At 40.7% G+C, this 144,179-nt stretch overlaps 1 protein-coding gene and 1 pseudogene across 1 annotated transcript; both read right to left on the bottom strand.

The window, feature by feature from the left end:
* Positions 1-26,457: 26,457 nt before the first annotated feature.
* On the bottom strand, positions 26,458-85,073 carry oprd1a (opioid receptor, delta 1a). The gene is made up of 3 exons (XM_056264852.1): positions 84,825-85,073; positions 27,217-27,572; positions 26,458-27,085 (listed from the first exon to the last, which is right to left on the bottom strand). Exons 1-3 carry the CDS (start codon positions 85,061-85,063, stop codon positions 26,556-26,558), a joined length of 1,125 nt encoding a protein of 374 aa, XP_056120827.1. The 5' UTR covers positions 85,064-85,073; the 3' UTR covers positions 26,458-26,555.
* Positions 50,906-51,022, bottom strand: LOC130099264 (5S ribosomal RNA; annotated as a pseudogene).
* Positions 85,074-144,179: the final 59,106 nt, after the last annotated feature.

The raw sequence follows: 144,179 nt of genomic DNA, 5'->3' as shown, positions 1-144,179 counted from the left end.
TGTTAAGTAACTTCTAGACAGTAAGGATACAGTTGTCATAACGTATCGAATCAAAATTATTAAAAATAATTTGAAAAAGGAAATATAGAAAATAAAGCCAACAGGAACGGAGACTTAATTCAAATTAATCTTGAAATTTGTTTGTTTCAAACCAAATTTGAATAAGTGTAGGAAATTGAAGGTTGGCATTATATTTGATGATGATCACGACTATGGTGATAGTCGTGATAGTCGAAAACCAAAATAAAGCCAGCTGGGAGAAAGCCACTTCGGAACAGAATGATGTTAGGAACTAAGTGATGAGCTGACTTAGCAGGGGAAGGCCACAAAGGGGGCGCTAGAAACTGCTAATACTTACTTTTAAATTTTAAGTTCAAATGTGGTTGGAACCAAATTCAAAATAAGTGTACACAGTCAGGAGTGAAATCCATGTTATTAAAACTGGAACTTGCACATGCATTGAAAGTTAGAAACACAATTTCAGGAATTCACTGGAACAATCTGAAATGGTGCTGAGAGAAAATTATTTAGGAAAGGATGACCTTGTTACCATTGTCCACACGATGGCGACATCTCGCTCATGGAGGGTAAAGTCAGGACGTGGAGGCAGTCTGATACTGGGAAACTCAAGGGCGCGCCCTAGCGTTTGGCAGTAGCATTGCAACCCGCCTGCTTTCACATGTGACTGTCTCAGAGGACGTGCAAAGAATTACACGCCTCAATTGCTGCATAAATCAGAAATAGTGCGGAATTTAAATCTCGACGGATTTCTTTCCGGTTCTATATTTCACAAAACGGCGTGGCAGGATTTTTCCTACACACACACATAGGGACAACAGGAATTACACGTCTGTCGTTCGGGTCCAAATACATTTATCAAATAGCATTTTATGATTACAATGTTTTTAGGTTTTGGATTTTTCGATGCTATATTTCACACAACGGCGTGGCAGGATTTTTTTTCTCTACACACACGCATAGGAACAACAGGAATTACACGTCTGTCGTTCGGATCCAAATACATTTATCAAATAGCCTTTTATGATTAAAATGTTTTTAGGTTTTGGATTTTTCGATGCTATATTCACAAAAGTGTGTGGCAGGATTTCTTCGCTGCACTACACGTAAATTGTGGACAACAGGAATTAGGCATCTGTTTTTCGGATCCAAATAACATTTATCAAATAGCATTTATGATGAAAAATGTTTTCAGTGTTGGATTTTTTTTTCGGTGCTATGTTTTACAAGCACATCTAGCAGGATTCGTCGCTGCGTTGTGCGAGAGAAAACAGGAATTATTCATCTGTTTTTCAACTCCCATAACATATATCAAATAGCACCTATGATTAAATATGCTTTAGGTTTTTACAATTGAGTAGCTACGTCAATGTTTAACCAGGAGTTTATCGTTAATCTAACGATTATAATATCAGGCCTTTTAGGTTGAATTACAGGAGCATCGCTGTAATTCAGATCCTCTCTCGCTCTGCTCAAAAGATTCTCGTTTTGAAAACAGGCTGATCAAAAGAAAATATATTAACATGTAAACGTCTTTACAGAGGTAATATCTCTTTTTTTTTTTTGAACTACAGTTTACATTCAATACTTTAACCGTGTATAATACTTTTACTTTTACTTTTACTTAAATCTAATACCTTCAGTATTACGAACTGCAATTCATTTTAGCAATTACAACGACTAAAACGTTTAGGCGAATTTAGCAGTTTGTAATGTGCTCCGCTGACATGGATTGGCTTTTGTGCCTCTTCAGTCAGCCGGTGAGTTCACATTGCGTTCACTCACCCGAGGCGCGCGTACAATATTAAATCACAATATAGACATAGATTGAACACTGATTTTTGCTCAGAAACAAGTTTAAAGTGTGCTTAGCATTTTCTCCACCAATGTAAGGATTCATGGGCGGATCTAATCCGTGGGGAATTTGCATATCATAATTAATAATTGGTAATTAATAATTATTCATACATGTTTGGATTAGATCAGTCTTACATGTTAATAAATCTCCCGATAAGGGAGGATCTGTCATTTTACCTGCATGCATGTGAATCCTTGAAATTAACCACAAGTTGATTGCAATTAATTACACGGACCACGTTTCACAAAACAGGTAAAATGAATTAGCTCAATTGTCAGGATAATATTTGAGGGATCCACAATATCATCTTACTTTATAGGATTTCAGGAAACGCAATTCTCTGGCCAGAAGAATTGGGTTTCCCGCCCTATAAACACAACACATACTCTTTAAGGTATTTTTAATTTTAGTAAGCTTGTAGCATAAGATCTTTTGCACTTAAGGGACTTGAAATTGAGCAAAGAGACAGCACATCAATCAAATGAATATATAATTAATTTAATAGAGGCATGACTACTTATGTATTTACTACGGTTACACGGGAGATATATGTATTTACAAACACATAGACATCAATGAACAATACAATAAGACATCAACGAACAATACAATAAGACATCAATGAACGAGAAATGCGTAAAGTTTGGACAATGGATAACTTACACGCGTGAGCGAGTAAGAGAGAGAGAGAGAGAGAGAGAGAGAGAGAGAGAGAAAGGGAGGAAAGAGAGAACATTGGCAGGATTGCTCCTAAGACATTCACCTCTCCGATTACAACACGAAAAACATCATCTTAAAGCTTCTTAGAAGCTCTATAAAGAGATTATACTTGCACAAGTTATGTTATGGTCTCTCTGTGTCGAGGCATTCCTGTACGGCCCTGTCTGGCCGCATGCGTGAACGGAGTCCTTCGTGTGGAAGCGTCACGTGGTGCTGCTTGGCACGCGTGTTGAACAGAGGTTTAAAGTCTTGGAGGTAACATTACCAAAGAAAATAGATCGGCTAAGTTCGCCTCCTTTCCTGGGAGGTGAACTTGGTAGGACACTTAAGAAAAAGACGAAACTTTTAGACGAAACAAAAGAGCAAAAAGGGATTTCCCGAGGGGAAATCGAGTCAACGACTACATTGTTCAGCAGACGAGGAGACCAGCGGAGTAAGAGAGGGCTTTAGCCTGCGGTTTGTCCTTTTGAAGACCTGACGTTTCCGCCTTCTTTTAGAAGTGGGTCCAATCAGGAGCTGTCCCTTTGGAGGGAGGTTTTTATGACCCTTTGTGTTATAACCAGGCATTTAAATCACTAGTTTCATTGGGTGTTTAAGAGAAGAATCTTCACAATTCTTATAATACTAATGTGTCACAAAGTTTAGCAAAATGTAATGTCAATTAACAAATGGGGAACGAAGATTGGAGTTTATCGAGACCAAACTTGCCACAAATGGATTTGGTTAAACATTAGTTGGCAAAGTTTGAAACATTATCCCATTAGAGTTGTCGAGAAACATAGACCAAACCACAGAAAGGCAACTCATGAAATAGGGAACTTAGATACATCGTTCATACAATTCTCAAGTGGATATATAATAGCATATATATATGAATACAGGATTCATTTCTCCTCCTTGGTTAGAATTCAGAGAGAGCCACAGTTCTGTGAACATTCCTTTGGGTCGTAAACGCTGTTAACTAAGAACACCAGTGATGATAGTTTTGGTCTCTTTTCACTCCAAAGATGGAAAACATAGTAAACTATATTTTACTGGATATTACTGTACGTATTCTGATTGATCACACCGAAAGCATTCGGGAGGTGTCCAGAACTATGTGTATAAGTTATGGAAATAGACAGTTATATTTAAAATGCATAATGAAGGTATTTATAATTCACTTTAAGCTACGATAGAATCACAGTCATTCCAATGTGACATAGGCAACTGGACACACATAAAAACACATCAAATATATCTGGTTAAATGTCTTTTAAAAAGAGAAGTTTCTTTCTCTTTAGAATCACCTTCTTTGGGACATTCCAGTCCGTCATAAAAATGTCTCGTAACTGGACACCACGTTCTGTCCTGAGTGTGGTCTTCACTTGTGGGGGATGCGTGTGTGTGTGTGTGTGTGTGTGAAGGCCAGAGTCGGTCTGAGTCCCCCTCGACCCGGCCGGACTGAGGTGTGTGTGTGTGTGTAGGCCAGAGTCGGTCTGAGTCACCCTCGACCCGGCCGGACTGAGGTGTGTGTGTGTGTGTGTGTGTGTGTGTGTGTGTGTGTGTGTGTGTGTGTGTGTGTGTGTGTGTGTGTGTGTGTGTGTGTGTGTGTGTGTGTGTGTGTGTGTGTGTGTGTGAAGACCAGAGTCGGTCTGAGTCACCCTCGACCCAGCCGGCCTGAGGTGTGTGTGTGTGTGTGTGTGTGTGTGTAGGCCAGAGTCGGTCTGAGTCCCCCTCGACCCGGCCGGCCTGAGGTGTGTGTGTGTGTGTGTGTGTGTGTGAAGGCCAGAGTCGGTCTGAGTCCCCCTCGACCCGGCCGGACTGAGGTGTGTGTGTGTGTGTAGGCCAGAGTCGGTCTGAGTCACCCTCGACCCGGCCGGACTGAGGTGTGTGTGTGTGTGTGTGTGTGTGTGTGAAGACCAGAGTCGGTCTGAGTCACCCTCGACCCGGCCGGACTGAGGTGTGTGTGTGTGTGTGTGTGTGAAGACCAGAGTCGGTCTGAGTCCCCCTCGACCTGAGGTGTGTGTGTGTGTGTGTGTGTGTGTGTGCGTGTGTGTGTGTGTGTGTGTAAATTTACATTCCAGGCTTTTTGGGTCTTTAGCAGGATGTATTTAGTTATTCAGATTCACCCTTTTAGCCCAGTCCTTACACACTTGAGTCATTACTAGTTAGTTCCCATGATCTTCACTTTAGAATACGGATCCGAATAATTAGTAATTCCCATAGAAGTATTTTCTTAGAAGTATCACTTTCATCTGTGCGCTATTACTTACTAATTTGTTAATCAGAGTTTCTTTTTAGTTAATAGTAGTTACTAGATTGTTAATAAACTTTTTTCAGTAGTTCTCTGGGAAGCATTAAAAAAAATTGTAGTTATTGATTAGTTAATAGTGAACTAACACTTTCATCTGTGCACTATTACTTACTAGTTCGTTAATCAGGGTTTTTTTGTTAGTTAATAATAGTTTCTAGATTGTTAATATTGTGTTACTCATTGGTTCTTGTGTAGTTATTCATTAACGAAGGAACCGTATTCTAAAGTGTTACCCACCGATGGTGGATTTGCACTCCAGAAGTGTGAAAGGTACCAGAGCTTAACACCAGCACAACACTAGCTCATGCCACCTGTGGAGGTAGTTCTCTGATGACTGCTCTTATGACTGTTTATGACCTTTTCTCTTGTGTATTCATAGATACAGTTCCATTACAGATAATGGGAGGAAACTAATAAATGTAGCTACATTAGTTTATTTCATTCTATATGTGCACTGTCCATTGTCTGTTGTTTTACTACACTGTTTTTATTGCATGGCTATCTGGAATACTCAGATCGGATTAGTCAGTAGCATCACTGAAAGCTCCACTATTTTATTTAACCCATGTTCATTGGAAATACGTACCTGTGGTGACATTTCCACAAAATTAAATTACGTTGCTTTTCGTGAAACTTTCAATGTGAAATGTTCAGAGAGTGGCACTAAAAACATGTTCAGTTTTATCCGAGACAGATGAACGTAAATCTGGCAAAGTTTATTGCAGTGATTGGAAATGTTTGGAAATTAAATACATTTTGTACAAGTATTTTTGTATAATGCTTAACAGTATATTTGATATTTGTCCATGACTGTACAATGAACACTGATGACTCTATGCCACATGTGCCATTACTACATCTGTGCATAATTTTATTGATGCAATCTTTATTTATTTATCTATTATGCCGGAGGACATTGTATAAGGCATAGTCTATTTTAGTCTTATTTATTGTACAGTAATTCTGTTTTTATTGTGTAAGAACGGTACTTCTTTGTTAAATACTTGTCCATGCTTGTACACTTATTTTCTCTGCTCTGTCTCTGCTGTTGCAAACCGTAATTTCCCCACTGTGGGACAAATAAAGGTTTTCTTATCTTATCTTATCTTATCTTATCTTATCTGATCTTATCTGATCTTAATCGTATCTATCAACATACAAGTGTTACTTCCTGTCTTTCTCTTTTCATACCAATTCAAGTTAGAATGGTTAGTCAGTGCCATCTTGCAACTGTAATACAAATGGAACCCTTCTTTGTAGAAAGAGCGATGAACTGGTAAGAGACACAATGACCTAATTAGTGATAACTTCAGATAGAAGCAAAATCTGAAGTTCTCTCTCATCCAGGTCATTGCTACATTGTAACTAAACATGAAAGATAACTAGTCCAGAAAAAAAAGGTAAGGTAATACTTTATTTTACTGTTACACGTTACATGTGCTTACTGTTGTAATAACAGTACATTATGCATAATTATGCAAATGCATGCAACTAAACCTAAATCAAACCCTAATCCTAACCTTATAGTAAGTACATGTTAATTAATAGTAATCAGTATTTAAATGCATAATTACAGTATAACAAGGACACCTTAAAATAGAGTGTAATAAAAAGTAGTCTGCATTAATACTATACATTAATATTGTGATATTCTTAAAATGTTCATGTTGTTTCTTTAAGGATTGTTTATGGCAAGCCGTTTTAACATTTAATCCTTAAAACCTACTAGTATCTATTTACATGCTACTAGTACTTATTTTTTAGATACTAGTATCTATTCCATTAAGTACTACTTATTCATTAGCTACTAGTGCTTATTTTTTAGGTACTAGTGCCTATTCGTTAGATACTAGTGCTTATTCTTCAGGTACTAGTACCTTTTTGAAGATACTTGCGGAGGCGTGCGGTGTTTGTTTGTGTTTGAGCTCCGTCGAATTGATTCATTAATCCTTGATTTTCTTCTTTACCACTCATTTATTAACAAGCACTTTCTATTTTTTATATCGTGTGAACCTATCCTCGATACTATTCCCTATAAAAAAACAATCGGATTGCTTTGATATCGCTACTTAGATCCAACTTTGCGAATCTCGGCTACTAGCCTTTAGCCCGCTAGCATTTCACGCGTGGGCTCGCGCCTATCGAGCGTCTGATTTTACACCCGTTTCACTGAAAGGATACAGGTTATATCCAGCATTCCAGTCCTAAATTAGTAGGGATATTGGTAGTATCACTGCTAATTTACTGTTCATCTGTTATAATGGCGAACACATCGGATGTGTGTCTAACGTTACCTCTGAGTGCAGGTGAGGACACATTCGAGCTGATCTCGGTACGATTGGAGCTGGAATCGGTGGAGAAACAGATCCGTGGTCTGCTGGAGAGGCAAGCCGAGCTGCGGGATCGGCGATCAGCGCTTGAAACGTCACGCGCCGATGCTCACAAGTCAGTGGTTAGTAACTTTTTGACTCCGACTTCGTCTACTCCGTGCGTTTCTCTGCCCAGGAGGACGCGATCATCTCTGGCTTCATTGAGATGATCGCGTCTCCCCCCTTCGCGAGTCGGAACGTGACGACGCCTTGATCATCGGCACTTCCATGGTCCTTCATGTGCGCACTAACTCAGGTAAGGGTAAGGTGCGCACTCACTGCTTTCCTGGTGCTCGTGTTCTTGATGTCGCCGCACAGGTTCCCGAGATCCTGAACGGTGACGAGCGCGTCGGAGCCGTTGTCCTCCATGCGGGAACGAACGACATCAGGCTGCGGCAGACGGAGGTTCTGAAGAAGGACTACAGGAGCCTGATCGAGACGGTACGCAGCACAGCGCCTGAGGCAACGATCATCGTGTCTGGACCGCTTCCCACGTACCGACTAGGACAAGAAAGGTTCAGTAGACTATTTGCTCTAAATGAATGGTTAATGTCATGGTGTAATGAACAGAAACTGCTCTTTGTAAATAATTGGAATCTGTTCTGGGAGCGACCTAGGCTCTACCGTGCTGATGGCCTGCACCCCAGCAGAATCGGAGCGGCTGTGCTGTCGGACAACATCTCCAAGACGTTGCACACCATCTGACTAGTAAGTCAAAGTCCAATTCACAGTCTTTGCTGTCCCAACTTAATTGATATAAGTAGTGTAGAACATTATATAGAAACTGTGTCTATTCCTCGTCTAGTGAGGCCAAACAATAAATCTAGTGTAGGATCTAGGAAAAATCTTATTGTAATTAAACCAGAAAATCTAAATATCAGTGAACAAAAACAATTTCTAAAACTAGGTCTTCTAAACATTAGATCGCTCACACCTAAGGCGGTTATTGTAAATGAAATGGTCACAGATAATAGCTTCGATGTACTTTGCCTTACTGAAACCTGGCTTAAACCAAATGAGTATTTCGGTCTAAATGAGTCTACTCCGCCAGGATACTGTTATAAGCATGAGCCCCGTCTGATCGGTCGTGGCGGTGGTGTTGCAACAATCTATAGAGATATTCTTAATGTTACTCAGAAAACAGGTCACAGGTTTAATTCGTTTGAAGTACTTGTGCTAAATGTTACGCTCTTAGATGTAAGAAAGAAATCCCTATTATCTCTAGCCTTGGCTACTGTATATAGACCTCCAGGGCCATATGCTGATTTCCTAAAAGAGTTTGCAGACTTTCTCTCAGATCTATTGGTCAATGCCGATAAAGCAATAATTGTTGGAGATTTTAACATACACGTAGATAACACAAATGATGTGTTAGGGACTGCGTTTACAGATTTATTAAACTCCTTTGGGGTCAAGCAAAACGTCAGTGGTCCCACTCATGGTCTAAATCATACACTAGATTTAATTATATCATACGGAACCAATCCAACCGATATAGATATTATACCGCAAAGTGACGATCTCACTGATCATTGCATGGTAACGTGCATAATACGTACTGCTGAAATTTGTCATGTTGCGCCGCGTTATCGACCAGGCAGAACAATCCTTCCAACCACTATAGATAGATTCTCAAATAGCTTACCTGATCTATCTCAGCTGCTCAGTGAACCCAAACAAACAGATGAACTAGAGGAAATGACCAGCAGTTTGAGCACCATTTTCTCTAGTACATTAGATATTGTTGCACCAATTAGATTGAAAAAGGTTAGAGAGAAAACTAAAGCACCATGGTACAATAGTACTACACATGCTATCAAGAGAGAAACTCGTAACTTAGAGCGTAAATGGAAACAAACTAATTTAGAGGTCTTTAGAATCGCGTGGAAAGACAGTGTGTCACGTTATAAAAAGGCTCTAAAAGCAGCCAGGGCTGAGCATCTCCGCAAACTAATAGAAAATAACAAAAATAATCCAAGGTTTTTATTTAACACCGTGGCTAGACTAACAAATAAACAGACATCGCCAGAGCAAAATATTCCGTTACAGTATAGTTGTAATGATTTTATGAATTACTTCAATGAGAAAATAGAAAGCATCCGAAATACAATTGTAAATGTACAATCCTCTATGGTGTCTTGTGATTCAGCCTCAATTATCGCCCCTCAAGAACAACTACACCGCTTTACAACTGTAGGACAGGAAGAGCTAAATAAACTTATCATTGCATCTAAACCAACAACATGTTCATTAGATCCAATACCCACTCAACTACTGAAAGAAGTGTTACATGTAGTGGAAGAGCCTCTCTCAATATTATTAACTCGTCTTTATTCTTAGGTCATGTTCCAAAAATATTCAAGCTGGCAGTTATAAAACCTCTTATTAAGAAACCGCAATTAGATCAAAATAACTTAGCAAATTACAGACCCATTTCAAATCTTTCATTTATGTCTAAAATACTAGAAAAAATTGTGTCCGCTCAATTGTGCTCTTTCTTGCAAGAAAATAAGATATATGAAAAATTTCAGTCAGGATTCAGACCGCATCATAGCACAGAAACTGCGCTAGTTAAAATTACAAATGATTTACTTTTAGCTTCTGACCAAGGCTGTATCTCAATACTAGTTCTACTCGATCTTAGCGCTGCGTTCGACACTATAGATCACAAAATACTCTTGGATCGACTACAAAACTACACTGGTGTTCAGGGACAGGCATTAAGCTGGTTCAGATCGTACTTATCAGACCGTTACCATTTTGTCTGTTTAAATGGGGAAAAATCGAAGATAACATCAGTAGACTATGGAGTGCCGCAAGGATCGGTGTTAGGCCCTCTGCTATTCTCAATATATATGCTGCCACTTGGTAATATTATAAGAAAACATGGAATTAATTTCCACTGCTATGCTGATGACACTCAATTATATATTTCATCACGACCAGATGAAAACACTAACCTATCTAAATTGACAGAATATCTTAAAGATATAAAATGCTGGATGACGTGTAATTTCCTGCTATTAAATCCAGATAAAACGGAGGTATTACTTATTGGTCCAAAAAACTACCCACAAAATCTCTTACAATACAACTTTAATTTAGAAGGATGTCCTGTTACCTTATCCACTACAGTAAAAGACCTGGGTGTTATACTAGACCGCAACTTGTCTTTCGAAAATCATATTTCATATGTTACAAGAACTGCTTTTTTCCACCTTAGAAACATTGCTAAATTACGTAACATGCTATCTATTTCTGATGCAGAAAAGTTAGTTCATGCATTCATGACCTCGAGACTAGATTACTGTAATGCTTTATTAGCTGGTTGTCCTGCATCCTCAATAAACAAGCTACAGTTAGTGCAAAATGCAGCCGCTAGAGTTCTTTCTAGGTCAAGAAAATATGATCATATAACACCGATTTTATCATCTCTGCACTGGTTACCTATTAAGTTCCGTATCAATTACAAAGTACTACTACTGACCTATAAAGCCCTAAATGGTTTAGCTCCTGTGTATTTAATGGACCTTCTATCGCCCTACAATCCATCGCGTTCTTTAAGATCCCTAAATTCGAGGCTTCTGGTCATTCCTAGGATATCTAAGTCCACTAAAGGAGGGAGGGCGTTCTCACATTTAGCTCCTAAACTCTGGAATAGCCTTCCTGATACTGTTCGTTGCTCAGACTCGCTCTCCCAGTTCAAAACTAGATTAAAGACGCATCTCTTCAGCCAAGCATTCACATAATGCTTACCTTTTATACCACTGTTGAATCAGATCGAATGCATTAATATTATGAACAGCAGCTACGCTAATTATTTCCCATCTGCTTTTCTGCTGTTATCTCGGGACGCTAGTCCCGAGGTAAATAGCGTTCGTCAGCTCCAGTTTGTATCCAGCCTCTCACGGAGACTTCTGATGCCCCAACGCATGCGGTGAGACGACTCGACGCCTGTGAAGAGACGACTCAACGCCGGCGATATGTTATGCCCTAAATTAATACATGATGATTAACTAACTATATTCTTCTATGTACATTTCTGAAATGCACTTTCTGTAAAGCTGCTTTGAAACAATATGTATTGTGAAAAGCGCTATACAAATAAATTTGAATTGAATTGAATACTAGTACTTATTCATTAGATATAAGTTCTTATTTATTAGAAACTAGTACTTATTCCTATAGTGTCTAGTATTTAATTATACCTAACTTGTTAAGAAAAAATAGAACTAGTGCTTATTTTTTAGTTACTAGTAAAATTTTAGATCAAAGATATCCTTACCTTAATAGATATTAATGAACCAACAACATATCAAAAAGAGAGATGACACAGGGAACGGACTGAATTGCAGAAGGCCGTTTTTATAATAACAATATAATAATAGCCTATCTTTTCAATGGTATTATAGTAAAAATATATATAATGAATAGGCATATGTAATATAGTGCATATATACTCATTCTCAGACGCAGATTAATATTCCGAATTTTTTATTGTAAGAAATTATGAATGCTCACCAAAAATCCCAATCTTGGGTATTGTGGTTGTTTGGCTGGTGGGTATGAACTGGTTTTTGGATCTACTTAACTGTTGTTTGAATTGTATTATTGGCAGTTAAGTCTTTATTACATCCTACTGTACATTCAAAACAATAAATGTCATATTAAACATATATATTTCCTTGTGTGCATGCTAACCAAGCAGCTAGATAAACCAATAAAGCCAGTTACTTACGAAAAATCAATCTTCTATAGCCGTAGTTTAGTCTGCATTACCATATGAACTCTGATTGGATGGTTGAGAGTATACTCATGTTTATGTAATGATCTGTTAAAAGAAGATATCTCTTAATATTTTCTTACTAGTTCCTTATGAGGTTGAAGATATCTGCAAATTAATAGATACTAGTAGCTATTATTCAATAGCAATTTAATAGGCACTAGAATCTAATTAATAAGTACTAGTGTCTATTTAATAGGTACTAGTATATAATGAATGAGTACCAGTCTCTAAAAAAATAAGAACTAGTTTCTAATGAATAACTACTAGTATATTTTAAAAAGGTTCTTTCTAAAGAAAAGCACTAGTACTTAATGGAATAGATAGTATCTAAAAAATATGTACTAGTAGCATGAAAATAGATAATACTAGGTTTTAAGGATTACATGTTAAAACGGCTTGCCATAGATTGTTATGTTGTAATGGACTATGTTTCTTAGCAGAAGCTTAAAGCAAAAAAAAAATTCAAATAAATTAAACACAAATCATTATTGTAACCTGTATATTCTGTTATGTTCAGTTTGAGACCTTGTTTGCTTTGTTTCTGTTTCCTGCCTGCCTGAGTTCTCATTAGTCTCCTTGATTTGTCATTCTGTTCAGCTGTTTACTAATTAATTCTCTTTGTTTGTTCCATGTACTTAAAGGGTTAGTTAACCCAAAAATGAAAATTCTGCCAGTAATTATTCACCCACCCTCATGTTGTTTCAACCCCGTAAGACTTTTCATTCATTTTCAGAACACAAATTAAGATATTTTTGATGAAATCTGAGAGCTTGCTCACTCCTTCATAGGCTGCAAGGTAATTGCATCTGCCTACCCAGAAAAGTTAGAAAAGACATCGTTAAAATGTCTAAAAGTGACTACAGTGGCTCAACCTTAAGTTTATCAAGCGACTAGAATACTTTTTGTGCGCAAAAAACAAACAAAAATAACGACTTTATTCAACTATTCATTTTCTTCTGTGTGGGCCTCTGACGTGAGTTCACGAGAGCGCCACGACGCATGCACGAGAACTGAGAAGATGACGCTCACGATCATTTAATGGGAAAGTGTGAAAGGTAAGCCATTCATTTTGCGGCATTGGTAAGGCACTTTTACGTTTTCTCGTTGGTTTCCCACGATTCCCACATCCAGGAAATGTACACTTTAGAACCATTTTAAACACTATATCGAGACCCATCTGCGTCATCTTCTCAGTTCTCGTGAGGCCCACTACGAAACTTGAACCAGATCATCTCCAGACCATGCCCACAAAAAGTTATGGAATTCATGTCGATACATCAAACCGTTCTCGAATACCGCGCAAACTAATTTTACGTAGCGCTTGCGAAAACAGACGTAAGGCTGTATCTCCGCAACGCGTTATCGCATTCAGACCAAACTTGGTACATGTGATCACAAGCATGACCTGAGGCGACATGCTGCGTTTCGGCGCAGCGCCACCTACTGGTCCGGAGATACGAAAAATTGCTATTTTTGCTTATAACTTCTCAACAGTTTGTCCAACAATAATAAGTCTCGTTAGATTCAGGGCATCAGGGCATCGACTGATATCCAATTTTTCCATATCGACCATTTTGGGCGTCGGCCATTTTGAATTTTGTACCAAAATGCTGTATTTTATGAACGCATGAACGTATCGTTACGAAACTCGGCATGGGTCATCAGTATGATGCCTTGATTGAGCCTGAGAAGTTTCGAACCAGCTCCACCTAGTGGTAGAATTACATTTTTAAATGCTTATAACTCTTGGTGTGGTTCACTTATTTTCACGGGAGTCATCTCCTTAGGTTCCTGAGTCCAACGATACCAGAGATCCTTTCCGAGTCCAACGATACCAAACGTGCTAGGTTTTGCCTTACGGTTTGTGTAGCGTTGTGATTTAGCGCTTAACAAACATTTGCCAATATCTTCGAAACCGTTAGACCGATCGAGACGAAACCACAGTCAGAAGTTTGAAAACATAGGTCGTTGACCATTTGCTAATGCCCAAATGTCAAAATAAAGTGGCGAGAAAAAAATGCAAACAAAGTCAGGTGTGGGTAATTTTTTATGTGTTTATGCATATAAATGTCTTTAACTCCAAAACAAAATGAGATATTTTCACCAAATTTGACACACATGTATGGGCTTACTCTGAGAGGAGACATACAAAAAATAGTGTGATTGTGCCACTTTTTGGCGCTATAATAGAATAAAACATGAAATTGCCATTGACTTCATTACAGTATTGTGATGTAAAATGCTATACTTAACGAATGCATTGCTGTAACATTACAAAACTCAGTTTGTGCCATCAGCACCATGCCCTGAAGTTACTGAAGATTACTGAAGTTATAATTAAATTTCCAATAATGCTAATAACTTTTGAATAAATGTGCCTATTGTAATAGGTGGTCTTAATAGATTCCTTGGGTTATGCCAAAAACATAGATACCAATTTTGCCATAGTCAGCCAAACTTCCTGTCCGCCATCTTTATTTTCTTTTAAAACCTATTTTTCCTATCTTCTCCTAGACCGTACATCTGATTTTCACCAAAATCGAATCATCTCTAGACCGTGCCGAGTAAAAGTTATGGATTTCGTGTCTATAGACGAAACCGTTTTACCGCAGCAGCAAAGTTGAGGCATGATGCCAAAATGACTATTCAGGTTTTATATCTGCAATGCCTTGATATATTGACACCATACTTTGTATGTGTCAATAGCCGCGTTTCCATTACAGATTTGCGCAAAACTTTTGCGATTTTTTTTTCTAAATATCGATAAAAAACTATTGCGAAATGACGGCGTTTCCATTAACCGATGTTATATGCGACTTTGGACGTTTGTAGGTTTATAGCACATGTGAATAGACGTGCAGCCACCGCACTAGACATTATTATTATTAATGGAAGGAGACGTGGTGTGTTATCCAAGCATTAATGGTAAGGAAAGACCCTAATACTGTGAACGGCACATGAGGTGTTTCTGTGTGTTTCTCCCTCATTTCTGCTCCAAGGTCTTGATTGTGGCATTTCTTTGAGGTTTAGAATCCAGTAGCCTATTCCTGCAATTCTTTTTTCTTTTATGAATTTAATAAAGAACTTTGTCTCGTATTCTGTCCAAACGGTCCGTGTACTTTTGCGTCCATTTATTTTTCCTTTTTTAACCCGTAGCCTAATTGAAAAACGAAAAATGAACGGTTGTTGTATTTTTAAAGCGCAAAGTTGAACAACAAATTTTGAATTTGAACTGTAGCCTACTACACACCAAATGCTGCGCAAAAAAATAAATATAGACGAATTTTCAGATTTTTGTTTATGACGTTTTGCCCCTTTATTAAACATTTAAAATATTCACAAATTAATATGAAAAAAAATGTTGATTTTACTGGTTTTCTAAGGCCAAATTAGAACCCGATGATATTTTCCCCGCAGTGCTGAATAAGAAGAGCCATGTCTCTGGAACCATAGCCTACAGAGAGGTGATTTATAGGTGATTGTAGGCTAATGATAATAAATGTGTCTGAAAAAATAACGAGGCATTTTAATTGTTTATTAATAAACTAGTGTTAGTGCCGACTGCAAACATATTTTCATCTCCACTGTAAAGCGGATGCGCCTTTAGAGAGAAATGCACCTTTCATATGGATTACATAATCAGAAGGTATTTGCTTTCAATTTGAATTTGTTCGTTTAAAAGTGGACATTTCAAGCTTTAGCCTACATAGGCTATATTTTGTTTCAGTTCATTTCTGAGACATGTTCCAGTTCACGGAGATCATGAAAGCGCGCCTGATTGTTTTCTTTTATTTTGCAAAAGAAGAATGTTTTCTTGTTATTGTGAGTTTACACAAATAAAAGTAGTTGCGGATTATGTATTATAATTTTCTGTATGACCATAAATGATAGAGTATTTTAAGTTGTTTCCACTGTTGACAGGAAAATGCAAGTGTTCGCGCCCGCGCCTCCGTCATGCAGTGCGCGCTCCACACTCCGCACAAACCCTTGGATATGCGTCAAAATCTTGTTTATTTGTGATAATCTTAGCCCTGTATTATTATTGTCTAACCTGTATTATGAATGACATTTGACGAATTGCTTTGTTCCTTTTTTGGATAAAAGCGTCTTCTAAATATGTAGCCTAAATGTAGCTTAATAAATGTAATACGCTATAATAATAATAATTATTTGCGTTTATAACTATAAATGACTTCACTTAAGACAACCTTTTACAGTTTTGGAAAATGAGTTTATTTCTTTTTTTGTATGAGAAGTCTTTTTTTGCTATTCTATTATAGCCTACTGAGCTTTTTTCTCCCCCCCCCCCCCAAAAAAAGAGGACTTTAAAGATACAAGTACCGGGCTAAATGTCGTTTTTTAGAAAATTCAAGAAATTACAAAGAACTGATATTTACAAATCTGAGAGCGCGGATTAGGATATCGTGGGTATAGGCCTACAGTTTATTAATCCGTGGGCACGATTTTTTAAACCGATCGAGGGAACAGTTTGTACTCAACCGTGAGTAGGCCTACGGTTTATAAACTTGAGGGGACGGATTGCAAAACCGTCGCCACAGATTTGTTTTCATTTAGGCTATTTTATTTTTTCACAGACGCTCCATATTATCTAAATGTTCCGGGTCAAAATGAAATGCAGAAATCAAATTTCGCAAAGTTGTAGGCCTATGTCAATTAGGCCTATTTGATTTTCAATTAAATAAGCAATAGGCTATATAAGGAAAATAAGTTTGTATGTGAATATTTTTTCACCAGTCTAAAAACTAATAAAGAAGAAAGCATGTTTTTCGTTTTTCATACGAGTTAAAGGAAAAACGAATGGACGCAATAGCCTACACGGACCCCAAACACACGTGCCTTCTAAGTCAGGTGACTGTAATTGCGTAAAAACTGTTTCCATTTTGCGAAATATTCCTTTTTCGAATTGCCTGAAAAACCACCTCATGCGAGCGTAAAAACTTTTTTGCGATAAATGGGAGTTTTTGCGAAATTGACGTGTTTCCATTGAGCGTATTTTTAATTCGCAATTTCGCAATTTGAAGGGTAATGGAAACGCGGCTATTGTCACTTCACTCTGACCACATCACATCGATTTCGTAACTGCGCCACCTATTGGTCGAAAGTGATAAACCATTAAATCATCTTATAAGTTACTGTATGATTTTTCAGCCATTTGCCCAAAATCCTCTTAAAATGTCTTTAATTGCTCATTGCTGCAGTTGGTCTGACACTCCCAGCCATGTTGCCATGTCTTATCATCTTCTTGCACTTGGCCCCGATAATTGCTGCTTGCTATATTTTACTTTTGTCTTTGTCTAACCTTCCCTGCTTATTTACAGCTGAGTCTCAAGTTGTTCTTTCATTTGTTCATGGACTTTAAATAAAAATTATAATTTTATTATCTATATTTCAGGCAGGCCCGGGGTGGGTAATCGGGAGAATCGGGAGAATTCCCAGTGGGCCGCTTCACTTTTGGGCCGGTCGAGGAATTTTTTTTTTTTTTTTTTTACATTTGTCACGTTGTCTATCTTCTCTTAAAGGCTACACACGTTCCGCATTCTAACACCGCAGTGCGCAGCCTCTGCATGGGTTGTACCATGTAAGGGAGTTCTCCCCTCCTTTTCCAAATAGAGTTGGTTGGGTCCATAGCCCGTCTTTTTCAAAACGTTTTCTCAGGTAGTAGGCCCTATGTAGTAGGCTACCAATAGCTGGGCCGGCCCTACCGTTACTGTACGCGTCAGGGAGGACGGAGGAAGAGGCCAGGAGGGGCTGAAAAAGCCAGGTTGAAAAAAAGAAAGGCATTGGAGGAGGTCGCAGCCAAATGTGCCAAGCTTACAGATTTATTTTCAAGAGGACAAACACAAGTGGCAACAGGTAAAGAGAGATAGGCCTAGTAATGATTAGCATTAGCAACGCTGCAACGTAATTATTCGGCAAATACCATTGTAGCGTTGTCAACCTATTCACAAGCAAAATATTAAATGTAATTAAGGCGAGACACAGCAGGCAAAACAAATATTTTTTTACTGGTCAATTTTGAGATTTTGGGATATTTGTCTTCTTTCAGACTTGTGGTGAAAAAAAGTCCGAAATACACATTTAGGTCTTTATCTTACAACACTGTATGTTTGCGTCTGTAGATTTCTCATAAATTCATCAAAAGTTGGGGATCTAAATCATCCCGCTGTTCCGCGATTCGCTGTCTGCACCCTGTCATCACACACACCGTTAGAAAGCTCTCTCTCTCTCTCTCTCTCTCTCTCTCTCTCTCTCTCTCTCTCTCTCTCTCTCTCTCTCTCTCTCTCTCTCTCTCTCTCTCTCTCTCTCTCTCTCTCTCTCTCTCTCCTGTACAATGCTGTCGGATCCAAATATGGTCATTTCCTTTTTATCAGCAACCAATCGTGAAAGTAAAAGGGGGGATTTAACTCTGAATGCGCAATCTCATTGGCTGATGCTAAATCTTTAAAGCCCGTTTTCTCAAAATGACCTTTCTCTCATACTCAAAGTCCGAAATCTCCACTTCAGCAGCACCTATATACACCAAACTTTGCAGTCTTGTACCTAGTTATATTATGAAGACATTACTGAGGGATTTGTAAATATATTATTCCTAGCCTGATTTATATAACATTTTATTCCAAAAAACATGGCGAAAATCATGTATTAAGGCTATTGACAGTATATTCTGATTTACAGGATAACAAAAGTAGATATCCATAGGCTAAATCCCTCTGTAATTTTAAGAAAGAGCAGTATATGACGGTACATGATAAACCAAAATGTATTGTTTGTTCAGAAGTGAGTGTAGTAAAGGAGTAAATTACCACAATTTGATACCCATGCAAAAAAATGATAATGACCATGATATTTTTTGTTAACTTCTCAGCTTAAGAAGTTTAACCTTTACATTATTGTTGAACCATTAATAGAAACTACACAATAGTAAGAGCTGAACTGTTGCTTCATTTATCCAATTTGCACCACCATGGAAAAAGTGTGGCCCCATTCCGGCACTGATTTCAGGGATGTCTTGTTTACATTCTCTTAAAGATACATTTACATTTAGCCGACACTTTTATCCAAAGCGACTTACAATTGCTATATATGTCAGAGGTCGCACGCCTCTGGAGCAACTAGGGGTTTAGTGTCTTGCTCAGGGACACATTGGTGTCTCACAGTGGTGGATTCGAACCCGGGTCTCTCACACCAAAGGCATGTGTCTTATCCACTGCGCCATCACCACCCCTAGATGTGTCCTTTTGTGAAGTGTTTCTGGATTATGAACATAACTGCATGTTGCTAATGATGCTATTCATTAGGTGGCATGTTGAGCTCATTTATCTTCACTGTGATTTCTGCAGTTAGAATGGCCTTGTCATTCAATAGAATGATATGGCTATTCCCAGAATGAACGACCTCTTACACTTTGATGTAGAGTGCACATTTTGCTTACTATTTCCAAGATGTGCTCTGTTCATTTGGATGATGCTGATGTTATTGTATCTGTAGTTGTTTTGTCAAGAGACTTGTTGTTTAAAGATAATGTTCTGTGTTTCTTGAATTCATTCAGCTAAATCCTTTGTGTAAACAGCCCTAATTTCCATTAGGGTGTCCTCTACCAAATAGAGGAAAGGCCTAATTAATAAGCTAGCAGCCACTTTAAAGTGATACAAGAAAGTAGCCCTCTCAATTAAAAAAAGAAGCACTTCAACTATTGGAAAGAAACAATCCTGTCTTTCATCAATGTCATTTTGAAAAGAGCCACCTGTTATGTGTTTTGATTTGATCATAGCATACAACAACTACAACAAAAGGAAATTATGTGCCATCCAGAAACCTGCGCTCTGCTAGCGAATGTCGTCTTGTGGTACCATCTCAAAGAGGCACAAAATCTCTTTCTCGGACCTTTACCATGGCTGCTCCCTGTTGGTGGAATGATCTGCCTAACTCAACCAGAGCTTCTGAGTCAGTAGCCACTTTCAAGAAACTGCTGAAGACATATCTTTTTCGACAGCACTTGATTCAGTAGAATTAACACTTTCTCTTCTCTTCTATTCTATAAAAAAAAAAAAAAAAAAAAACCTGCACTAAGATTAAACTGAGAAGGGTTATAGCACTTACGTATTGTTGTCCTACTGTTAGTCTAACTGCTTCTATTGTTCTCATTTGTAAGTCGCTTTGGATAAAAGCGTCTGCTAAATGAATAAATGTAAATGTAAATGTAAATTACAGCACCCTCCTGAAACATTTTAGTTGGACATTCATCTAAAAATTTTTAAATGTTAACATTTGTTTTGGAATGTTCAGAGAACAATCAAAAGTAATGATCCCATAATGTTTGCAAAATGATCAAATGGAATGTTCACATTACCAAGAAAAAAAAAAAAACATTTTTAAAACATAAAAAACTGGATGTTTCGAACGTTCAGAGAACATTTGTAACATTTGTTATCTGGGATATAATTAGTCATAACAACTTACACTCTGAAGCAGGAGCAAGTAAGCAATGTTTGGGTTAATCACCCGAGTTCATTTATTTCTGTAGTCAATGATTTACACAGAAAGCCTTGTTGAAAGAGTTACCAATTATCAATTATTAGCATATGCTTTTATTCGATTGAATATTATCTTTTCAAAGATTTACAGTATACGCAGTTGTGCAAGCTAATGAGAAATTCTACAATTATGCCCCACAGACTGACACAATTATACACCGAGAACTGCATCACGACCAGTCTAGAGATATGCAAACAACATAAATATACCTTCTGTTCTGCCACATAAACAACCAGCAAAGATAACAGGAAGCAGACTCTTTGCTATCTTTTGATCAATAATAAATAATAATGAAAAAAAAAAAAAACTGCAGATCGTTCCACAAAAGCTTAAAAGTATCTTATCGAAAATTTAACAAACTCAGAAATAAGACTGATTATTGTGTTAACTGGCATTGTGTAAAGACAAATTAGGGCTTTTCACTCTGTGCTTAACCCTGGGTTATTGTTGGTCCAAACCCTGGGTAAAGTAATGTTTCACACTTGTAATTTAGAAGCGGGGTTAGCACCCTGAGTTGTGAAACCCTACTCCTGAGCAGTTTTAGTGCTGCTTTTGCACTGTTAACCAGCATTGACATGCCAAACACCTGTGTGAACCGATGCAGTGTAAGAATGTTACATGATGCTTAGCAAACAACAACCAATCTTGGGTCATGACTCGTGTGTTGTATGGGGAAAAAGGCCAAGTAGTGACAGAAAATGCATCAATTGGCGTGAAGAAGAGACCATTTTATTCTTATCTGTATAATCCTATTTATAAAATCCTATTTATAATTTTTTTTTTTAATAAATCTTGACAGTACAGTTGGCAAAGCATGAGGATGCACAATGCTATAGCTTTTATATAAACAGATTGCGTGCTGCATTTGTCCAGTCAATAAGACTGACACTGCATATAAGGACATTAAACCAGGGTTTAGGAATGTACAGTATGAAACTTCAGTTTATGAATACCCAGGATTAATTGTTAACCCCGGGTAAATTATGAACAATGTGAAACGTGAAACAAGATAACCCAGACTTCAGTTTACCTTGGGTTTAGAATGACCCAGGGTTAACTATTTCAAGAGTGAGAAGCCCCATGAAGTCAAGTATCATTTCAAATACATTACCATTTCATTACTCTTTCAATACAGATTATGCTGTCTTTATGGTTTCATGGTGAGAGTATAGATCTGTTCAGTTTGTAGTCCAAAAGAAGAAATTTAGCATTGGATTTTGATACATACACTCACCTAAAGGATTATTAGGAACACCATACTAATACTGTGTTTGACCCCCTTTCGCCTTCAGAACTGCCTTAATTCTATGTGGCATTGATTCAACAAGGTGCTGAAAGCATTCTTTAGAAATGTTGGCCCATATTGATAGGATAGCATCTTGCAGTTGATGGAGATTTGTGGGATGCACATCCAGGGCACGAAGCTCCCGTTCCACCACATCCCAAAGATGCTCTATTGGGTTGAGATCTGGTGACTGTGGGGGCAATTTTAGTACAGTGAACTCATTGTCATGTTCAAGAAACCAATTTGAAATGATTCGAGCTTTGTGACATGGTGCATTATCCTGCTGGAAGTAGCCATCAGAGGGTGGGTACATGGTGGCCATAAAGGGATGGACATGGTCAGAAACAATGCTCAGGTAGGCCGTGGGATTTAAACGATGCCCAATTGGCACTAAGGAACCTAAAGTGCGCCAAGAAAACATCCCCCACACCATTACACCACCAGCAGCCTGCACAGTGGTAACAAGGCATGATGGATCCATTTTCTCATTCTGTTTACGCCAAATTCGGACTCTACCATCTGAATGTCTCAACAGAAATCGAGACTCATCAGACCAGGCAACATTTTTCCAGTCTTCAACTGTCCAATTTTGGTGAGCTCTTGCAAATTGTAGCCTCTTTTTCCTATTTGTAGTGGAGATGAGTGGTACCCGGTGGGGTCTTCTGCTGTTGTAGCCCATCCGCCTCAAGGTTGTGCGTGTTGTGGCTTCACAAATGCTTTTCTGCATACCTCGGTTGTAACGAGTGGTTATTTCAGTCAAAGTTGCTCTTCTATCAGTTTGAATCAGTCGGCCCATTCTCCTCTGACCTCTAGCATCAACAAGGCATTTTCGCCCACAGGACTGCCGCATTCTGGATGTTTTTCCCTTTTCACACCATTCTTTGTAAACCCTAGAAATGGTTGTGCGTGAAAATCCCAGTAACTGAGCAGATTGTGAAATACTCAGACCGGCCCGTCTGGCACCAACAACCATGCCACGCTCAAAATTGCTTAAATCGCCTTTCTTTCCCATTCTGACATTCAGTTTGGAGTTCAGGAGATTGTCTTGACCAGGACCACACCCCTAAATGCATTGAAGCAACTGCCATGTGATTGGTTGATTAGATAATTGCAATAATGAGAAATTGAACAGGTGTTCCTAATAATCCTTTAGGTGAGTGTACATGTCAACTTGAAACACAATGCTTTACGAGATATGACTCCGAAAAAAAATTAGGTTGAAGAACAAAACATGCACATCTTTTCTAGTAATGTTAACTACAAACCTACGAAATAATGCCTGAACAGGCCTATTGGCAGTTTAACCCTTTGATGCGCAAGCTATGGATACCCACTCTAATGCACAACATGGGTCTAAAAAGACCCGTATTCATTTCCTGTGTTATTTCATGCATGGATTGGCTTTTTTTTTTTGTTTCACCTTTTGAAATCACTTTATTTGAGCATTTAATATTTCATGATCTATAAATTTCATGATTTATGAATATTCTAAATATCTTGTTTTCTATTATCACAAAATTATATTTTAATATTTCCAAGGTTTTGTGTTAATACATCAAGTTTACACACATGGGTCTAAAATGACCCATCTATGCAAGCGTGATAAAACAAAAGAATAAAGAAAGCTTTTTGTTAAAATAACCAATGTCACAGTTATTTAGATCAACACATTTACTGTAACACTTGAAATATGTTTATTGGCCACTTTGTCACACATAACACACATATAACCGATAACACTGAAATTGAACTGTAGTGTAGTGCAACTGTAGGGGGATCTCCCCACCACCAATGTGCAGCATCCACCCGGATGATGCGACAGCAGCCATAGTGCACCAGAACGCCACCACACGACGGCTTATGTGACCGATTGCATTGATTTATGACCACAAATAAAAATGAATATGGAGGTACAAGGTTTCTGCCCAACAGCCACAATATATACTTGTATATATAACTTTCTATTGCAACTTTTATTTTGTTGACCTAGCTATTAGATAAAATAGAATATATCGACCGCAAGCTAGCTAATAGTATTGGACATGTTTCTCTTTTGCACTAGTAATGGATTTCAAGGTCAAGGTAACCTTAGCCTAAATGTTCAAATATTAGGCCATATCTAGATGTCTTTCACAAAATATAAAATATTTTCTCTGTGACAAAAATTTATTAAATAAAACTTACATGCATGAAATATACAAAAGCAGCTGTGTTGAATTGTGAAATGTGTGGCAGATGAATAGTTTTCTGCAGTAAATGTATTTATAATATCAAAGGTTCCTATATGGGTCATTTTTTACCCATGTGTGTAAAATTGATGTAGAAATACAAAAACCATGTTTGTTTATAAAGTAAGAAAGGAAAAATAAACATAATGATTTGTGGAAATCAAAAACAAGATATTTAATGAATACCTGGATTAATAAATGATAAAATACATTTCTTTCGAATATTCAGCAAAGAAACATGAATACGGGTCTTTTTAGACCCATGTTGCGCATTAGAAGGGTAGTGACACAAAAATGATTTTTATTCGAAAAGTAAGAAAGGAAAAATTTAAATAAGGATTTTTAATGATCTAAAACAAGCTAATTGAGAAATACCTGGAATACTGAATGATGAAATGAATTTCTTGCAAAGATATAGAAAATGAAAACTCAGTCGGGTCTATTTAGACCCATGTTGTGCATCAAAGGGTTAAAACCAAATTAAATATAACATTATGTACAAAACAGATTATCCTGCAAACGTTTACAATCTTCTATAAAAAAAAATAAATAAAAAAATCATTATTCTTAAAAATGCAACACAAACACAAAAAAATGCAACAATTTCACTAACATCACTTATCATCAACAAAATTACAGCTCAGTACAATTATCAGTATCATAAGAGTAAAACAAATATCAAGACTCAGTGAGCTAGTACAACTAGAAAATATCCAGAGGCAAGGCTTCAAAAACACTTAGTCTTGAGTTGTGAGTCATCTAGTAGGCCTATGTTATTTTTGTTTAAGATCAAAATTAATCAATTTAGTCGACTAAATTACTATGATGTATTGCCATTCAAATTCACCAAGCATTTATGAGGTATGTTCAAATAAAATGGCAGAGCCATTTCTTGAAATTTTTTATGGAAATTGACTAAAATGAACCGCTAACAACAATAAGAGATCCAAAATAACAGAATGTACTTATCTATGCACATTCTCTTTTACTACACTTTTGACTTGACAGTACAAGCACAGTGATTATAAAAAGCACTTTCAGCTTCTAAAGGAATATAAGCCATAACACGGATCAAATTGCTCATTGCATTCATTACACGTCAAAATCAAGACATTCAAAAATGATTGTAGGGTCCAAGGGCTATATGATGTTCCACTAATACTCAAAAAAGTCAGTAATATACTAATGTATATCCGGAACTCCAGTAAAAAACAATACTTGTAAATTTTGATCTTGCTTTGTGGACTCAATATATATTTTAAAGTGAAGCCAAGCCAATCTAATGCAGTTTTTGGCATGACATTTAATGGATGATTTCTTCCAACAGTCTAAATGGTAATTTAGAGCGTTTCTTTAGTTTGGTGTACTCTTTGTTTAAGTAAACTTAATTGGAAATGTCCAGGCAACTGAAGGAATTTGCCATGTACACCCCCTCACTGTATACATAAGAGGAATGACAAGTTTTGAAAATAAGTTTGTCTGAAGATGTGTTCATGGACAAATGGAGTAAGTTGGAGAGTTGATGCAGAGTATCACAAGGTGGTCTTCAGCAATAATGGCTAATAATACTTCAATATTATGTCCATAATTTATTTTTCCATATCGCTATGAACCGGTTAAGACCATATACTCTCTGGTCTGCATGTCATATTACACCACCTTTCTCCATTCTGCTCCAATTTAACAGCTGTCTAATCTGGGGCAAGACATATTTTCCCATTATTTCTCCAGAGTTTCACTGGGGGTTAACAGACATTTGAGGAGAGTTTTACATCAATGTCCAATGTTTGTTTTATTTTTCCCCAATGGTCTACAGTCCAATATCTCTGAAAGGCAGAGAAAATTAAATATATAATCAACTGCTGAAAATACGTTTCCTTTTCAGCCAGTGTCCTCCAATTGGACCTCATCTCCACTGTTTCCTTTTGTAGGTTTCAGGTTTCATTTCTTGATGTGTCAGCAATTTATTTTCAGTCACAGAGAGTTTATTCATCTGTTGTTTACAGACTCCATTTCAATGCTTGGTCATTCATTCGGGTTATGTTCTCAGTACCAGTAGGATTTCAGACCCTGAAGGTCCACCAGACCCTGAAAGTCTGATAATACTGATGTAATTTACCCTGTTTTGGACATAACATTGGGCTCAGAAGAGGCTCTGCATTGTGTATGCTAGTTATTTATTCCAAATAATACTGGGGCCAATCCACAATACAAAGTAATAAATGGTGCAGGAGAAGAGCTGCTTAACTCAGTCTCTCTGGTTACATTCTGAATATACAAAACTTGATATATTATTGAGTACTGTGGAGCTGTATGCTTCCCAGGGTGTAGGAAATTCTGTTCCTAGAATTCAGTAGTGGAGATTTGGGTGACCTCAGATTGAAGATCCTGCTGAACTCTTCTGGACTGGGACCCCCGTGGGATCCTCTCCAGGCCTAGTCATACTGGCTTCTTTCCTGCTTCCGAAGGTGCGCAAACTGATACTGGCTCCCTTGTAGCATTTCTTGCTCGGTTAAGACTATTATGGGCAGCTCTGGTTTGGAAGGGTGGGCAGAAGTCTCGGAAGCATCTCTTGAAATTCTCATCCAAGAAAGCATAGAGGACAGGATTGAGGCTGCTGTTGGTATAGCCAAGTGCGATACACAGGTGCCAGCTGGCAATCACAAAGGGGTTCTTTTGGTTGATGTCTACAAGTGTTTTGACAATGATGAAGATGTGGATGGGTGTCCAGCAGATAATGAAGGCAGCCACCACTACCAAAACCATTCGAGTGATTCGACGCATGTTTCTGTCCTTCTCCTTTGAGCCTGAGAGAATTCGGACACTTTTCAAACGTAGGATCATCAGACCATAGCAGATTGTGATAACTAGCACTGGTACCACAAATGCGAAGATAAACACACAAATCTTTGTCACTGTGTCCCAGTACCAGTCTGGATCAGGGAACTTCAGCATGCATACAGTTGCACCTGTTATGGAATAAATGTAAACAGTTTTAATCAGATCTAGAAAGAAGGTGAACTTTGATTTTCTTGGTTATATCAAGACACATCATCCAGCAATTGTTTTTTTTTATATATATATATAAACATATGCTCACCTTGGTTTGTCACTTTGGTAACTGCCATGACCATGATTGGCACTCCTACAGCGGAGGAGAGAATCCAAATGCACACGTTGATGATTTTGGCCTTGACCGGGGTACGGAACTCCAGTGCTCTCACAGGGTGGCACACGGCAATGTAACGGTCCACACTCATCATAGTGAGGGTGAAGATACTGGTAAACATGTTATAGTAGTCAATGGCTATGACAACTTTACATAGAAGCTCACCAAAGGGCCAGGTGTTCATTAGATACTTGGCGCTCTGGAATGGAAGTGTACTAGTGGCCAGTGCATCTGCCAGGGCCAAATTGAAGATGTAGATGTTGGTGGCAGTTTTTAGCTTGGTGTATCTGCAGAGACAGAATCGACAGAGCAGTTTGTTAGAACACATGCATGGGTTGACTAATGATTGAGGGTCCTATACTTTTTATCTATGTGGTTTATGTAAAGTAGCTAAAGGTGATAGTCTTTTTCTAAAGTGTAGAACTTTAGAGGATTTGGTTAGAAATTTGGAAAATGTTTTTAAGTGTCCTGTCTCCAAAACATTCATTCTTAGGCCATGTCCACACTAATACGTTTTCGTTGGAAAACGTATATTTTTCTCTCCGGTTTGGCCTTCCGTCCACACTGAGACGGCGTTTTAAGTCAATGAAAACGTAGCTTTTGCAATACGCTCTCCAAAGCGGATAAATTTGAAAACGCCGTTTTCGCGTTGTAGTGTGGACTGTGAAGCCGGAGGTATTTGAAAACGATGACGTAAGTTTAGTCATGTGATCCATGTTGTACCAATATATATTCATGTTTACCGGTATTGTGCCTGTTATGTGCTATTTACTTTTACACTGTTGCTAAAATATGTTACTTTGCACACTCTTCATATCACAGTACTGCAAAGATGACCGAAAATGTACTGCTTTTCTGTAGCCTAATTTTCATGATGTTAATGTGCCCATGTTATAGTTTTTCACAATTGCTAAGACACATTACTTGAAACCTTCACCCATTTTCTCACAACATTAAACACAAAACCAAATCTTCAAACTACATGCACAAACCCCCTGACTTTTCTGGCAATATCAAACAATTGCTTCAAAACCATTTCACCTGTTTTCAAAATCAAACTAAGCTTTCAGATCATAGACATATCTGTCAATATATAAACAATACAGATCATTCATTAGACACTACATAAATAATGGAGAAAACAGCCTCCGGAGCATGAGGTTGCAGGAAAAAAAAGTATATTGCAAACAGTAAACACATTGTAAAGTTATGTAAAGAAAATAAAAATAAATAAAGCAGTTACATAATTGCAACTTGGTGAGGTGAATATACTGTATTGTATTCTGTTTGTACAGCAGATATATTATTGTAAAGAATATTGTATAGTATTGAAATTAAGTATAATCACTTGCATATTGTACAATAACAGTAGTCCAACTGCAAAAGCCCAAAAGGTCAAATAAAATTCTAAATGAAAAGCATGTTACACTACACAAAAAAAGTCAATGAGAGATTAATTCTACCTCAGCATCAGTTATCCATGTTGGGTCCAGCCTAAGCACTTTGTCCACATCACAGGCAATGTTTAGTACTTCATATTTTCAGGTAAAAATTAAGCTCTCCACCCAAAACCATTCAATCTAGCTGAAAAACCAAACTTGTCTTTGACCTCAGACATGACACACAAGCCCTCCAAAACACACACTCTACAACATAGTCTTACACACTAGTGAGATCAATTCAAAACAAAAATCTCCTTTAGGCAATCAGGTATCATTTTACAGCTCAATATCTATTACAGTATACAACATAAATAGAAGGGTGCAGATACAGTGAAATGCAACAATAAGCTAAAGAGTACTGTAAAGAGATAGTTCAGTCGATGAAAAGCACTAGAAAAGAAAAGCCTATACTGCCAATTACAGTACAGTACAGTAAAAAAAAAAAAAAGTAATTCAGTATCCTTGGCCAAATTGCATCTCAGTACAGATAATGACAATATTTGCCATACTAGAGCAGTTTCTTAGTCCTCTGACATTAGACTTTCTCTCCCTCCCCTAGGCAGTCGTCTCTCAGTTCTGTAAAAATATGAAATGTAAGAAGTGCTTGGCTACAAATCAGTTTTACATTTACGAGTTTGAGGGTGTAAAATATGTGCTACAGAATTTGCTGTACATAGAATAGTGAAAGTTCTCCCATCTAAAGTACTGCTACTGTGTTATACTGTATGTGTAAAAACCCTGTAGATGAGCCTGTAGACCAACTTTCCTCAGGGTCATTCCATGTACAAGTACATGGTCAACTATAGTGCTTTGTATTTCATCAGAAACAAATGTCATTTGACCCCGTCCCATTCATTTTATCCTCTCCTCCTCCTCTTCCTCTTCGTCTCCCACCACTAGGATTCATTGTCCAAAGCACATAATCAACCGTGGCCCATTTATATTATCCTGAGATTCTTATTGGTGTGTCATCAGTTTTACTACTTACAGTTTTTCTGAACTGCTAAAACACATTTCTTGAAACCATCACTCACTTTCTCAAAACCTTAAACACAAAACCAAATTTTCAAACCATATTCAGAGAATCTCTGACTCTTCTGGCTAAATCAAATAATTTCCTCAAAACCATTTTATTTGTGCTCAAAATCAAACTATGCTTTCAGATCATACACAGCGAGTCAATATTATAAACACTACAGATCATTAACTACATCAAATAATGGAGAACACAGAATCCAAAGTATGCAGTTACAGAAAAATAGTGTATTGTAACAAAGTAACCACATTTTTCAAATATAGCTGCAAGCAGCCATTACCGGGGCCAAGCGCAAGAAACAGCAACAGATGCCATCATGGGGGGGAGTGGCAGATCAACTGCAGCAAGGAGCAATTAAAGACATTTTAAGAGAACTTTGGTAAAATGGCTGAAAAATCATATACATTAACTAAAAGTATGATTTAATGGATTATCACTTTCGACCAGTAGCTGGCGCAGTTACGAAATTGATGTGGTGTGGTCAGAGTGAGGTGACAATGACACATACAAAGTTTGGTGTCAATATGTCGAGGCATTGCAGATATAAAGCCTGAATAGTCCTTTTGGCCACATGCCTCAAATATGCTGCTGCAGTATAAGAAAACGGTTTCGTCTATCAACACGAAATCCATAACTTTTATTTAGCACGGTCTGGAAATGATACGATTCGAATTTGGTGAAAATCGGACAAACGGCCTAGGAGTTTGAAAAAGTAGGTATTCAATGAAAATCAAGATGGCGGACAGGAAAATCGTCCAAATACGTCAAACTTGGTATCTATGTTCTCAGCATGACCCAAGGAATCTATTAAGACCATGTCATTACAATAGGCATATTTATTCAAAAGTTATTAGCATTTTTGGAAATTTTATTTAACTTTTGACCAATAGGTGGCGCTAACTCGAAATATTTTGAGTACCTTCAGGGGATGGTGTTGGTGGCAAATTCTGAGTTTCATAATGTTACAGCAATGCATTTAAGTATAGCATTTTACATCACAAAACTGTATTGAAGTCAATGGGAATTTTATGTTTTGTTCTATTATAGCGCCACCAAGAGGCAAAATCCCACAATTTTTTTCATGTGTCCTCAGAATGAGCCCATACATATGCATGCCAAATTTGGTGAAAATATCTCAATTCGCTTCGGAGTTATAGACATAAATATGAAAAAACACGTCAAAATGACTGACACGTGAATTTGATTGAATTTTACTACCCCTTACTATCAATATTTTGGCATTAGGGTATTAGTGTTTAGCCAGCGATCTATGTTTCCAAACTTCTGACGGTGGTTTCGTCTCGATCGGACTAACGGTTTTGAAGATATTGGCAAATGTTTTTAAGCGCTAAATCACAACGCTACACAAACGGTAAGAAGAAACCTAGCATGTTTGGTATCTGTGGACTCGGCAAGGATTCAGGAACCCAACGAGATGACTCCCGTGAAAATAAATCAACCACACCCAGAGTTATATATTTGAAAAATAAATTTTACCACTAGGTTGCGCTGTTTCGAACCTTCTCAGGCTCCTTCAAGGCATCGTACTGATGACCCATACCGAGTTTCGTAACAATTCGTTCATGCGTTCAGAAAATACAGCATTTTAGCACATAATTCAAAATGGCCGACAGCCAAAATCGTCGATCTGGGAAAATTGGATATCAGTCGACTCGGAATGACGCCCTGAATCTAACGAGACCACATTTATGATTTTTGGACAAAGCAATCAGAAGTTATAAGCAAAAATAGCCATATTTCATATCTCCGGACCAGTAGGTGGTGCTGCGACGAAACGCAGCATGTAGCCTCAGGTCATGATTGTGATGACATGTACCAAGTTTGGTCTGAATACAATTAAGCGTTGCGGAGATACAGCCTTACCTCTGTTTTCGCAAGCGCTACGTAAAATTAGTTTGTGTGCGTTTATCGAAAACAGTTAAGCGAATCAACTTGAATTCCATAACTTTTTGTCGGCACTGCCTGGAGATGATCTGGTGCAATTTTGGTGAAAATCGGACAAACCGTCTAAGACGAGTTCGCAAAAGTAGGTTTTTTGGACAATTCAAAATGGCGGCCATATTTTTGTTGATAGGCCTTACGGTTCAAAAGTTATTAGCATAATTTGAGTGAAAGTTGGACAGGTGGTGGCGCTAGAGGCAATGAGTTAGAGACACCAACATTGGTGTATTTAATGTTGGAACTGTCCTCTATCAGAATGTCAAACCATTACAACTTTCCCGCAATCGGTTCTATGGGCTGCCATAGACGCCCAGTCAGAAGAAGAAGAAGAAGAAGAAGAAGAAAAGAAGAGCAGATACAATAGGTATTCGGTGCTTGGCCCCTAATTACGTAAACAAGTATAGTAATGACAACTTACAGTAGTGAGGTGAATAAATTGTATACAGTATACACTGTATACAGTATACACTGAAAGTATAGTATTGTACTGAATATTGTATATTGAATGTCTGTATATTCAGCACTTGTATTCTGTGAAAATACAGTGACCCAACTGCAAAACCCAAAAAGGTTACAGTAAAGAACTCTAAATGAAAAGCATTTTACAGTACACTCAAAAGAGTTGTGCAACTGCAAAATAAAGGTCAGTGAGAGATTTTATTCTGCTTCAGCATCATGTCTTCATGTTTTGTCCTGCCTGAGGACTTTGCCCACGTCACAGACAATGTAATCTCTGCAGGCAAAGGGAAAACCCCTAAAGCATATCCAGCCTTGACAACATTCTCCACACCTTGCTCTTTCTCATCCTCATCCTCTTCCTCCTCTTCCTCTTATATTGTTTCCAACCATTGTTGATATCAACATTCAGTGCAACATTTTGAGTAAATTTTGGCACTCTGAACTGACTTGTATTATGTACAGTTGGTTTGGACACATCATTAGAAAAAAGTGTGAACGTCTCAGGTTACAAATGTAACCTTTGTTCCCTGAGAACAGGGAACGAGACAATACGTCATCGACGTTATGGGGGGAACGCCTCAGGCGTGACAGGTGTCTGAAATCACTATCAAATCACGTCAATCACATTGACCGGCGACAGCCCGTGAATCATTAGCGTGAATGATTAACGTGCGACCTGGAAGTATATAAGGGCGCCTTGCAAACATGACAAATCACCTTATCGTCTGAAGGGACTGTACGGCAGGCAAGCCCGAGGCATGGCAGGGAGACGTATTGTCTCGTTCCCTGTTCTCAGGGAACAAAGGTTACATTTGTAACCTGAGACGTTCCCTTTCGAAGGGAACTCAACAATACGTCATCGACGTTATGGGGAACGATATACCCACGCCGCCATGCTGAGGGGAGTGCATGCCCTCAGGCAGTGACAACTGTCCGAACCAGCAAATTCAAATGAAATGCTAGAACCACTCACCCTCAGGTCACACTGGGCTGTCAGTGACAGCATTCCCTACGGTCATAGCCCAAGCTATAAGCCTAACAGGAAAACCTCCACAAACATAGTTAAATGAAACCTACCTGGGCCTGCTCAAAGGCCTAGGACCACAACTTCAATTAGAAGGGGCCCCTTCTAGGGAATGTGGCTAGGGAATCCGAAGGAACCCCAGCCAGTCACTATTCAGGGGAACGTACTCACCCCGATATGCCACCAGGACGGCCTGACCTGGCGTCAGATACATAGACACTTAGTCTGGCCACTTCCTGTCTGTCCGAAGACAGAGCCTCTGGAAAAAAACCTTAAGTAAGGCATCCAACCCGAGGGACTGCGACGCTGGCAGTGAACCACTCGGCCCGGATCTCAGAGACGGGATATCCCGGAGAGTATGACTCAGCATAGTGCTTTATGACCCTTGCTAGCGAGGGGAGTTTCTCTACTCGATCCATGGATCAACCCAGTGTTTGCAAACACTGAGGAGGTCTGTGAAGGCCTAAGGACTGATCTAACTGGGAGGCCTCACGAGAGGCCTACGACCGTCTGACCAGACTCAGGAGTCCGCGTGCTCACAGTGACCCTCAATGAGGGGAGCATATGGTCCCCCTGGTAGGCAAAACCAGGCTTTAGGCAGGAAAGAGGTTCCGAGAGGGAACCAGCAGCAGAGAATGAACACTTCAGTCGAGCCAGGGCGCAAGCTCGCCTTCAGCAGCTGCCTGATAAGGCCAGCTGAAATGATAGCAAGAGGCCACTAGCTTCCTGAACCCAGCACCGCTAGGGAACCACTCACAAGGAGGCCTGGTGAGGCCTACTACCTGATAGCAACAGTATGTGGGACCACAACTTCAATTAGAAGGGGTCCCTTCTAGGGAATGTGGCTAGGGAACCCGAAGGAACCCCAGCCAGTCATTATTCAGGGGAACGTACTCACCCCGATATGCCACCAGGACGGCGTGACCTGGTGTCAGAGCTTAGACACTTAGTCTGGCCACTTCCTGTCTGTCCGAAGACAGAGCCTCTGGACACTTGCCTTAAGTAAGGCATCCAACCCGAGGGACTGCGAAGCTGGCAGTGAACCACTCGGCCCGGATCTCAGAGACGGGATATCCCGGAGAGTATGACTCAGCAAGTGCTTTCCAACCCTTACCAGCGAGGGGAGTTACTCTACTCGATCCATGGATCTACCCAGTGCTCGTGTTACAAACACTGAGGAGGCCTGTGAAGGCCTAAGGGCTGATCTAACTGGGAGGCCTCACGAGAGGCCTACGACCGTCTGACCAGACTCAGGAGTCCGCGTGCTCACAGTGACCCTCAATGAGGGGAGCATATGGTCCCCCTGGTAGGCAAAACCAGGCTGTAGGCAGGAAAGAGGTTCCGAGAGGGAACCAGCAGCAGAGAATGAACACTTCAGTCGAGCCAGGGCGCAAGCTCGCCTTCAGCAGCTGCCTGATAAGGCCAGCTGAAATGATAGCAAGAGGCCACTAGCTTCCTGAACCCAGCACCGCTAGGGAACAGTATGTGGTCACCTACAGGGAGGCCTAGAGAGGCCTACTACCCAATAACAATAGTACGTGGGGAACTCACCCTCAGGGAGGCCTGGTGAGGCCTACTACCTGACAGCCATAATATCTGGGAGCTTTTTCTGCTACCCGATAGAAAGTCAGGCTAGCTGTCCAGTTGTCTGTCCTTGGGCTTGTCTCCAGGGAGGCCTGGTGAGGCCTACTACCTGACAGCCATAATATCTGGGAGCTTTTTCTGCTACCCGATAGAAAGTCAGGCTAGCTGTCCAGTTGTCTGTCCTTGGGCTTGTCTCCAGGGAGGCCTGAGGGGCCTACTACCTGATAGCAACTGGTAGCTGAGTCCGGGTGACAGTTCCAAGGCGGCCTGCTAAGGCCAGCCAGCTGGGGACTCGCCTATCAGGGAGGCCCGGTTGGGCCTACTAGCTGATAGCAAGTCAAATCTGCAACAAAGGAACACTGTTGGGAACCATACTACACCAATGTAACTATTGGGCCCACCCACAGGAGGCCTAGTACGGCTAGCTACCTGTAGCAGCTATAAAGTATGTCCCACAATGTTGGGACTCACCTCAGAGGAAGCCTGTTTAAGGCCTACTACCCACCGGTGAGTCAACTGCCCGAACCACCAAGGCCAACCAACTCTCTCGAGAAGTAGCCTATAGCGCCCTCTTGGGGCCTGCTCATACAAGGAGGCCTGCTGAGGCCTACTACCTGATGGCGCAGCCTTCGTTGGCAGATAAGCTGTTTACACAGCGCCTACAGCATCCTGGTGCCTAATCACATTGCCCATGGCAATGTACTCAGCATAGAGAGCTAATACCCTTAGAACAAGAGGAGTACAACATACGCCACTCTGCCTCAGTGGAGGCCCCAGTTAGTCAGGGGCCTACCATCTATGCATGGGCATCAGCACAGGGCAATGCTCTGGCTTCAGGGGAGCGAACTTCGACCAAAGAAGAAGTGAAGGCTTACTTCATACTCAACCCGAGCCATAGTAGTGCGAGGTAGGATAAAAACAGAACTGGGAGTGAAGTGCTAAGACCTACCCTGAATCACAGGGGAATACTTCACACCTCACCCTGAGTTTACCAGGGTGCGGGCCTGCCAGCGGCTCTAGGGGTAACAGAAAAACATCTGTGCCCAACCTAGGGGAGTGGGGCTTGAATGAAAGCCAACCACCTACAACCCACAGCCTGAGCAGTAGCTCAGCAATGTATTAGTGAAGCCTACACTGGCGGCCTAAATCCGTAGGCCAGTTCTGCACGGCAGGGTCGGGCAGGAGACTCAGTCTTCTTCGTGAAGCGAAATACGGCCTAACCCTGCTCAAAAAGACTTATATACCACGGAGGCCTAACTGAGGCCTACCATGTCCTTATAAACCATCCTCTGCACCACGCTGCATTACTCTAGTCACCCCAGAATGCAGAGAAGGGGGCGGGCCTTGGCCTAACGACTCCCATGGGAGGAAGCTGATTATACAGGGATGCCAAAACCTACATTCACAAAGTGAAGGGTCAGAGGAAGAAATGCTAATTTTAGCAGAACGCCTCTAATATCCCTGGCACAGCCTAGGCCAGCTACAGAGGCGGCCCTGGTGAGGGCCAGCCTGTAAGCATAGATCTATCTGAGGGCTCGTACCTTAGTACTTTGACATGACCCCATAACTCTATACAGGGAACGCGGTCTGTAGAGAGAAACATTTTATTTTTTAAACATAAAAAATACTCTTCAAAAGACCGGCAGCTCACCTGCGGCGTGCGAAGTAAGACCTAATTTTTCAGACAGTTCTTTTAAGAACCTGGGATCCGCCACTTCACAAGCCTGAAAGGGGCGTTTCCAAAAACCAAACCTAGGTGGGCCGTCAGAACATAGTTCTCATCACAGGCCCATCCCCAGGCCTGATGTAATGAACGCCTGGAGGTCAGGAGAGGGCAGAAATGTCGTGACCCTCCGGGGAGGTTATCCATCACCGACGCTGTGTGCGCTTGCGCTGGATAACCTCCCTCAGATCTCTCCTGTTGCGGGAGTCACGCCTTCTCTGCGACCTGCTCCTTGAGAGAGGGGGCGCACGAGAGGCGACACTGGCTCGTTGACCCTGCATACGGTCCTTAGACCGTGAAGGGCCAGGCCCACCCGCTTGCCGGGGTACGGACGCGGATCTCAGCGGCATGCAGGTTTTAAACGCTGCTGAGCGCGCCTTCGCCTCCCTGAACTTCCCCACCACCGCCTCCATGGAGGTGCCGAAGAGTTCGGAAGGCGAAACCGGCGAATCGAGGAGAAAGGCTTTATCTTTCTCCCCGATGTCGACTAGATTTAACCACAGATGCCTCTCCGTGGCCACCATCGCCGCCATCGACCGTCCGATCGCGGCAGCGGTTTGCTTGGTAGCCCGGAGAGCCAAGTCTGTGGTGCGGCGCAGCTCAGCCACCGCCTCAGGGGACATCCCTGCCCCCTGGTCGAGATCCCCCAGCAGGTCGGCCTGGTACGCCTGCAACACTGCCATGGTATGTAGTGCAGCACCGGCCTGACCTGCTGCCGTGTATGCTCTGCCATTCAAACGAGCTGTTGTCTTCAGTGGTTTGGATGGCAGGGTTGGAGCTTTCAGTGTCGCTGCCCGCCCAGACACGAGATAGTTCGCGAACGTCTCGTCAATGGGCGGCATGGACACGTACCCGCGCTCTCCGATCCCCTCAACATCAGCGAAACTAGCCCGCTGATGTCGGTGGATACGGGCAGAGTACGGGTTCTTCCATGCCCTCTCGATCTCCATATGGAGATCAGGAAGAAATGGAAGGCTCACCTGAGCTGGTGGTGTATGGCCGGGGAGAAAACGATCGTCGAGCCTGCCGCGAGCGGTCTCTCCTCTAGCGCGCCGCCAAGGCAGCTGCAGCCTATCGGCAGCGCGCCCCATCACATCCACCAGCTCTGCATACACGGGGCTGGATGGCTGAGGAGGTTCAGGATCTATTTGATCATAAATCTCCTCAGCCATCTCCTGCGCGTCCTGAAGAGCATCAACTGCATGTACAGTCGGTGAATAGTCTTCCCCATCGACCTGCAGTTCACCCTCGTCAGTCGTCGAATCATCTGAGAGGTTTACAGCCCTCTCGAGGCGATCGACGAGCTCCATCTGGGAGCCCCATGATGTAAGTCGCCGCTCGGCCTCGGCACGAGCGGGACCCGCACCATGAGGTCCAGACGCTGAACCCCCCTCACTCGAGAAGAGGGCCAGACGAGAGCGGAGCGTTTTAAGGGAAAAACACTCGCAGTTCGCACAGAGGGTTCCCTCGAGAACCTCCCGTGCGTGCTCTTCACCCAAGCAAAACACGCACAGCTCGTGTGTGTCGGCCGGTGTCAGAAACCTCGGACACGGGTCGGCACACTTACGAAAACAATCAGTTTTAGCTGTGCGTTTCATTCTTACCTTTTTTTTTTTTTTTTTTTTTTTCGTATATCTGAATAGCGTTTCAAACAAACAGTCCCTGAAGACGATGAGCTGATTTGTCATGTTTGCAAGGCGCCCTTATATACTTCCAGGTCGCACGTTAATCATTCACGCTAATGATTCACGGGCTGTCGCCGGTCAATGTGATTGACGTGATTTGATAGTGATTTCAGACACCTGTCACGCCTGAGGCGTTCCCCCCATAACGTCGATGACGTATTGTTGAGTTCCCTTCGAAAGGGAACAATTTTGAGTCGTTGTGTGTAAACGATGACAACTGTGTTGCAGTTGTGTTTAACTTTTGCCTGCCTGTGTTTAGCGGTTTGAAACATAAGTGCATCACAGTGCGAAATGTGTTTTAGTGAATGAGAATGTGTTTAGAGTTTTGCAAAAAGAGTGCATGAGATTTGCAAACAGTGTTTTAACTACCTGAACTTGATTCAGTTTTTCTGAATTGCTAAAACACTAAACCTCATTCTCTGAACCAAATTCTCAATAGCCTAAACCAATTTGTCGAATAAATCACTCTTTCTGTAAAACATCAAACAAGTTCAGGTAGTTAAAACATCCAAACACCAGGCTTAGCTAGATAACAGCACTGTACAAAAAGGCTCAGGTTATTACCAGTAAATAACTACAAGTGAGCATTTTTTTTTATACGGTCATCTGCTGAACACCTTACCAAACTGATTAGGAAGGCCAGCTACACAGTACAAGACTTAAGGCCCTTTCACACCAAGGACGATAACTGTAATGATAACGATAAAGATATAGTTCTAAAAATCGTTCTAAATATAAAAGATCAGCAGAGTCCACACCACAACTATAAAGATAACGGCACAGAGAAACTATATAATTTCACTTTCATAACGTTTTTTTTTTTTTTCAATCTGATGAATGATAAAAACGTTGACAGCCAATCAGAATTCATCCTGCTTTAAAGAACTCAAGCATTTAAAGCAGGAGACGATAGTTATCTTTATAGTTAGCGTTCTTGGTGTGAATGGGCCTTTAATCTAGATTCACTGGAGACAGTCTCTTTTTCTCTCACAATACTCTACTACTCAATAATACTCTAATACACTAATAACTTCACTGCAACAGCCAAAGACGTCGTTGCTAGTTCCAAAGAGATATTTTTTTAATTGAAATGGAGGCCCGGGAGCATATGGAGGCCCGGGAGCATCTGTTTAAAGAAAGTAGTTCCACACAAGATGTTTTTTTTTAGACTCTCTTTAGTTTTTTCTTATTTATTTAGATACATGTTCAGTCAAACTGTCGTATAAACGCAATATCATACCCGCATTCATACGATTTGGCTCTTTATCAGCACATCTGTGATATAGAGCCATAATGCACTCCTGCTTGAGTCATATTGCGCATAATATAGATATGTCAGTAGTGTATTGTACATTTGGTTGTATTGCAAATTGTCTGTTGGATGTTTTCCATCCATCCATCACAGCACTTCTTATGTCCCTGTAGTTAATTATTTTGTTGTATTACTCTTATCTTAATATTAACTTTTAAATAAGTAAAAGCATCTGCTAACTGGGCAAATTTATGTAAATGTCTTCTAAAATGCATCTTATTAACAATCGCTCATGGTTATGGAGACATGCTAATAGATTGCACCACTCAAACATGGTTATGGAGACATGCTAATACATCCCTTCATCATTATTAACCTTTCTTTACCATTTTGCTGTCATTTCATATGCATCATGTGCTCGCAAAGTGAAAAATTAGTTTATCCCAAGGCAACAACATGGAATAAACTGTTTTTTTTTTGTTCCAAATATGTATTCACAGAATAATTTGGTCTTAATTAATTAGATTTATTAGCATGCTCTGCTAAAAGTGTAACTGTAAATGTAAATTGTTAATTCTTTTTGGACCACTGTCAAAGCTCTCACAGCACACCATCACCATTTGCCTACTATGCATGTTGCATTTATCAGACGATGGAACAAAATAAACAAAATGCTACAATGGAAAAGAAAGCACCACCTGTGTAGATATAGTTTATTGTTTGAAATGCAATTTATGTTCCTCTATAAATAAAAAATTTAAATAAAAAACTGCAATATACATGTGACTCAAAAAACAGTAAAGAGATTTTTCATCTTGTGTTAAAACTTCATCTTGCCTGGTACAGGTCAATGAGGCATAACATAACAGCTTAGCTGTTAATATGAATACAGCTGGTATTATATAATAGTTATGCAAGTGTGGATCTCATATCTTGCCGATCAGTAAATTGCAGTACAGACAACAGGTTGTGAATGTGGGTGTTTTGTGCAATGCAGGAGTGATGTGATTTCCCAAAGGAGAGGAGCATTTTCAAGGACTATATTACAGCTCCATTTATTTCTCCCAGTCGTACGTCTGGTTGACATGAATCTTAACCTCAAATCACTGGAGATTAAGACCCCCAGTGAAGTCTTTTATTCATACATAATATTTGAGAATGTAATTGCAGAGCTTTTTTTATTTATTATGTGTGTGTGTTAATTGACATGATCAAGTTAATGGCCACACAAGTGCAGTATCAAGATTGAATTAAGTTCTTCCTTTAGCCCAAGAACAAAAGATTACTTTGAAATGTGCTTCAGAAAGAAAGGGGGAAAACACTCATTTAAATAAATTTATGTCATCCTCAAGGCATGCGATTGGATCTTCATTTTCCCAGGTAATTGGCAGCTATGTAAATGTCTATGAATCACATTTAGTCCGAGGAGAGCTGTAGAAAAAAACATCTCATCTCATGCCTATTCCCAGAGCAATTGTCCAGAGCAATTGTCCAGAACAATTGGCAGTGCAATATAGGCTTTTGCATTCTCCACTTTCTTTCTATATTCATCTGTAGCTATCAACACAAGCCTACTCACTGCTCAGTGAGATCTAAAGCATTTACAGTAGTCAAGGTGTCTGGAAGGATAAGAGTATATTTGAGAAAAAGACATGAGATGACTTTGCTTGAAAAAAAAAAACAGATTACCTTGCGTTAATAATGTTTTTTATTATGTACACCTTTATCCTTTCAAAGTCAAAGCTGAACTGCATGTGCTCTTTTCAGTTTTCTCTTGTTAACCATCACTTTGAATCCCTAACAACAGCTGAAATTGTCCTCACTTTGTGCCAACCCAGCAGCCAAGCATGTTAATCCACGGTCAAGAAAGCATTCATCTCTTGACATCTCCGACATTCAGCTGAGATTCAGCTGAGTTGAGCAGTTCCTGTAAACACCAGTGGGATGAAGAGATTTAGATGACCTGTGTTCTGAGGACACAGTCTGAGGAGGATTCACTGAAAAGCTGCAGAACTTTATCGTGTGATGTGACACTGCAAAAAAAAAAAAAAAAAAAAGGTCTGGTCACATCTATTGTTGTCTTTTCAATAGGAATCCATGCAATTTGGAATTTTGTGTGAAGGTGAAAAATTTCCCCACGTGGATTTTGCAAGATGTTCAAGTTGTTTGAGAAAGGTCACTTCGTATTGCGTAGCAAATACGCAGTGGGGAAACTCCTTTCCTCGAGAATATTGAAGCTTATATTTTAAAATGCAGTGCAGCTGCACAGCAATACCAGCCGAGCTACTAGCTCGCCCATTGGCTGTGCTGAGGCAACTGCACACCCAATGGCGAGGTAGCTCAGACGCGCAAACTTGGCGCCAAGCTTGGCGCCAAGCACGTCAGAGCACGCGAGAATGGGCATAGCTAAATCTATAAAACCCGCTCCATTTCGCCATTATACAGATTTCAGCGACCTTTCACGTCTAATTTATCTCCTTCAGCAACCTTTCACGTCTCTTTCTCCTTTGAGAAGCTTCGCCGCCGAATCAAGCCAAAAAGCTAGAATGAGCCTTATTGCAGCGGATCAGCGCCTTTTCTTCGAAGGAAGCCGCTCTCTTCTGTCGCCGTTCTCCTGCGGCCATCCGGCGACTACGCAATATCCTTTCTCTGCATACTGTGTGTTCGCCACTGCGACACAGTTTTCTGAAAGAGCAATTTTCTGAGATCGTGCTCGAGCACCATCTTTGGCTAAACCTCACCGACATCAAAGAGGCGTTCCTCGACTCACCAGTCTCTACCATCTGTAAAGGGGTTCACAGAGCATTTCACCGAGGCACAGAAGTCCTCACAAGGTATGCGTGTAGCTTGTACACTGTAGAACTTCCTGCCCAAACGCTCCAGTTCTGCTTTGAGCCGACCCAAAAGGATGCCGCCTCCTCAGCTAGCGAAGCCAGCGTCTCGGGTTTCTCAGCCCCGCCCTGCGGCTGATACCCAGCAACGCTCACGACCGACTAAATGCTATCCACACCCGCGGCCACAGGGCCCCCGACCCAAGATTGTGTTGGACCCTGAGCCTCCTAAGACTGGAGAGAAAAGAGAGGGCCTGAGTCTCGCTGCGGCCGGACCACCCTCAAAGATAGCTCGCTCAAAACTCACAGCTCCCTGTTTAGCTCGGGCGGCTAGAGATTTTTATACTGTAGTCAAGGGGTACACTGGGGTATACTGTACAAACAAACCCTGTTTTTACAGCGACCCCAATAAAGCACAAAAAGAGTATGTTTTAAGCACACAACACCCGGGTAACCGGTCTATGTGCACAAAACACAAATCACGGGTAATAGGTCCCCCATGCTAGGTGACCCATCCCCAGTTTTCATTCAACCCCTATCCACATGGGCCAAGGCCTGACAGGCCATTCCCGAAGTGTCAAATTGGGTAATGAACACTATAAAGCGAGTTTACTCACTCCAATTCGCTCGCAGACCCCCGCGCTTTCAGGCGGTCGTCGAGACTTCGGTGAGAAGCAGAACTACTGTTCCTACAGGACCATTGGGAAAGCGTTCCCTGTACAAGGAAGGAAGGGACGCTGCGGAAGCCACATCCTGCCTGCAGGGAGGTAACGTGGAGAATACACATGAACTGGACGGTTGACCGGGCAGTACAACATATCGTCGCTGCCCGATGAAACTCACGTATGTCCAAAACGGTTACTTTTCAGGAAGTGAAAAAAACACGTAATTTCAAAAGCAGTTGAACGTAGCGTTGTCATACTTGGTACGACAACTTTAAATGTAACCATATTCTTGCCAGTGTAATGATATAATCCACATTTGACCAAAATTGAGTTTAAATGGACATACGTGCATATTTTACAGTAACGGTGGTCGATACGCGTTTTTCCGATCATTAATTAGAATGACCCAGTCGCGTTTCATATTGACAGATGAATAGGCTACGCTCAGTTTATTAAATAGCCTACGTCTCAGTTTATTATTACGCTCAGTTTATTATATGTCTCTTGCAAACTATGAATCAATACACTGACATGGCAATGATAGACTGATACTATGAGGGGAAGCACAGGCGAAGCTGCTACTTGGGCGCAGAGATCAGCTATCAAGCAACACCTGAAATAAAGCTTGCAAATTTGTTGATGAAAACATTGATTAAAATGAAGATACAATTTATACAAAACGAAATTTTCAAGCAAAAAATAATATTCGAAGATCGCTGGGTATTATTTGATTATTAGCATGTGAGCAAAGCGGAGCGGTGTGACGCTTATAAGTTAAAAAACTTAAACATACGGTAACGTTTCATATTTATGTTTAAATAATACAATGTTATTTTTTTTATTTCATCTATGTTGATTATATGAAAACGGAACCGCATGAGATTAGTAAGATAGGATCATAAGATGACCAATAGGCCTATATCGGAAAACATTTGGAATGGGTTAGATTTTGATCTACTAAGTTTTGTTTTGTAGAAAGCCTTTCTTTAAAATTTATTTCGTTTTGTATAAAAGTTGTGAAATCATGTCATCTGATTTTCACGTATATCCATTTGGTGTCAAAGCTGTCAATCACGCCGCGTATCTCCCACCCTGTGGATGCATCTCGCCGGTCTCGTGAAGTTTCGAAGCACTGCTACTTGGGCACAGAGATATCACGCAACACCTGAAATAAAGCTTGCCACAAAGAACCGGCGAAAGTAATGATTATGCATGAAACATTTGAATTGTTGATAAAGTTGACGATGCAGACTCGCCATCTTCGCAGTAGTGAATGCGCCTATAGAGAGAAATGCACACTTCATATGAAGTGCTTATTTATTAATCCAGGCAAATTTGTTGATGAAACATTGATTAAAATGAAGATACAATTTCATTGGTCATTTGGATAATGTGAAGCATGCTGTATACGGAAATGAACCTGGACATTATATCCGTCAAAAAATCTCAAAATCGGCAAAATGGACATACGCGGTTTTCATCGGACAGCGACGATATGGAATGTCACTGGGGTGGCTCCAGCCTAAGACAGGGGGAGACTCAACCAGACAGTGACAGCAGAGCGGACTCTGCCAAGGGAAGACACAGGCTCGCCGCAGGGAGCCGTACAGTGGAAGAATACACATATGGGATCGCCGTAGGGATCACAGCTTATGGACCCAGCCTAACACAGTGATATACGAGTGATAGGCCTGGCTTCGGACGTCCCGCCACGTCCGTTGCCGAATGGTATGGAGGAACTCGACAGGGTTCGGCTAAAAAAGGGGAACTCAACTGGAGCAAGAATTGCGCACGTATCCAGTCCATGAGAGGGGAATGGCGCAGCAAGCCGACACAACGAAACAGGCTTACAGTGAAACTGGCTTCATGTGAAGGGAGCCCACGGGAAGCAGCGGTTCGACTAAGGTGTCGCCCAGCCCCCAACTCTAGAATATCTGTCAGCGAAGCACTCTGTGTCAACGCCTAAGCGGGAGCATTTAAGAGGAGCTCACCACCTAAGGTGGACATGTGCATCTCGGGAATTTCACCAAGATGAAGGCAGCCACATTTTCAGTGGGCCAACCTCGCTTGGAAACAGCCTTCCCTCTCTGCTGATTTCCTTAACAGATAAGAGCTGGTCTGAGGTCCCAAGGCTTGCATTCTGTGCACGTATGACCTCAATGAAGCGGACAGACAGAGAAAGCCAGGGCTGGGTCTGCCTCCTCCGGGGCAGTGCTTGCAGGCTCACCACCTGGTCCCAGTTTAAGGGAGAGGTAGGAATCTTGGGCACATATCCAGGCCGGGGTCTCAGCTAATGAGAGATAGCCGGCCTGAATTCCAGGCACAAGTCGTTGACCGAAAGCGAGCAAGTCCCTACCCTCTAGTAGAGACCATGCGAGCAGGAGAACTGTTTAAAAACAGAATTTTTAACTCACTGCCTGCAGTGGCTCAGGGGCGGACTCTGCAGTGCAGTAGCACCAGAGATCGGCCCAAGAGGATAAAGAGGGGAACAGGGATGACACTTGCTCCCTCCGGAACCTGACGATCAGGATGTGCTTCCCATGCTTCTGCATATGATGTTCGTCATCATATTGAGGGTGAAGGAACAGGCTACTCCAACCCAACTTGCCGGAAAGAGAGCACTGAAATGACCGAACACTCTCAGGATCTCCTCATGGAGAAAAGAGTCATTCAACGAATAGGTTCCACTTCTAAGTTAGCGAAGCACAACTGCCTTATCTAGAGGGGGTGCTTGCAGAAGTGATGGTCACTACCACATATCCTTATGGTAGCTACCTGAACCTCCCTGTCCAGTTTTTTGAACGCGGGTGCCATCATGCCCCGTCCCTAAAATGTATTCAGGTCAAGTCAGGAAGGCTGTCGACGGAACTAGATCTGGTTGGGCCAATAAGGGGCAACTATCAAAACCTGTTCCACTCCTGACTTAGCACAGTAGGTGCAAGCGACATGCGCGCACAAGACAGGAGCACTGCTCAACACTAAATGTGAAGATCACTGAGCTTCAGGAGCATCTTTGCTCAACACCTGAGTGTAATGAAATTCACTGAGCTTCAGGAGCATTTCTGCTCAACACCTGAGTGATGAAAATCACTGAACTTGAGCAGCGCCAAGCGATAATGAATCGCATAGCCGCTTTTTTAGAAGGCTCACTGGGGAATGCATTTCTGCGGGGCCAGTGTCTGTCCAAGGGATGTCCACTCAGATAGAAACACAACTGGCAGAGGGACGAATCCAGAGAGGCAACAGTTGTAACTCTGCGGCCCCGAAGTGGTCCCTGCCCAGCTGGACCGCCAGGGGATGGAGTCTCCACTCTCCCTGGCCATAGCTGCCGTGAGGCTCGTTGGCAGCACGATTGAGCAGGCTGTAAGAATTTTATAGTGGAATGAAGCGACCTCCAAGAAGGAGGTGACGGGCGAGTTGTGACATGCGAGGGAAGCTTAGCGCAACGGTCACGATGTTGTCTTTTCAGACCAGTACCAGCTCGCTGAGCAGCGGTGGCTCAAAGCGAGGTGAACTGCCAACTCGAGGTAACGAATACCAATGCAGTCAGAGGTTGCCCAGGCCTCCATTAAAGCATGCCCTTTGTACATGGTCCCTCAGTCGGTGTTAGTGGATCTGAAGGTCTGAACATGGGCTGAGAGTTTGGCGGCAGGCCGGGGTGATCTTTTATCACACAGGGCGTGCCGCTCTGCCACGGTCACCTCGGGACTCGATCATAAAACTAGTGCTGAAGTGGTCTTCATATAGAGGGAGCCAAGCGGCTCTGGAGCCTCTGAAATTTTTTTCAGTGAGACCCTTTCTCACTTCTAGCACTAGCCTAACAGACTCTTCTTGAAGAGACATGTTGGACCGAGTCCTTCTCCTGAACTGAAAAAGAGATACTCAGCCCGTGGGCGAGATTACTCTCTCCCAGTTGACCTGAAGACCCAACTGGCTATGGAGCACTGGAAGGGTAGGACTTGTACTGATACTTGCATTTCTGTGTAGTAATTGAACGGAGGCTTTCGAAAAAGGGCCAGTTTCAATTGACACAGGTCCATGATGGCCATAACCCACCACATATCTAGGGTGCAATGAAGTACGGGTTTAAAGAAACCGGTCTTCATATCGGCTGGAGGAGAGGCTACATTGCGTCCTTCGCCAGTAGGACTGTGACGTGCGCACACAGGACAGGAGCAGCGTTCAACACGTAGGTGTGATAAATATCACTAATCTTAGGAGCATCTCAGCTTAACACCTAAGTATGATGAATATCACTGAGCCAGGGCGAAGCCAAGCGAAATGAATCGCAAGCCGAGTCTGCTGGTAGTTTCGAGGCCAGCTGGATTGGTAGGAAGCATCTTCAGGCTTACACACACCGTGCCAGGGGCTAGGGAACCACAGACGTACCCGAGGTGGGGCAGCGAGGTGGAGGACAGGGACCCGGCTCGGAAGGCCCGGAGGCGGCCCGAAGCAGGTTCTGAGTGTGGTGCACGACACTTACCTGTCTCCACGAGACGGCCAGGGATGCGTGAGAAGGCGGATGACCGGGTCCTCGAACCGCACCCAGCTGCCGTGCTGGCAAACAAGAGGGGACTGAGGGGTTCAATGCTTTACAGGGTCGCACACTGACAGACTTGCCCTCTTGGGACCCAGGAACAGAGGAATTTGCTCTTTCTTTTAAGTGTGGGTTCCGCTTATTTTGGGAGCAGCGGTGGAACAGACACAACTCCAAGAGCATCCTCCTCCATTCCTGAGCGGCCCGCTCCAGAATGCTTTCGCTGTCGCTTGCCACTTGGCTTGGCAACGCCAGGCTGGGCGTCCCTACTGCGGCCGGCTCCATGCTGAGGCCTGGCTGGAGGCTGCTGCGGAGGCCCAGCGGGAGCGGCGGCAAGGGAACACCCTCGGCGACGAGCAGGCGGAGGAACTGCCACCGGCGGGGAGGTGGAGCAGCAGTGGGCCGCCGGGGCAGGATGTGCCGGATGGCCTCCGTCTGTGCTTGGGCGGCAGAGAACTGTTGGACGCAATTCTCTGCCGCGTCGCCGACCAGCCCAACCTGAGAAATTGGGGAGGCCAGGAACCAAACCTTGTCCGCATCCGCCATATCAACCAGGCTGAGCCAACGATGGCGCTCCTGGACCAGTAAGGTGGACATCGCCAGACCAATCGCGCACGCCACGACACTCGTGCCCCGGAGGGCGAGGTCGGAAGCACTGCGGTGCTCACCTATGAGTGCACGGTCTGGGCTACCCTCGTGCATGTCCATGGGTGCCCCGGCCTGACAGACCTGTAGCAGCGCCATGGCAGACAAGAGGAGGCGGCTTGCCCACAGGCTTTGTAAGCTCTGCCCGTCGGAACGGATGAGAACTCACAGGCCTTAGGGGAGAGACAAGGATCCCCCCAAAAGGCAGCGGCCGCCGGACACAGGTGCACCTGTGTCGCGACAGACCGCTCCACTGGAGGGATAGCCTCGCAACCCTTCACTGCTCCTCCATCAAGGGTAGTGAGGGGGAAAAGCTATGCAGGCAGTTTCTGGCAGAGAAAGGTGCCGTCCACAACCTGGTAAGCATGCACTTCATGAAAGAAAAGCACTGGGGCAGCGAGCTGAGAACCAGCCCCGAGATACTAATCCTCCAACCGAGACTGAACGGGACACGGTGGAGGGTTCCACTCGAGCCCGGCAGCCTAGGAGACCCGTTGCAGCGTAGCTGACATTTCTGGATCTGGCTCGTGCAATGTTACAGTCCCAGAGGGAGATAACACAGCCGAGTCGTCAACTCCAGAGGCCAGCTCACCCTCCGATGCTGCTATCAACATCTTATCCTCTGGGGGAACCCCAATTGAAACGGCTGATCGGTCCATTACAGAGGGACCAGCACGTCTAACAGGAATTCCATCGGCTGCGGTGTGATGGAGGAGTGAGGAGCCCACAGGAAATGGTTACCGGGCGAGACATCCATCACTATCCTCCGATCACCCATCCCACATGGCACCCAGGGGTGGGGCATGGTAATGGGGACTCGCGCTTTGCGGACGAAGGCGAGTCTCGATCTCAACACCACGACAGTCCTATTCCCTCAATGGGAACATGAACCGTCCACAAAAGCTGCTTCAGCGTGCTGTAAGTCCAAACACGTGATGCAACAATTGTGATCGTCAGAGAGGAAAAGGGAATGACCGCATCCAGAAACGCACAGGTGGAATGCAAACGCACCCGTGTTGCTCTTTTCAGGAAATAGGACCCATCACCAGTGCCGGAGCACACAGGGGAATGACCGCGGCAACACTGAACAGTGAACTGCAACAGTGAAACACTCACTTTTCTCCCCTCTAACCAGCCGTCAACACACACAAACCTTTATAAATTTGTTGCTGTTAAAACAGTAGTTGAGAGCTCAAAGCTTGCGATCACCGCTGCACTCACGCTGTAGAAACCACAAGCACTGGGAGAGTCTTCCAGAAGAACACCAACACACTCACTCGTTGTAAACAGCAGCACTCTTCAGAGACATCAAACGATCTGCTCCGAAGCACAAGGCAAGTAGTGCGTGCATCCACTTCCGTATTGTAGTGTGATGTCATCATGCACGCCAATTCCCATTGGCTCGTTCAATAGTACTCGAAGATGATTGGCTCCCTGGCGTGATCCCCATTCAGTCGACGTCGATTACGTCTGACATTCTCGACTGAAATGGAACTGCACATGCAATTTGTGTTGAGCACTTATTTATTGGGCATGTCTAAGATTTTTCTTTGGATCGAAATATTTTACCATGGGAACTAGCCTCTCGAGGAGAGAAGCACTGATTTAAAACGCGTGCTTGCCTTTGCCTACAGCTGTGGAAAACGAGCGGTGAACAGGTGTGTTTCTTTTATTTTATCTATAATTAACCAGGGCAGAGCTTTTAGCTTATAGATTCCCCTATCCTGGAGAGAGTGACATGCTACTAAGTGCTAATGTTGATTTCTGTCCAGATATGTAATAAACATTTTGCAAAAGAAAACCTCAAAACGGTTAATTGTAGTAAGAGAAAAACACACCTGTTCACTGCTCATTTTCCACAGCTGTAGGCAAAGGCAAGCACGCGTTTTAAATCAGTGCTTCTCTCCTCGAGAGGCTAGTTCCCTTGGTAAAATATTTAGATCCAAAGAAAAATCTAACGAATATTTCTCCTTGGACCCTGTGCACCATTCAAAAGGGGTACAGACTGCAGTTCGGTTTCTGCCCACCGAAATTCAACTGGGTGGTCTGGACTGCAGTCGACCCAGAGCAGGGTAGGGTATTGGAATAGGAAATAAACTCCCTGCTGTTGAAGGAGGCCATAGAACGTGTTCCTCGGCCGGACAGGGAGTCCGGGTTTTACAGCCGCTACTTCATAGTTCCCAAGAAGGATAGGGGGTTGCGTCCAATAATCAATCTCATCTCAGGCCTTGAATCGGTCTCTGAGGAGGTTCAGGTTCAAGATGCTCACTATTCCCATCATCGTGAATCAAATTCAATCCGAGGACTGGTTTGTCACGATAGATCTAAAGGACGCATAATAATAATAATAATAATAATAATTTGTTACATTTATATAGCGCTTTTTCTGGGACCTCAAAGTGCTTCACATATGGAAGGGGGGAATCTCCTCAACCACCACCAATGTGCAGCATCCACCTGGATGATGCGACGTCAGCCATATTGCGCCAGAATGCCCACCACACACCAGCTTATTGGTGGAGAGGAGACAGAGTGATGAAGCCCATTAGTATAGGGATGATTAGGAGGCCATGATAGACAGAGATTTGGCCAGGATGCCAGGGTTACACCCCTACTCTTTCGAAAGACATCTTGGGATTTTTAATGACCACGGAGAGTCAAGACCTCGGTTTAATGTCTCATCCGAAGGACAGTGCTCTTTGACAGTATAGTGTCCCCGTCACTACACTGGGGCGTTAGGACCCACACAGACCCTGCTGGCCTCTCTAACACCTCTTCCAGCAGCAACCTGGTTTTCTCAGGAGGTCTCCCATCCAGGTACTAACCAGGCTCAGCCCTGCTTAGCTTCAGTGGGGAACCAGTCTTGGGCTACAGGGTGATATGGCTGCTGGCTGTTGCTTTGAGGGACAACTTCCACATATCCATCTCACAGGAAGTTCCTGAGGTTCGCTTTCGGGGGTGAAGCGTACCAATATCGGGCTCTTCCGTTCGGCCTAGCTCTCTCCCCTCGCACATTTACCAAATGTATGGATGTAGCTCTAGCTCTGCTGAGGCTTCAGGGTATCAGGATATTGACGACTGGCTTATTTTTATTTTTTTATTTTTTTATTATACTTTTATTGTCCCATTCCTGGGAAATTTGTCTTGGACAGCATGACACGGCCAGTGCACAACATCAATCACACACAACACAATTCATACAATGACATGCAGTAATAAGCAATAACACATTTCAATGAATTATTTAAAAAACTAGCAGCATACTACATCAATTAAAAGAAAAAAAATCTCTATTTAAAATTTTTATCGCAGTTGGAACAAAGGAGTTTTTATAACGATTAGACTTGCACAACAAGACCCTGAATCTTCTCCCTGATGGTAGCAAATTAAAATACTTATGTAAAATATGTGTTTCATCAGAGACAATTCTTTTAGCTTGCCTTGAAATAGATGCCTCGTACAGTTCTTGTATGGTTCGTTTTTCCTGCCACCCTGTGATTTTTTTTGAGCTGAATGCACCAGGCGTGCTAGTTTTGATTTAGATTGAACAGTCAGATTTCCATACCATGCAGTAAGACAGTATCTAATTAAGCTTTCAAAAACAGACTGATAAAATAGAAACAAAATCCTCTGGTTTACTCCAAGCATTTTTAACCTTCGCAGGAAGTATAGCCTCTGCTGCAGTCTGGAACAAAGATTGTCGATGTGAGAAGACCAGCATAGTAAATTGTCCATAAAAACTCCTAAATATTTATATGAAGAAACCTGTTCAATAATATTACCATGTATTATTACAGGGCTATGGTCTCCCACAGACCTAGGATCAAAAATCATTTCAACAGTCTTCCTTTCATTTAAAACCAAGGAATTGGTGTCGCACCAACTGACAAATCTGTCAACATCAGAAAAATACTGCAAGGGATTTGTTGTCTTATTCAGTAAGCTCAATATTGCTGTGTCGTCAGAGAATTTGATGAAATATGTCTTATCCTGACTAGAGACACACTCATTAGTGTATAGTGAAAATAAAAAGGGTGAGCTAACACAACCCTGTGGGGCCCCTATATTGGTAGTTTTCATCTCAGAATAGAAATTATTAACTCTGACTTGTTGTGTACGATTAGTTAAAAAAGAATAAAACCACTTAATGCAGAATGGGTTCACTTCTAGCTCTATCAACTTCTTCATCAGTATATTGGGTTGAAGTGTATTAAATGCTGAACTAAAATCTATAAAAAGTAAACGAGCATATGCCTGGGAATCTTCTAAATGACTATTCACCAAATGAGTGATGCAGTTAATAGCATCATCAGTGCCCCGTCCAACCTTATATGCAAACTGAAATGGATCAAGGAATGATTTAACCTGATCCTTTAAGACAGTTACAACAAGTCTCTCAAAGCATTTCATAACATTTGAAGTCAAAGCCACAGGTCTAAAATCAGAATTTCCCACTGGGCAAGTTTTCTTAGGAACAGGTATAATTATCGATTTCTTCCACAAAGATGGAATAATATGTGAGTCAATAGATTTCTGAAAGATAGGGCAGAATGCTGGAGTAAGTTCATTTGCACAAGTCTTTAGCAAAAAAGCTGAAATTCCATCAGGACCCATGGATTTTTTGGAACATATACCTCTAAATTGTGAGCTTACTCTATTAGGTGCTATCTCTAGCCTTTGACCTGAATTACATATAATGTGGTCCAGAGTACACAATTGATCCACTGGTGACTCAAACCTAAGAAAAAAATTATTCAAGTAATTTGCTCTTTGTTGGTCATTGCTAATTACAAGCCTCTTTCGAGGAGGTGCCATATTAGTTACGACTTTCATAGCGTCCCACAATTTTTTAGGGTTCCCTGAATTAAAGTTTTGTTCTATAGTATCTCTGTTTTTTCCTTGCCCCCCTCAGTAGCAAATTTAATTCCTTTTGGACTGATTTTAGTTCAATTTTGTCTTGATTAATAAAAGCCCATTTCTTTCTATTTAAACACTCCTTAACTTCTTTTGTTATATAACTTTTGTTATTAGGAAATACAGTTACAGTTTTCTTCTCCACAACTATGTCCACACAAAAGTTAATATAATCAGTTATAGTTTCTGTAGCCACCTCAATGTCCATCTCGTCATGAAAGAGTTCCCAATCAGTAGAAGCAAAACAGCCCTTTAATTTCTCAATGCTATCCTCGGACCACACAGAAACTGTCTTTGTCTGTGGCTTAGTCCTTTTTAAAAGTGTTCTATAAGTTGGCATCAGGTGAATTGTGTTATGATCGCAATTCGATATAGGGGGTTTGGACTTTGCAACATATGCATCCTTCACATTCCCAAAACATTTATCTAAAATCTTATTACCCCGGGTTTCACACTTAATATACTGTTCATATCCCGGAAGTGAGAATTCCAATCTGCAGTGATTAAAATCACCAAGAATAAAAATCGGAGCTGCAGGAGTACGTTTCAATTGCTTGTTAACACAGTCTGTTATGCAGCTGGCCGCTTTAACGGCATTCCCGCTCGGTGGAACATATGCTGCACAAATAACAATGTTTCCAAATTCTCGCGGAAGGTAAAAAGGCCTCAATGATAAGCACAATATTTCCACATCGGAATTACACAGTGTCTCTCTCACCGTATACTGGCAGCACCATCCATCTCTAATGTAGACACAAATGCCACCGCCTCTCGTCTTCCCCGAGTTTTCATCCCTGTCTGCTCGAACAAGGGAAAACCCCTCAAGATCAACCATTGAGCTAGGGACATGACGGTGGAGCCATGTCTCTGTAAACACCATCAAGGAAGAGTCGCGGTACTCATGGCAGATCCTTGAGTTTATGCGTAGCTCCTCTATTTTGTTCCTTAAAGACCGCACGTTACTCAAAATTATGGACGGCAATGGCGGTTTGTTTCCCCGGTTCCGGAGACGGAGACGGATTCCTCCTCTCTTTCCTCTTCTTCGGGGTCGTTTCGGATGAACACGCTTCCTTCTAACATCCTCGAGTATGTCCGTGGATAGCGTCGTCCTTGCAGGCCGCAGTGAAAGCAGCTCCTCTCTAGAATAGCGCAACGATAGCACGCCGACAGAGCGTGCAGGTGTCCCTCGGTCCAAAGCGAAAATCTCTCCTCCAATCAGTACCAGCAGCAAGAACTGTGCAAGAGTCGTCCTCATTATGATTTATTAAATAACTTAAACTAAAACTTGACACATTAACTTAAGACAACACTTAATAACAATACATAGACAGTAACTGGCCAAATGCACATGAGTCCGTGTCGCCAGCAGAGCAGCGCCACCGGAGCGATAAATATAGCGATAATTTCGCTTTTGGTGTGACTGTGAATGCCCAGTCACAAGAGCTGGCAGTTCGGCATCGAGATGTCGTCCTTGCCCACATCCAGAGCCTGGGGTTGAGACTCAACACGAAAAAGAGCGTGTTGGCACCAGCCCAGAGAAACACGTTTCTGGGAGTAGTGTGGGACTCGGTTACGATGCGGGCACAATTGTCTCCTGCACAGATCGAGTCCATACTGGGCACGGTGACCAGGATAAAGCTAGGTCAAGCCATCACTGTGAAACATTTTCAGAGAGTGTAAGGGCTCATGGCAGCAGCGTCCAACATCATTCCATTTGGCCTGCTGCACATGAGGGCCCTGCAGTGTTGGTTGAAAACCAAGGGGTTTTCCCCGAGGGGGAACCTGTTCCGCATGATCAGGGTTATGCGCAGATGCCTTCGTTCCTTATCTATGTGGAAAAAAGCTTGGTTTCTGTCCCAAGGCCCCGTGCTGGGAGCATGATGTCACCGGAAAGCCGTTTCGACAGACACCTCCCTCATGGGCTGGGGTGCGGTCATGCACGGCCGCTTTACGAGAGGTCTATGGCAGGACCATCATTCCTCCTGGCACATAAATTGCTTGGAAATGTTGGCGGTGTTCCGAGCTCTGAGGAGCTTTCCGCCAGACCTCAAGGGTCACCACGTCCTTGTGAGGCCAGACAACATGTCAGTGGTGGCCTATATAAATCATCAGGGGGGTCTGAGATCCCACCCTCTGTGCAGACTGGCGCATCAGATCCTCCTGTGGTCCCAGGGGAGACTGTTGTCCCTCAAAGCAACATGCATCCCAGGGGATCAGAATCAGGGAGCAGACATCCTGTCGTGGCAGGGGCTGAGGCCCGGGGAATGGAGACTCCACTCCGAGGTGATGGAGTCAATGTGTCAGAGGTTTTCCCCATTGGAAGTGGATCTGCTCGGGTCTCGAGAGACGACACACTGTCCACTGTGGTTCTCCCTAACACATCCTGTCCCGCTGGGGTTGGGTGCCATGGTGGAGACGTGGCCGAGGCTGCGTCTGTATGAATTTCCCCCGATCGATCTGCTCCCGGGAGTTCTAGAGAGGGTCTGTCCACGTTGTGTAGCCACGTTGTGGCCGGCCCGAGTATGGTTCTCAGAAATAATTTCGCTCCTGGACGGCCCTCCATGGGAGATTCCCATCAGGAGGGACCTGCTAACGCAGGCAGAGGGCTTAATATTTCACCCTCGGCCAGAGCTATGGAAACTGTGGGTCTGGCCCATGAGGGGGCACAGTACCGAGAGGCACAGAACACTCAAGGTGTACGTGGCTGCCATTGCGGCTTTCCACGCTCCTCTGGGTGATGGGCCTCTTGGGAGACATCAGCTGGTTGTACGTTTCCTCCGTGGGGCTTGGAGGATAAGACCTGTGGCTCGTACCAGGATTCCCACATGGGACCTGGCAGTGGTTCTCGAAGGGCTGGTTAAGATCCCCTTCGAACCTCTGGAGTCGGCTGATGCCAAGAACCTTTCCCTCAAGGTAGCTTTTTTACTAGCCATTACCTCTCTGAGGAGAATAGGAGACCTGCAGGCACTCTTGATACCTCCAGGCGACATTTAGGCTATCTTGCATCCCAGGCTGGACTATGTGCCTAAAGTGCCTTCTAATGTGGCATGGCATATGGTTATGCAGGCTTTTCAACACCCACCTCACGTGACGGCGGATGAAGAGAGACTTAATTTGCTCTGCCCTGTCAGAGCTCTCAAGATATATATTCAGGGGTCCTCTTCATGGCGGAAGTCAGACCAGTTGCAGGTGTGTTTCGGGTCGCCCAAGAAGGGGCTTCCCGCATCTAAACAGACTATCAGCAACTGGATCGTTCAGGCAATATCTATGGCTTATCAGGTGCGCAGTTTGCTTTCACCTTTGGCAGTGAGGGCTCATTCAACCAGAGGCATGGCGTCCTCTAGAGCCCTCCTTTCAGGGGCCCCGATCCAAGAAGTGTGCGATGCAGCTGGATGGGCCACCCCACAAACTTTTATTAGATTTTATAGTCTGGACATCCCTTCTACGCCTGGCACTCTAGTGCTTTCGTCCTAAGTGTGCCTCTGTGCAGCTTCACACTGGGACAGGCAGGGCTCGTTGTGGCATAGTGGTTACTCGTTCCCCAAAGTGTCATAGTCAACGCAGTTTGAGTTCCCTCAAAAGGGAACATCTCGGGTTAAGACTGTTAACCTTGTTCCCTGAGAAGGGAACGAGACACTGCGTCCCTTTGCCGCGACTTCCCCTGCCTGGGAGCGACTTGCTTCATCACAGAAGCTAACTCTGTTGTGTGCCGGCATACCTTTGTAGCTTCCGTGTATGCCGTTACACGTTACGTCATGACGCAACACCAATCACGATTGGCTTAGTTTGATTCATGCTTCAGAGGCGCTATGCTAGGGGGCATTCCCCAAAGTGTCGTAGTCGACGCAGTGTCTTGTTCCCTTCTCAGGGAACAAGGGTTACAGTCGTAACCTGGACGTTTTTCCTTGCAAAATTAATTTTCTGGGAATTTTCCATCCTTTTTAAATGATTTCTTGTATCGATTACTAACTATGACTATACTCGAGCTCAAATAAATTGGCTTACAATTTTACATCAGTGCTTTGTTTATGAATCAATAATAATGTGCATTAATAATCATGGACTTTCAAGTTTTTAGATTAGCATCCTTTGGCGAACAATTCAGGTTGTATTTTAGCCCCATCCAGGCAGTGTCAGATGAAAATGACTCCTGATGTCTGTGTTCATGCTAAATTTTTGAAGATGAATAATATAAAGTTTTTTTTTTTCAGAATTAGCTCAACGTGAAGTTTGTTCGGCTTCACTCTCCTGTGAACATATCCGTCAGCATAGAGTTAATTACTGCACAAACACAGACTCATGTCTTATCACAGAGGACCAGAACAAATCCTGAGAGCATAGGAAACTACGGTGGCCGAGAGAGCTCAACGCGCTGTAACTGAAGAAAACACATGCAAATAGAAGAAAACACCTGCAAATTAAGAAAACATCTAATTTCAACATTTTTCAAGGGTTTATTAAGGGTAGAACTGCATTATAGCAAGTAGGTCCCCAGTTCAAGTCATGAATGAACCAGTATGGCTTTTGGATGGATCATACTATTTTTCTGTTCAGACAGTCTGAAGGACTAAACTGTGGATCATTGAATCACTTCTTTGATTTACAATGCATTCAATGACCACATCTTTCAAATAAGAAAATAAGTAATGTCAATTGCTTTGCAAAACTCTTTTATGCATGGCCTATGTATGTTTACATTATATTTAAAAAATAACAGTATATTAATCTAAATAATACAGCGATTATTTGTAAAAAAACAAAACAAAAAAAGTTTCATATTGAATATAAAATTAATAATCTACTTGATTTCCATCTACTCAAAAGAGGACGTGTTTATAATGTCAAGTGCACATGTAAAGACTGAGACAAATCAGACAGACACAAGTATTTGTTATAGGTAACAAATAATATCTAAACTCACTCTGGGATCTGTGACCCATCCCCCCAAAAGGGCAAGAAGGTCTTAGTTACTATGACCACGATCAGATAAGTTGGTTTTATTGCTGTTAAAAATGTGGTCACATGTTCAAGACAGAGACGATGGGGAAGACAGAAACAGCCTTTAATACAGACTTTGCTGCATTAATTATAGACTAACTGATCTATAAATTTACATGAAGAACATTTTGCGAATGATGATTTACTGTCTTTTGTAATGTCTTTTAATACTATTATTTTGTTGATGCTGTGTATTTTACAATAGAATCAATGGTCACTTTGGTAAATTGGTACTTTGCAGATCGAAATGATTGTGTACATGATATGTCGATAGCTGTGCAACATATTAGTATTACAAGAATCTTTCTTAGTTTCTTCATCAGAAACAAATCCAGCTGCACATGCAAATGATTATGCTTAAAACAAAGATTCATAAATCAACCACAAAGGAATGTTCCCGCTTGGAAACTACACCCATCTCATTGGTCAAGCAAACCCGGAGAGGTGTGGCCTTTCTCAGGCTTTATTAGAGACCAATTCACAGTGACTCTCTCTCTTTTGGCCTTCTCTCCTACGTTCGGGTTGCTGTCCTGCGGGGCCGCACCAGGCCCCAGACCCCAGGGCTGCAGGCCTTGACTCACAACCAGCCATGTGCTCATTCAGGAGAGAGAGGACTCTCTCAACCACAACAGAATCAAGGACAACCTCAGGAGTTTGGCACAACGTCTTCATTCAACACAGAAGAAGTCCATCGCAACTCCTACCATCTGCTCTGCGTGTCCTCTCCGGCCCAGGGTCGGCAGGCCACAATCTGGACTCCAGCCATGAGAACAGAGTTCAACTACCCATGCAAGTTCATCATATCTTCTTCATCCAACTGAGAAGAAAACGATGGCAACTTCAACATTTGACACTCACGGAACCAACAACTTCAATTTTCAACTACTTCAAGAATTGTTTCCTCTGCACAGGCCATGCAAGTATCAATTTAATGAGGTGCTCTGAAAATGATAGGCTGATGGTTCTTTTCATTGTTAAATGGATCTTTCTCATAGTTCCATTTCCTGCTTCCGATTCCATTCTGTCACTCACCCTTTTACCCATGCATGTATGTATGTGTTTAGATTAGTTATGTTTGTGATTTAGTTAATAAAACTTGTGCACAATACATATTTGGTTCTGATTCTCTGCTTGCAACAAAGTTTACTTTACGATTTAGATTTTGTCTATAGGCTCTTAGTACTGTACAGTTAGAAAGACATTTCCCATCCCCGGAAATGAATATTTCTTAGAATTGATAAACAATTAACGCTGAGTGTTCATGATGAACAGGTGGGTTGATTGTAATATTAATTTTACTACATTAAGTTAATTATATTAACTGTTCCAAATATTCATAATCAATTATAACCAGTTATTATTGATTATTAATATTCCATAGAGTTAATTCGTTACAGACGTGTAACAATCACCAGTGAGAGTGCCCGTGATTACCACCAAAGGGCACCCCGGACAATTACCCCACATCCACAGACTCCATTCCCCATAATCATTTGCTCAGACTAATCATTCATTATCACATTCACCTGTGTCTCATCATCTTGTTTACTCACCCTATATAAGGCTGGTTCTTTCTGTCATTCCTTGTGAAGTCTTGTTTAGTGTTTCTTCTGCAATTCCAAGCATTCTCTCTGTTGTTCCCGTGTTCTTGGTTTTTGATATTTGCCTATTTCTTGGATTCCTTTTTTTGCGTGCCTTTTTGTTTGTTTGTTTGTTTGGACTGCTTACTTTGTGTTTAAGACCTCTTGCCTGTTATCTGGATTACATCTTTGGATTACACTTTCAAAATAAACTGCATTTGGATCCTCAACCTTTGTGTCTCAGAGCAGTACTTGACAACATGGCAGACTGGGATGAATCAAAGATGCCAAGAGATTTTCCTCCAGGTGTATCACCAGCAGTGTTGGTCAAGTTACTTGGAAATAGTAATTAGTTACTGATTACTTCTCCAAGAAAGTAATCCAGTTACTTTACTGATTACTTATTTTAAAAAGTAATTAGTTACTTTACTAGTTACTTTACTAAGTTACTTTTCAAAAACATGATGCACAACCTGAATATGCTATAAAGCAATAGACCTTTCAGCCTAATTCTATTCTTTCTGCATATTCCATCATCTACAATTTAATCAAATGAAACACTCTCTTTTTTAAACTTGTTTTATTAGTTTCAATATTTTAACTTTATGCACATTCCATCAAGCAAAAATTAATTTAAATGCAACAGTCTCAGACTTTTGATGAACATTTAAACCTATTTTCTGCACATTCCACCATATTTTAATGAAATAAAGAAAGTCCTTCTTCTGTTAACTTATATTTCTGCATATTCCAGCATATAAAATAAATATATTTTTTGTAAAATCCTTCATTCGAATAGATATAAATAAAATACAGCAATAACATAATTAAAATGAAAGTCTCTCCTGACTGTATTCCAAATGATTAACACTTACGTCTTTTAACAGTAAAGTGCAGAGAGGAGTATAAATTAGTTTACCAAAACAGCCATGTCATGTCAGTTGGGGGTTCAGGGTTTTTTTCAGTAAGTTTCACATTCCTGTGCCGGCTTGCTAGGTGCTTGCTCAGATTTGAGGTGGAATTTTGACATTCTCCAACGGGGGGTCCTGTTTCTAGATCAGGATGCTCTCTGCACATGCAAGGTCTCTCGCTCGCTCTCCCTCTCTGCGGGTGCGCGTGCTACGCGGTCTCTGTCTCGCATGCACATTCGCTCTAGATTCCAGGAGATTTTAACTAATTTGCGGTATAACTAGTCGATCACGAGTGTGTAGCAACATTGAGTTTTACATTAAATTAGCTCAAAATATATATAGGGAATTTTAATAATTAATCATGAATATGATTAATATATTGCATGTTGCAGTTAAATTATCGAAATTGAAAATAGATCGATTGTATATAATGATCAATCACAACGAATTATAATTCCTCATTCATATATCAATGGTCTCATTACAGATCTATTATATGAGATAACTTTAAGGGAATTAATTTAGTTATCAAACAATCAGTTTGTCCAGCAAACGGCCGTAAGATTAACTTATCAACTTCTCAACAAAGTTACCCCTTTTTATAAACTCCAAGAAATATCAATTTTCTGGCCGTGAACATTAATTTTCCTGTGTTTATAAAATTAAACTACTCAAAGTAGTCAATAATAAAGCTTTTGTAGCTAGACCAATCATTTCATTGACTTGTAAATATGAGCTTTTTAGACAGAAACAATCAAGAATATAATGGCTTTAATAATTGGACTAATAATACATTGAACTACAATTTCACACAGAATATATATGTGTATGAAGAGTTCAGATGCAAAACCCTCTAAATCCGTCAGACTTATTTTCTTTAAATGAGCATTTTTTTATCAGGCTCCTATGTTCACGTCCAGTAGTTTCATTTTTAAGGTACTGATAAGGTTATTAGTCATTGAATAAAATAACTTTTTTTCAAAAATGTCACTTGAGTCAATTCAGTGATTTTTAACAAATTCGATTTTCTTTTGCGTCAAAAACAGCTAAATCCACTTGTGCTTTTTTCGCAAAAACCTCTAAATCCACCTCTTTGGGACAAGACATAGTAAATAGCTGAAAAATCAATAAAAATGTAACTAGAAACACTGAAAAAGATTAGAGCACATTCATTTCAAAACTAAACAGTAGACACACCTCTTTACAGGGGGGCTGAATGAGATCTGCGATTATTTGCAAATCCCACCCCATTTCTCTGCAGTCACCTTTCTGCCCTGTCTGAATAAAGACAAAAGCCCCCCCGATTCACACAGTACAACCACATTGGCAAAAAGAATTGGCGATTAAAATAGTTTAATAGTTTTAGTTTGTATAATCAAGTAGAACAGAGCAACATTCTTAAACATCAATATCTGTGCATTTTGTATAAGAAGCTTATAAGACTTAAATAATGTAAAGTAATATTATAATGTATATCTCAAGTATAATAAATCAAATTCCTTCAAAGTTACAGCACTGCACCAAGAACTGTTATGAGTGCATGCTACACTTGCGACCAAGCTATTTTCACTGTAAAGTTACCGATTTTCTTTTGCCTTGTAAATTAACGGGAAGAGTTTTGAGGTAGATAAACGACGTTCTCTTCTGCCTTTTGATGTCAGTAGGACAGGCTCCTCCATTTCATCGTACTCCATCTTAAAAATGTAAAAAATCTGAATCCAAAAACAAAACAATCTCCTCAGCCGTCTCAAAAAATCCGTCTCCTCAGCGCACCGCTCTATTGAAACAGCCTGTACTGATTCGCGCGGCTCGCGCCTTCTGATTGGTTCTCGGGATGTAGTGGCTTTTGCTGCCAAAGGGAAGTGGCGTCTAGAGGCTTTTGCCGACAAACTGATATTTCTGAATGGGCTGAGGCTGAGATTTCGAGGATTTGAAGCAAATATATTTGTTGAACGTGTACTGTGTTCAGATAGCTTTCACTCAATGTCATTATCTCATTTTTGACGGAGGTGGCGTTTAGAGGCTTTTGCATCTGAACTCTTCGTATACACCCGAACAAACAAAACGAAAAACATTACAAACACGAAATAAATTGGATGAGAGAGGAAGATAAAAATGAGGGAGAGAGAGAGAGAGTTGGGAAGAGAGAGAGAGAGGGAGAGAGAGATTGAGAGTAATAAGAGAGAGAGAGAGTAAGAAGATCTGGAGAGATCTTCTTGTGGCAAAAGTCACAAACACGTTGAGAGACACAAAGATCAAATCCCCTGAATGGGGCAAACAGATCTTAAAGCATTTAGATTGATAGGAATTACGATACTTGCATGATTCTTTCTCGTGGAGCTGAGAACGAAAGTGTGTGTGTCTCTGTCCTCGCGTCAGGCGTTCACGTGGTCTTTCAGAGTGGGCAAAGCGCGTTAGTTTGAATGTCCTTTGAGGTGCAGTTGCCGGTTGAGTTCAGCTGTGTTCATTTTCCTCGCAAGAAGAAATGAAACAGGGACTGATGAAGCGTCGAAGGGATAGGAGAGTGAGAGTTGCACAATGGTTCTCTTTGTGTTGCCGAGGAGAACCGAATCTTGCGTGTGTGTCCTTACGAGCGGGTGCGTGCTTTCTCGTCTCTTTCGGTCAAGCGCGGTCGCTGAAGGTTCAAAGAGTCTCTTTAAAGTTGAAGTTGCCGATTACGTTCATTTCACTGAAACTGAACGTAAAAAAAGTCCGAAGCGAAAATAAAGAAAGACTAGCGTAAAGCTCCCTAAGGAGCCATGGAACCGGAAACCTCTCACAGGGAAAAAGCTCTCTAGTGCTCTGAAAGAAACTTCTGTGTCACGCCTGCTTCGCATACGTGAACCAATTATCTTAGAGTATCTCAAGCGGGAAAAGTTCTTCTTTGTCTTGTGGGGGGATGCCCACTTGACTGAGTCATGAGGAGATTGTATTGAGCCGTTTGGCTCCAGGAATATGAAATGTGTAAAAGAATGCACATTACTGCATCCAGGGCCGGCGATTGCTATAGGCGAACTAGGCGGTTGCCTAGGGCGACAAATATGTTGGGGGCGCGGCCGCGCGGGCGCCCTCTAGGGTCGCCGTTACGTTAGGCAAGTGCGCAGCTGCTGGCGCGTTGATGAAGAAAATGAAGCGGTCTAATAAACCCTCCGGTGCACAGGGACGAAAACGGAGAAAGGAAGAAGATAAAAGGAAAGCCCAGTATAGAGGTAAGACTTCTCATCTCAGCCTTTAAGGTGTTAAATGAAATAAATTTGCTTAGTATTTTGCTGGATCATCACCTAATATTGAACGTTTCATTGCTGTCACTAAGCTAGCAAGCTAGTTACTTTGCTATTTTGTTAATGCTACGTATTACTAGCAAACGTAACTTCACTGATAACCTACATGGATGTAAATGTCAAAAGACCAGTATTTGGATAACGTATGCATGCTAGTTATGAAAAGTACAGTTGCTCTCTCTACATTCATTATAAATGCATAAGTTCTGTTTAGTGAGTTCACAACTAGCAGGCTCATTATACACACACACAGTAACCATTATTTATGGTGATATTGGTGTTGTGTGGTGTTCACCCTTCTGTACAGTTCCCCTCCAGGAATATACTAAAATATGTTGTTGTTTTATTTTTGTTTTTGGCCATGCCATGGCAGCTGCACTCAGGCAATATTTGCAGAAGCTGGCACCTGCTGGAGAAAGGACACCTGATCCTTCATGTTCGCCTCTCTCTGAACTTTGTAAGTACAACTAGTACTATTGTTGCTGTTATTGTTATTATTATTAGCAATTATTACTTTTATAATCACATCACATTTGTAGCGATTATACGCACGTATAAATATAATTAATTATTATTCATAACGGATTATGATCAATAATTAATAATTGGATTATTTTCAGAATTTACTGTAGCAAAATCAATAATATGATCAGTTTATCAGTTCATCCAATGAACGGAAAGCATAAACAATTATTAATTCTAGGAAATATAATATCTTCTTGGCCAAGAAAGACTAATTCCCAGCTAACAGCTAAATTAAGAAATAAATCAAGGGTCAAAGCATAGGTAACTTAGATCGAAGTTCAAGACAATAAATCTGTAAGCACATAACACAAGTAATGCTTCTCTTTTCAAATACAAACAATACTTTATTATAAGCCTATGACTAACACACATAAAACTAATATAACACAAACACACGCACACGCATTCATACAAGTTGAAGAAAGACAGAGAGTGAGGAAGACTGAGTTTTAGGAGTTAGATGGTGAGATCCCAAGTTTCTATATGCACTTAAAAGACATGACCTGAACGAACCATCAATAATTAATTTCACCCTTTTATCGTTTCTTAGGCAGGTAATTCAATTTGATATTAAAATCACCAGTTCAGTTAAAAGTCTGGAGGTACTTGCTTGTCCTTGCTTTGGGGTTCCCTTTTGTCGTGAAGGGGGTTCCCCGGTCCGTTGCTTGGCTGATCTTCTCGTGTGCCTGGATAGATCTTGGACAGCCAGTCACGTGGTGTGTTGGCACGGATGAATGAAAGTCTTTGAAGTTGAAAGCTGGTTTTGCAGTTGAAACGTTAAAACGAAACTGTGCAGCAACACTTAACTTAGAACCGAGACTTTTAACGGAAAAGAAAAGAAACTAAGAAAAGAAAGAAAAGTGTGACGAGAAGATGGCTTGAATTAAATCTGTTTTAACCCATATCTTGATTTGGGTCATTTGTCTCTGCGTCTACATGGTTACTATAACCATCGTCGGCTCCACCCGGCTTGTTCTGCCGAAAGAGAGCATCACAAGAGAGTCACAAGAGAGCAGAGGGCAAGAGAGCAGAGGGCAAGAGAGTCACAAGAGCGCATCACAAGAGAGTCACAAGAAGCCGCGGTTCTGTGTTCGGGTCTAAGATTTTAAACTCAAAATGTTTGTCCCGCCTCCAGGAGGAATTTGGAATTCGGACAATAGGATACTATATGGTTACTTGAGAAGGGGGTCTATTCTACCCCCCCCCCCCCCCCCCCCTTCCTCTCATCGTGAATCATGTGCTATCTGTGGTCTGCTTAGTCATCAGCTTGAACATAGGATTCAGTTTAGACATAATTTCCATTTTAAGAACATAAACATTTTTACACAGATTTCAATCAAGCCATCTTTTGAATTAAACACATACGAGCATAATGATAGGAAACACGACACTTTCATTCCAGTATCTCTAATATTTAAAACAATTACATGACTTAGATGTGATCTAAGCAGAATAGACACATACAGGGGTTGTAAACACAATATATAATTATGTTATGTTGCATGATTTGGATTATGGGTCAGTCAAGAATTGTTCTGGGATGAGTTTTATTGGTATTGGAGAATTGGAGGAAAGTCCTTATGTGTGTGTGTGTGTGTGTGTGGGTGTCCTTATCAGTGGCGCAAAAAGTGGGTATGCGCTATATGCGGCGCATAGGGGCGCAGCACCATGGGGGGCGGCAAAGCGATGGTAAAAAAAAAAAAAAAAAAAAAATATATATATATATATATATATATATATATATACATATTGTATTTTCTATATGTAGCTGCTGTTGTGCGTTTCTAAATCATTTCTGCATTTCTTCAATGTTATATAAAATTTTAGAGGACTAACAGGCTAGAGTAGGCGCCCTCATGGAGAAGGGGGGCGGGGTAATATCGCGAGCGGGCGGGGGCGCCGTGAGCGCTGAGCGAGCAGGTACGAGTAGTGAGTTGTCGTCGAAAAAGATGGATAAAACAAAATGCTGGGGGGCTAAAAATAGAAAAAGAAAGAGGGAAAAGGAGATGGCATGTCAATTGATGCGACAGCAGCTAAATAAGTGCATGCTGAAAGCCAACAGGTAGGATTTAAAGTGTGACATCCAGGCATGTAGGCTATCTATATCTCTGTGGCCATCGGGACTACCGGGAGATTCCCGGTGGGCCGACGTGCTTTTTCGGCCGATACATCTCATACTTTTTTTTTGTCTTAACGGCCCATAAAACTCGTACATCGGCGGCGTACATTCGTTTTTTTTTTTTTTTTTTGCTTAATTGGCGGCGCTGGGTTAGTGCCGGTGTAATGCATTGGTAAAAAAAAGTCAGCGTTATTTTTATTTCTGACACACCGGCCCATGAAACATGTCATCATGTGCTTATATCTTTCAAGTAGGCCTATAGAAATTAGTACAAAACTAATTATGAAAGTTTCCTTTATTTTTCAGTGCATTTGTTTTACAATATATGGCTATTACTATCATGGGATTAATATTATAACTATTATTATGTAGTAGTGTAATGTAGACAGACACTAACTAAAAGAGGTTTGAATTTTTCTTTGTTTAATTTGCACCCTGAATATGGGTTGGAGCTTTTAATTTTGAACTCTCAAAGTGCACCAGACTGCTGAATTTAACATTAAAGAACACAAAATTTTCTTACGGGGGGGCATGCCCCCGAACCCCCCTAGAGAAACACAGGTCCACCAACGACAGTTTTACCTAAAATCCTGTGAGAAACACTAGTATTGCTGTTACAATGGAGCTTATAGTTTTTTTTAGGGGTGTTCATCACGGTGGAGTAGTTATAGTTTAATTGTATTATTAAATGACTATTTTGCAGTTATTTTATCTGTTAGCTCTCACTCGTTCCTACTCACTTATCACATGGCACACTTTTTTTTTTTGGGGGGGGGGGGGCAAAAAATGTTGCTGCATACCCCTCTGACACTGGGTAGTTGCGCCCCTGGTCCTTATGGTCAGCATTTGTGCATCCGTGGTGTGTACCACGTGAGGGTTTAGTTTCGCAAATGGTTGTCTTCAAGACAAAGGGTATTTTTGTATGCAAGTCCACTTTTTCAGCCTTAAGGAGATGTAATAATTGATGAGGGGAAAACTAGCTCGGGACGCTGAATGGTTCAGTCTGTTTAGTCGCAGGGGTCAGGTGACTTCTTGTTAGGGCCTCTTGTTTCACCATTTCTGAACAGATCTGTTCTTGCCAAATTATAAAACATTGACAACGTTCTCCCTTTAGTTAAACAACAAAAGGGTCTCTTGGCTCCAGTGCCTGGGGATAATCTGGAATATGCAGCATCTTGTGTTTGGTTATGTCTGAAAGCTTCAATTGTGTGGGTTGCATTCTCGTTGTCGCTACACATTAATACTACTAATTGTAATCAGTAGTATTATTTAGCCTTGTAGCAGCCTAATAGATTAGTAAAAATAGTAGTGGTGGTACTAATTGTAATTTATCTACTACAAGTTACATGGTCAGAGATAAAATGTACAATGCAACTATGTGGTAGGATGATAGAAATGACCAAATGCAATTGTGTAACAAACAGCATGGATGAACTCTGTGTTTAAATACATACAGCTGCAGGAGTAGGGACATCCAGTAGTAGTACTGCAGGGACCAGTAACACACAGGCCCGGAACACACAGCCTGCATCAAGTGAGTCTATTTAATAATATTTATTCAAGCCACATTCATACTTTAAAATACAATAGAAAAAGGTTAGCATGTATTAAAATACAATAGCTTGTTTTCTTAAAGAAGTTCAACCACATTCATCATTTCACTCACTGCTTGTTTGGCTATACAATATGCTTGTATACAGGTGAAGGTGAAGGGACACCCAGGACCACATCAAGCACTCAGGGCACCAAACACAGACGACTGAGACCAGGGACACGCAGCCTGAAGGAAGTTAGTCCATTGAATAACTAATTCAAGCTTACAACCATCTGACAATATGTACTAGAAGATAATGAAAACACATGGAAATCACAATAACATCCCACCCCTATGAATCTAATTTCAACCACAGTTTTAGTCATTTTCACTAATTTAATTTAACACCACTGATCTGGCTGTTGCAGGTGAAGGGGCCACATCCAGCATTCCAGGCACCAGTGAAACACAGACCACTGAGACCAGGGACACTCAGCCTGAAGCAAGTAAGACCCTTGAATACCATTTATTCGATCACAATTTAAAACTTCAGTGACTTCTTTCTAAGTAAAACCAAGTTGACATTCCTCATTAATTAATCTCAAACACTGCTGGTCTATTATACTCTATTTGCTGGTCTATAGTAATGTATAGCTTAAGCACAGCATTGTAATTATTATGTTTTTTTTTATATATATATTTTTACCATCTGTTGTATTATAACTTAAAAGACCATTGACGAATCTCAGAAAAACAGCACAAACAAAATAAGAACATGTGATGGATATGGATAAAATGAAGAGTACTAATTTGTTATTGCATTTTTGCTTTACATTGTGTACCCCTATTAAAGCATTAACATCAATTTTGCATGTATGCATTTTCCTTTAGGTGAGGGAACAACAAACACAACATGCTCTACTACTACACTGCCACCTGCAGACACCTCGCCCTCTGCAATTCTTGATATCCAGGGAGCACCTATAGATCCTGCTGACTGGCCAGCCCTCTGTGATGCGGTAAGGACAGAGTTAGTTAGCAGAGGACCATACCAGACCAGTCCAGACTTTACATTTCCAAAAAGAGATGATGGGAGAAGCTGCCACTACAACCACTTCTACAGGAAATTAGTAAATGGGGAGAAAATCAAGAGAAGCTGGCTTGTATATTCAAGGAAAAAAAAAATACTCTGTATTGCTTCTGCTGCAAGCTCTTTTCACAGAAAAATGATAACCTCATTAGTAGTGGCCTAAATGACTGGAAGAATTGTAGTGAGATCCTGAAAAGCCACGAGCACAGTCCAGAGCATTCGGGCACATGACCAGATGGAAGGAATTGGAGACTCGACTTGAAAAGGGCCAGACAATTGATCAAATGGAAATGGCACTCCTTCAAGCTGAAAGGAGGAGGTGGCGTGAAGTCCTGACTAGATTGGTGGCCATAATACAGTCTTTGGCCGAGCTAAATATTCCCCTGCGGGGGAAATCAGACAGGCTATACCAGCCAAACAATGGAAACTTCCTTAAGGAGGTTGAGCTCATGGCCAAATTTGACCCTGTCCTCAAACAGCATGTTGCTGATGTGGAGAGAGGAGCCAGCCATACAACATACTTAGCAAAGGACACTCAAAATGAACTAATTGATTGCATTGGTGAAAAAATTGTACACTCTATGTTAAAGGAGATAAAGCAGGCCAAATACTATTCAATTATTTTGGATTGCACCCCAGACCTCAGCCACATAGAACAGTTATCTGTTATAGTTCGAATGGTTGCAGTAGATGACACAGACACCCCTACAGTAAAAGAACATTTCATGGGGTTCCTTGAGGTGGAATCATCCACGGGAGAAAGCCTCTCCAACCTTATTCTGAAGAGACTAGAAGAGTTGAACCTTCCCTTTGAAGACTGCCGGGGACAGTCTTACGACAACGGCGCCAACATGAAGGGAAAGACAAAAGGCGTCCAAGCCAGACTTTTGAAAAAAAATCCCAGGGCTTTATTTGTCCCATGTGGAGCACATACTTTAAATCTTGTTGTTGCTGATGCAGCAAAAAGCTCCACAGATGCAATGAACTATTTTGGCTACCTACAGAGAATTTTTACACTATTCTCTGCCTCCACACAAAGGTGGACCATCCTAAAGCACCACATCAAAACGACTGTGAAATCCTGGTCGGATACAAGATGGGAAAGTCGCATTAACAGTGTACAGGATGTGAGATTCCAGACAGCGGAGGTGAGGGATGCCCTTCTTGAGGTCAGGGAGAAAACCACTGATTCTATGATTAAAACAGAGGCACAGTCTTTGGCTGAAGAGGTTGGGTTATACCGCTTCTCCATTTGTAGCGTTGTGTGGTATGACATGCTGGCCAAAATTCATCATGTCAGCAAAGCATTACAGTCCATGTCTATGCAACTGGATGTGGCTCTGAATCTCCTGAAGACAACTGAAGCCTCTCTGGTCAGCTACAGAAGCAGTGGGTTCGCTTCTGCTCAGGTATCTGCAAGAGATCTCTGTGAGGAGATGTATGTGGACACTGTCCTAAAGCAGAAAAGGCTGAGAAAAAACAAAAAGACAGTTCTCCTATGAATCACCCGATGAGCCAGAGGGAGATGCACTAAAGAAATTGGAAATTACCTTTTTCAATGTCATTGTTGATGTGTCAGTTACATCACTGCAAGAACGCTTCAAGCTGTTGGGTGATGTTGAGGACAAGTTTGGAGTGTTGGTGAACTTTCCTAATTTGCCAGAGGAAAAACTTGCAAAGGAGTGCGAAACCCTCAGCAACACTCTGAGCCACGGTGACCATAAAGATATTGATGGGAGAGAACTGGCGATGGAGTTGAAAACTTTCCCAGTGTTGCCAAAAGCTGGCATGACGACAATGGAAATTCTGAATTACCTGAAGGATAAGAAACTTGAAGTTTTTCCTAATATGTGGGTGGCCCTAAGAATCGCTGTCACACTACCTGTGACAGTAGCTTCTGCTGAAAGAAGCTTCTCTAAATTAAAATGACTTAAGACCTACCTGAGGTCAACGATGAGTCAGGAACGCCTCAATGGGCTTGCACTGATGAGCATCAACCAAGAGGTCTCAAGTAAAATATCATTTGATGATACCATCAACGAATTTGTCATTAGAAAGTCCAGACGAGTCAAATTGTAATGCTGCGTCAATTTTGAAGGTGAAAGCCGAAAGAGACTTTTTTTTTTTGTAGAGTGTAGGTAGTTTTGGACAGTTAGAGTTTATTATTTAATTTGGTAAATATCCTCGAACATTCTTTGTAGCATTTTTGTATAAACAATTTATTACTGTTGATCCTTCAAGTCATAATTTGATTGTTGAAGTGTTTGAGTGACTATAAATAAAGCATTTTTGTTGGTTCATCCATTGTTTGAGTCATAATGAAATGTCCTTGAACAATCTTTGTCTCTGCGCAAAACTCAATCTCGCCTAGGGCAACCAAAGGGCTAGAGCCGGCCCTGACTGCATCCTGCTATCGGAATTCGGCTCCGTTAGATTGAGAGAATTACAGAGATATCAAACATGTCACATGAAGATTATCGGAATACAAAGTGCATAAGATATGCATATTATAAGCATTTAGTTCCTTCAAAGCAAGTTCATTCCTTCAAGCAAACGTCATACACAAAGTGAATATAAACTGGGAAACACACATGAAACATGACATGCTTATATTCTAAGTTTAATGTTCAAAGTTTGTGTATGAGTGTACATTACTGTGTGTGTGTATGTGATTGTTCTTCAGAGTTCAGGCTGCTTGGGAACTCGTGTCCTCCCCCCCCCCCCCCCCCCCTCCTTTCAGGGGGAGTCAGGATGAGTGTCCCGTGAGGCAGCGATTTTTGAATCAGGGGACTGGGTGATCATTTGTTCGACAACGCTCGGCTTGTTATAAATGTGTCATGTGCCACTGGTGTAGTAGTATCATGCAAGATTCCCATTCTTGCAACTCGAGCCATAGTGGTGGCTGCTGGTCAACATGCCCCAAGGGGGTCACACACAGAATGCTCTTGTTTACTCACGAAGAACCGAGCTTTGTTTGAAAATTATGATTCGCTAATTGAGAATATGTGGCCGGATACCATGTCAGTGTCGTTACAAGTGGCTCAACAGGTAGATCTATAGATAAACTCATCTTTCAGGCATTTGACCGACCGGGTTGACACTTCAGCGTGAGAAATCGGGGGTGTGGCGTGTGAGACCAATCAAATGCGTGTCTCTCTCCCGCGCTCCATGTTGTCTCTTGTTCAACACTACACATTTCGGTGTTTACCACTGACGTCGCGGCGCTCATACTCATTGTCACTCACGCACGACTCATGGCACGAGACAGGCTCACGAAACAAAATGACGGTTAACCCTCTGGGGTCGGCAATCACGCCGGCGTGATCTGCTCGCTTTTTTTCTTATCAGTGCAAAAGAGACTCAAAATACTCGGTTGATTTTGATCTTACATTTAAGTGTTATACATCATTAGATCCTGTTAAGTTTCTATTTTTTTTGTGGATACTCACAATAAAAACAAAGTGTTGTGCTTTTCACCAAATAAAGAAAAACAAACATGATGCGAGTTCTGCGTTCTCTCTGTCAGTGAAGTCCATTCTGAAACGCGTCCTAAGATTAACTGTAACTCCACGATTACTTGTCACACAGGCACGAGAGATTTTTCTTTATGAAGCTTGAATTCTCTTCTTTTAAATGAAGTAATTTATATAAAAAACAAATATTCTCAGTTTATGCAATCTGTATGAAAAGAGAGTGCTGTCAGTATTTTTTCCCCCAGCTCATTACACTTAATTACGCGTTAATCTGACACGCCCACGGAGGACGCGCGCTATTCAAACGCAAATGTGAGGCAAGCCATGACAATGCCCACATCAGCCGTTCCACCGTGGCGGTAAAATGTGTGGTGTATTTGCTGCCTTTTACCGCTAAGAGGCGCTACAATCATAAAAGTGTTCGTTTATTCCGGTTTATTCTCCCTAATGCGTAATCTGCTGCCACACCGCGGCTCATTCAGAGCGATTGAAAGCTGGTAGCAGATGAATTCAACAAGTGAAACGTAGCTAAAATAATTCATAATCACAATACTGAAATTAGGCTACTGAAATGTAATTGAATAAATAATGAAAACATTTCAACATAAAACATTGCAATAAAAACATTTAGGCTACATCAATCAGGCTTTACAACTGTAACAGCGTACAGACGGTAGCTCAGTGATCAACGCAACAACACGAGCTTCGAGGAGCTTCAATCGACCCGAGATCGAATCTCATTGTAGCATAGGCCTACATATTGTTAACCGATGTTGTCCTACAGCGTTTATATTTTACCACCTTGATGCTTAAATAGTAACTGTTTATAACTGTTTACTTATTTAAAGTCAAGAGTTTTGTTTAATTATCATTACAACATAAATTTGCTACATTCCTTTAGAACCGCAGCCGCTGCACAAACGACACAAACTGATTAAGGAAGATTCTCAGCCGATTGCATCAGAAAATGAAAATGAAGAAGCTTGTCTTTAGTCTGCTAAATTATTGTGTAATGTAAAAGAACACTAAAATTACTTAAGTTTGAAACCAAGTTCGAACATTTCAAGGTTTAAATAAAGTGTCGGGACAGTTTTTTAAAATTTAAAACAGGGTTGCATCGGGTTTAGAGTTTATTTCTTTTGCGATGCAAAATAAGAAACACTAGGCTAATCTTATTCTTGCGACATTTTAAATGTGTATTGCCAAAGAAATTACAGCTAAATTAAACAATTAAAACAGTACAAAACGAAAATTGTCCAAAGAAACATAATTAAATTAAAAACATGCGTTTCTCTTTGCCTCTCTCGCGCTGGATCTCTTTTTAACAAGTTTATTTAGTCTCCATCGCTGCGCGCGCCGCGTCTCTCTCGAAATTAAACATTTCAGGGTAAAAACACATCATACAGCTGATAATACTGTATATGTCGCTGCGTGTCAGCCATACAAATCACGAAAAAATTATTTAGCCTTTAATTGTTGCTTCAAATACACAGCATGCCTTGTTGAATTCACCTTAAAATAACTTCAATTGAAATTTTGTGTGAAAAAAACGGCTACAATAAATAAACTACAATATTTATAATTTAATAAGATATGGGGTCTACATTTGGACACAGATTTATCCTTACAATAATTTTGCCTGCTCATCAGGCTGGCTATCCGACACTCTCCATATGAAAGAGGAACATTAACACCTTTGTCCAGCAACTGTCCCTCCAACCCCCCACAGGCTATCGGAGTCTGAGGCTGACTTAACAAAGAGAAGTCGCAATTCACACTTAAATCGCTATTCTAGACAGTGTTGATAATGAAGGAATTAAATTATTTAAGTTACATGTAGCCTAGTGATATTTCTGTCATAAAAGTTTATTACTAAATATTTCATTATTTCAATAATTGATGAAATAAAACTTGTTTGGGGCAGCTTTTTCCAAGCAAAACTAAATATAATCTGAAAAAAACGCTTGTTAATTTGTTGTCATGAACAAAATGTTCAACTCAATATTAAAGTCAACAGGGATCTTTGGATCCTTACAACCAGGCATGCAATTTGTGAATTAAGTTTTTATTTTATTTTGTATTATTCAAATAAATATCGAAACACGGTGCTTCGTGGTAATGCTGCTAAATTAAATAACATTTATATAATAATTTTGAACTTAAATGAAACAATATCGCAACATTTCGACAAATACATTATTCGATCTGTTATTTTTAATTCAGGGCGATTTAGCCTACATTTAATTAGAGCGAGATTTTCACCCTTGTCCTGTCATTTTCTCATTGGGAAGCGCTTACATTACATGTTTGAGTAGATCCTCTGTACCTCTCGTTTTCATATGGATTAGCCTACATAATCAGATAACATTTATTAGCCTAAATATTTAGACATTTAAAGGCTTTAGACATAGCCGATTTGTTATCGTGACTGAGCTGAAGTGGCTTTCGGTTCATTTTTGTGACGCGCAGTTCCCGGAGACAGAGACGACAGATATACTGTTTTTGTCGTTAGCCTAATATGAATACAAGTTTACAGTTTTGAACGATGTAAGCTACTCTACTCTTATCTGTAAGACCAAAAAATTACGGAGTCGCCTATTAAGTTATTTTAGCTGTAGCTTAATAATGAGAAAAATAAATTAATCTAATGAAAGCTCCGCCGCGTTTGTCGAACACTAACTCACCATGCCAGAATAAAACCCGACTTTAGAAAAATGCATAGGGCCACTCGGCGTGGTGTGCCAAAACACTTAATTATAAACTTCAATATTTTATTCAAAATAATCTCAACACGCTTTGTGAAATTTTGAAAAGCCGTGCATGCATTAGGGCCACTGGAACTAATGAACAACTGAAATGCTGGTTTTGATTTTATTGTCTGTCGTTTAAACGTGCCTGTTGCATATCTCTATTTTATATATTTGATATTGGTGAAGTAGCCTATAGCATTGATTAACTGTGGAGGGAGGGGTGTGGGGATTAAAATAATTCAGCAGAAGCAGGGATGTTTAGACCAGAAGGAAATCCCAGTCCCCCTGGCAAATCACACTTTACTTAAAACCATGTTTTTAAAAACTCTAGGTTGTAGGGAACAGACCTCTCTGCCATGCGCGCGCACGGTTTGGAGCACAATATCTGTCTCGCATGCACGCTCGCTCTAGATAGATTACGGGATATTTTAACTAATTTGCGGTATAACTAGTCGATCACGAGTGGCTCAACAGGTAGATCTATAGATAAACTATATCTTTCAGGAATTTGACCGACCGGGTTGACACTTCAGCGTGAGAAATCGGGGGTGTGGCGTGAGAGCCTGGAATCAAATAAAAAAATATATATAGCCTATATATATAGGCTATATATACTTTTTTTTTTTACAGAACTGCTTTTTAAATTACGATTGGTAGCCTATTATTATACAGATGCAAAGTCGTTCTGTTGGATATTTTGTTCCTTAGAGTAAAATGGAAATGCATGATAATTGTATTTTATAAATATAAGCAAAAAAACTGTATGGTGTAACAGAGTTTTAGAGCTAGACAAATCTAAATAAATATATAATTTACAGCAGACCATGTTTGTGCGGGAATTGAACCCGTGTCATCTTGATGATGAACCGTAAGTTCTACCACTCGGCTATGATTTTTCTCACTGAGAAATACCCAAACGTTTGTTTCTCAAATGAGTGAGAAAACGTTTTGTCTTGACTTTAGCCTGTGAGTGTAGGCCTATACTTTAGCCTTTTACAGTTTTAAAAGATTATATCTTATATAGATTATACCAACAATTTGTTGTAGGCTTATTTGGAAATTACCATAACTTGTAGTATTTCATCCTTAGGCTACTGTTAATAGACATTAGCCCCACTTACGTTTTGCTAAATGTCCCTTTGCGCCACCTGGCGGTCATTTCGCGTACGACTGGTTTATTTTTACCGCGGTGGATGGCTAAAAGGTGTGACTAAAAATGTGCTTTTGGCTTTCATTTATATTTTGATTGTTTGTATATATATATATATATATATATATATATATGTGTGTGTGTGTGTGTGTGTGTATGTGTGTGTGTATAAATATTTATTTATTTATATATATATATATATATATTGTCCTTGCATTCTTTCTTGTGTGACACCCCTGAATGAAAGGCTCATTAGTATGCAGTCTGCTCAGGTGAGAACTGCCTAATTATTCATGAGGGGGTTGGGCCGTTCCGCCCATCCGCATATTGCCTTTTTTGCCAAACAAAAAAATGTTTTTCACAATTTAAAACAATCTATTGTTTTATGTGAATGATTAGGCAGAATGATTTTCAGATCAATTTGAAGCAAAAACTCTAGGCGACAACATCCACTAGTCAAAAGTCTTGTGGACAGATATTTAGTATGTTATTTGTGGCCTTATATTATAAATAGTGCTGGGCAAGTTAACGCGTTATTATCGCGTTAACGCATTTATTAATTAATGCCGACAATTTTTTTATCGCGCGTTAACGCAGTTTTTTTTTAATTATTATTTTGAAAGTCCGTTGCTCACTGGCTCTGAATACAAATAGGCCTACAGTCAAACCATGATCACAGGAGGGGTGGGATGTTGGTCAGCCAGCAAATAACCCACCCAAACAAGCAGTGGAGAGGCTTTGGCAGGTTCTCTCAGGTGAACAGAAAGGGAGACAGCGCTCCGCGAGTGAATGACAGGCGCTCTATGGATAGTAACCATGGCAACGGCTTCTGTGCGCAGCTGTAGCCTTTTTAACTTAAATTAAAATTATACATAACTTTACCTGATAGGCCTGCGTTTAGTTTAGCGGGGATGCTCTGAATTCCCTCCTGTTGATGTCCTGATAACTATTTAGATTCTGGAAACTCACAAACAGCGAGCCGAGGATCAGTCTCTCTTCCAATGATTTGTGCTGCGCGTCGTGTACAAAAAGTTAGACAATTCAACTTCGGCAACGCGCGGGCGCGTGCGTGAGGCGAGCATGACCGCAATAGTTTCACAGGAACGCAACCGCTTGTCGCTGCACCTGTGCTCGACCACTTCACCTCACTCTAGGCTGATTTATACTTCTGCGTCGGACCTACACCGGAGCCTCTCTACGCTATAGACTACGCGTTGGTTTTCATTTATATATCTGCGTCGTTGTCCGCGTTGACGCGCAATTACACATGCAGAGGGAGAGTGTGAAACCCGGGGAGCGGTTCTAGCAATCACAGCGCTTGTGGTACGCGTAGAATTGACGTTACATTTTTGGAGAGATGCACGTCAGGGTACGCGCGCTACACAGCTACGGCGTGAGTTCGACGCAGAAGTATAAATTGGGCTTTACCTCTGTTTAATGTAATCTTACGTGGGAAACCATGGCATGCCATGACCAAACCTAAGCTGCTATCAGAGAAGTAACGTTGGTCGACTTATATCTGTAGTGATCATGACCCTTTGACTACATAGACTGTTTCTGCTGCTCCCTGATACAAGATACCTGTTCAGAAAAAAAAAGAAAAAAGAAAACTGGACTCGTTTTAACTAGCTAGATAAAAGGTAATGCCCTGGCAGTGGCAAATAGCTTTGTTTAAATATTTGATTTGATTACGTTAATGTTTAAGTTGAGATTTACAAGAAATATTTTATTGCTACAGTGTAAAGGGAATACTGCTGGTATAAAGCACCTTATTTGTTTAAAGTTTTTGCAAACCACATGTTATTGCACTTTTGTAGCAGTACATTTAAATCAAAAGTGCGCAATACACTACTTTAGAATTCATTATTCAATTTTACGCGTAACAATGCGATTAATCGCGATTAATCGCAAGAAAATCATGCGATTAATCGCGATTAAATTTTTTAATCGTTGCCCAGCACTAATTATAAACTTTATTTTTTAGTTTTTTCAATAACCACGCATAAACAATATTCTCTCAAAAATACAAACATGAACATACATTTTGATAACATATTATGGTAGCCCTGTGTGTGCTATATAGAGTGTAATTTCACCTGTGCCATTAATATGTTTATAAGCAACTGAAAAAAGCACAAATGTCAGAGCATGCCAAAACATCTCAAGGACCCCGAAAACACCTTAGACCCCAGAGGGTTAACTAACGCAGTAACGCAGCCTGCTTACGGTAAGTAACAGTAATCTAATTACTGTTTTTGCCATTGTAATCCCTTACTTTACTCGTTACTTGAAAAAAGTAATTGGATTACAGTAACTCGTTACTTATAACGCGTTACTGCCCATCAGTGATCACCAGAGGGGACAAATAACAAGATGTAAGTGAGCAACACACTCAACATCAGGACACATAATTCCAGTGACTTTTGTTCTGTACCACAAAAAAACACTTTTGTAACAAATGTCTGGTTTTGGATGATTTCATCGCTTTTCCAGAGGTTAAAGCACTAAATGTTAAAAAGAATGGAAATTCTGCCATCAATTAATTATCACTTGCAGTAATTATTTAATGTTTAATTTGCTTGGCCAGGGACAATAAAGGACAAAATCATATTGTGCACTATATTCCAGGTCTTCAGAAGCCATATTCAATAATTATGCACTGATAATCATCACCATCACACTCAAATTTCACCATTTGCACATTCATAAATTGTCACAACCAGCATTATTAAACCGGATGATCTTTTTTAATAAGACAAGATTTGCTTTCATGGAGGGAATCAAGGGAAGGATTAGAGGGGATAATTAACAAAATAAATTTTACTCTTCCTCAACCACAGCTATGCCTTTGCCTTGAACAACCAGCACCTTAGTCATTTGATTTTTGTAGATGTTTGGGAATAAATTATTGTGACAGTTATTAGCATTTACTGTATATTTGAGTTTATATAAACAGTAACATTACAGTTAGTTGCATGTTAAGTTAATGATCATTCAGTACACTTTGTTAATTGTTCAGTTTGAGTTTATCTGTTCAAACCAATTTATTTTCTGCTTACAAAATGAATCAATTGATTCTGGTATGCGCACAGTAAAATTTAACATGTCTATTGGCTCTCAAATACAGGAACACTGGCTCATGGCCATCTACTGTGCTTGATTTTGAATAATGTGCAACTAAAAGGCAGATAAATCAGTTATAAACATCAGTGTGCAGTACAGTACAAAACAGTATTAAAGCATTTTAAGCCTTGATAAGGCAAGCTGTTTGAATTGCCTGGAAATTATTCAAAATTATTCAAATAACAGGATCATTGATTTGCTAAAATAAATTCCAAATAGTTTTTTTATTTTTTTTATTTTTTTTTGCAAATTTGTTCATAAGATTGTCATTATATTTACAGGCAAACTGACATATGTAATTGGGAGTACATTTTGGAAGGACTAAAAAACACTGTACACTGGTGTATCACTACACGAGGCACTAAACTGACAGCATCTGCTGGTATTTGTCAAAGAGACATGTATGTGTTTAGTACTTTTGTTTTTTGAAATCCGTATAACTCATGCATCCCTTTCATTACACAGTACGCTCATTATGATGACTATAAAAATATTTTGTGGTTAATGACACATTATATGCTGATCTCTTTAAATCTGTTGCATGATTGAGCTGCATTATAGACAACTAACATATATATATATATATATATATATATATATATATATATATATATATATAACATTAATTTATGTTGGTTACATTTTTATCTATTTAATAGTATGGTGAGCAACAGAGAACAATATTTCAAAAACACTGCTAGTGTGGATGATTTTGACGTCATGAGCAGGATGTTATGTTTGGACCGTCTGCCTGGACTGGAACTCACACAAACTGCACTAAAGAGGGAAACATATTTGTGCATGCTGCGTGCTTTGGTCTGACTCACAGAAGCACTCTCGCAGCATGCACAAATATGTGAAATGAAGACATTATGTATCTCTCAACTGCATGTAAACACATGCATGTATCTACAGTCTTTATCTTTGCCTCAATTCATAGGATTATTTCTACAAAATATCTAACCAACAAAAATTACATATCTTAAAATATATACTTTGTTCTTACAGAGGTACAATATTTTGGCTCTTACAAAGGTTTATTACTCAAACAAATCTATGATTTTCTCACCTGAGTCCAGGTTGTTCCAAATTTGCATTTTTTTTGTAAATGATTAATTGACTGATTGGTTTTTTGAGGAACAAATTCTTAAGAATGTACTTGCTCCTTTTTATAACCAGGCAGGGACAGCACATCAGTCTATATTTTAAGTGAATTTGTACGCTCCGGTGGAGGTAAGATTGTAAAGAGAATTATGTACATTCTTCAAAAACTTTCACGGAATAAAATAGCGGCATACAGGTTTGGACAACATAGGAAAAATGTGCCTCTACTACATGCAAAACTCCAAAAACATAACTATACATTCAATTTACTGCTGTTTTCAGATGAAATGAACATTATGATTACAGGAGCAGATTATCAATTAATGAAGACTTATTTTAACGCTGTTCCTTGCATAATACTGTTATGACCTCTAAACACCTTTATTATAGTGCATGACTTGCAAACTGCTTGCTTGAAATCTCACCTGGTATAGAATTGCACTTGCAATGTGGAGTTTTTGATTAAATCTCACTACAGGCATGTTTTTCAATGAGCCTGGGTTTGGAACAACATCAGGGAGACTAAATAATAACATAATTTTAATTCCTGTTCCTTAAAAAAAGTCACCCATTTTGTAATAATAATAATAATTTAAATGTTTCTCCTCGTCTTAGAAAATGGTATTTGAAAAAAAAAAGCGCATAAATATGTTGTGGATGTAGATGTAGTTAATGGCCACCACTATATGGGAGAACAACAACACAAGGCAATTTCAGACATATATAAAATGAACACCAATTACAGTCGAGACTCTTTCCATCACAAAGCCACCCATTCCACCGTATATTCCAACCTATGTGTAGTGATGATGTACTTTCACCAGACAGACTCGCATACTGGACAGAATGATGCTGATGTTGTTTTAAAATTATAAACAGGCTTTCTTCAGCTCAATAATCAGACGCAGGGCTCCTCATTTGCAGAGCTCTCAGTGACAGGTGATGAAAAGACCGTCAGACAGACCACTGACAGGTGCCTTGAGCTTCAACTCAATTGTGTGATCCAACATCATTATCAGCCTTATAGCACTGACGCCCACAATCTTCTGATGACAGACTGTATTAGGGTATAACCTGGTTGTACTCCAATATTTTTTCCGTTCATTACAAAATGAGCACATTTTGTTTATCTCTTCCTACCCCCACAATCTATCATTTCCTTTGTTCAGCTTTGCTCATAAAATAATGCCTTGAAGATTGAATTTTTTACAGCTGCAATTTCAGCACATTTCATCCACTCATAGTTGCTAGTGGCTGGCCACTACTGCTCAATGATTTATTTATTTATTCTTTTTCTTTTTTTTTACAGTGAGGTACTGCTTGTATGAGAGGAGAGGCTTCGAATCTTGAGAACATTTTGAAGCAGCGTTGATAATCATTTAAGGCTCTTGTAAACTGAATTTGCTACACCGCAGAAGGTGTTGAAATTGAATTATAGGAAGAGAAATTGACAGAATTGGAATGAAAAAAAATCCCCAAATCTAGTCCCACTAACAAGAAATATTACAAGAAGTGTGTGTGTGTGTGTGTGTGTGTGTGTGTGTGTGTGTGTGTGTGTGTGTGTGTGTGTGTGTGTGTGTGTGTGGTGTGTGTGTGTGGGTGTGTTTGTGTGTGTGTGTGTGTGTGTGTGTGTGTGTGTGTGTGTGTGTGTGTGTGTGTGTGTGTGTGTGTGTGTGTGTGTGTGTGTGTGTGTGTGCGCGCGCGCGCGCGCGTGTGTGCCGTGTGTGTTTTATGGACTATTATTTTGATCTTCTGTTTTGTTTCCTATAAGAATACAATCACCCTGTCTCATTGTTCAACATATTTAACTAATATAGTATGTTTAATGCTTTATTTTGTTTATTTCCAGAAAAGCCATCATGGGCAATGATTTAACTGTTACATATGTATTTTATTTATAATACAATGAATATAACATTTGTATGATGTGTTATAGTATTCACCAAGTAGTGCTGTGAGTGTTAGGTTGGTGAGCGTTGCATAGTTATATGTGTGTGCAGAAGCGGCTGTGCAGAGTTAAATCTGAGGTCAAAGAGATAAGGACGAGACTACTCTATATCACTCTACAGATGACTTATCAAGTCATGCTCAAAGTAGAAAAGATAACATCTATTAGAGCAGCTTTATAACTATCTGTAAAGTATGTTGCTGTGGATGAAAAGTGATGCAGACAAGAGGAGATGAGCTTGCCATATGCGGAGAACACATAAAACAGGCCTTTTAGGGGACATTCCTAGTCTGGATGACCTCATTTGGGGAGGTCACTAATTTATCGTTAAATATCTCTGACAATGAGAGTGACATCAGTGAAATTGCTTTGATTCAAAATCTTTAACTTATATAGAGTATTTGTAGAATACGTATACTGCTAGATAAACTAATCAATAAATTGATTTCTATTTTTATAACAATTACTGCCTCCCGAGGCATTGATTTATGACGTTAAGCTAGAACAGACCACTGAGAAGTCTTTCGTTTGAATGTATATTAAATATAATTTAGGTCTGATTCGACTTACTTACCTGACCTTAGAATAATAAAAAAATAAGGTATCAATTCAATTCACTATTTCAATTCACATTCGAATTATAATTGTGTATTTTGTTTGCTTCAAATTTTGTTAAAAGGTATTCTCCATTTTTTTATTCAGTTTTGCACATTCATTTGTCTTGATGAAGTAAAACAATGATTTGACTATACCACACAACATTGTTTTCCATAGCTTTTCTTAATACCTTTAATCTTAATATCGATTGAGATGTAGGTTACAGGATTAATCTTTGTAAACCACACACACTCAAAAAACAACTGTTGCTTATGTTTTCCCTGCACTCCTATCTTTATCAGTGTGTAACTTATAATTTTCTAATTTTCCAAAGTTAGAGAACCTTGTGTTAAAGCTAAGCTCTACTTTACTCTGAAGCAGAGTAGAATTAGCACTCAATTAGTATGTTGATTAAAGCTGTCTGTGTGTAGAAGCACCTCAGTACCAAGAGAACAGAACAATTACTGTAATTTTGAAATGCACAGCTGGTGCAGTTCCTTTTTACACAATGTCATTTTCCAGTCAACCCAGTGACTTGGAAGACTCTCGCTGTGGTTGTCAACTAAAAGCTGATAAATTAAAAAGATATTCTGCCTTGCACACAAAAAAAAACTGTGCTTTTTGTAATAGAATGAGAACCAATTAAAAAATTGTGAATCATGGCCCACTGCAGCGATGACAGATCTTTATTTTAAAAGGGTGCGGTTAGAAATGTCATTTGAGCACCACCTCTTCGACTCCACTCACAGGGAGCATATATTACCTTACAGAGTGATATTCATCGCATCTAAATGCCACACTCTGGAATGAAATGGAACAGGGTGCACAAAATATGAGATGAGCCGTCTCTTGAGATATCCACGGTTGTGCCCCATAATGCTATTTCCATCAGATGATCCCAAAATGAGGTCATTTCCTGTCTCTCCTTTACCGATGGGTTCATCAGAACCCTGAGCATACACTGAGTGTATCCTCTCTCAAGACATGAAACCTAATAAATTAGAAGACCATAGGATAATTACCCATAAGCAGAAATCTGCATGCAACCAGTTAACTACCAGTCAACACCAGTTAATCCTCCCTACAATTTGTTCACGAAAAAGCCTATGAAAAACACCTAAGATTGCTAATACCCTGTTCTAAGACATGAAACAAAATAAGTATTGCATGACCTGCATCCTGTGGTTTCACAGTATGTGCTTTTGAAAATGGTAAGGAATTTGCTCCAAATATTCATTTTTACAATGTGCACTTGCTGCTTTACATATCTGATTCACATATTAATTTAATATGCTCAATCCAACACACAATGTAAAATTGAGACTGGGGGCAAGTTGGCACAGTGGCTTTATCTCAGTAGGCTAACTATAATGTTTAGCTACAGTTCTTGTTTTATCTTGCAGTGTTTTTTTTTTTTTTTTTTTATGTCGCAAAGTCAGTGTGTGGCTATCTTCCATTTATTAAACAAATAATCAGGATTAAACGTTTATCAGGATAGATAGATAGATAGATAGATAGATAGATAGATAGATAGATAGATAGATAGATAGATAGATAGATAGATATTCAAACAATATTTATGTTTTGCCTTGCTTACCTTACCACCCCGTACATCACCAGGATGTTTCCCAGGAGTCCCACCACGCAGATAACGGAATATAGAGCAGTGATGGAAATTGCGATGATGATTCCCGCGGGGCTCTTTACCGGGTTAGGCTCGGTGTAGTTCCTTCCGTCAGGAACGAACCCCATAACGTCGTCCGGAAAAGTAACATTAAACGGGTTAATGGAGTAAAGGTCGGACATGTCGCCACCGGGGATGACAGACGGCTCCATCGCTTCAGTGTCGCTGCACGCTCACTGAGGGGATGGAAAGTTGCGCTTGACGATTTGAACTTCTCGATAACAGAGGGGGGGACAAAATACAAAACTACAATATAAGCTCGGTTTGTGCAAGAATCGACACGCGATTAATAAAAACTAAAGTCCATCATGAGTGAGTAACAGTAGCCTTAGAATGAAAGCTTCCCTCTGTTCAGCTTCCGTCTACAGGTGTGAGATGAGCTCTCTCTGATCTGCTAGAAAGGCTCAAACGTGCGCTTTTTTATGTGAGGGGAGTGAGTGAGTCGGAGGGAGAGCTTTGCTACGTCAACCTGCTATGCTGTATTCGGATTCCTGACATACACTTGATTACTTATATAATAACCCCTGCAAGGCTGAATAAGCGGAGAACTAAACTGCTCATAGTAAAACGATGCCAGAATGAGCCTGTTCTTCTGAGAATGTTCTTGTTAGCTGGGATCCTAAACAGGTTCCATTTGTTTTACAACTTATTTTATGTGAAATAATAACAATAACAACCTATAGCTGATGGCATTATTTATTTACTTACTTACTTATTTTAAATAGAATTCCCTTTCCTATGAGGATATAGCTTCATATTTATACAACAGTAGGTTTCTAATCTGATTGGCTGGGGGCCTTCCAGGAGTGCTGATATTTCAGCACAGGGCTCACATAATGTACCAGTTACGTAATTTATTTGTAAATTCTTGATAATTTCTTGACATAAATTGACAATGTAAGTATGATGTTGCATGCTCAAAATTTTATTAGGCTACCATCAAATTACCAACTCACAAAATTGTCAGTATGATCTCCTAAGACAACCAAGAACATTCCAATTGCACACTATATTTAGCCTGGGTTTCCCCCTTTGCACAGCGCGATTTTATTCACGCTGCTAGGCAGTCTGGATACCATGGACCAAATGTTCGCCTTAGCGAGGGGACCAATCACAGAACGGGGAGGGAGCAAGACGATGACGACGTCTATGCGACACACCGAAGCAGTTTGTTTATGGACAGGGCAGGACTTAGGGTGGTGGGGGCCCCTGGGCTTGAGTCACTTTCGGGCCCTACCTTCTATACATTACTTTAAATAGAACTAAATGATACATACACAAGCTATGTATTAGAGCTACACAATTCTGGATAAACTGAGAATAAAAATAGAGATCACGATTCTGAACAAACAACTTAACAAAATAACAATTTATGTTAATTGCTGAAGTCTATTAAAAATGTTTAATTAATCTGAATTATTTATAAAAAAAAAACTTGGATTTGAATGATTCAATTCCCCAATTAAATACACTTGTTTCATAGATGAATCAGCATTTTTGAACGAATCTCTTGAATGAACGATTCAATGAGAAATGGTTTTTTAAGTCATTTGTCGCCATCTGGTGGCGTAACAATATAATCGATCCAATCTTTATTTGAAGTGCAAAGCTACTTTCAAATGGTGACTGGTACCATAGACAAGGTTACATGTTAGAAAACGTAATAATTTATTTATATGACCACTGATTGAAGCTTAAAAAAGTTTTTTCCAATAAATAAATATTATATATAATATATATTATACTTTTTAGAGGACTTTTTACTTTACTTTTTAAAATATATTTTTTTTCTTTTTTTATTGAAAAATACTAGATTATGTTTTATTATGAACTTTTGGCATTAAAAACCAAAGTTTCAATTATTAAAAGTGTGTGCGTCAACTTTTTGTGACAAAGGTCAGAAACTCCTGTAATGAAGTTGATTTTTTGAGGCGCACTCTTGTCATAAATTCATATATTACTGTTCACACATAATTTGTAAGAAAAAAACAGCGCTAAAATATCTATTAAGGAGTCTTAGACCTTTCCAACGATATATAGTTTGTCATTACTAGATTAGGATTTAATAGTAATATAGTGAAGTAAATTTAGGTTGCCCGTATATGGGCAGGTGACAGGATCATTAGATGTAATTGGAGAACAGGGATGGTTGTAACACTGGTCAGTTGTAACAATTCCAATCTGTCCAATCAGGAACTAGTTACAAATCACCTGATTCACTTAGCACATGCTCAGTTTAGTTCTTATTCCACATGAGATAAAGTAGAGCCCAGTGGCAGACACAGCAAATGTTAGAGTGGAAAAAACAATTTTGAGGTAAGAAAGTAACCTTTTTTTACTTTTTGTTATAGGAATTTCTGCTTTGAAGTTAATCTCATCAAACTTGTATTATGTTTATTGTGTGTCTGTGCAGATATTTTCCATGCAAGTTGTTAGTGCTAATGTTTTGCCTGTTAGCTGTAAGGTGAGCTAGTTCATGGCTACATGACTCTGGGTTAGTTGTAGTCTCGCGTAGCCAGACCTTCAGACTGACGGCTGAAGGTCTGGAATTCATAGCAGCTTTCTTTGGCCAAGGCCCGCCCATAAGGCCGTTTGACCGACATGTCAAACAACCAATTACAGTTCGTTTCGTTCAGCATCACGTTTCGGTGCGTGGAAATGTCCCCACAACAACAGACCAGCGTGCAACAAGTCAGTCAGCATAGAAAATCAAAGAAGGAGAAGAAAACTTCAAGAGTCTATGCCGTGAACCTCGCATACTTTTGAGAATCCTACGTTTAGCTGATCTTGATAAATGCTCATTGTCACTCATGTAAACACAACGTTAGTTTTTCTTCCGCAATCACACGTCTGCGCTTTGTTTCCCTGCGGACCGAAAATAAACACGACACTCGCACCCCCCGGAAATCCGATAAAATTCAACCAATCAGATGACGACTTCGACATTGCTGAAGTGTTTCCAGTTAAGTGTACCATATGCATCAGACGTTTAGCCAACGTTCCGTGGGCGTGACGTCTGAGGCTGAGACTAGGTTAGTTGTAACAACAAGACTCTGGGTTAGTTGTAACACACACACACACACACGCGCGCACACATATATATATATATATATATACACACACACACACACACACACACACACACACACACACACACACACACACAATGTCCAAGTGTTCAATTTTATTATGGCCAATACTAACACTGGCAGTAACAAACATGCTTACAAACAATGTTTGTGTTCAAGTTCAATTTATAATGGTCAATTACTATGACTGAGAGTGACAAACACACTGAGACTAAGAGTGACACACACATCAGTTATATTGAAAAGTCAGTGTTGAATAAAAACCTTTAAAAATAATTTTTTTGTCAAAGTCTTTATTTCATTATGTTACATATCACCCCGGTGGATATCATAATGTTACATCTCACCCCAGGGTATGTTACAACTTACCCAGCCTATGGGGTGAATTGTAACATTTCACTCCTCGTGTTTGAAACTAAACCATGCATTTTCTTTTTGTGTTGCAAAGATAATAGCTATGTCATTTAATAGCAGACACTTGTAACTAGTTTGGATCACATTTTGAACACACTGACTTCAAAGTACTACCAGATATAGACAGAAAGGTCAAAATTGTTACAACCATCCCCGGTCTCCCCTACTCTAGCAAAAATACATGAATAGAAATTTATAGAACATGCCTAACTTAGTTAAAATTTAGTGGTAGGCTAATATAAGATGGCAATTATAATATAGGAAGTGCCTTCAATTGCAAGAATATAGCAAAATAACTCATTGAACAGTGCGAGATAAATTGTGTGTGTGCGTTGAGATAAATGCTTGCGTTTGAAATGAGTTTTAGAAAACAGTCTCTTCTGATGTTTGTAGTGGCGTTCAGAAGCCTTGGTATTAGCATCCTTATTTTGAAGGGACTCCGGACCTTTTCGCGCCCAATAAGCACGCACTCTTTCATCAATTTTACCCCAGCGAGCAGGATCAGTGGATAAAGAATCTGTAGTTGGACGTTGTTCGGTCGCTGTTTCTGACTGAAGAGATGATGATTCATTGATGGGCTGCCCTGCTCGTGAATTCAAATCATCTCCAACCGTTTCTTCCAGCGGGTTCGGGTTGTTGTCCTCTGGATTCTCCGCTTGCACATCAGGCTGTGGTGTCATGGGTGTAAAAAATCCAGTAATTCTTTTCATTACTGAGAACTTCCTTTTTGCGTTGCTGTCTTTCATTATTTAGTTTTCTTTTAAGCGCGCCACTCTGATACCGTTTGTCCGCCATTACATCGCTGTCTAATGCCTGGCTCACACTACAGGAGTTTTAGGCCGATTTATGCCCGATTTACCCCTCCCGAGAATCTGAGAAAAAATCTTGTCGAGCACCTTGATCGGTTCCGATGTTCGGCGCAGATTATCTGGTAATGTGAGGCGTTCACAGATCGAATCTTTCACCTCCCGATCTGCTCGCGGACACATCGGGGCCGCCCCGATAATATCAAACATGTTTGATATATAGGATTATAAATCGGGCGTGAAGCAACTATGATACGTCAGTACTTCCACAATAGCCAATGAGAGACAGGTCTACAAGGAGACGGAAGTGACGGAAATTTTTAAAATGTCAACCGCGAAAGCAGCAGCTGTACGGGTCCAGTGGACAACGGAGATGGAAGAACGGATGGTGGAGATGTGGCAACAGTACGAGTGCCTATTTAATGTCTCATCAAAAGAGTACCATAACCGGAACGACAAAGAGAAGAGCTGGGGAGAGATCTCTTCAGATTTAAACATACCGGGTGAGTCTAAAAAGTTGCTAGCGAACTAGCTGGCAAATGTAAACATTAGATCTAGGTCAATGATCATCTGCTACATTCAGGTCTAACAAAAGATGCATTGCACACAGTTTGTTTGAATAATATGACTAATATTTAATGATATTAGTTCAGCTGAATTTAGAGAGGAAACACAGTGTATGTAAGTGTCAGTGTATTTTCAGTGGATGAGGTTAAAACGAGAGCAACAACATTACGGACACAATACACCAAGCTTCTCAAACCCAAACCAAGTGGGAGTGGGGAGAAAGGTCTTACTCATAAGCAGGCTTGGCTGTTGAGGAATTTGGAGTTCCTCAAAAAACATGTTGCCCAACGCCCCAGTGAGACAAGTGTAAGCAGAGCAATATTATGGACAGGCATATTGTGTGCTTAAGTAATGTAGATATTTGCATCGTCTATAATTATTTGGGACAATACAGTAAACTTGTTATGCAATTGTTTTGGCTGTACTGTTGATTAATTGATGAATTAAAGGATTAGTTCACCCCAAAATGAAAATTTACTCACCCCAATGACATCCAAGATGTTCATGGCTTTCTTTCTTCAGTAGAAAAGAAATAAGTTTTTTTTTTTTTTTGGAAAACATTTCAGGATTTTTCTCCACAAAATGGACTTCAATAGTTTCGCTAGACAAGACCCTATTCCTCAGCTGGTATCGAAGAGAGACATTTGAAGCACTTAAAAGTCCTTTCAAACTGCATTGATTTAGACTTCAACATTCTGGTTGCTATTGAAGTCCATTGTGTGGAGACAAATCCTGAAATGTTTTCCACAAAAAAAACTTTATTTCTTTTCCACTGAAGAAAGAAAGACATGAATATCTTGGATGGCATTGGAGTGAGTAAATTATCAGGAAATTTTATTTTGGGGTGACCTAATCCTTTAAATACTTGCACTGACATAAATTAGTTTTTCAGCTTGATCAATCTATCAAAGACTTGATTGACGGGCAGGACATGGATGACCCCACCAGCGATGAGGACATTATAAATACATCTGAGGCACCAGGTAAAATAACAATTGTAGATGTAAAGACTAATAAAATGCTGAAAAAGTGATGACAGATTAGTCGTTTTGTCATTCAGGGTGCCGTCCTATTTTCAAGTTTGCACAAAACAGATCAAGCAGTGACATTTTCCTAAGTGGTGTACCCAAAATGGTCAATGTTTATGATAATGACTTTATTCAAATTATGTATCTTATAAATTATTCTTTAGATATTATTATATTCTTTTACATGTTATGGAGATATTTAATCATTTATAAATATTCTACTATATGCTCCGATATGTTTGATTATTTCTAAATGCAAGATCTTTGGATTCTCTTCTGTGCTGTAATAACAATGTGATTTCTCTTACTTAAATTTTTATCTCATTAACCACAGCACCACATCCCTCTACCCAACAAAGGGGTGAAGAACTCACCACCTCTTTTCCCACTCCAAAATCGGGATTGAAACGTCGCAAAGGGGATGCAGATTCTGTTGAGCGACAGAAACATAATTTGTTACAGCAAGTTACATCAGTTCTTGCCACTCCAGCATGGGCGTCAGTTTGGTTTGAAATGTGGGGGGGACAGAGACGCATTCGGAAGGGCATTTTCAAAAGTGCTGGGTACAATGACGCGTTCATTCTTTTTTCTCTTTCGCGCAGGTCATGGTTTGAAAGACGCCGATGTCCTGTAGCTTACTGATTTAAATAAATAAAAATGTATACAAAGATGTGATGATGTCCGACCAAAAATGTGATGGTACTTTGGGTTTAAATTTAATATTATATTAAGATCTAATATAATGTTGTTAGTATCGTGAATTTTTACGTGAATATATATATATAGATCCGCCTGCGATGCGTATGTACTGTAATGGTCCAGTGGCAGAATTTTTGCCAAGCGTGTCGGAGGTTGAGGGTTCTAATCCGCACTCGTATAGTTTTTTTCCCCACATCAAAACCGATAATTGTATATCAAGAATCTTGATATACTTTATCACTGATAAACATTATCGGTTTTGATGAGGGGGAAAAAAAACTATACGAGTGCGGATTAGAACCCTCAGAAGCAGGGACACGTTTGTGTGCATTTTGAATTGTGATTTCTCTGGAACGAATAGAATCTCTGCAACGGATTGAAGCGCGCGTCCGAGTGAAGACAACACATTTCAGCGCTAGATCGCCTCTTATTTAACAAATGAATTAAACGAATGCTGCTAGTTAACTAGAGATTTTTTATTTGTATTGGTACATCCGTGACGCGAGATGTTTCAAAAGTGGTGGGGACAATATCGACCCTGGCAAAAAGTGGTGGGGACATGTCCCACCCGTCCCCCCCGTAAATGACGCCTATGCACTCCAGATCCATACAGTTCATTTGGACATCAAGTTGCTGTGGAACTTAAATTAATAAAAAACGCAAGTATACAAACCAGGGCAAAGAAACAAATAATGAATATTTTGTTTGAGGCCCAGGAGGCTGACCAGTCCACTCCATCACCATCATCACACATTCCACCAGCTACATACTCACCTCTCGCACCTTCACACACGCTCTCCTCTACCCCTAGTTTATCAGGGTACCCGCGGGTCTTAAAAGCCTTGAAAAAGTCTTGAATTTGATCATCTCAAATTAAGGCCTTAAAAGCCTTGAATTTAGTATACAAAGTCTTGGATTTCGTTACAAAGGTCTTATATATATTTTTTGCCTTTGTTAGGATTAAGTTCATACCGTAACAAAATTAACTGTTACTAATGTAGGCTAATTCAAAATGTATGCAGCGTTGAGTGCACCTCGCGCTCCACGTCATAGCAGAAAAAGCAATCGCGTGCGCACCCGTTACTATGGTTACTAGGCAAGTGAGGTACAGAACAAGATAGTACCTAGCCTAGTTTAATCCGATGTGGCCACAAATGAAAGAATCTAAACCCCAAATAAGAGCTTTTCTGTTAAAAGAACGTATTTTCTACCCGGTATTTTCAATAGTATCTGGCAACCATGCGCGCGCGCTCTCTCTATACTGCTGAAGAAGCGCGGATGATCTGAAAACACAGACAAGCTGGAGTTCAGCGATGTTTATTTAAGATGTTCTACTTAAATTAAAGTGTCATTCAGTCGGTCTGTGTTCTGTCCCGAGCCGCTTGCGCTGTTTGTGCGACTAAATCTGCGATCAAAATGCAGGCTGAAATATCCAGCAGTGTTCATACGAGCAAGAATGCAATGTTTCCCGAATATCCACACGATTTCAAATGTGACATTGATTTTATACAACAGTAAATAAGAAAAGAAAAAAGGGTAACATTAAGTGATGTACTACATTTAAAACAGCATTGTCAGGCTTGCTCTATTTTGCAACGAAATATGTGGCTTTGAACGAATCGTGAGATTCAATGAATAGAATGAACTGAAGGACTCAAAGACTCACTCATAAAGATAGTGAGTTACTGCCACCTACTGGCGATTTTAATGTTTTTTTTTTAACATTGCACATTTAATGAAAAAATGAAATGGAAAAATGTATTAAAGGGGGCAAATCTTGTCCCTTAATGGAAAGGGTGTGACTGCAGTCTAAGTGGAAGAGAGGGGGTTCCAGGGGGTATATACGGCACTCTAAAAAATTGGAGAACCACGGAACTTAGGAAAAGGGATAATTATGTAGAACTGCACAAGTGCTACTGCTAAAGAGTGCAATGTCAATAATTTCTCATAAGCTCAATTGAATTGGCCTAGAGAGAATAATTAGTATGACATTTTCTGTCTAAAGACTACATATTATATAAAATAACTACCAAAAGTAAAGTAACTGCAGTTTGACTAAAAGTTGACAAACTGCAAAGACTTTTCGTCAACTACAACAATAAAAAACAGGATGACTCAAATGTGATTTAGTCTTCAGACGAAAATGCTTATTGGTCTTAGACTAAATAAAAAATGGCTGCCAAAATTAACACTGGCCTACACACACGTGCGCACTACAATGCTGTTGCGTATGTATTAAATATGACTGATATATAAATCTATATATATATATATATATATATATATATATATATATATATAAATTCAAGTAGCCTCCTTCTACATAATTATTTTCTAGGGTTTAAAATGTATACAGATTTGACATTTTTCCCTCATACTTCTGTCGGAATGGGTACGAAGTTGGCATTGAATTTCATTTGAAATGGTATTAAAAAGGTCTTAAAAAGCCTTGAATTTAAGTTGGAGGATCCTGGGGGTACCCAACACACAGCCACAACATCAACACTATCATCAGCTCCTGCCTCCTCAGGGTCCTGCTCAGCCTCCAAACTATTTCAGGATGTTAGAAGATTTGGATGAGTAGTTACAGGTAAAATATACAGTACGATATTACAAAGTTTATCACACATGCAAAAAACTTAATTAAAGGGATAGTTCACCCAAAATTTTATATTTTGTCATTACCCTGATGTTGTTCCAAACCTGTTTATGACAAAATAGTCAATTGAAATAGTTTTGCGGCTGAGCAGGACCCTGAGGAGTACTTTAGCTTATTCACCGTATCCCCCAGAGTTAGGTAAGTCCACACACACCCTTTTCATCTCCGTGCGTGCCGTAACTCTGTCTGACGCACCCACCGCTAGCCTAGCTTAGCACAAAGACTGGAAGTAAAGGGCTCCAGCTAGCATACTTCTCCCAATATGTGACAAAATAACGTGTATGGTATGATTTGTATAGTCACAGTGTGTACACATAACAAGGTCATATGAGACACAGGCATCTTTTAACCGTATACATACTGGGAACTATATTCTCAGACGAAGCACTGCTACTTGGGCGGAGGGATTTGCTCGCAGCACCTGAGAAGCCCGGGGTGAGGAGCAAAGAGTTCCTCTGAGTGTTGCGCTAATCACTCCGCCCAAGTAGCAGTGCTTCGCCTTCTGAGAATATAGTTCCCAGTATGTATACGGTTAAAAGATGGCTGTGTCTCATATGACCTTGTTATTTGTTCACACTGTGACTATACAAATCACAACATATAAATAGGAAAATGTTGGTGTTATTTTGTCACTTATTGGGAGAAGTATGCTAGCTGGAGCCATTTACTTCCAGTCTTAGTGCTAAGCTAGGCTAGCGGTGGGTGCGTCAGACAGAGTTACAGCACACACGGAGATGAAAAGAGTATGTATAAACTCTGAGGGATACGGGGAATAAGCTAAAGTCCATAAAAGTCGGTGCGTTCCTTTACCACCTGAAATGAATATGTGCATTTGAAGTTACTGTAACAGATGTGTAGTTCAAAGTGAAAGCTTTTGATAGTTGTATGAATGCATGCATGAATATTTTAAAATGTTGAGTTGGCAGTTTAATACTTTTGCATGCTGAAAATAATTAAAGAACTGAAATGTGATCATTAATACTGTCTTTATTTTAATAATAGCAAATAGACATGCTGTGAGTTTAAATTATAATTTGTTTTTAAATAATTACAATATTTTAAATTTAATAAATATATGGCAGCAGAATCAAATAAAGCATTTTACAGCGGAACAAACAAATACCACAAAAATATAAATTATGTAATCTTCCAACTATGTACATTGCTGTGCTACACCTAGCTAACGCTTATGTTCATCAATTATCTAAACGTAGTCTTCTTGCCATGACACCTGGCCAGCAGGTGACATAAAATAATCCTTCAGTACATCACGTTGCTGCTTAGCAGTGAGGGTGGGGTTTCGTGCCCTTCCAGCTTGCACATTCTGCATGGCCCCCAGGCCATCTCTCCTCCATGCTCCTTCGTTGACTCTGTGGTCTGCATCCTCCCAGTCTGCCAGTGCTGGTGGCATGTAGGCCTCAGAACGGCGCTCCTAAAGGAAGTTGTGGAGGCATGCTGAAGCCAGGGTGATCTTTGTAACACTGTCTGGGTGAAGGAGGATTGTAGAGCGAAAAATTCGAAACCTATTGGCGAGAATGCCAAAGGCATTTTCTACAACTCTGCGTGCCCGTGAGAGCCGGTAGTTGTAGACCCTTTGGTTGTGGTCCAGCTGCCTGAAAGGGTAGGGCTTCATCAGATCTGTTCTTAGTGGGTAAGCCTCATCCCCCACAAACATATAGGGCAGCAAAACATCTGATCTAGGAAGCTCTTCTGGAGGAGGAACATTTAGGAGCCCCTTGTCCAGCGCTTTCCTCAGGTCAGAATTGGCAAAGAGTCCAGCATCTGAGACCCTGCCCTGAGTGCCAACACTGATATAAATAAACTTATAATTTGCATCACCAGCTGCCATCATAAGAACAGAAAATCTGTTCTTATAATTGTGCCATGTGCTCCCACTGTGGGCTGGGGGCTGAATGTAGATGTGCTTGCCATCAAGGGCACCCAGGCAATGTGGAAATTGCCATTTTTCTACAAAGTTCTTGGCAATTGCTAGCCATTCGTCCTCTGATTTTGGTGTCTGCAAAAATAAGAGCAGAATTATATATTTCTTTACAAGTTGAGAGATTTCTCCTCACCTGATTTAATAGATTAACTATCGAATCTCAACCCCACCTATGCTGAATTTCTAAATTTAATGAAGTTAAACCTTATGCCCACCACATCTATACATTCTGTTATGTTTGTGTTTTCTCCTCTTTCAGTCATTTTTAAACTATGTTGGTTGTCTTCATATTTGTAAATACTGTATGTCATAATGTTTGTTATTGTGATATTAATAATAACACTATTAGGGAATTCTAACCTTTAGAAAATCATCTTTCAAGACCTGATGTAGTGCCGCACATGTGTCCTTCACTATATCAGATACAGTATTGGTCCCAATTCGGTACTGGAAACTCAATGATTTGTAGGTTTCACCTTCAACAGAAACAAATATTATTTAATTAAAATATAGTGCATTCATTTCAGAAATAATTTCGATAGAAAATATCACAGGTTTAAAATGGTAAATGTAAGCAGACTATGGCAAAGCCATTTGTATGTTTTCCTGTTTCCCTGTTTTGTCATTAATTTAATCTCACTCCATGACAACACCATTTGAGATATCCAATATCCAAGCACAATTTAGCATCCTCAATGTTTTTTGACATCATGTTGACTGAGTTTGGTGCCCAATGCAGTTCAATGCAGACACTTTCAGTGCTTGGGTCCTAATTACTGTAAACTCAAAACACAAGAGACAAACATTTGTTATAAATACAAACCTGTTGCCAAGAATCTGAGGGTCAAGGAGAGCCTCTCCCTGGCCGTAATTGCCCGTCTCATCTTGGTGTCCTGCCTGGTGATCAGTGGTTCTACTCTCCCTAGCAGGATTTCAAATTCATCTGATGTCACCCGCAGCAGCTCTTTGAAGCCTGAGCTGTCCTCCAACTATACAGAAGAAAAAAAATCTAATTTTTAATAAGCTTAACCCTTAATAAGTATAAATATATATTTTCCACATTTGAGTGACACTAGCAAAAAAAAAACTTCAGTATCATGTATAACTAGCACTACACTTGTGAACCATCATTAGTTGACGTCTAATGTCTTGAGCTTCTATCATTAAACAGCAGCAATTTTGCTTTTGGTTCCTACTCACATTGTTAACAATTTGTTTGTATAATCATTTTTAGCCTATTCAATTTCATTCAGTGTAGTTAATGTTAATGTTAGCTTTTCAACGTTTAACGTTTAAGATTTCTTTAAACATGTATAGAGTTCATAATATCAACTGATTTAAAAAAACATATCAATAGGATACAGTAACAATCTGAGAAAAAATTGAAATTGAGAGACGGAGCAATCCAACCGATTTAATGTTACATTTCTGCATCTTGCACGAGAAGGCAACAAATTCAGTGAATTTGCCAAATGAACGTTACTTGCTGATCACCACTGTTACAGCTACACATTACCTGGTGACCAGACCTGTTAAATAAGGTTGCTACATTTCCTGCTTCTATGTTGGAATACAATAACACCTATTTGATTTAATTTACTAAAACACATTTCTACAATGTATCAGTACGTTAGCGCTATAAACTAGTGCTAATATGTTGCCAAACAACTATAAACAACCTAGCCCTTGCTAGCGCACTACTGTAAACATTTTAAAACAGTTAAAAAGCATACCTCTAGTTCTCGCTGAAGAACAGACAATCCATGCTGACCCCGTCTCCCCAACCATTTTCTCGTCCACGCTCGTTTGATTTTCTTTTGTTTTTTATTGCTACAAAAAATAAGTATCAATACAGCAAGTTGCCGCGACACAGTCTCCATTTTGTTTACATGCGCTTCCCCGTGAGATCGCGTCACGTGAGGTGCTTAATCTGGAAAGATAATCTTAAGAATATCTTGTAGTGTGTGATGCGCCGCGATTTTCAAATATTGTAGTGTGAGCATGTTTAAGATTTGAGGTAAGAAAATCTGCAAAGATTCTCCTTAAGTGTGTGCTGCAACCAGATTTCAAAATCGGTTAGGATTTTAAAACTCCTGTAGTGTGAGCGAGGCTTAATGCAGACAGGTTTTTATCTACGGCAGTAAACGACGCACTACGTAACTGCCAATAACCAATCAGCTAACCTCAAGATGACTGACATTTAATTTAGCTACTTAAATTACATTTTTCATTGCAGGGCAGGTCCAGGTAACAATGCTAGACCAATCAACAAACTTTAAATGAAAAATTAAATGACTGACATATTATTGAACAAATTGAACGAAAACAGGCGGGGCCCCCTATTGGGCGGGGCCAATGGGCTTGAGCCCAGTCAAGCCCAATGGTAAGTCCGGCCTTGCCTATGGATCAAACATGGCAGCAGACGCGAAGTTACCTTTCGATGCAGCCTTAGATATTGTTCTAAGTAGTTTAGAACGCAAATAAATCTCTGACCCATCGTCTTCTTCCTCGTCTAATTTCTTTCGCTCTACATACGTCATCTGGTATAATTGAAACGATTGGCTATGAGCTACGTACAGGCGCATTTGATACACATTCGTAGCACCCAATAAACGGCTCTGGGCATTCGTAAACCACGCCTCAAATACGAGAAAATGAACATGTGGTTCCCAGACCACGTCTCAATGTCAATGAGACGTGGTTTGACGTTAGCCAGGCTACACTATATTCATAATACTTTGGTAATTCGTACTTAGCCATTGTAGCTACCATTTTTGACCAGTTTATTTTGTTTCTCTTAATTGTGTAAAATTTTAAGTAGATTATTTGTGTGATATTGCCCTGTGTATATATACTGTATGACTTATAAGCAGTCGTCCTCATGGGAACCAAAAAATGTTTCCTATACGATCAAAATTTACTGGTATTACTATCCTCATTTGGTCCCCATAAGGAATATCACACACACACACACACACACACACATTGGGTTCCATGTATTATGGGGACTTTCCATAGGCATAATTATTTTTATACTGTACAAACTGTATATTCTAATCCCTAAGCCCGTACCCTAAACCTATACTCCTAAACCTACTAATCACAGAAAACTGTCTGAATTTTTTAAGATTTTCAAAAAAACATCACCTGTTTTCCTCATGGGGACCAACAAATGTGCAAATAGATTTTTTCTTTTTTTTTCCTCCTGCACAATTATTTAATCAAAATCAGCCTATGTGAGAGGAAACCCACCCAATGCTGCAACGTTGTCTTGGATATAAGAACATATTTCAACATTGAAAAAATTATTGTCAGGAGTCGGTTGTGCATAAACGCATGAAGGCAAAGGAGAATCAATATAATGTATTTAATGACAAAACTCTCGAGATCAGACAGAATAGCTCGACTTACACAACGTAACAAACGAGAACGGACAGAGAATGAGGGAGAACGTATGAATACATGGAGCAAGCAATAGGACCTAATGACAGCTGAACATAATGATTAATCATACAACTCAGGGAAACTATTTCACACGGAAATACAATGAAACAGAACATAACTCAGTAATATTTTTCAATTGTAATCGGTGAAGAATGGGAAATGTGAAGATATTATTTTAAATTTTAATTGAATGTGTTATTGACATTATTTCATCATCCTGAAAAAAATCCAACCATCATTCAACCACCACAATCATGGTTTGATGAAGCACTGTGGCTCTGTCGCAGATGAGAGATAATCCTACTGATGGTGTTCTACACCTTTGCCAGGCTTTCTTGCCAGTTTCACGCAGACATACACCTCTTGAGTGAGCCACCATCTGGAGTCGACAGAGAACCAATCCAGAATGCAATCTCTAGAGGAAAAGAGAGAATGTAGGTGAAAAAATAAAGAGATATTTCATAAAACTGTACATTATGCATTTCTCGAACTGATTATGACAACAGTTGCCAAGATACTCAGCATGCTTCATCACTCCTGTACTCTGCATGCTCATTTTGCTTAAAATGAGTTGAGGAGAGAGAAATATTTGAATGAAAAATACATTTTGATCGTCCACATCTCTAGTTCAGTGCCTTATTAGATCTGGATGATGTTATTACAAAAACCCTACATTAAAGGGATCAAATGTCCACACAGAGAGGGTTTTCTGGGAGGTTGCTTACTGGTTCAAGCCAAAGACATCCACACATAGAACACACACAAAAAAACAAACACACACACACACACAAAAAAAAAAACAGATGGATTTGAGATGAGCAAAACGTCACAACAGATTTGTCAGACTCTTGATTTCTCACACATTCTGGCTACACAGCAGGTCAGTGTGAGTGTATGTGGCTGAGACTCATATGAAAAACATTGATGAAGCCTTACTATTCTTACAAGCTAGACAGATTTTGTTTACATTTACTGTAACTCCTTTCCTTGGCACTTTTCCTGTAATCTGCTGAGTGTTCATTAGATAGATAGATAGATAGATAGATAGATAGATAGATAGATAGATAGATAGATAGATAGATAGATAGATAGATAGATGTTTTAAAAGCATAATCAATCAATCAATCACCTTTTATTTATATAGCACAATAAAAGCAACAGTAGTTGGCCATTGTGCTGTGCAACAGAATAAAATCAGATCTAGATAGCAGAAGCAATTTCTTTCATTTAAAAGCAAATATTTTGTGGGTGTATTTATCTCTTCTGAGCTTGTAGTCATTAGCACTCACAATATTGCTCTCCAGAACACATTTATTGATTTATTCTGAGAAAGCTCAAGACCAAAGCTCTCTGCAGAGACCATTGCTTTGTGGGTAAAACAACAAACAAACTGAAATGCTAGAGTATTAAAAAAAGAAAAGAAGCATGCAACATTAGAGGCAACCTTGGTGCTGGACAGAAAATGCAGACACTTTGCAGTCAATACATATACGTACATCATCTATTTAATAAATAAAACTAGATTCTTACATTTGCAAAATATTATGTGAAATGTATTGCCTAGGTGCGAGTGGATGCTATGGGGTTTTCTGGGAGGTTGCTTACTGGTTCAAGCTAAAGACATCCACCCCCAATTGTCTGATATTCTGATTTCTTTATAATGAAAAGTTAGAAAAGCTTTCCACACCACAGTTTGAAATGTTATGCATGGGCTGTATGATGCACAAACAGTATAGGACATGCTGACATTTAATAGTGTTGGTGTCAAGGATGGCTCAAAGAGGAAGACGAAGATGAATGAAAGTAAGTAAGGTGTATTTCGATAACTCCAAGATAGTCCAAAATGCATAACAGTGTGTTAAAACACAATCAACACCAGACCACTGCGGTGTGCACTGAACGAAAAATACAAAGGTAAATGAGGGACAAATGATAAACACCTGTGCTTATTAAATGAATTACCATGACAACTGATATGTGGCAGGAAAACTGAACAAAGGAACACATGTGACTGAAAATGACAAACTAAAAGTCCATGAAAATGAAACCAAGGTTAAGTGTCTGTGAGAGTTAGGGGTTAGTTAAAATCATTAGGTGTGTTTGATCTGACAAAGGAAATGTTATCTTATTTATTGGAAATGATTTCCATTCATTTTACCATTTCAATTTTCCATTTACATCTCTAAAGCTAATGCTTAGCAAATGCTTTTTTTTTTATGCAATGGTGACATGTGAGGCACTTTTTAGTTCTGAAACAATTTAGTAATTGTTGCATTTAAGAGAGGATTTTTTCAAAATCAGTGCAGAAGAGCTTTGTGAGTCCTTCTCATCTGCAGTTGAGGTGATGGGAGAAACACTTTAATTCAACACTTTTCATCCATTACCCTGAACTCTCCTCTGTAACCGTAGCAGCCCAATGCTTCAGAATCACCCCCACCAGATGAACCAGATGACATTTCAATGGTTTGAGAAGCTTATAAGTGGTTTGGTCACATTTGTTTGGGTTCTTAATGATTAAGTTAGTAATGATAAATATATTGGTTTGTAAGAATTTAACCACATATTACTGACTTAAGGCCTGTTCACTCCAATAATGATAACTATAAAGGTAACTATAACAATAACTCCACACTAACCCATGGTAGCATTGTGTTTACTATAACAGTTATTGTATTGTTTATTTATTTATATAGTTTTGTCATCTGCCACTTTAAATGCTTGAGCTCTTTGTAGTCAGGTGGATTCTGATTGGCTGTCAATGTTTTTATCATTCATTACAAACCTGCGCACATATATTCAAACGCACATAACTATAGAATCAATTCTTAATGCGCATGTGAACGCCATGAGCGTTTATCACAGGTTCGCATTTAAAGTCTGTTTAGAGAGAACAGTGTCATCTTAGCGGCCCCTAATTTAATAACAAATGATCATTTCAACGGAAGTGAATCAATCAAAAGTAACTTTAGCTGGAAAATAACATTATTCAAGAAGCGCTATAAAACCAAACCAATCTCTGTTACCTTAAATTATATTAAGTTTATCTCTGTAAAGCTGCTTTGGAATGATCTACATTGTTGAAAGCGCTATATAAATGAGGATGATTTGACTTGACTTGACTCATGTTTATGTCTAGGTACTTAAAAGGGCCTAGGTAGCCTAAAACCTTCTGTGTATATGTGAAGTTATTAAACGTAATTTCTTGATGAGTACGGCCATCTAATCTTCTAATTAATACCAGGGTATAAAAACAGCCTCTTCGTCCCGTTGTCAGTTATTTCGGCATCACTGCTCCTTCTCCTCCTTTATGTATTTTGCCTTTGTAATAGGGGGGCAAATCAAAGCTTGAGTAGAATATCCTCTCCGAGCCCCTCTATAGCAGACAGCAAGCCAAAACTGTTTACCATGTACACTAAGGCTCAATCCCAATTCACCCCTTGCCCCTACCCCTTGGCCCTACCCCTCCGTTTTGCGCGTTCACGTAAAGGGGTAGGGTGTCCCGATTCTTGTTTAGATCGAGGGGTAGAGCTAAGGGGTAGGGCTACATAGCTCTCGAAACAGAGATTTTTCAGAGGCACACTCCAAACGGAGGGCTTCACAAACGGTTAAACATTTAAATTTAGCGCCAGATGACACCACCATGCACTTTATTTACTCTTATAATAACGATATAGTCATTTAAATTAAGAAATTGTCGACGACTGATGACGTATCGGGTTCATGAAGGGTTGTTCCATTTCGTAGGGGAATATTTCAACCCCTTGGCCCTTGTAACTCTGTTTTAACCCTTTGATGCGCAAGCTATGGATACCCCCTCTAATGCACAACATGGGTCTAAAAAGACCCGTATTCATTTCCTATGTTATTTCATGCATGGCTCGGCATTTTTTTGTTTCACCTTTTGAAATCACTTTATTTGAGCATTTTATATTTCATGATCTATAAATTTCATGATTTATGAATATTCAAAATATCTTGTTTTCAATTATCACAAATTCATATTTTAATATTTCCTAGGTTTTGTGTAAATACATCAAGTTCACACACATGGGTCTAAAATGACCCATCTATGCAAGCGTGATAAAACAAAAGAATAAAGAAAACTTTTTGTTAAAATAACCATTGTCACAGTTGTTTAGATCAACACATTTACTGTAGCACTTGAAATATGTTTATTGGCCACTTTGTCACACATAACACACATATAACCGATGACACTGAAATTGAACTGTAGTGTAGTGCAACTGTAGGGGGATCTCCCCACCACCAATGTGCAGCATCCACCAAGATGATGCGACAGCAGCCATAGTGCACCAGAACGCCACCACACGACGGCTTATGTAACCGATAGCATTGATTTATGACCACAAATAAAAACTAATATGGAGGACTTTTTTGCAACTTTTATTTTGTTGACCTATCTAACATTAGATAAAATAAAATATGTTGACCGCAAGCTAGCTAATAGTATTGGACATGTTTCTCTTTTGCACTAGTAATGGATTTCAAGGTCAAGGTAACCTTAGCCTAAACGTTAAAATATTAGGCTATATCTAGATGTCTTTCACAAAATATCAAATATTTTCTGTGACAAAAAATGTATTAAATAAAACTTACATGCATGAAATATACAAAAGCAACCGTCTTGAATTGTGAAATGTGTGGCAGGTGAATAGTTTTCTGCAGTAAATATATTTATACTATTTATAAATATCAAAGGTTCCTATATGGGTCATTTTTGACCCATGTGTGTAAAATTGATGTAGAAATACAAAAACCGTGTTTGTTTATAAAGTAAGAAAGGAACAATAAAAATAATGATTTGTGGAAATCAAAAACAAGATATTTAATGAATACCTGGATTAATAAATGATAAAATACATTTCTTTCAAATATTCAGCAAAGAAACATGAATACGGGTCTTTTTAGACCCATGTTGCGCATTAGAAGGGTAGTGACACAAAAACGATTTTTATTCAAAAAGTAAGAAAGGAAAAATTTAAATAAGGATTTGTAATGATCTAAAACAAGTTAATTGAGGAATACCTGGAATACTGAATGATGAAATTAATTTCTTGCAAAGATATAGAAAATGAAAACTCAGTCGGGTCTATTTAGACCCATGTTGTGCATCAAAGGGTTAAGGGCCAAGGGGTTGATTCGAAAACAAGGGGTAGGGCCAAGGGATAAATTGGGATTGAGCCTAAGATTATATAGGCACACAAACTCATGAAATATGTGTTTGTACAGTGTATATGAAAGTCATAGCATTGAAAGTCACTCAGACTAGAGAAATAAATTGCTGACCATTATGTAGAAATGTAAGACTAATCTCCCAGATTGACCAAACTAATCACTGTCATGGTTAAAATGACAATGATGCTGTTACTGTTCATTCAATCCAATAACTATAAAAGATAAAACATTTATCACCAGACCACAATGATTAACAATGTTGTTAATAGAGAAACTAAATGCAAAACTCAAACCTTGAATGCAGTCATGGATAAAAGGCAAAAATCAAGGATGACAACACTACTTGACAATGGGTGAGGATAGATGTTGTACCTTTGTGTCTTGTTTGTACTGTTCTCAAACCCAGTCAAGGAGGCACAGTCTTTTTATTTATTTGTTGTCTTTTTTTCTCTCTTCTTTCTTAAATGTCAGATATTTTTTCAATCAAAGGAATTTCAGACAAATTGGGGAATGAAAGTGTTAGGGAGTTTTATTTTTTGTGTAATTTGCTAAAGCAAGTCCATCCATCCATCTTCTTCCGCTTATCCGGGGCCGGGTCGCGGGGGCAGCAGTCTAAGCAGAGATGCCCAGACTTCCCTCTCCCTGGACACTTCCTCCAGCTCTTCCGGGGGGACACCGAGGCGTTCCCAGGCCAGCGGAGAGACATAGTCTCTCCAGCGTGTCCTAGGTCTTCCCCGGGGTCTCCTCCCAGTGGGACGTGCCCGGAACACCTCCCCGGGAAGGCGTCCAGGAGGCATCCGAAACAGATGCCCGAGCCACCTCAGCTGACCCCTCTCGATGTGGAGGAGCAGCGGCTCTACTCTGAGCTCCTCTCGAGTGACCGAGCTTCTCACCCTATCTCTAAGGGATCGCCCAGCCACCCTGCGGAGAAAGCTCATTTTGGCCGCCTGTATCCGGGATCTTGTCCTTTCGGTCATGACCCAAAGCTCATGACCATAGGTGAGAGTAGGAACGTAGATTGACCGGTAAATCGAGAGCTTTGCCTTACGGCTCAGCTCTTTCTTCACCACAACAGACCGGTACATCGACCGCATTACTGCAGAAGCTGCACCGATCCGTCTGTCAATCTCCCGTTCCATCCTTCCCTCACTCGTGAACAAAACCCCAAGATACTTAAACTCCTCCACTTGAGGAAGGATCTCTCCACCAACCTGAAGTGAGCAAGCCGCCCTTTTCCGACTGAGGACCATGGCCTCGGATTTGGAGGCGCTGATTCTCATCCCAGCCGCTTCACACTCGGCTGCAAACCGTCCCAGTGCATGCTGAAGGTCCTGGTGTGAGGGGGCCAACACGACAACATCATCCGCAAAGAGCAGAGATGAAATCGCGTGGTCCCCAAACCTGACACCCTCCGGCCCCTGGCTGCGCCTAGAAATTCTGTCCATAAAAATTATGAACAGAACCGGCGACAAAGGGCAGCCCTGCCGGAGTCCAACATGCACCGGGAAGATGTCTGACTTACTACCGGCAATGCGAACCAAGCTCCTGCTTCGGTCATACAGGGACCGGACAGCCCTTAGCAAAGGACCCGGGACCCCATACTCCCGGAGCACCCTCCACAGGCCGCCTCGGGGGACACAGTCGAATGCCTTCTCCAAATCCACAAAGCACATGTGGACTGGTTGGGCAAACTCCCATGAACCCTCCAGCACCCTGTAGAGGGTATAGAGCTGGTCCAGTGTTCCACGGCCTGGACGAAAACCGCACTGTTCCTCCTGAATCCGAGGTTCCACTATCGGCCGTATTCTCCTCTCCAGTACCCTGGCATAGACTTTCCCAGGGAGGCTGAGAAGTGTGATCCCCCTGTAGTTGGAACACACCCTCCGGTCCCCCTTCTTAAAAAGAGGGACCACCACCCCGGTCTGCCATCCCAGAGGCACTGTCCCCGACCGCCACGCGATGCTGCAGAGGCGTGTCATCCAAGACAGCCCCACAACATCCAGAGACTTGAGGTACTCAGGGCGGATCTCATCCACCCCCGGTGCCTTGCCACCGAGGAGTTTCTTGACTACCTCGGTGACCTCAGCTAGGGTGATGGACGAGTCCACCTCTGAGCCCCCAGCCTCTGCTTCCTCAATAGAAGACGTGACGGCGGGATTGAGGAGATCCTCGAAGTATTCCTGCCACCGTCCGACGACATCCCCAGTTGAGGTCAACAGCTGCCCACCTCCACTGTAAACAGCGTTGGTAGGGCACTGTTTCCCTCTCCTGAGGCGCCGGACAGTTTGCCAGAATCTCTTCGAGGCCAGCCGATAGTCCTTCTCCATGGCCTCACCGAACTCCTCCCAGGCCCGAGTTTTTGCCTCCACAACCACCCGGGCTGCAGTCCGCTTGGCCTGCCGGTACCTGTCAGCTGCCTCAGGAGTCCCACAAGCCAACCAGGCCCGATAGGACTCCTTCTTCAGCTTGACGGCATCCTTTACTTCCGGTGTCCACCACCGGGTTCGGGGATTGCCGCCTCGACAGGCACCGGAGACCTTACGGCCACAGCTCCGAGCCGCCGCTTCGACAATGGAGGCGGAGAACATGGTCCACTCAGACTCAATATCTCCAGCCTCCCTCGGGATCTGGTCGTGGCTCTGCCGGAGGTGGGAGTTGAAGATCTCTCTGACAGGAGATTCGGCCAAACGTTCCCAGCAAACCCTTACAGTACGCTTGGGTCTGCCGTGTCTGTCCAGCTTCCTCCCCCACCATCGGATCCAACTCACCACCAGGTGGTGATCAGTTGACTGCTAAAGCAAGTATCAAATATAAATATTTTTATGCTCTGTAAAAATTTAACTAGCCTAGTAGTGGAGGCTGTATCAACACATATTTTAAAATGATTTTTCAACATTACAGTGCAAAGCAATTGACTACAGAGTTCAAAGTTTTGTATTGCAGGAATGCGTGAAGCTGTAAAGAGCATCTCTGGGAACATCACAATATCCAGTGCCATAGAGATGTGCAGTATTTAGCAGGAGTTTCTACTCTGACCCCTACCATCATGGAGAACATATGAGAAAGTACAAGGAACACATATAGAAGGAGTGGAGAACAAAATTTATCAACCTCCTCTCTTAGACAAATAATTATATATATATATATATATATATATATATATATATACACTCACCTAAAGGATTATTAGGAACACCTGTTCAATTTCTCATTAATGCAATTATCTAATCAACCAATCACATGGCAGTTGCTTCAATACATTTAGGGGTGTGGTCCTGGTCAAGACAATCTCCTGAACTCCAAACTGAATGTCAGAATGGGAAAGAGAGGTGATTTAAGCAATTTTGAGCGTGGCATGGTTGTTGGTGCCAGACAGGCCGGTCTGAGTATTTCACAATCTGCTCAGTTACTGGGATTTTCACGCACAACCATTTTTAGAGTTTACAAAGAATGGTGTGAAAAGGGAAAAACATCCAGTATGCGGCAGTCCTGTGGGCGAAAATGCCATGTTGATGCTAGAGGTCAGAGGAGAATGGGCCGACTGATTCAAGCAGATAGAAGAGCAACTTTGACTGAAATAACACTCGTTACAACCGAGGCATGCAGCAAAGCATTTGTGAAGCCACAACACGCACAACCTTGAGGCGGATGGGCTACAACAGCAGAAGACCCCACCGGGTACCACTCATCTCCACTACAAATAGGAAAAAGAGGCTACAATTTGCAAGAGCTCACCAAAATTGGACAGTTGAAGACTGGAAAAATGTTGCCTGGTCTGATGAGTCTCGATTTCTGTTGAGACATTCAGATGGTAGAGTCAGAATTTGGCGTAAACAGAATGAGAACATGGATCCATCATGCCTTGTTACCACTGTGCAGGCTGGTGGTGGTGGTGTAATGGTGTGGGGGATGTTTTCTTGGCACACTTTAGGCCCCTTAGTGCCAATTGGGGATCGTTTAAATGCCACGGCCTACCTGAGCATTGTTTCTGACCATGTCCATCCCTTTATGGCCACCATGTACCCATCCTCTGATAGCTACTTCCAGCAGGATAATGAACCATGTCACAAAGCTCGAATCTTTTCAAATTGGTTTCTTGAACATGACAATGAGTTCACTGTACTAAAAAAAAATGGCCCCCACAGTCACTAGATCTCAACCCAATAGAGCATCTTTGGGATGTGGTGGAACGGGAGCTTCGTGCCCTGGATGTGCATCCCACAAATCTCCATCAACTGCAAGATGCTATCCTATCAATATGGGCCAACATTTCTAAAGAATGCTTTCAGCACCTTGTTGAATCAATGCCACGTAGAATTAAGGCAGTTCTGAAGGCGAAAGGGGGTCAAACACAGGATTAGTATGGTGTTCCTAATAATCCTTTAGGTGAGTGTATATATATATTCCTTTTTTAACATGTTTGATGTCTTCATGCAAAGCACTGACATAGAGCACCATCATTATGGGACTATCAGGTAAATCATTTCATTTGAGTGCTCAACTCAATTTCCTTGTATAATACTTCAAGGACAAAAGAAGAGAGTGCAATATGTATATATATATATATATATATATATATAATGTACACACATGAACCAACCTCAATGAAATATCTCATTTACATTATCTAAGGGACACACTTCTGCAAGAATTCAACAAACATTTTTGCATTATGAAAAAGAGCCTGGTATCCTGCACTAAAGAAGTAGTTTACACCAAGGGAAAGTCTGGTCAGTCACATACACCCGAGTTGTGAGCTTGATGCAGTCTCCATACTTGCTTACTGCTAAATTAAAGTCATTAGCACACCTGCCTCAAAGATGAATCACTCACTAAATGTCCCATTATGGTGACCCTAGGCTCGCTGTTGGAGCAATATGGCTCTTTTAACACTAAAGATGATAATTACCAGACTGCGTGTCCGCCCTGCATTTCCTCCCTGCATTTCTAATGTGGTTATATGGTTCTTTAACCCTCTGAGGTCTAAGGGCATTTTTTCACTTTTTCCTTCGATTTTACAAATCTTATTAAATTCACCTTTTAAAGGTAATTACATAACATAATCCCACATGTTTTATATCAAAATGTGCAGAGAAAACCCAGCTCTCTTACTGGTGAGTTCACCACTTGTCCTGGAGAATTGTCTAAAGAGAGAGAGAGGGATAATCTGTCTCTAAAAGGTGAAAAATTTAAGTCCGATTTTTGAAATTCTTCAAATCTCTTGTGAAAACATACCATTACTCATGTGGACGAATTATTTTGGTCCTTGAAATGGGTTTCCCAAAGTCTTAGGGTCACAAAAGGAGTGTAATATATGAATAAAATAGTAGATAATGAATAATCATTGTCTAAAGTGACATTTTTGAAAAATCGTTTTTTAGTACAAGTTTTGTCTGTGACTCTACCTTCACCAAATGTTAGAGGGACTGAGATAAAATAGGACTAAAATAACTTCCTACTACATATCAAGCTTTATGGGATGTGTGCAAATGAAAAAGTAGCATTACAACAGGTCTTTCTTTCAAGCAAAATGTTTACTTTGTGAAAAAAACTCACTACTAACAATATTCACAAAATGTACACATTTTCATGTTTTACATGTCAAAAAAAAAATTCAAACCAAAGATGAACTATATATTAGAAATATATATATATATATATATATATAAACTTACCACTATTTACAATATTTACACAATGTGCATGTTTTCATGTTTCAGTTTTTCAGCTGTCATGCCATGCTGCAAAACAGTTTCTGTCCAGCTGCATGCAAAGCGCAACACCACACTCCCTGCATTTCCAAGGTGTGTCCTTTCTCTGGCCTTGGCTTTGGCAATGCTCACACCTGCTGCGACCTGTGGTGGCTTTTGTGGAAGAATCTGCTGCATGAACGGCAATTGGCACAGGAATATGACCTGCAGGTACCGGGACCGGAGCAGTGTGAAGAGGCTTACCACAGAGTTCAGCAGTCAGCTCCTCCATGAAAGCTCTGTGTGTCATGGGTGTTGTTTGCTGGGCCAGACAGAGTTCCTTGTGGAGGATGTAGCTGTTGGTGGTGGCAATGTCCAGAAAATGGTAAAACAGGTGTCTGTACCAGCGCATTGTTTTGTGTTGTGCAGAGTAATATTGAATGAGCTGGTCTGAATGATCAACTCCCCCCATGTGTTCATTGTACGCCAAAACTGGTGTGGGACAGGGGATTGATGTCTTTGTCCAAGAGCCATCTTGTTGTTTCACCCTCCTCTGAACAGTGTTACCAGAGTGTGCTGTGTGAAGTGTGGAGCAGACTGATACTTCTCTCGTGTCCATCCATTTCACATAGATGAGGGGCCCGTCCCGGATCCATCTTATGGAGCCTCTTTCTGATTTTTTTGTGAGGGCGTTATTTGTTGTCCGAGGGCAGTCCTTGCGGTTCTCCCTGTAGGTCCCACAGGCAGCAAATTTTTGCTCATGGAGAGCCCTGAAGAGTTTGGGGCTTGAATAAAAATTATCCATGTAAATGTGGTAGCCTGTGCCAAGGTAACCTGGTTGTACCAGGGACATCACAACATCATAGGAAAGGCCATGTCCAGAGGGGATGTCACTTTTGCCGGTGTAAACGGAAAAGTCCCCTGTATAGCCATTCCGTGAGTCTGCCAAGACAAACAACTTGAATCCCCACTTTATCGGTTTTGCCTTCATGTACTGCGTCATCCCAGTTTTGGCCTTTGATGCAACCATTCTTTCATCCACAGCCACATCTCTGTGAGGATGATAAAATGACTTGCAGGCATTTTTGATGGTGTTCATCAGGGGTTTCAGTCTGAAAAGTTTGTCATGGTCGGCTGTGCCCTTTTTTTTGTCGTTCTGGACATCCTCTTCAGGGTCGCTAAGGTGAAGGTTCCAAGAAAGTGCTCTGTATCTGTCCCGTGGCATGATCTGCACTGGAAGTGGCAAAGAGAAGAAGTGATTCTGTCTCCAGTAATCTGCAATGCTGTCGAGTTTCACCATGGCCATGTACAGAAGCAGTCCAATGTACTTGTAAAACTCCCCTATGTTCACATCTAACCATTTATATTTCTTTCCCTGTGCCATTTGTTTAGCAGCCTGCTTGTTTGTGTTTTGGCACAGTGTTTGTATGATTTGTACAGGGAAGAAAAGTTTGAAGAGGTCGAGTGGTGTATATGTGGAAGTGGAGCTGAGCTGTGGCCCTGGTGTTCGAGCTGGTTGAAACCTGGAGACAGGGGGAGCGATGTCTGGGTCTTTTTCCGTCTTCCAAGACAGTGGAGCTGGCTGCTGTGTAGGTGGGGGTGCTGGTTGATGCTGGGCGTTACGGGACCTCTTGGCTGGCCGGGTTGGTGATGATGGCTGCTGTGTAGGTGGGGGTGCTGGTTGATGCTGGGCGTTACGGGACCTCTTGGCTGGCCGGGTTGGTGATGATGGTTGCTGTGTAGGTGGGGGTGCTGGTTGATGCTGGGGGGTACGGAACCTCTTGGCTGGCCGGGCTGGTGATGATGGTTGCTGTGTAGGTGGGGGTGCTGGTTGATGCTGGGGGGTACGGAACCTCTTGGCTAGCCGGGCTGGTGAGAATGACTGCGGTGTAGGGGCTGGTGGTGACCTGGTGGCAGGCACAGGTGAGGCTGCCTGTGTTACACTGGGCCCTGGTAGCTGTGAATCCTCTCTGAAAAAACACAAAAACATAAAGTTTACATCTCTCTCTCTCTCTCTCTCTCTCTCTCTCTCACACACACACACACACACACACACACACACACCAATCTCCACCTAACAAGAATGTGGAAGATGTGTGAGGATTTGACTTATTTTAACGTTATTCCAATTTATCACATGTGCTAGCTATCCTGTCCACCCCAAATCACAGCAAATAACACCTGAATGAGATGTGGGAATACTGTCTCTTCCATTTCAAAACTCCACAGAGATTTATAATTTTACATTCAGTATAAATATAGGCCTACTAAACATAAATAAAATTATATGAAAGATCAAGCCACATCTATACAAGTATAAACAATATGATAAAAAAGGTCAATGGCCAAACCATATCGATTCATCACTACAAGAGATAGGCCTAATGTTATTCAAATTGTGAATTGAGGTGAATAAATATTACATTAGTTATCATAAGGAGACCAGCAAGAACAGCCTACAACGTTACTATTTGTAAGTGTACCCCGGTTTTACACAAGAAAATAACTTTTACATAAAGTAAACACTTTGCTAAAGGCGCAGTCAATTTGTCAAAGCAGCACAGCGCAGCTTATTTAAGCCAAGATGGTCACCATGCGAACGAGGTTTTTATAAAATAAATACGCTTACCCGTCCTCAACTGGATCTCTTTTGTGATCATAATCCTCATCTTCATCAGAAGAAAATCCATCAGGCTCGGAAACTCGCCTTTCATCCTCGTCGCTGCTATCCAAAATCGCTGCAAGTGCGTCTTTCAATGTCAATGTCTTCGCCATTTTCTCTCCTCGTCTTCTTCTTACTTTTCCTCTTCTTTATATATATTTTTGCCATGTTTTTTTCGCAGACTTTTTCTTTCGCTGACTTTTTTACTCTTTCTCTCTCCATGTCAGCTGGTATTTTCCTCACTGTGAGGAGATGGGAGGGTACTTAGGGATTTCAACTGCATCTATTGGTTGGTTTCACACAAAATGCAGACAGGCAAGCTAGCCCACCAATCACGCACGGTGAATGACCATCTTGTCTTCCCTCTTGCTCTCTGTGTGAGTCACATATGATCTCGCGAGAATAAGGACGTTGAAGCTGAGAATCTGTCAATTACGGCAAAATCAGAACCATTTATGTGTGCTGCACAATCGCGGAGATATTAATAGAAACATTGAGTAAACATTGAGTTGACGCGCCCGCGCGTCATCCGACCTCAGGGGGTTAAGCAGGAGTTTAATTACCCTGACCCCCCATATCCCATGAAAGTAATGGCACATTTAGTAAGACCTTTTGTCACTTTCTCTGTTACTGTATTCAGACGCTCTGTTACTCTTTAATGTGTTATATTAGTTCCCTTTCGTTGTCAATCTGAGTTCCGTCGGATGACGACGAATGGGGTTTCGCTTAGAAAGCCTATCGACTTCGAGTATACAAAAACGAGCCAATGGCAAAGAAATGCCATGGGTCTGCGGAATTTGCATAGCGTATCTCCGCCTTACCTCGTGGGTATAAAAGGAGGACGCAGGCAATATACAGATATGTTTTTCGCTTCGGAACCACTATGGGGTTCGGAACCATCTCTTCACTCCACAGCCATTTCTGACTTCACTCTATGAGACGAGCCACTCTCTCCGGTGTTGGTGTGACGGCGATCTGCAGCGAGTTCACATTGCCTGCTGATCTGTGCAGTGATCTGCCAATGAGTGTGTTTTTCCCTGCTCGCTTCAACATCGCAGAGTTTTTTTCTCCTCTCACAAAAGAGCTCGCACGCGGCACGTCTTTTTAAAGACGGCTCGCCCGTGTATTTCTGGTTGCGGTCGACTCATTTCCGATTTTGATGGGCACATTCTCTGCTCTGCATTCTTGGGCTTGATCACGCTAGAGCAGTGTTTGTGGATGACTCACATTCTCCCCGCGGGAACGTGACCATCGCGTCATTACGGTCGAGACTCAATGATCTCATTAGTCAAGTCAAGTCAAGTCATCTTCATTTATATAGCGCTTTTAACAATGGAGATTGTTTCAAAGCAGCTTTACAGAGATAAACATACAATTTACGGTAACAGAGATTGTTTTGGCTTTATAGCTATTTTTGAATAGTGTTATTTCCAGCTAAAGTTGGTTTTGATTGATTCACTTCCAGCAAAATTATCATTTGTTAATTCTCTCTAAACAGACTTTAAACGCGAACCTGTAACCTGATGGCGTTCACATGCGCATTAAAAATTGATTCTATAGTTATATTCGTTTGAATATGTGTGCATATATTTGTAATTTCCCAACAAACCATGCCTAAACAAACTACTTGTCTTGCCTATAAATTCGATACAGAATTTTATTTTATCACTTCGAGGTACGCGAACCGGATTTTCAACAACGCTTTATCTGTAGAGTGGGAAAGGGATCCTCCACAGGGAGAGGATAGTTGACACTTCAGCACTGCATTGTCATCAGGTCCAGGCGAATCTCCTTCGTCAGATCTGGATACGGCCTGGATCCGGCGGGCTGCAGGAAAACCTCGGGATAAACAAAGACACTAAAGTTAGCGTAGATGCCATTCTTCTTATGATGTAACGAGTACATCTGGATTTAAGGGAAGTGTTCCCAGTTCCGGCTGACCTAATCTTTGCAGCCTAACATTGAATTATCGAAGTCTATAGTGTATTATGTGTATGCTAGGTCAAAGAGATGTGTTTTTAGTCTAGCTTTGAACTGACAGAGTGTGTCTGCTTCCCGGACAATGGTAGGAAGACTGTTCCAAAGTTTTGGTGCTAAATAAGAAAAGGATCTACCACCTGCAGTCGATTTTGATATTCTAGGTATTATCAACTGGCCGGAATTTTGAGATCGCAATAGACGTGAAGGACTATAATGTTTTAAAAGTTCACTCAAGTACTGCGGAGCTAAGCCATTTAGTGCTTAGTAAGTAATCAACAATATTTTAAAATTTATACGATGTTTAATAGGCAGCCAATGCAGTGTTGACAGAACCGGGCTAATATGGTCATATTTCCTGGTTCTGGTAAGAACTCGAGCTGCTGCGTTTTGAACTAGCTGTAGTTTATTTATTAAGCGTGCAGGGCAACCACCCAGTAGAGCATTACAATAATCTAGCCTTGATGTCATGAACGCATGAACTAATTGTTCTGCATTTGTTAATGAGAGCATATGGCGTAATTTAGATATGTTTTTAAGATGGAAAAATGCGGTTTTACAGATACTAGACACGTGACTTTCAAATGAGAGATTGGTATCAAAGTGCACACCCAGGTTCCTAACCGACGACGAAGACTTGACAGAGCAACCATCAAGTGTTAGACAGTATTCTAGGTTATTGCGTGTGGAAGTTTGTTGTCCAATAATTAGAATCTCTGTTTTTTCAGAATTTAGTAGTAGGAAATTACTAGTCATCCAATTTTTTATATCGGCTATGCATTCCGTTAATTTTGTGAATTGGTAAGTTTCGTTAGGTTTTGAAGAAATATACAGCTGAGTATCATCGGCATAACAGTGAAAACTAATTCCATGTTCCCTAATGATATCTCCTAATGGTAGCATGTACAGAGTGAACAGCAACGGTCCTAGTACTGAGCCTTGTGGTACGCCATACTGAACTTGTGATCGATAAGACATATCTTCATTTATTGCTACAAACTGAAAACGGTCAGATAAGTATGATTTAAACCATGCTAGTGCAACTCCACTAATGCCAACATAATTTTCGAGTCTATTTAAAAGAATGTTGTGGTCAATAGTATAAAATGCAGCACTAAGATCGAGTAACACTAATAAAGAGATACAACCACGATCGGATGATAAAAGCAAATCATTTGTGACTCTGATGAGAGCTGTCTCGGTACTATGGTACGGTCTGAATCCTGACTGAAAATCCTCGCAGATATCATTTCTTTCTAGAAAGGAGCACAGTTGTGAGGATACTGCTTTTTCTAATATCTTTGATAGAAAAGGCAGATTCGAGATCGGCCTGTTATTGACTAATTTTGTATGATCAAGTTGCGTTTTTTTAACAAGCAGTTTTATCATAGCCAGCTTAAAGGTTTTTGGTATGTATCCTAGAGACAAAGACGAATTAATGATAGTAAGAAGAGGATCTATGAACTCTGGAAGCATCTCTTTCAGTAGATTAGTCGGTATAGGGTCTAACATACATGTTGTCGATTTAGATGATTTAACGAGTTTAGAAAATTCGTCCTCTCCTATGGCAACAAATGAATCAAATTTTTCCTCATGGACACTACAATGCACTCCCTGATGCGAAACTGTGGTAGACGGTTGCATAGTTATAATTTTGTCCCTGATATTATCAATCTTATAAGTAAAGAAGTTCATAAAGTCATCACTGCTGTGTTGCTTGGACACTTCTGGGGTTGAAGCTTTCTTTTTCGTTAGTTTAGCTACTGTTTCAAATAAATACCTAGGATTATGTTTATTTTCTTCTAGTAGGGTTGGAAAATAAGCAGATCTAGCAGCTTTTAAAGCCTCTCTGTAAGCAATCGAGCTCTCTTTCCATGAAATCCGAAATACCTCTAGTTTAGTTTTCTTCCAGTTGCGCTCCATTTTTCTGGCTGCTCTCTTAAGGGCCTGGGTGTGCTCGTTGTACCACGGTGTTGGACTATTTTCTTTAATCTTCTTTAAGCGCAATGGAGCAACTGCGTCTAAAGTGCTGGAAAAGAGAGAGTTAAAAGTTTCTGTTGCAATATCGAGTTCTTCTAAGCTATCTGGGATGCTGAGATGATGAAACTAATTAGGAAGATTATTGATAAAGCCATCTTTAGTGGCAGAAGTTATAGGTCTAACATATTTATAACACGGAGTCGGCTTTGCAGTCTTTGGTAAATGTAATTTACATGAGACTAGATAATGATCTGAGATGTCATCGCTCTGCTGCAGAATTTCAACAGCATCAATATCTATTCCATGTGATAATATTAGATCTAGAGTATGATTACGACAATGAGTAGGTCCCGACACGTGTTGTCTAACTCCAGTTGAGTTTACAATATCTTTAAATGCCAATCCCAATGCATCTTTTTCATTATCTACATGTATATTAAAATCACCAACAATTAGTACTTTATCTGCAGCCAATATTAATTCTGATAGAAAGTCCGCAAATTCTTTGATAAAACCTTTATGGTGCCCTGGTGGCCTGTACACAGTAGCCAGCAGAATTCTCAAATGTGATTTATCGTTTACACTATATATTTTTACATTAAGAACCAACACTTCAAAAGAAGTATATTTAAAACTAGATTTCTTAGTGGTTTTGAAAATATTACTATAAATTACAGCAACACCTCCCCCTTTGCCTTTCAGACGAGGTTCATGTTTATAACTGTAATCTTGTGGGGTTGACTCATTTAAAGTAATATAATCATTTGATTTTAACCAGGTTTCTGTCAAACACAGCACACCTAGATTATAATCTGAAATCATATCATTAACTATGAGTGATTTTGGAGTAAGGGATCGAATATTCAGCAACCCAAGCTTTATCATTTGCTCATCTGTATTATATCTGTTTTTTATTTTTTGAACATCAATTACATTTTTAACCTGACGTTTTTTGGATTTCCAAATTCGGAGAACAGACACAGTCTCTATATGATGATACCTAGGTGAAAGAGGCTCTATGTGATGGGATTTATCTGACCTTGGTGATGTGAGGCCACTAGCAGACGGTCAGTTTAGCCAGTCTGTCTGCTTCCTGACCTGAGCCCCAGATTGTCATGTTTTAGCTCTAAGACTATGAGCCAAATTACTAGAGAGAAGAGCAGCACCATCCCAGGAGGGATGAATACCATCTCTTTTCAACAGGTCAGGCTTGCCCCAAAAACTTTTCCAATTGTCTATGAATTCTACATTATTTTGCGGACACCACTCAGACAGCCAGCGATTCAGTGAGGCCAATCTACTAACTATCTCATCACTCCTGCGTACAGGAAGAGGGCCAGAGCAAATTACAGTGCCTGACATCATACTTGCGAGTTCACACACCTCTTTAATATTAATTTTGGTGATCTCCGACTGGCGGAGTCGAACATCATTAGTGTCGACATGGATAATGATCTTAGAGAATTTACGATTAGCATTAGCTAGCACTTTTAAATTAGCTTTGATGTCAGGCGCTCTGGCTCCCGGCAAACATGTGACTATGGTGGCTGGTGTCTCTATTTTCACGTTCCGTGTGATCGAATCACCAATTACCAGGGCACAATCAACAGAATTCTCAGTGGGTGTTTCACTGAGTGGGGCAAATCGGTTTGTTATGGGAACCGGAACGGAAGAGTGGTTCTTTGATCCGCGACTAGAACGATCTCTGACAGTCACCCATCTGCCCTGCTGCACGGGCTCTACTTCAGCCGGAACCGTATCATGTAAAGAGTTCACTATGCTAGGCGCATCCAAAACACTATCTAAAGATCTAGCATTCTTACCATCCTCACTTAAAGTTTGGATGCGTGTCTCTAGTTCTGAAATCTTCTCCGTCAGCCTGACTGTCTCCTTGCATTTATCACATATAAATCCTATATTGCCATCGGAGAAGGCTATACTAAACATATGACATGTGACACAGGTGACAATAACAGGACAAGACATTACTCACCGTGTTTGTTGACTGATTCTTACTTACCTGTACTTATGAACTCAAAAGCGAGGGCGCGCGAGAGAAAATAAATAAATAAATCGCACGGGGTGCGCGTTAACAGGCTAACGTTAGCGAGTTAGCGTGCTGTGTTAACAATAACGGAAGCTCGAGATGTAAGGTTAATCTCAGATGTTGGGTAAGCTGTATTTAGTAGTATAAACAACTAGAAATGATAGTAAATGATAAATGATGGCTCAAAACAGAAAGAAATACGAGGCTCAGGCGGAGCTTACAACCTCGAAGCAAACAAACACACAGCAGGCAGCGAGGCAGACAGGAGCAATCGATCAGCGAGCAGCTGTGTCAGAGAGAGAGTCCCCTCATCCACACCCCGATCTAACACTCTCCACGTGAGTTGCTACTCCGGCTGGTGGCCAGGGTGACCTGAGGGTGTGAGTGTGGAACAAATCCGCCGACTGTTTGTCCGTGGACCACGCCCCCCTCTTCAGTGACGCAACCCGTGAGTGTTCAGGGGATTCCCCCGGGTCTATTTTCGGATGCCCTGCGGGTTTCCCTTGACGCTCCAGAATCGGATCTGTTGTCCATCGCAGCATCACAGGGCGGGCTAGAATCTTCAGGAAGTGAAGATTCAACAGTGCTGCCACTTTCGGGTGTGCATATGGCATTTGTCGAGTCAGATCCTGAGATGACGGCCATGCTTTCCCGGGCCGCTGCGAGCATCGGACTAGAGTGGAACCTTTCACCCTGTCCTGAGCACTCGCTGTTGGGCGATTGGTTTTTGAGTGTGGCCGCTGACTCCTGTCAGCGTCCACTCCAATACCTTTCTTCCCGGATGTGCATCAGGAGATCTCGAAATCCTCGAAGACCCCCATGTCTTCCAGCGATCCCTCGTTGATATCCTCTGCCCTTCCTTCCCTCGACGGGGCCGCTGCCCATGGGTAGACTGGGGTCCCCCCGGTTGAACGCTCTGTTGCGATGCTACTGTGTCCTCAGAGTGCTTCCTCTCGGCGCGATCCTAAGCACCTGTCCGAAGCCTGTAGTTTTTCATCTACACTTGTGGTGAATTCCTATAGTGCTACAGGACAGGCAGCCGCCTCACTGCATGCCATGGCCATTCTGCTGGTCTACCAGACCCAGATGCTCACGGACATGCACGAGGGCGGGACTGACCCAGGGCTCTTCAATGAGCGGCACGCCGCCACTGACCTTGCTCTCCGAGCGACGAAAGTGGCCGTACGCTCCCTGGGTCAGGTGATGTCCACGATTCTGTGGCTGAACCTGTCCGATGTGCAGGATGTCGGGCGGACCCATCTGCTTGACACCCCCATATCCCAGGTCTGCCTCTTCGGCGGTGCGGTTGAGGGCTTTGCCCAACAGTTCTCAACCGCCCACGAGCAGACTGAGGCTTATTCTGCCCCGACGGCCCCGCCGTCCGAGCAGATCCCTCAGTCTGCCCACCGCCGAAGGCACCCTCCTGCTGCTCCCACCCCGCCCGTTCACCTGGGCTGGCTCTGGAAGCCGCAGGGGGACGCCACAGCCCTCTCCAGCCCCGCCCCCCGCTATACGTCGGGTTAAGTGGCACTCTTGAGATGGGTTCCTCAGAGATGGGACTCAGTTCTTTCCAGGAGCTGGTAGCAGGGCCACTCCTTTCCCTGGTGGAGGGCCGGGTAAGAATCCTTATTCAGAAAGAACTGACTCTCCCGTCTCTGAGCACACAGAGTTCTCGGACGTCACGGTGCGCCGCCCCCGGGCCGTGCACCCCTCGTCCTCCTCTGTCCCAGAGCCGGATGACAGTGCGCGCCGTCCCCGGACCGTGCCGCTCTCATCCTCCTCTGTCGCCAGACCCCTGGCAGAGCAGACCCCCGTGGAACGTTCGTCCTTCCCTGGTCTCCTCTGTCAGGACGCGGTCTATGACTGTGCCCCCACACCGGGCCGCTATGCCGTCCACGTCCGGGCCAATCATACCGCCTCACTGCCCCACCGACGGGAAGTCTGTGGTTCGCGTGACCCTGCTGGTACAGTCCTTGGGAGCCTGGCTAGAGCTTCCCAACCTGTCCTGCTGGTTCGCACAAACGATCAGGCTTGGCTACGCGATTCAGTTCGCGCGGTCTCCTCCCCGCTTCAGGGGAGTCCGCTCCACTATGGTCGGTGGCAATGCCCCTATCATGAGAGCGGAGGTTGCTACCCTGCTGGCGAAGGGTGTGATCGAGACTGTCCCTCCAGCCGAAATGAGGTCCGGCTTCTACAGCCCGTACTTCATTGTCCCGAAGAAAACCGGTGGGTTACGGCCAATCCTGGACCTGCGCGTGCTGAACCGCTCCCTTCACAGGATGCCATTCAAGATGCTCACTACAAAACACATTTTCGAATGTGTGCGGCCCCAGGATTGGTTTGCAGCGATCGACCTGAAGGACCCCTACTTTCATGTCTCCATTCTCCCTCGACACAGACCGTTCCTATGGTTTGCTTTCGAGGGGCAGGCATATCAGTACGCGGCTCTCCCATTCGGGCTAGCCCTGTCTCCTCGCGTCTTCACGAAGGTCGTTGAGGCAGCCCTTGTTCCCCTTCGGGAACACGGGGTTCACATCCTGAACTATCTCGACGACTGGCTGATCCTAGCTCACTCTCGAGACCAGGTTTGCTCCGGCACTTAGCCCGTCTGGGCCTTAGGGTCAACTGGAAGAAGAGCAAACTTTGCCCCGTGCAGAGGATCATTTTTCTCGGTATGGACATCGACTCGGTCACCATGTCCGCGCAGCTTACGAGCGAGCACGCGCAGTCTCTGCTGACTTGTCTGAGACAGTTCGAGGGCAAGAGTGCGGTTCCACTGAAACTTTTTCAGAGGCTCCTGGGGCATATGGCATCTGCAGCCACAGTACGCCGCTCGGATTGCTTCATATGAGACCGCTTCAGCTTTGGCTTCGCGACCGAGGTGGGCATGGCAACACGGCACCCTCCGAGTACCAGTTACTCCGACCTGCCGTCAGACCTTCACCCCGTGGTCGAACCTCAGTTTTCTACAGGCCGGAGTGCCCATGGAACGAGCTTCCCGGCATGTTGTTGTAACGACAGATGCCTCTACCACGGGCTGGGGCGCCATGTGCAATGGACGTGCTGCCGCGGGCTCCTGGACAGGACCCCACCGCCTATGGCACGTCAATTGCCTCGAGTTGCTGGCTGTACGTCTTGCCCTGCACCGCTTCCGGGCCGTGATCAAGGGTCAACACGTACTAGTCCGATCAGACAATACCGCCACTGTAGCGTACATCAACCGTCAAGGTGGTCTGCGCTCCCGCCGTATGTCGCAACTTGCCCGCCACCTCCTCATATGGAGTCAGAAGCATCTGAGGTCGCTTCGTGCCATTTATATCCCCAGAGCCCTGAACTGTGCAGCCGACGAGCTCTTACGGTTTCAGCCCCTCCCTGGAGAATGGCGATGTGTATTTCCACTGTAAGCCTCTCTGAGCATGTGTCTTTGCCTTGGCAAGCCACCTTGCCACCCCTGGGGTTGAAATCTCGGTTACGGATGTAACCCTCGTTCCCTGAGTAGGGAACGGAGACGTTCCGTCTTCCTGCCACTTTCCGCTGTACAGCGGGGATCGCCTGGATCGTCTTGGCTCCTCAGCGAAGAAACATATCTGCATATTGCCGGCGTCCTCCTTTTATACCCACGAGGTAAGGCAGTAGCTGCACGGATCTCAAGCTGTCTGGCGGACATCTCGGCATGGATGAAGGTACATCACCTGCAGCTCAACCTGGCAAAGACTGAGCTTCTCGTCCTCCCTGCCAATCCGTCTCTACAGCACGACTTTACCATCCAGCTAGAGTCATCCTCAATCACCCCATCAAGGTCAGTCAGAAATCTTGGAGTAATATTTGATGACCAGCTGACCTTCACAGACCACATTACAAAGACAGCTCGATCATGCAGGTTTGCAATGTATAACATCAGGAATATCAGGCCTTTCCTAACTGAGCATGCAACACAACTTCTCGTCCAGGCCCTGGTTATTTCTAGGCTTGATTACTGCAATGCTCTTCTGGCTGGACTTCCATCATGTGTTACTAAACCTCTACAAATGATCCAGAATGCTGCAGCCCGCCTTGTCTTCAATGAGCCCAAAAGGGCCCACGTCACTCCGCTGTTCATCTCCCTGCATTGGCTACCACTCGCTGCTCGCATCAAAATTCAAAGCTTTGACGCTTGCTTACAGATCTACCACAGACTCAGCTCCGTCCTACTTTCACTCCCTACTACAAGTCTACGTCCCTACCAGAAGCCTACGATTGGCCAAGGAGCGACGGCTCGTGGTGCCATCACAGCGAGGCACTAAATCACTCTCCAGAACATTCTCATTCACGGTTCCATGCTGGTGGAATGAACTCCCCACCCTCGTCCGTAATGCAGAATCCCTGACAGCATTCAAAAGACAACTGCAAACTCATCTCTTCCGTGAGTACTTAACATAAAAAAAAATTCTTCTCTTTTTAATCTTTCCTTCCCTTTTAAATCTTCCCTTGTCTGGCTTTTGCTACTCTGAGCAATGCCTGAACTTTGTATTTTGAGCACTTCTTGCGTCGTTCTTCCCTCTTCACGATGACTCGCTTGCTTTAGTCCTCAGATAAAAGCGTCTGCTAAATTACTAAATGTAAATGTAAATGTAAGGCGGAGATACGCTATGCAAATTCCGCAGACCCATGGCATTTCTTTGCCATTGGCTCGTTTTTGTATACTCAAAGTCGATAGGCTTTCTAAGCGAAACCCCATTCGTCGTCATCCGACGGAACGTCTCCGTTCCCTACTTAGGGAACGAGGGTTACATCCGAGTAACCAAGACGTTTCTTCTATCCAAGCAATAAAGCACATCATTTCATTGTTATTTAATAAATTACACAATGTAGGTCATTTTTCTTTCTGCATTTAGACCAGTACATTATTTAGTATATGTACTGCATGCATTAAGCGTTTAAAATGCACTCTAGTCTATAGTGCACTCAAGGTATTCATATAGGTGGAGTCTAAAACAAGGTACAGTACTTTCCATGTGGATACATACCATACAAATGATCACGTTACTGTACATGTAATACCAGAGTTCACATTCCATACACGAACTGGAAGATGCATGAACCAATTACTGTAGCTGCAAAATTCAATGTCTGAACCTGGTATTATACAGTATGATATCATGTGAGGTCACAAAAAGCAATGTCACAATCCAGTAGAGTGTTCTCTTCCCAAATTCAAGGGATATGTCGAATGCATGGGTTCTCAACTCTGACCCTCAAGGTCCTCTTTCCAGTTTAGCTCCAACCCTAATCAAAAAAACCTGATCAAGCTAATAAAGGTCTTTAGGATTACTAGAAAGTTATAAGCAGGTGAGTTTGATCCAGGTTGGAGCTAAATTCAGGTAAGTGGACCTTGAGGGCTAGAGTTGAGAACTGCTGGTCTAGTCAAAAGCTCGTTTTCACCAAAGTCATAAGTGAATCAATTACAGTTTGCATGTCAAATTTCTAACCATTCCATTTCTAAGAGTACGTTTACACAGCAACGACATGCTTAAAACGGAGAAGTTTTTTCTTTGAGTTTTCCGAGTACAGACTTGTCAAAACAATCCCCATTCACACTGATCCGCGAAAACGACAAAAAAAACTTTATTTTGCTGCCAGGCCATTAGATGGCGATGAAACACTATAGATCAAACACATAATACGCATGTGCATGACCTCATCATCTTCAGAGATTCGCATTTTTGTTGTTTACACTGAGACCGTTTTCAAAAACTTGCACTTTGAAATCAGTATTTAAAAGTTTGCATTTTCAGGCACCCAAAACGCTGTTGTCATGTAAACGAACGGCCAAAACGGATACAATTTTTTAAGTTTTTAGTTAATAACTGTGTCATGTAAACAGCCTCTAAGACTCAAACACAATTTATATGCATGCCCTATTTGCTAAGGGATTTGAATAATAGATAGGCAGGATGTCAAGTTGCTCACAGCAACTGGTCTAGGGTCAGCTTTCCCCTTCACATTAGGAAGGGAAAACTGATGATATACCAGTAGTTAAAGGCCACAATTTGCTGCAATTAAAAGCAGCAGTCAATGGACTGAGTACAAACTCCATCTAGAATTCCCTATCATTTGTATGTATACACATATATATATATATATGACTTTTTGCCAGGGGAAGGCATATATTCCCCAAGCACTGCCTATTAAACTTATGACCCTGGATCTCGTTGGTGTCAATGCGTTACCAACTAAGCTACAGGAATGTCTAGCATCAGCATTATGTTGCAAGGCGTCTGGCAATAAATAAATAATGACCCCAGTGTGAACTTCCTAGCTGTCTTTAGATATATTACTGAATTATACAGGCTCCAATAAAGATATAGGTTACCTATAAATGGATGACGACATCATCCCTACAGAAGTTCACATACCTTCTGCAGGACTCATTTCTCCAGTGCCTCAGTTATGTTCAAGTAAAGCCTTTCTGAGGCATGTCACATCTAATCTAATTGTATCTGTAGTCACTCTCTGTGACATTCCATAAATGTCATTTATTATGTAATACTTTTGCCCCTGGTCGTGAGTTTTACTTAGCTAGATTGAACAAGGAACATAAAATAACTGAACTTAAAAGAATGCAGATAATCAATATTTTATTTCCAGAAGCCTCTAATGATGCTGTAGTCGACCAATTTAATTATTTTCCTCTTAACTGCTTTGGTGGTTGATTTGATAGAACCCACATAGAATATTTTAAGACCGAATCGAATCTGTCAGAGAATGGGCATTAAATGGCAACCTAACTCGAAAATGTTCCAAACCCTTAAAGATTTAAGGCTAACACTTCCTATGAAGCCTGTACTTAATGCATTATAAGGGTATTATTAATGCATTATAATACATACATAATGCCTTACAAACAACCTTAAAATAGCCATCTGATGTACCATCTGATAAATTATCACAACAACTGTTACAATGCATTATAACACTAGATGAAGCCTGTATTTATAATGTATAATAAGGGTATTCTTAGTGCATTAAAATGCACACATAATGACTTATAAACATCCTTGTAATGTGTTGTGTCAACTCATGTATATTTGTAACAACAGTAATAATACTTACCTAGTTGTGGTTATAAATATTAAGAGTATGATGATTTATAACACACAATGAACATAATTGTATCCACTTAAGTTATAATGGATTATATATCCTATAGTTTCATATCCTTTACTTTACCAAGTCTCATATATCTTTCCAGATTTACTTAAGATCTGCACAGTATCATACTACTTATCTACTCGCCTAATACTACTAATCTATTTTACTGCTTAAAGTAAAGTGACATAAACAAAGTCTTCTTTTAAATATCTAAAAAGCTTTATAATGTGGTCATAATAATTATAAGTAGTCTTTGTCTGCGTTAAGTAAAGTAACAAAAATTGGGTCTTCTTTTAAACGGTCAAAAGATATCATGAAGTGGTTATAAGACTAATGAACTATAGCTCCACTTATACTAATTTATAATTAAGTATTACTATTTACAGTATAAATATATTTAAAGTATAAATATATTTATAAAGACTCATTAAGACCTATACTGCATTATAAGAACAATTATAGTTACATTTATATTATTTTTTTTATAAGTCATGCATTTGCTTTTTCAATGCTATACACTGATTGATTTATACATATTAATTAGTCAGTCATATGGTTCCAAAAATGTATTATAGTTACTATTGTAACTATAATGTATTGTACTATAATGTATTATAGTATTATAGTTATATATTATAGTTACAATGACTTTTTAGTAATTCAGATTTATTTCTATATTGTTACTAATCGCTGTGTGTTCTTATAAATACTTATTGTGAGTTATAATATAAATGCATCATTGATGGCTTTAAAGGTGCTCTATGGAACTTTTAGCGGCCTCTAGTGGTGATGTTTCAGATTGCAACAAGAGCGCTCGTGCTCGTGTGCGTGTGCGATCTCAGGAGCGAGCATTCACTACCGGCTACACGGAGACTTTCAACGCAACGGCGAAAGCATCACACAACAAGCTGGAAACTCATGTAAACTCCCACTGCAACGTTACAATAATAGGCTACTTTTATCAGCTTGACGTTGAACTAATGCTCCATGCTCGTACCATGATAACATTACATTGACTGCATTTAGCCGACATGTGATGTTATCTAGCATAGCCTACGGCATTTCTCTAACTATTCGTGTATCTTTCACAATCAACAATGTCAACATAGGTGAATGTATAATATGATAACAAAAACGGTTAGTGAACTAGACTGAACAATGTCAGTGTAACAGTAAGACAGTAGGAAGTAACATTACTGTACTGAACGTGTCTGGAAATGTTTATTATAAACAATATGATAGTGGGATGAATTACGTTATAGCGTAACGATCTATAACGTAGATCTAGTACATAAAACAAGTATCCTAAAGCACCTTTTCTTATCCTGGAACAGTCTTTTGTATTCATTCCATGTCTCATGTAGTTTACCTTGCTATTTCATTTGAGTTTACTAATAATTCAAAAGCTCTGCCTATGTTGATCCGTGTTTTCGTCCTGAGTCGATCAGAATCACGTTTGGCCTGACGAGCTTCAGCAGATAAAACTTTGTTTTGTTTTTTATATTTATGTGGAGTTAGTGTTGGAGTGTGTGTTGTGCTGGAGGCAGGAGCTTTTTGGGTGTTATCAGACTCCATGTCGTCAGCTGCAGTGCCGTCGGTCGCATAGACTGTATATAAGGAGAGAGGCTCGGGAGCGCGCATGCACGTCACATCCGATGGATTTCGCGGTAAATCCGACCCGGAGACACATATAAATATGAATATTGGCCTTCAGAGGTAATAGCAAAACCCGACAAGTGGATCATTGTAATGTGTGATTACAACCCCTTCACACACAGGCAATAAAAAAAGGATTCATTTTAGAAGAAAAGTTCCATATAGCACCTTTAAGTAAAGTGAAAACACAGGATACAATTTTCCTAAATCAAATTTTAAGAAATCATTAAGACGTGCTCATTATACATTTTAAGTTGTTTACTTGTAAATGTAACTAATGAACAATAATTCCTGTAATAAAATAATAATAATACAATAAAAAAACATTAATAAACACAGAAATCGTTCATTTAAACAGGTGGGGAAAACATGTTAATCTTTTTTTAATGTTACATACTAGCAAAACACAGCAACAATATTTTTTAAAGTATAATTCCAAACTGCTATAGCAATACCATGCATATGGCTGAGGAGATATAGATTTTAACAAATCACAATTACGAGTCATTAAATCATGTTTAATTTCGACTTCTCTGTGCATGCTCTTTGAGGTGGTGACCATAGACCTGTATTATATGACTGACAGACAAGAACGGTTTGACCTAAAAATATCAAAATTGAAACTACTGCCGAAACAAAGACACCCACATCTTGGATGCCCTTGAGGTAAGCTAAAACATACCAAAAATTAATTTCAAAGTGAACTATCCCTTTAAGGATTCATTATTTTGATATAGCCTAGCTTGAACAAACACTATAACAGTTGATTTGTTTATTTTTGACAAAACATACTATATATTTAACATATGAGCAGAAACTGTCTAACAAAAGCTTATTTGATGTCTATTTTAGAGTAAAAACTTTATAATCTATCCAAAACTAGTCAATGAAATGTTGTCATTACAGACACTAGGCCTATTCTATATCGCGATTAGAACAAATCTCAGTAGGCTATAGCAATATAGTTTGGATGTGTTCATGTAAAAATAACGTTTAGGGCCTACTAATGAAGGAGGGAGAGTGAATGAACGCATAGATACGATGTACATCTGTTAACAACATCGCACACATGCGTCTGTGCCATTCATTCATTCATTCACACACAGACACCCAATTCATATTTAAACAGTCTTTGTGCAGTTTACAGACACTATTCAATAACGCGATTAGAACAAAGCACTTTAGAATAAACTTACTTCATCAGCTGGATCCGTGCTCCTCGAAATTAAACTATACCAGCACTTCTGAGGTAACTTTTTGGATGTTTTATCCAGCTGATGTGTATGGGGTGCTGTTTGTAAAGCGGCTCACGCTGAAAATAACAGCAACATTTTGTCACATTTATCTTCAAACAATGTTTAAAAAACTGGTATGAATTTTTGACGGTCACTTTTTAGCACATTTACAACAATATTTGTCAACTTAGAGATATTCTAAATAGTTAAATCTAAATATTAAATGTTACACCTAAATGTTAAATGTTAAATCTAAATGCTAAATCTAAATCTAAATGTTAATCTAAATCTAAATGTTAAATCTAAATGTTAAATCTAAATCTAAATGTTAAATCTAAATGTTGAATCTAAATGTTAAATCTAAATCTAAATGTTAAATCTAAATGTTTCGGGTGAAACTAAATATTTAACTAATGGCGCTTTTCCACTGCTGGTACGGCTCGGTTCGGCTCGGTACGGTTCGACTCGGCGCGGAACGGTTCGGCTCGCTTCGCTTTTCCACTGCGTGGTACGACTCGACTCGGTACGGCACGGTTCAGTTCGCTTTAGCTCGGTTGCTTTTCCACCGCAGTTAGTACCTCTTCAAAGTGGGTGGGACTGATCGTTATTTTGTCCCTACACTTGTAGGTCCGGTGATAGCCGTGTGCGGCTAAGAGCTGAGCTACTTCTTGGAACACTTTTTCATTCCGTTTTGCCCCATCCAGCTCTCGCTGGATCCGCTCCTCGGCAACCAACGAGAGGAACGTCTGCACCTCGTCCACTGACCACGATTCAGCCATTTGTTTTTAAAGTTTAAAAAACAGATGCTACCGCGTTGGCTGTTGTCTACTGGTTATTTAAATCTAGCGGGTTTAGTGTCCAATGACGCTGGTAGTGACGATTCTGTCTGACCAATCAGTGATCTGCAGTGTTTTTACGTCACATTTTAGTACCGGTACGGTACGCTTGGAACCTCAACAGACCAGGTACCATTTAAAGCGAGCCGAAGCGAGCCGTACCGTACCGGACCATGCAGTGGAAAAGCACCACAAGTGAGCCGTACCGAACCGAACCGTACCGTACTATGCAGTGGAAAAGCGCCAAAGCGTGCCGTACCGAACCGAACCGTACCGTACTATGCAGTGGAAAAGCGCCATAATATGCAAATTCAAAATGCCGGTAAGAGGAAGTGCCAAAATAAAAGCTCGACGAGGTCAGTGTGTGTTGTTTATAGTGTCAAATTACGAATAAAAACCATCTCATCCGGGAAAATGGACTCTTGGACATGGATTGTCGTGATAATAACTAGCCTACCTAAAATAACAAACATGTTTGTTATTATTATACACGTTTTATGCAAGCGTACATGACAGATCAGTCAAAGTGAGCCCCCTCGTGGCTGGCGATTATGGCTACAGGTCATAATCCTGGGTTGGCGATTATGGCTACAGGTCATAACCCAGTGTGTCCTGGGTTATCAACCTCCACTCTTCCCTTGGTATGGTGAGCCCTCAGAGGTTCCACCTGTCGACTACTGGTTCCATCAGAGCGAGAGGGTATGGGACTCGGCTCACGTGCAACTCCAGCAGGCACAAGGACCAAGCGGATCGTCGTCGTTCGGAACCTCCTCAGTATCAGCCAGGACAAAAGGTGTGGCTTTCGACCCGGGACATTCACCTCCGCCTGCCTTGCCGTAAGCTGAGTCCTCGATACATTGGTCCTTTCACCGTGCAGAGGCAGCTGAACAAAGTCACCTACAGGCTAAATCTTCCTCCTTATTACAGGATTTCACCGTCTTTATGTCACTTTTGAAGCCCTTCACTAAACCTGTCACTTCTCCTCCTACAGAATCAGTCCCTGCTGAGGTACCTCCTTCTCCGGTTCCAGTCGAAGAAGAGTCCATCTACCGAGTCCGTACCATCTTGGACTCACGGCGACGAGGTCCTCGTCTAGAATACCTGGTCGACTGGGAGGACTATGGCCCTGAGGAACGGTCGTGGGTTCCTCGCGAGGACATCCTGGATCCAGCTCTCCTCACTCAGTTTCACGCCGACCATCCTGATCGACCTGCTCCCAGGCCTCGTGGTAGACCTTGTCGACATCTTCATCCCTCTTCTCAGTCGTCAAAAAACACCTTGGAGGAGGGGGGTACTGTCAGGATTCCACCAGCTTCACTCACTCCTCCCACTCGTTCACTGTCTCCAGAGTTCTAATCACCATCATCTGCACCTCATCAGTTCACCTCCCTTTATATTCGAAACCCTTTCACACACGCATTGTCTGGTCTCGTCTCTACATGACACACAGACTCAACCTGCTACTTACCTGACACTTACCTGATATCCATTGGACTATCTTCATCACCCTTGCCATCATATGCATTCTTCAGTCTTCAACCATCCATCTTCAACCCTTCCATGTGACTCTCCATCTGCATCTGAAACAGAGACTAATTATCCTGCAGCTAAGTTCCCATCTGTTATCAACTGTTTGAATACTCACCATATCTCCGTCTGCTTCTGCAATCCTGTAAATAAACACTATTTCACTTACCTCCTGTCTGACTCCAGTTCCATCCGTGACAGACGCGTCATATAGCCTACCGCTCTGCGCTTTGAGAGGGATCAGGAATGTGCCATGTGGGACACGAGCAGGAAAGAGACCATCAATCTCTTTTCTGATATCTTCATGTTTTGAAGAGCGACTTTAATCTTCCACAAGGGCAAGGCATTTAGGCTCTGTTTGATTTTGCGCTGTTAGAGAAATTGAATCTAAAATCAGCCGCGTGTGTGAAACGCGCTTTACAAATAAACTTAACGCGCCTTACCATGTCTATTAACAAGCACAAACTGTGTTAAAGCTGCAGCCCGTAGCTTTTTTGGGGTTAGAAATTATCCAAAATACATATTTGAGAAAATACATAACCAGCCAGTGTTCAAAACTATCTGCTTGCCTTTGCTCGATTCAAAGCGGTAAGCTTGTAATAATGTTTTTAATTTCAGTGGTACTGGTGGATTTCCGCGGGAGATTCGAGCATGTCTTTGCATGTACACACAAAGAAGGAGTCTCGGCTAGTAGCATAGACAGTAAAAGAAATGGACACAGCGACCCCATAGATTTCGACGGAGAAAGTTGAAGCCCATTAGAAGCACTCACTTCCTGATAGCCAAGCATACTGCGCAGGCTCAAACTGAGCTTGACGACGTAGATGTGACTTAAGCAACCGTTCTGACCTTCTAGTAGCTGTGCCGAGACAAATCTGAATTGAAATCTGAAACAAATCTGTTGTTGAAATATTTTATCCCGTTGCTTTTATGATCTCTCCATCTATGGGCTTCTCCCTTGACTTTATGCCCCCATGTCCATCCGATTTTCTCATAGACAGTAAAAGATTGACTACGAGCTTCTCCTCCTGTCTATACGGTAATTTCTCTACTGTGCGACAGAGAGTCCCGTGGTTATGACGCAATCGTTAGCCTATTTTCACAAAAACGGCTTCTACGGGGCCATAACGTAAGATACAAAGTAATGGAGCCTTTTATCCATTGTCCAGTTTTTTAAGAAATAAATAATGGACAAATGGAGTCTTTGGAATAGGAAATGAATAGGAGTCAATGGAATGCTAACAGCAGGCGATAGTCTGCTACAATGGCGGCCCCCAAGTGAAGCTTCAGTTTCCGGCTGGTGGATTACCCCCTTGGGCTAGTAGGCTATATTGCGTGTGAGGATGTTGGAGGTGGAGATTTATAGCCTTTTCTCACAGCACTTGATATAATTAAACTTATCAATTAGATGGCGGATCCAGAAAGGTTCAAACGACAATCACCAGTGACAACTAGAGATTCATCCATTGTAAAATGCAAAAGACATCGTTCGATATGATAACTTATAAGCTATTGTTAGATTTAATCAGCGCGATTTACTGCAATGTCAGAACCAGAACAAAGGTGGATGTTTCTTACTAGTTCAGATGACATTTTACAGTGAAAATTCTTATGTTGGTCATACTTCCAAAAAGAATAAACTGTGATTCTGAATGACAGTATCCACATCGGCGCGGTGACTGACAGCCTCACAGTCTCCTCAAACATTGTGTTCATCCACGCTGTGCCGTGTCGAGGGTGTTGAAGTACAACTCACGTAAAGTTGATAATTCCGCGAACGACTGCAATTGCAGATTTCGAACAGAGATGGCGACAAAGAGGAAAAACGCCGGCCTGCAGCTTTAAGAAGAATTTGACGTGCAAGTAAAATGTAGGCTATCTGTCCTACAGCTTTTTTCTACTTTACCACAGTAAAGAATACGAATATAATAGGCCTAGTTAAAATCGAACCAAGGAAGAAACGTTTATAATCCTTCGCAAATGGGTGAGACGTAAGTGAAGATTTAGGAATAGAAACAAGAGTCAGGAGCAGTTAATGATTTTCTCTTTTCCCTTTGTTCTTTGATTAACATTAATGACAGAGAAAATTAGTGGCTACTGACCCTTTAAGACCAACCGCTGCTGACAGAGATCTCACACGCGCCTCATTCACTACGTTTACAAGCTGTCAATATTCGGGTTATGGTCGGGTTAAGGTCACTATTCGGGTTTCTGAAACATTCGGAATAACCCGTTTACATGTGTGAGCAGAGAAAGTTACTCCTGTATACATGGAATTTGTAATCAATTGGCAATATACCGATGTAAACGGCGACACACGGTTAGCGTCTGGATGTACGGACAACCTTAAGACGCAATATGGTCTTTTTTGATTCTTCTTCCTGTATCCAAAGACAACAATAACAGCAGCAGCACGCGGATAATGAATAGTTCGGGGCAAATAGCGATCGCCTTTGTTTGCGCTTTGGTCAACAAAATACATTATATTCATGGTTTTCACCACACTAATAAAGAAATTGGTTTCCTCCTTGCTCCAAAAGTATAGTGCTGTGCTGCGTCTCACCATGTTTACCTCTACTTCTTGTTTACTTCCGGTATACTGCACGCGGGTTTTTGTATGCGCCAGACGGCGAAGTTCCTCTACTCAAAAGACCAAGATTCCTTGCGAATAGAACATGCGCAGAACACAAATCAATGTTCCTTTTGATGTGGATATGCCGATACGCGTTTACATGACCAAATATTCGGGTTAGAAAAGGGTTCGTATTCGGGTTTTTAAAAAACGGGTGTTTGCCGGTGTTTGCAAGGCCGTGCGCGACCGGGTTATTGCTAATATTCCGGTTTTGAACGGGTTCCCAGCTAGCAGGGAACGTTCTCAGAACTTTGGCTAACATTCCCTACAAGTTTGGTTTATGTTTTAAAGAAAACATTTGAATGTAATGTTCAAAGAATGTTTTAAGGATGTTTTCTCATTTCAAATAATGTTCCTATAACGTTAAATGTAAACTAAGATATAACGTTTTAACTGTAACATTTTGAGGATGTTTTGGGAATGTTGTTGAGATAACAGATTATACAATGTTCTCAATAAAACATTGGTACAATGTTCCATAATAACAGAGGAGGAACATTATCAAATCAACGTTCGTAAAATGTTTTGAGGATATTATTGAGGCCTGAGATGATGGAGTGTTTTTTATAAAACGTTCTTGTAATGTGACATGTTAACACAACTAGAACATTTTAACTGTAACATTTTGAGGATGTTTTGGGAATGTTGTTGAGATAACAGATCATACAATGTTGTCAATAAAACATTGGTACAATGTTCCATAATAACAGAGGAGGAACATTATCAAATCAACGTTCGTAAAATGTTTTGAGGATATTATTGAGGCCTGAGATGATGGAGTGTTTTTTATAAAACGTTCTTGTAATGTGACATGTTAACACAACTAGAACATTATAACTGTAACATTTTGTGGATGTTTTGGGAATGTTGTTGAGATAACAGATCATACAATGTTCTCAATAAAACATTGACACAATGTTCCATAATAACAGAGGAGGAACATTATCAAATCAACGTTCATAAAATGTTTTGAGGATATTATTGAGGCCTGAGATGATGGAGTGTTTTTTATAAAACGTTCTTGTAATGTGACATGTTAACACAACTAGAACATTTTAACTGTAACATTTTGAGGATGTTTTGGGAATGTTGTTGAAATAACAGATCATACAATGTTGTCAATAAAACATTGGTACAATGTTCCATAATAACAGAGGAGGAACATTATCAAATCAACGTTCGTAAAATGTTTTGAGGATATTATTGAGGCCTGAGATGATGGAGTGTTTTTTATAAAACGTTCTTGTAATGTGACATGTTAACACAACTAGAACATTATAACTGTAACATTTTGAGGATGTTTTGGGAATGTTGTTGAGATAACAGATCATACAATGTTCTCAATAAAACATTGGTACAATGTTCCATAATAACAGAGGAGGAACATTATCAAATCAACGTTCGTAAAATGTTGAGGATATTATTTAGTCCTGTGATGATAAAATATTTTTAATAAAACATTCCTTTCAAATGACTTTTTAACAAAAGTAGAACATTTTGCATGAAACATTTGTAGGATTTTTTAGGGATGTTGTTATCTTTTATAAATCATTGGCACAAAAACAAAGGAGGAACATTATCAAAGCAACATTCATCAAATGTTTTGAGGACATTATTGGCCTGCGATGACAAAATCTCATAATATGATGTGTTAATAAAATCTCATAATATGATGTGTTAATAAAAGCTCATAACATTTTAAGGATATTTTAGGGAAGCTGTTTAGGTAACAGATTGTAGAATTCTTTTAACCCATAAAATATTAGCATAATGTTCCATAAAAGAGGAACATTATCAAAACAGCATTCGTGAAGTGTTTTGAGGATATTACTCTGAACTGTGTGAACTGTTGCGCGAAATGTGTTTACAAGAGACGAGAAGCTGATTGGTGACCACTGTAGATTGACGTTTAAAACCACCAATCACAACGTGATTTTCCCGTGACGTAAGAACATTTGAAATCGACAAACAGCGCGAAGAAAGTAACGTTTTTGTTGAAGAAATCGGCGCAAAATGTCCGTTGTCTAAATTGGCTATTTGACACATTGGCCCAAACAACAGAACTCCTGGTCAACGGAACAGAACTCTTTCACAACGGTAAGTTTTTTTGTGTGTATTTTTCAGTTTACATAGCTTTCTCTTATCCTTGATATCAATGTCTTTCAGTGTTAGATCTTACTTTCTTAGAATTGTATGACAGTCGCATAAAATCTGAGTGTATGTTACTTTTGAATAACAGCTAACGTTAGATTTGTTTTAATCCAGACTCCAAACTCCCTGTTTGAAGATGAATATAGCTAACACAGTAAACACAATAAACTCTCCATTTAGGCTACAACAAAGGTACGAATACTTTTTTGCTACTTAAAAGTGTTAATCTTAATATGTCATTTGAAAGTAAAAGTTGTTAATATTTCAGTAATTCATAAAGAGGTAATGGGAAAATTGGAAAGAGCATTCAGTCTAAAACGTTTTCAGTCTTTTGTGTTTTCTAGCAAATATTGTATGTGCTTGTAATATCGTTGTATGTTGACCGACCATGTTTTAAAATATTTCAGGTAATTACTCTGGTGCTGATGGTCAATGTAAAGGACACAATCTGGCAAATATTGAAGCAAACATAAACCTGCAGAGGTGAATGGATATGGGAGCTGAAGAGCCTTGCAACTGGTAAGTGGTTTTGTAACTTTTGTTGTAAATCTTCATAGAATTACCTCTATATTATAGTACAGATTATAGTAATCTTGTTCAAATGTTAGGAAATAATTATGTTGGTTTAGGAAAGCCAACATATTGTTAACCTATTTAAACTAAATATTATTATTCTGATTTCTGAGACAAAAATGTTCAACTCTTAACTCCTAGAGCTTTAGTGCTAAAAGCACCTAACACAGACCATAAAAGATCTCATCCAAAAATGAGAATTAGCCCATGATTTACTCACCCTCAAGTCATCCTTGGTGTATATGACATTCTTCTTTTTCAGAATACAATCGGAGTTATATAAAGAAATGTCCTGGCTCTTCCGAGCATTATAATGGCAGTGAATGGCCGTTTCTGTTTTAAGTCTATCATGCTCATGCATCCATCCATGATAAAAGTAATACACACGGCTCTGGCGGGGTTATAAAGGCCTTTTGAAGCGAAGCGATGCGTTTGTGTAAGAAAAATATCCATATTTAAAACTTTATTGACTAAAATAACAGCTTCACTACTAATAGCAAAGAGACGCTGCACTTACAGGTATGATTAATTCACTCTAGAAATTGTTCTATCGCCAATGCATTCAAATGCAGTGCTACTTTATCTGTATCTGATTTAAAACAAGCAGAATTGTAACGTAACGAAATGTAACGATCCATAGACAATATAACTGATGAAAATGAGCTTTAAGTCAGAGCAATAGCCCAGTGGGCAACGAGCGCTGTGATGCTGGAGCTGTGCTCAGGGCGACCTGAGTTCCAGTCTTGGTTCGAGGTTCAGGCTTCTCAAGCCAACATCAAAGTTTGTTCACATAATTTAGCCTTTAGTTGTGTTATTAACATGTATATAATGGATTAAGTATATGTTTTAAATTACAGAAAAAAAAGATACTCATAAGGTATCATATTTATACTTTAAATAAATTAGTCTTTACATAATTTCTGATTACTAATTAGGCTGGCTAATTTTGAAAGTTGTCAATGTCAATATTGCTTGTGATCTTAATATGTATGTATTTGTATTCTTTCTGTTTACACTGTTGCATGATCTTCTTGTATAGGCTATGAGGAAAAACTACCATGCACACAGAGAACAGAGCTCAATGCTGCTAACTGGGCGAGCAGCGACAACTAGAAGAGAAGAACAGTAGAACACCTAATCTTAATACAGATGACTGGATTACTCTTCTGAAGAACCAAGACAAGCAAAGACTGATGAGGAGCGCTCTGAGCAAACACAGCAGTCAAGATGCATGAGTGACTTTACTGAGTTCTTCATGTAATGTTGGGCATTTACTGTACGCAGAACTTCTAATAATTTATGTGGATGCCATTTATAAACCTGTTCGATTTTGATGTTTTAATTTTGAGATTAATAAAATTGTATGTTTTAACAATGTTATAGCTAAGCATTTTTTTTGTTTAAGACAACATTTTGGGAACAAAAATAAAACTTCCCGCTAAAAACTTTATAAGAATGTTAGGGGATGTAATGTTCTAAAAATGTTATGATTAAACCTTTATAGAAGGTCATCACAAAATTTTTTTAGAGTGTTCTTAGAGAATGTTATGCCATATTTTAAGAGATCATTCTGGGAACAAAAAGAAACCATGCCCGCTGAAAATGTTATAAGAACATTAGGGAATAATGTTCTAACAATGTTAGCATTAAACATTTTTAGAATGTTTTTAAAGAATGTTATTAGAACTTTTAAGAGAACATTCTCGGAACAAAAAGAAAACTACCCGCTGAAAATGTTATAAGAACATTAGGGAATAATGTTCTAACAATGTTAGCATTAAACATTTTTAGAATGTTTTTAAAGAATGTTATTAGAACTTTTAGGAGAACATTCTGGGAACAAAAAGAAAACTACCCGCTGAAAATGTTATAAGAACATTAGGGAATAATGTTCTAACAATGTTAGCATTAAACATTTTTAGAATGTTTTTAAAGAATGTTATTAGAACTTTTAGGAGAACATTCTGGGAACAAAAAGAAAACTACCCGCTGAAAACATTATTAGAACAATGCATGGTAATGTTCTCAGAACATTTTTAGAACAAAAAAATTCTAGCTGGGTTATTGGCTGCTTGTAAACGTAGTCAGTGATTCACTCACAACTCTTCAGGTTCATTTAAGACTACCGTAATTCCTCAAATAAAAACCGGTATTCAAATAAACACCGGGCCTCTGATAGTGGCCGGGTGCGTGATCAACGCGGACAAATAAAGGCCGTTCTCAAATTAAGGCCGGGGGAAAATTAGTGTGGATAATCTCCTAAATGCCTTTCATTGAAGAGATGTTACACCTGGCCACTTCATGCGTGTTCTGTGATCTGATAGCTATCTGATCGTGAAAATACCAGGTATAAATGCCATCCGAAGCACATTCGAGATTATTTAAACTCAAGCCACTTATTCAGGAGGAGATCCGAGACCAGATTCCAGACGAAACTGCACAAGTGTAAATCAAATGCACCTAATTGTTGAAACCACGTATCTAAATTTTACTCATCCCAAAAACGCTAAGAAATAAAAGTGTGAGAGCGTGTTATAGGCTATGTAATGTTATAGCAAGTTGTGACAACGCTAGTACTGCAACACGCATCACGGCAGCTGAGCATCTATTCAAAAAGCCAACGTGCAAACTATTGCAGATTAAAGTGAAAGTAAGTCGCAGACAATACTCATTAAAAGTAAATAAACTAAATGATCTTACCAGGGCTGTTGCCGCGCTCTCTCTCGGTCTTTTGATTTTGAAATAAGCTGATCTATGAAATGCAGCTCATATCTGTTGCTTTCGGTGACGTGAACTCCATTAAATCTGCATATAGCGCGATTTATATCTGCATTTGTGAGCAGATTTAAGTAGAATTGTTTTGATAAATCAGATAGCTTTCCGATCTGAGAAAACGCATGAAGTGGCCAGGTGTAAACATCCATTCATACACGCACAACATAATGTGCATTCAAGTTCATCGTAACTTGCAGCCAATAGATGGTAGTAATAGATGTAACACAGATATAATTTAGTGCTGCTAGTATAACTGTCTTTTCAACAACTTTATTGAAAACGAAATTGTCTTGAGGAGCATGGAACCCAGACGGAAATTTGATTTAGATTTTTTTTTTAAATAAAGGCCTGCATCTAATAAAAGCCTGCTTCAAATAAAAGCCTGGTACCTTCTTCAGTTTAGGTAAATAAAGGCCCAGGCTTTTATTTGAGGAATTACGGTATTTAACTAAAGACTGCTCTTGTGTTATGAGGATACTCGACAAAACAGACATTTTGGCATAATTGTGTGTTACACTGTTCGTTCAAGCCAAGTTCAGGTTCAAAGCATTTACATGAATAAGAGCGGGATCATATAATGTAAAACTAGCCAAAGGATGACAAAAATTAACGGATGCTACGGTAATTCTCTTCCAGCCACTTCTGCTGGAATTTGCACTTTCCCATTTTTCTGGTGTAGTTTTATTCCTGTCCACCACTACAGAATGCCCTCCGCATCACGGCAATTTTGCTCCGGCTGTAAGCAATTACCAAACTGGTTCCGCGTGTTTAACACACCAACAACGTACACTTTGCGACAGCAAATAAAAATGATTAAATATGAAGGCTATTGTCACAGTCCTCGTCTGCACCAGTCTGTCTTTGTGTCTGCACTACACTTCCCAGAATCCTCCTCGTCTCCACACCTGTATTCACTCCCTCACTTACCAGCCTGTCCCTCGTTATCATCATCAGTGTCACCTGTTTTCACCTTGTTATGTTTGATTCATGCTTGTATTTAGTTTGCTTCTGTTCAGTCTGTCCTTGTCGGTCGTTGTAAATGTTACCTGGTGTTTGTGTTCTTTGCCTGCCCATACCAGTTTGATTATTTGTTATTTTGTAAGTAAAGTTTATTGAAATTGGATCTTTGACATCAGCCTGTTTATCTGCCTGCACCACACCCGTGACAGCTATATTCAAATAAACTGATAGTATAATTTTTTTTTCAAAACTATATCTAAATTTTTAATGCCTGTATGATTAAAATGAAATGCTTGTTAATGCTATTTAAGGCCTTAATTTTTCGCAAAATACATTGTTATGTAAATCCATAATTATGAACTTAAATGAAACAATATTCCAACAATTATTTGATCTGTTTTTACATTTTAATTGAGGGCATTTTAATACATTTCCTTTCCTCACGTTTGAGTAAATCCTCTGTGCCTCTCGTTGTTTTCATATGGATTACATAATCAGATAATATTAATTCACATTTAAAGCTTTAGACATATTTCTTATCGTGACTGAGCTGAGGCAAGTGGCACATTTTTGTGACACACAGTTCCCGGCGACGACAGAAAACGTTTTGTTGTAAGTCTATTGTGAGTGTTCATGAATAAAATACCTTTTACAGTTTGTAAAGACTCTGCTTGGGTCTGATCAATGGGGAATTTGCATGTCATAATTAATAATTAATAACTAATAATTATTCATACAGATTTGGATCAGCCCAGTCTTACATGTTAATAAATCTCCCATTAAGGGAGGCTTTGTCATTTTACCTGCGTGCATACATGTGTATCCCCACAATTAATCACAAATGAATTGTAACTAATTATACAGACCACGTTTTACAAGACAGGTAAAATTAATTAGCTCAATTAATTTATAGAGTTGTGAAAACAAATTCTGTGGCCACAAGAATTAGTTTTCTTGCTCTATAAAGTTTACACATACCCGTCTGAGGTATTTCTGTAAAGAGCTCGTAACGTTATCGAAGCATATCAGTGACTTGGGTTATGAGCAACAGGCAATGAGTCAATCAAAAGGATATAATGTATTTAATTAAGCTGAACTACTTAAGCATTTACTACAATGATACATGTATTTACAAACATTAAACACAAACTAAGACGACGCGGGGCGTTTAGACAATTGGTACCCATGTAAACATGAGTTGGAGAGAGAGAGAGAAAGGGAGAAAGTTGGTGAGAGAGTTGGTGAGAGTGTTGGTGAGAGAGTTGGTGAGAGAGCGAGGGAGAGAGACAGAGCTGGTACAATTTCACCTCGACATCAACCTTTCTGAAACAACACGAAAACACCATTGTAAGGCTTCTTAGAAGCTGTAACGGGAATGATACTTGCAAAGCATATGAGGTCTGTGTGTGTCGCGGGCTCCTTGCGCGGTCCGGTCGGCCCGCATGTTGAATGAAGGTCCTGTCCTGCTTGCGCGCGTCGTGTGGAGCGCGGCCGCAGCGTTTTTGCACGGCCCGTCCCGGCGCGTGCATGGTTGGCCGCTTGCGCGTGGCCCCTTTGTTCCATGGGGAATCACGTGGCGTTCGTTGGCATTCGGCGCGAGTGTTTGAAAGGCTTAAAGTCTTTGAGGTGACGTTACCCGAGGAAATAGTTCGGCAAAGTCCATTTCCTTTCCTGGGAGACGAACTCGGGAGTAAGTTAAAGAAGAGACGAACTTTAGACGAACAAAAGAAAAGATCCATGGTGGGATCAGATCTCCATGAGGAGATCGCTAGCATCACATGTTTCTCTGAGAAGGTCAGACTGCAAGAGAGAGTCCAGAGGGAGGTTCAGTCCTCTTTAGAGGAACTGGAGTCCACACCTCTGAGGTGCGAACTGGCCAATGACATTCAACGAAACTTTTGGCGGCCAAATTCTCTTTGTCTTGTCAAAGTTAAACTATGGCCGTGTCCGCCTCTTTTATGACCAGTCAGAATTTGTCAGAATCATTCCACAAGATGATAAAAACATAGAAAACATACATTTTACTGTAATCTTCTGTATCTGACCAAATCAGTTGGAACGAGATAATTAAAACGGTACCAAACACAACATTTACACATAATTGGAATATGAAGATACATCTTAATACATAACTTTTAAACTCCCAAGAGTTTCACTGATACGCTAGGAGATCATTTCTAAACTACCATGGACTGGGAAACACACAGACATACAGGAATATATCGTATACAATTGGTAATGGCTCGTTTTATGCGTGTAATGTAAAGGTCCATTATGTGTGTGTGTGTGTTGGTTCGTGTGTGTGTGTGTTAGAGTTCTGTTATCTCTCTTGCAGAGATGGGGGAGGGCATGGAATGTTTCAAGCATTTTATGACTCTGGCCATTCCTGAGAGAGAGAGTGTGTGTGTGTGTGTTGCATTCAGTCTTTGTGGGTCTTTAGCAGGATGTATTTAGTTATTCAGATTCACCCTTTTAGCCCAGTCCTTACAAGTTTTAAAAGATCATGGGCTCTATCTTGCACCCGGCACAAATGACTTTGTACACTGACGCATGTATCATTCCTATTTTGCACCCGCGCAAAGCGGACTTTTCCCTCCACAGACACACGTCGGTTAACTAAGAAATACACTTGCGCTCCCCGGGGCGGTTCAGCGCAAAGAGGAGGCGTGTTCCGGCGCAAACTTTCCCTCATGCTATTTTGCTGTTCTATAAAACAATTGCGCCACTGACCAGAAAAAACCTAGTCTAAAGTCAGTGGCACGTTGCGCGTTGTTCATTATGCTATTTTAAGCGCGCATGCTTGGCCATAATGTAGCGGGTGCACAACGTGCATACACTTTGATTCTCTCATCAACACAGATGCAGCAGTTTTTATTTTTGCAAATCATACATTATAACAAGGAAAAATATTAACACATGAGGGAAATCATTGTGGTGTCCATGAAAATTTAGTTTTTTTCCTCCCATGCCTGTTTACGAATTTGTATGTGGATGGGAGAAACCCACCCACGATAGATAGATAGATAGATAGATAGATAGATAGATAGATAGATAGATAGATAGATAGATAGATAGATAGATAGATAGTAGATAGATAGATAGATAGATAGATAGATAGATAAGTCTGATTTGAACGTTGAATTTCTTGTTATTTATGCATGCATTCTACTTCAGACAGTCAATAAACAGTGCCGTCTGAGGGTGTTACTGCATGAGGGTTTATGCCATAGTTTACAGGTGCACGCAAAACACGCAATACAACGTCACTTCTCTGTCTTTCACGGTCCTGACAAGAACGTCGGTCTCCTCGGCTGTGAACCGCTCCTGGCCAGTGGTGGAAAGAGTACTGAAAAAGCATACTCAAGTAAAAGTACTGTTACTTGTCAAAAAATGTAGTGAGAGTAGAGTAAAAGTACCTGTCCTAAATACTACTCAAAGTAGGAGTAAAAAGTAGCCCTTTTAAAAGTACTCAAGAGTAGTGAGTAGTGAGTATTATGCTATGAATGTTAGTCCACCTTGTACCCTGCAAATTGAAAATGTAGCTTACTCTTTTATCACAGATTCATAGAAAAAAAGAAACAGTAGGCTATTT

The sequence above is a fragment of the Rhinichthys klamathensis genome, unplaced genomic scaffold (assembly GCF_029890125.1).
Source record: "Rhinichthys klamathensis goyatoka isolate OS25496 unplaced genomic scaffold, OSU_Roscu_1.1 h1tg000225l_1, whole genome shotgun sequence".
NCBI classification, from domain to species: Eukaryota; Metazoa; Chordata; class Actinopteri; order Cypriniformes; family Leuciscidae; genus Rhinichthys; species Rhinichthys klamathensis.
This window is presented reverse-complemented; position numbering and strand designations above follow the sequence as displayed.

What these genes read in the sequence shown, in the direction of transcription:
- oprd1a (XM_056264852.1), bottom strand. Translation starts at nt 85,063, where the DNA reads ATGGAGCCGTCTGTCATCCCCGGTGGCGACATGTCCGACCTTTACTCC. An exon ending in GTGATGTACGGGGTGGTAAG is followed by an intron (nt 27,573 to 84,824) that starts GTAAGCAAGGCA and finishes CTGTCTCTGCAG; the next exon opens with ATACACCAAGCTAAAAACTG. An exon ending in TACCAAAGTGACAAACCAAG is followed by an intron (nt 27,086 to 27,216) that starts GTGAGCATATGT and finishes ATTCCATAACAG; the next exon opens with GTGCAACTGTATGCATGCTG.